The following is a 116,965-nucleotide window of genomic DNA, read 5'->3' as shown; positions in this document are numbered from 1 at the left end:
TAAATAGCCAGTATAACCCAGTGAGGAAAGCCGGGGACATTCTTTTTCTTTAAATTCCTAACCCTATGCAAATGCGAAACTGTATAGCGCCCACCTTAAAGAAAATAAAAAATGTTTGCAATTATTTTTTTTTATTTTCATATAATTATGTATGATGTTCTGAATAAAATGGTACATTCATATTGCATTTAAGCATGAAAATAAGCTAATTATGATCATTTTTCTCTTGCTTACATAATTTGCCATGAGGTATGTTTTGTGTGAGTAGTGACCTTAATTATGGGGAAATTAGAAGACTTAGAATATAGTTATAGAGTCAACTTAAATTTAAAACTGTTGCAATAAGTGACAGAAAATATATGGTGAAAATGTTTCTTTTCATTTATTTGCAATGAAATAAAAAAATAAATGAAGAGAAAGTGAATTCGCCTCTTCCATATTAAAACAATAGGCAAATATTTTACACTTTGGACCTTTGACCTTTATGAAGCTGATGAGTTACCTCCTTTTCTAATTGTAAAATTCATTGTTGATATCTCAGAAATAATTCTGGCTAGTTTCATGTTCCTGTCATTCAGCATAACATTGGTTGCTATGTTTACAAAATGTAATGTGCATTCTTAAAATAGCTCACTTTATCATGGGGGGGGGGGTAGGCTGGACTTGTTAGAGACTCTGACACTCATAAATACTGTTCTGTGGGGGAAAAAGGCAGGAGAATTATTCATAAGGATTGTTTTGATGCTTGCGACTTAAATGTTTCAGCCATATAAACATAATTAAATCATAAAAAAATAATACCTACATCTTCTTTATGGTGGCGCTCACCAGATAATATGTACTTTTGAGAGAGTGACGTATGTAAGGTGAAGTAGTTGGCATTTAAAACATGCACAGTGGAGAGAATGTTTGCATACCTCTATGCTACATTAATGTAATGTGGATGATATTTCTTTTTGATATTGTACTTTTGGAAATTTATACATGATTTAAGCACACTGCTAACTAAAATGACTGCTCCCTTGTGTTAAAAAATCAGTCTGAATTAGTCTAAAGTACACTATACATAGCAGCTATTAAATAGGGAAAATGAATTTTGCCAGACTAGACAATACCAGCTTCTGAAAGTGCAATGAATGAATTACCAAATATATAAAATGTAAAAAAAGTTATCGGCTCTTTTTTATACAATTGACCTCTGAAGTTCAGGAAGTGAAAATGACCAAGTAGAGCTAGCACTTTTTTGAAAGGTGCACATTTGAAGTAAGGCCAAGCTGTATACTCTATAACCATAGTACACCCATCAATCATACACCAAAATAAAGGGAATTAAAGGTTCTTTGCAATATACCTAAGATATACAAGGTCTTTTTTAAATAGCCAGTATAACCAGTGAGGAAAGCCGGGGACATTCTTTTTCTTTAAATTCCAAACCCTATGCAAAATGCGAAACTGTATAGCGCCACCTTAAAGAAAATAAAAAAATGTTTGCAATTATTTTTTTTTATTTTCATATAATTATGTATGATGTTCTGAATAAAATGGTACATTCATATTGCATTTAAGCATGAAAATAAGCTAATTATGATCATTTTTCTCTTGCTTACATAATTTGCCATGAGGTATGTTTGTGTGAGTAGTGACCTTAATTATGGGGAAATTAGAAGACTTAGATATAGTTATAGAGTCAACTTAAATTTAAACTGTTGCAATAAGTGACAGAAATATATGGTGAAAATGTTTCTTTTCATTTATTTGCAATGAAATAAAAAATAAATGAAGAGAAAGTGAATTCGCCTCTTCCATATTAAACAATAGGCAAATATTTTACACTTTGACCTTTGACCTTTATGAAGCTGATGAGTTACCTCCCTTTTCTAATTGTAAAATTCATTGTTGATATCTCAGAAATAATTCTGGCTAGTTTCATGTTCCTGGTCATTCAGCATAACATTGGTTGCTATGTTTACAAAATGTAATGTGCATTCTTAAAATAGCTCACTTTTATCATGGGGGGGGGGTAGGCTGGACTTGTTAGAGACTCTGACACTCATAAATACTGTTCTGTGGGGAAAAAGGCAGGAGAATTATTCATAAGGATTGTTTTGATGCTTGCGACTTAAATGTTTCAGCCATATAAACATAATTAAATCATAAAAAAATAATACCTACATCTTCTTTATGGTGGCGCTCACCAGATAATATGTACTTTTGAGAGAGTGACGTATGTAAGGTGAAGTAGTTGGCATTTAAAACATGCACAGTGGAGAGAATGTTTGCATACCTCTATGCTACATTAATGTAATGTGGATGATATTTCTTTTTGATATTGTACTTTTGGAAATTTTACATGATTTAAGCACACTGCTAACTAAAATGACTGCTCCCTTGTGTTAAAAAATCAGTCTGAATTAGTCTAAAGTACACTATACATAGCAGCTATTAAAATAGGGAAAATGAATTTTGCCAGACTAGACAATACCAGCTTCTGAAAGTGCAATGAATGAATTACCAAATATATAAAATGTAAAAAAAGTTATCGGCTCTTTTTTATACAATTGACCTCTGAAGTTCAGGAAGTGAAAATGACCAAGTAGAGCTAGCACTTTTTTGAAAGGTGCACATTTGAAGTAAGGCCAAGCTGTATACTCTATAACCCATAGTACACCCCATCAATCATACACCAAAATAAAGGGAATTAAAGGTTCTTTGCAATATACCTAAGATATACAAGGTCTTTTTTAAATAGCCAGTATAACCAGTGAGGAAAGCCGGGGACATTCTTTTTCTTTAAATTCCTAACCCTATGCAAAATGCGAAACTGTATAGCGCCACCTTAAAGAAAATAAAAAAATGTTTGCAATTATTTTTTTTTATTTTCATATAATTATGTATGATGTTCTGATAAAATGGTACATTCATATTGCATTTAAGCATGAAAATAAGCTAATTATGATCATTTTTCTCTTGCTTACATAATTTTGCCATGAGGTATGTTTGTGTGAGTAGTGACCTTAATTATGGGGAAATTAGAAGACTTAGAATATAGTTATAGAGTCAACTTAAATTTAAAACTGTTGCAATAAGTGACAGAAATATATGGTGAAAATGTTTCTTTTCATTTATTTGCAATGAAATAAAAAATAAATGAAGAGAAAGTGAATTCGCCTCTTCCATATTAAAACAATAGGCAAATATTTTACACTTTGACCTTTGACCTTTATGAAGCTGATGAGTTACCTCCCTTTTCTAATTGTAAAATTCATTGTTGATATCTCAGAAATAATTCTGGCTAGTTTCATGTTCCTGTCATTCAGCATAACATTGGTTGCTATGTTTACAAAATGTAATGTGCATTCTTAAAATAGCTCACTTTTATCATGGGGGGGGGTAGGCTGGACTTGTTAGAGACTCTGACACTCATAAATACTGTTCTGTGGGGAAAAAGGCAGGAGAATTATTCATAAGGATTGTTTTGATGCTTGCGACTTAAATGTTTCAGCCATATAAACATAATTAAATCATAAAAAAATAATACCTACATCTTCTTTATGGTGGCGCTCACCAGATAATATGTACTTTTGAGAGAGTGACGTATGTAAGGTGAAGTAGTTGGCATTTAAAACATGCACAGTGGAGAGAATGTTTGCATACCTCTATGCTACATTAATGTAATGTGGATGATATTTCTTTTTGATATTGTACTTTTGGAAATTTTACATGATTTAAGCACACTGCTAACTAAAATGACTGCTCCCTTGTGTTAAAAAATCAGTCTGAATTAGTCTAAAGTACACTATACATAGCAGCTATTAAAATAGGGAAAATGAATTTTGCCAGACTAGACAATACCAGCTTCTGAAAGTGCAATGAATGAATTACCAAATATATAAAATGTAAAAAAAGTTATCGGCTCTTTTTTATACAATTGACCTCTGAAGTTCAGGAAGTGAAAATGACCAAGTAGAGCTAGCACTTTTTTGAAAGGTGCACATTTGAAGTAAGGCCAAGCTGTATACTCTATAACCCATAGTACACCCATCAATCATACACCAAAATAAAGGGAATTAAAGGTTCTTTGCAATATACCTAAGATATACAAGGTCTTTTTTAAATAGCCAGTATAACCAGTGAGGAAAGCCGGGGACATTCTTTTTCTTTAAATTCCTAACCCTATGCAAAATGCGAAACTGTATAGCGCCACCTTAAAGAAAATAAAAAAATGTTTGCAATTATTTTTTTTTATTTTCATATAATTATGTATGATGTTCTGAATAAAATGGTACATTCATATTGCATTTAAGCATGAAAATAAGCTAATTATGATCATTTTTCTCTTGCTTACATAATTTGCCATGAGGTATGTTTGTGTGAGTAGTGACCTTAATTATGGGGAAATTAGAAGACTTAGAATATAGTTATAGAGTCAACTTAAATTTAAAACTGTTGCAATAAGTGACAGAAATATATGGTGAAAATGTTTCTTTTCATTTATTTGCAATGAAATAAAAAAATAAATGAAGAGAAAGTGAATTCGCCTCTTCCATATTAAACAATAGGCAAATATTTTACACTTTGACCTTTGACCTTTATGAAGCTGATGAGTTACCTCCCTTTTCTAATTGTAAAATTCATTGTTGATATCTCAGAAATAATTCTGGCTAGTTTCATGTTCCTGTCATTCAGCATAACATTGGTTGCTATGTTTACAAAATGTAATGTGCATTCTTAAAATAGCTCACTTTTATCATGGGGGGGGGGTAGGCTGGACTTGTTAGAGACTCTGACACTCATAAATACTGTTCTGTGGGGAAAAAGGCAGGAGAATTATTCATAAGGATTGTTTTGATGCTTGCGACTTAAATGTTTCAGCCATATAAACATAATTAAATCATAAAAAAATAATACCTACATCTTCTTTATGGTGGCGCTCACCAGATAATATGTACTTTTGAGAGAGTGACGTATGTAAGGTGAAGTAGTTGGCATTTAAAACATGCACAGTGGAGAGAATGTTTGCATACCTCTATGCTACATTAATGTAATGTGGATGATATTTCTTTTTGATATTGTACTTTTGGAAATTTTACATGATTTAAGCACACTGCTAACTAAAATGACTGCTCCCTTGTGTTAAAAAATCAGTCTGAATTAGTCTAAAGTACACTATACATAGCAGCTATTAAAATAGGGAAAATGAATTTTGCCAGACTAGACAATACCAGCTTCTGAAAGTGCAATGAATGAATTACCAAATATATAAAATGTAAAAAAAGTTATCGGCTCTTTTTTATACAATTGACCTCTGAAGTTCAGGAAGTGAAAATGACCAAGTAGAGCTAGCACTTTTTTGAAAGGTGCACATTTGAAGTAAGGCCAAGCTGTATACTCTATAACCCATAGTACACCCATCAATCATACACCAAAATAAAGGGAATTAAAGGTTCTTTGCAATATACCTAAGATATACAAGGTCTTTTTTAAATAGCCAGTATAACCAGTGAGGAAAGCCGGGGACATTCTTTTTCTTTAAATTCCTAACCCTATGCAAAATGCGAAACTGTATAGCGCCACCTTAAAGAAAATAAAAAAATGTTTGCAATTATTTTTTTTTATTTTCATATAATTATGTATGATGTTCTGAATAAAATGGTACATTCATATTGCATTTAAGCATGAAAATAAGCTAATTATGATCATTTTTCTCTTGCTTACATAATTTGCCATGAGGTATGTTTGTGTGAGTAGTGACCTTAATTATGGGGAAATTAGAAGACTTAGAATATAGTTATAGAGTCAACTTAAATTTAAAACTGTTGCAATAAGTGACAGAAATATATGGTGAAAATGTTTCTTTTCATTTATTTGCAATGAAATAAAAAAATAAATGAAGAGAAAGTGAATTCGCCTCTTCCATATTAAACAATAGGCAAATATTTTACACTTTGACCTTTGACCTTTATGAAGCTGATGAGTTACCTCCCTTTTCTAATTGTAAAATTCATTGTTGATATCTCAGAAATAATTCTGGCTAGTTTCATGTTCCTGTCATTCAGCATAACATTGGTTGCTATGTTTACAAAATGTAATGTGCATTCTTAAAATAGCTCACTTTTATCATGGGGGGGGGGTAGGCTGGACTTGTTAGAGACTCTGACACTCATAAATACTGTTCTGTGGGGAAAAAGGCAGGAGAATTATTCATAAGGATTGTTTTGATGCTTGCGACTTAAATGTTTCAGCCATATAAACATAATTAAATCATAAAAAAATAATACCTACATCTTCTTTATGGTGGCGCTCACCAGATAATATGTACTTTTGAGAGAGTGACGTATGTAAGGTGAAGTAGTTGGCATTTAAAACATGCACAGTGGAGAGAATGTTTGCATACCTCTATGCTACATTAATGTAATGTGGATGATATTTCTTTTTGATATTGTACTTTTGGAAATTTTACATGATTTAAGCACACTGCTAACTAAAATGACTGCTCCCTTGTGTTAAAAAATCAGTCTGAATTAGTCTAAAGTACACTATACATAGCAGCTATTAAAATAGGGAAAATGAATTTTGCCAGACTAGACAATACCAGCTTCTGAAAGTGCAATGAATGAATTACCAAATATATAAAATGTAAAAAAAGTTATCGGCTCTTTTTTATACAATTGACCTCTGAAGTTCAGGAAGTGAAAATGACCAAGTAGAGCTAGCACTTTTTTGAAAGGTGCACATTTGAAGTAAGGCCAAGCTGTATACTCTATAACCCATAGTACACCCATCAATCATACACCAAAATAAAGGGAATTAAAGGTTCTTTGCAATATACCTAAGATATACAAGGTCTTTTTTAAATAGCCAGTATAACCAGTGAGGAAAGCCGGGGACATTCTTTTTCTTTAAATTCCTAACCCTATGCAAAATGCGAAACTGTATAGCGCCACCTTAAAGAAAATAAAAAAATGTTTGCAATTATTTTTTTTTATTTTCATATAATTATGTATGATGTTCTGAATAAAATGGTACATTCATATTGCATTTAAGCATGAAAATAAGCTAATTATGATCATTTTTCTCTTGCTTACATAATTTGCCATGAGGTATGTTTGTGTGAGTAGTGACCTTAATTATGGGGAAATTAGAAGACTTAGAATATAGTTATAGAGTCAACTTAAATTTAAAACTGTTGCAATAAGTGACAGAAATATATGGTGAAAATGTTTCTTTTCATTTATTTGCAATGAAATAAAAAAATAAATGAAGAGAAAGTGAATTCGCCTCTTCCATATTAAACAATAGGCAAATATTTTACACTTTGACCTTTGACCTTTATGAAGCTGATGAGTTACCTCCCTTTTCTAATTGTAAAATTCATTGTTGATATCTCAGAAATAATTCTGGCTAGTTTCATGTTCCTGTCATTCAGCATAACATTGGTTGCTATGTTTACAAAATGTAATGTGCATTCTTAAAATAGCTCACTTTTATCATGGGGGGGGGGTAGGCTGGACTTGTTAGAGACTCTGACACTCATAAATACTGTTCTGTGGGGAAAAAGGCAGGAGAATTATTCATAAGGATTGTTTTGATGCTTGCGACTTAAATGTTTCAGCCATATAAACATAATTAAATCATAAAAAAATAATACCTACATCTTCTTTATGGTGGCGCTCACCAGATAATATGTACTTTTGAGAGAGTGACGTATGTAAGGTGAAGTAGTTGGCATTTAAAACATGCACAGTGGAGAGAATGTTTGCATACCTCTATGCTACATTAATGTAATGTGGATGATATTTCTTTTTGATATTGTACTTTTGGAAATTTTACATGATTTAAGCACACTGCTAACTAAAATGACTGCTCCCTTGTGTTAAAAAATCAGTCTGAATTAGTCTAAAGTACACTATACATAGCAGCTATTAAAATAGGGAAAATGAATTTTGCCAGACTAGACAATACCAGCTTCTGAAAGTGCAATGAATGAATTACCAAATATATAAAATGTAAAAAAAGTTATCGGCTCTTTTTTATACAATTGACCTCTGAAGTTCAGGAAGTGAAAATGACCAAGTAGAGCTAGCACTTTTTTGAAAGGTGCACATTTGAAGTAAGGCCAAGCTGTATACTCTATAACCCATAGTACACCCATCAATCATACACCAAAATAAAGGGAATTAAAGGTTCTTTGCAATATACCTAAGATATACAAGGTCTTTTTTAAATAGCCAGTATAACCAGTGAGGAAAGCCGGGGACATTCTTTTTCTTTAAATTCCTAACCCTATGCAAAATGCGAAACTGTATAGCGCCACCTTAAAGAAAATAAAAAAATGTTTGCAATTATTTTTTTTTATTTTCATATAATTATGTATGATGTTCTGAATAAAATGGTACATTCATATTGCATTTAAGCATGAAAATAAGCTAATTATGATCATTTTTCTCTTGCTTACATAATTTGCCATGAGGTATGTTTGTGTGAGTAGTGACCTTAATTATGGGGAAATTAGAAGACTTAGAATATAGTTATAGAGTCAACTTAAATTTAAAACTGTTGCAATAAGTGACAGAAATATATGGTGAAAATGTTTCTTTTCATTTATTTGCAATGAAATAAAAAAATAAATGAAGAGAAAGTGAATTCGCCTCTTCCATATTAAACAATAGGCAAATATTTTACACTTTGACCTTTGACCTTTATGAAGCTGATGAGTTACCTCCCTTTTCTAATTGTAAAATTCATTGTTGATATCTCAGAAATAATTCTGGCTAGTTTCATGTTCCTGTCATTCAGCATAACATTGGTTGCTATGTTTACAAAATGTAATGTGCATTCTTAAAATAGCTCACTTTTATCATGGGGGGGGGGTAGGCTGGACTTGTTAGAGACTCTGACACTCATAAATACTGTTCTGTGGGGAAAAAGGCAGGAGAATTATTCATAAGGATTGTTTTGATGCTTGCGACTTAAATGTTTCAGCCATATAAACATAATTAAATCATAAAAAAATAATACCTACATCTTCTTTATGGTGGCGCTCACCAGATAATATGTACTTTTGAGAGAGTGACGTATGTAAGGTGAAGTAGTTGGCATTTAAAACATGCACAGTGGAGAGAATGTTTGCATACCTCTATGCTACATTAATGTAATGTGGATGATATTTCTTTTTGATATTGTACTTTTGGAAATTTTACATGATTTAAGCACACTGCTAACTAAAATGACTGCTCCCTTGTGTTAAAAAATCAGTCTGAATTAGTCTAAAGTACACTATACATAGCAGCTATTAAAATAGGGAAAATGAATTTTGCCAGACTAGACAATACCAGCTTCTGAAAGTGCAATGAATGAATTACCAAATATATAAAATGTAAAAAAAGTTATCGGCTCTTTTTTATACAATTGACCTCTGAAGTTCAGGAAGTGAAAATGACCAAGTAGAGCTAGCACTTTTTTGAAAGGTGCACATTTGAAGTAAGGCCAAGCTGTATACTCTATAACCCATAGTACACCCATCAATCATACACCAAAATAAAGGGAATTAAAGGTTCTTTGCAATATACCTAAGATATACAAGGTCTTTTTTAAATAGCCAGTATAACCAGTGAGGAAAGCCGGGGACATTCTTTTTCTTTAAATTCCTAACCCTATGCAAAATGCGAAACTGTATAGCGCCACCTTAAAGAAAATAAAAAAATGTTTGCAATTATTTTTTTTTATTTTCATATAATTATGTATGATGTTCTGAATAAAATGGTACATTCATATTGCATTTAAGCATGAAAATAAGCTAATTATGATCATTTTTCTCTTGCTTACATAATTTGCCATGAGGTATGTTTGTGTGAGTAGTGACCTTAATTATGGGGAAATTAGAAGACTTAGAATATAGTTATAGAGTCAACTTAAATTTAAAACTGTTGCAATAAGTGACAGAAATATATGGTGAAAATGTTTCTTTTCATTTATTTGCAATGAAATAAAAAAATAAATGAAGAGAAAGTGAATTCGCCTCTTCCATATTAAACAATAGGCAAATATTTTACACTTTGACCTTTGACCTTTATGAAGCTGATGAGTTACCTCCCTTTTCTAATTGTAAAATTCATTGTTGATATCTCAGAAATAATTCTGGCTAGTTTCATGTTCCTGTCATTCAGCATAACATTGGTTGCTATGTTTACAAAATGTAATGTGCATTCTTAAAATAGCTCACTTTTATCATGGGGGGGGGGTAGGCTGGACTTGTTAGAGACTCTGACACTCATAAATACTGTTCTGTGGGGAAAAAGGCAGGAGAATTATTCATAAGGATTGTTTTGATGCTTGCGACTTAAATGTTTCAGCCATATAAACATAATTAAATCATAAAAAAATAATACCTACATCTTCTTTATGGTGGCGCTCACCAGATAATATGTACTTTTGAGAGAGTGACGTATGTAAGGTGAAGTAGTTGGCATTTAAAACATGCACAGTGGAGAGAATGTTTGCATACCTCTATGCTACATTAATGTAATGTGGATGATATTTCTTTTTGATATTGTACTTTTGGAAATTTTACATGATTTAAGCACACTGCTAACTAAAATGACTGCTCCCTTGTGTTAAAAAATCAGTCTGAATTAGTCTAAAGTACACTATACATAGCAGCTATTAAAATAGGGAAAATGAATTTTGCCAGACTAGACAATACCAGCTTCTGAAAGTGCAATGAATGAATTACCAAATATATAAAATGTAAAAAAAGTTATCGGCTCTTTTTTATACAATTGACCTCTGAAGTTCAGGAAGTGAAAATGACCAAGTAGAGCTAGCACTTTTTTGAAAGGTGCACATTTGAAGTAAGGCCAAGCTGTATACTCTATAACCCATAGTACACCCATCAATCATACACCAAAATAAAGGGAATTAAAGGTTCTTTGCAATATACCTAAGATATACAAGGTCTTTTTTAAATAGCCAGTATAACCAGTGAGGAAAGCCGGGGACATTCTTTTTCTTTAAATTCCTAACCCTATGCAAAATGCGAAACTGTATAGCGCCACCTTAAAGAAAATAAAAAAATGTTTGCAATTATTTTTTTTTATTTTCATATAATTATGTATGATGTTCTGAATAAAATGGTACATTCATATTGCATTTAAGCATGAAAATAAGCTAATTATGATCATTTTTCTCTTGCTTACATAATTTGCCATGAGGTATGTTTGTGTGAGTAGTGACCTTAATTATGGGGAAATTAGAAGACTTAGAATATAGTTATAGAGTCAACTTAAATTTAAAACTGTTGCAATAAGTGACAGAAATATATGGTGAAAATGTTTCTTTTCATTTATTTGCAATGAAATAAAAAAATAAATGAAGAGAAAGTGAATTCGCCTCTTCCATATTAAACAATAGGCAAATATTTTACACTTTGACCTTTGACCTTTATGAAGCTGATGAGTTACCTCCCTTTTCTAATTGTAAAATTCATTGTTGATATCTCAGAAATAATTCTGGCTAGTTTCATGTTCCTGTCATTCAGCATAACATTGGTTGCTATGTTTACAAAATGTAATGTGCATTCTTAAAATAGCTCACTTTTATCATGGGGGGGGGGTAGGCTGGACTTGTTAGAGACTCTGACACTCATAAATACTGTTCTGTGGGGAAAAAGGCAGGAGAATTATTCATAAGGATTGTTTTGATGCTTGCGACTTAAATGTTTCAGCCATATAAACATAATTAAATCATAAAAAAATAATACCTACATCTTCTTTATGGTGGCGCTCACCAGATAATATGTACTTTTGAGAGAGTGACGTATGTAAGGTGAAGTAGTTGGCATTTAAAACATGCACAGTGGAGAGAATGTTTGCATACCTCTATGCTACATTAATGTAATGTGGATGATATTTCTTTTTGATATTGTACTTTTGGAAATTTTACATGATTTAAGCACACTGCTAACTAAAATGACTGCTCCCTTGTGTTAAAAAATCAGTCTGAATTAGTCTAAAGTACACTATACATAGCAGCTATTAAAATAGGGAAAATGAATTTTGCCAGACTAGACAATACCAGCTTCTGAAAGTGCAATGAATGAATTACCAAATATATAAAATGTAAAAAAAGTTATCGGCTCTTTTTTATACAATTGACCTCTGAAGTTCAGGAAGTGAAAATGACCAAGTAGAGCTAGCACTTTTTTGAAAGGTGCACATTTGAAGTAAGGCCAAGCTGTATACTCTATAACCCATAGTACACCCATCAATCATACACCAAAATAAAGGGAATTAAAGGTTCTTTGCAATATACCTAAGATATACAAGGTCTTTTTTAAATAGCCAGTATAACCAGTGAGGAAAGCCGGGGACATTCTTTTTCTTTAAATTCCTAACCCTATGCAAAATGCGAAACTGTATAGCGCCACCTTAAAGAAAATAAAAAAATGTTTGCAATTATTTTTTTTTATTTTCATATAATTATGTATGATGTTCTGAATAAAATGGTACATTCATATTGCATTTAAGCATGAAAATAAGCTAATTATGATCATTTTTCTCTTGCTTACATAATTTGCCATGAGGTATGTTTGTGTGAGTAGTGACCTTAATTATGGGGAAATTAGAAGACTTAGAATATAGTTATAGAGTCAACTTAAATTTAAAACTGTTGCAATAAGTGACAGAAATATATGGTGAAAATGTTTCTTTTCATTTATTTGCAATGAAATAAAAAAATAAATGAAGAGAAAGTGAATTCGCCTCTTCCATATTAAACAATAGGCAAATATTTTACACTTTGACCTTTGACCTTTATGAAGCTGATGAGTTACCTCCCTTTTCTAATTGTAAAATTCATTGTTGATATCTCAGAAATAATTCTGGCTAGTTTCATGTTCCTGTCATTCAGCATAACATTGGTTGCTATGTTTACAAAATGTAATGTGCATTCTTAAAATAGCTCACTTTTATCATGGGGGGGGGGTAGGCTGGACTTGTTAGAGACTCTGACACTCATAAATACTGTTCTGTGGGGAAAAAGGCAGGAGAATTATTCATAAGGATTGTTTTGATGCTTGCGACTTAAATGTTTCAGCCATATAAACATAATTAAATCATAAAAAAATAATACCTACATCTTCTTTATGGTGGCGCTCACCAGATAATATGTACTTTTGAGAGAGTGACGTATGTAAGGTGAAGTAGTTGGCATTTAAAACATGCACAGTGGAGAGAATGTTTGCATACCTCTATGCTACATTAATGTAATGTGGATGATATTTCTTTTTGATATTGTACTTTTGGAAATTTTACATGATTTAAGCACACTGCTAACTAAAATGACTGCTCCCTTGTGTTAAAAAATCAGTCTGAATTAGTCTAAAGTACACTATACATAGCAGCTATTAAAATAGGGAAAATGAATTTTGCCAGACTAGACAATACCAGCTTCTGAAAGTGCAATGAATGAATTACCAAATATATAAAATGTAAAAAAAGTTATCGGCTCTTTTTTATACAATTGACCTCTGAAGTTCAGGAAGTGAAAATGACCAAGTAGAGCTAGCACTTTTTTGAAAGGTGCACATTTGAAGTAAGGCCAAGCTGTATACTCTATAACCCATAGTACACCCATCAATCATACACCAAAATAAAGGGAATTAAAGGTTCTTTGCAATATACCTAAGATATACAAGGTCTTTTTTAAATAGCCAGTATAACCAGTGAGGAAAGCCGGGGACATTCTTTTTCTTTAAATTCCTAACCCTATGCAAAATGCGAAACTGTATAGCGCCACCTAAACGCTGACCTGCTTTTATAATATTATTATTGACCAATCAGAATTTAGCACTTGCGATCATCGGGCAAGAAAGATTTACTGACCAATCAAAATCAAGCATCAAATATTCTCTGCTGAAAGTGACGTAATCGTATAAACATGAAGACCCAACAACACGGGACACGCTAAAGAATTAATTCTACAGATTTTCACACGAATTATAGAAATAAAGTGTAGCTACACAAGGCATCAGACATTTAAGATGTAAGTAGACAAGCCGTGTGATCAAAATGTCAAATCAGTTCAAAATACGTTTATTCCAACATCCGTCGACAACACATCGTAGCGGTAATACACAACATGTGCTTCGCATGAATGAACGTTCAAATCACGTCTGCCGAAATAAGTCTACACATCTATGAATTAAAACTGGGATATTTTAAGCATAAAAAGTACATATAACTAATATTGTCATTCCTTGTTGCACGAAATAGCTCACTTCATGAACAAGATATATATTACGATGGTGCGGTGAACGAGAAATGTCATGCTGTAAACATGCTAAAGTTGACGCTGTTGACTGAAACCAGATACACCGGCATAACACTGTGTACTATTTTGAAAAGTGTGACCAAAAGTTTATCAAATTAATGATTGAAACGCTAATATGATTTAGCTGAAAAAATGGGCAATGAATCGTTGGTATTTCGATTATTTATGGATCTGTATTGCTAATTAGAGAAATTAAAATATCTAGTTCCTTCAATAATCTATGTCTCTTCACATCATGACTCGGGAAACGGTATTTAATTAAGTGGAAGGTTTCGAATACGTTCATTGGTAAAGAAATAGTCTTACTCGTTTTTGATGTTAGAAGGCTATGATCAATTATTCCTTTTAAAGTCATGAAATATCAACATGATGATGAACTGTGAAATTAATTTTTGTCTCCTCGAGTTATGTAATAATGTGGACCAGGATACCAGCTTACCTACACTTGAATGAATCTGTAAATATCATCTTGGTAGTTGTCATTTCTATTTACTATTTACTACCACCCCCAAAGTAGCATTTCGATAATCACTGTATAGTATAGGCATACGGAATTTATTTTCTTTTCTCGATGATACCAAGTATGAAATAAAAACAAGGAACAAATGATTAAAGTGAGCTACAAGAGGAAATGAAAAGTCAACATGTAATGAAATTTCAACTGCATCATGAAAAGTGTTGATGGACAGATGGACATGCGTCCTATATGCTCTTGTGCACTATGGGCAATGGAGATAAGAAAAAAATTAAAATAATTGTAAAGGACTACCATCCCATAAGCGCATCTAGGCTATGAGCAATATAACTGTTGAGATACAAAACTGTACAATAATTGTAATAGAAAACCATCCCAAAAGCAAGTCTGGTCTATGAGCAGGAGAGGTAAATCATTGTACAATACATGTAAAGGACATACATCAAATGAGTTCATCATGGTTATAAACAATAACGATTATAGTTTGGACAATAATTGTAATGTTGTAATGGACATCCATCTAATAAGCTCTTCTAAACTAGAAGCAATGGAGACAAAAGTTTGTACAATAACTGTAATGGACAACCATCACATAAGCTTTCTGGGCTATAAGCAATGGAGATAATATATTGTCCAATAATTGTAATGGACAACCATCACATAACCTTTCTGGGCTATCGGTCGTAGGTATAAAACATTGTACATCTTAGATCTTTATAGCATCATCCTTTCACTTGCAGCTATTTTCGGCAGTTTTTAACAGCATCCAACGTTCATGCAATGGAATGATTCTTGCTTTATAAAACACACAATCAATCTGTAAACAAGTTCCCTTATTCCTCAAACATCATCAAGAAAGCATTAATGCTGCACATTATAAAATTCTAAAGATATCTAATAATCATTTAAACCTGTTTTACCTGACAAAAGCATGCTATATCTTTACACTAACATTTTGATGAAAAATACTTGTTATAACAGTAATGCTTTCCTGTGACAGTATTTTTCTATAGGATGTTTTTATCTAAATATTTTCTTTTACTTTATGAAGTTCCATTACTTGGATGACTCTGCAAATAAAACTGACACTAAGAGACTGATCATTTCATTTTTGGAGAGAGAGAGGAGCTGATATTTATTGTGAAAATCGTAGGCTCTTTCCCCCTCCCACATCTTAAATGGCTGATTACTAGTTTCAGTAGACATGGTTAATAGGGAAATTTGGAAAATTATCCATCTTATTGTCACACAAAAGTAAATTTTTTAGTCCAAAGAGCACGAACTAATGTAAACAGAAAATTGTATTTTAGTAAATTGTGTTTCTCCTAAAATACATTCCCAATCACATTAACTTTAAGAAATTACTACTGCTACCTCCAGAATCAAGCCCTTCCACAGACCAGAAAACGTCTGTCTGTAGTATGCATAGACAAAGAGAAGTAACTCTGTAGATTATTTCTCCTTATCCTGTTACATGTATTTGGCACTCTGCAACAATGGATATCATCTGTTTTAACTCGGGTACTGTCTAGGACATAAAGCACACTTTGTGAGGAGGGTTGGGAGGGATTTATGAAAATGTGATTGAGTAAGTATTTTCAGAGACATATGATTGCACTGTAAAATTATTCTTTCCGCATAAAATACATTGCGGAATCACATTAGCGTTACAAAATATAAGAGGAGGAACTGCTGAGCATCCAATCTCTACCATGATGCACTGTGTAGGGTCAAAGGTTATCTATGTTTAATGGTAACACTCTCCTAGCAACAGCTAACACTGCCGAATATAAACGTGTGTATATATAAATGTCTGCAAGAAGCTATCATGTGCACTATAGCAGAGGAACTACCATGTGCATTCTAGCAAAGGATTGTTTCTTCTAGGGCGATTCCAGCAAAAGTTGACAAGCCCTAGCCGAGGATGTGGTTCTGCCAGGAGTGACATGTTCTGGTGACTAAGAAGCAACCTTGGGACCAACTAGACTCAGCTCCATGTTTTATGATGTCATGTAGAAAGAAGACTCGGCATGTCACCCATATGATTACACTATATTGAGATACTGCACTCAGATGCAAGGCTTGTAGAAGTAGCTCATATTTCATTAGCCAAAATCCTCATCAGACATTCCTGTTCTTGTGAGAGATCAGCGTTGAGTGTTGACACAGGTTCAAACTTATACAAAGTTGCGTCATGTCAAAACCCGTAATAGATTCCACATTGGGAACGGGGTTAGTAACGTGAGCTCAGGAGTGGTCAATGTTGTTCTGGAAGCCTGAAATCTTTGTCGCAGCTAATGATCAGATGTCCATGATGTCTGAATTTGTCAGAAATCATAGAGCAACATCCCTTAATAGTTGCTGGTGATACCTTCATACTTTAGAAGAGAAAGTGCAAAGTTCAAGTCAGCTGGGTAATGGAGGCTGACAGTGGTGTGACATCATTTGCACAAGACCTGTCACTAAAATACTGCATATTTCCTATACTTCTGAAGTGGAGGCCCATCTAGCTGAAGAGATCCTCTCCACAATGAAGACTGGAGGAGTCTGCTAATAAGAATGATGCTGGCTATATTGGGAGGCAAAATAAAATGGCACTCGGATAGGCCTGGCATCTCCACCTATATCATGTCTAGGCTGGGTGCTGTAATTGTAACAGTGGGTTCCCCAGCTTTGTATGTTGCAACTGCATCATATTCAATTGTCAATATTCTACTTTACAAAGGTTTAAAATTCAGATCCAAAATATGTTAGAATCCTTCTGTCCTCCATATGATGCAGTGTAAATGGTAGAGGGGAGGCATTCCAGCATCCCCATTTAAATGGTGTAGGGAAAGCATTCCAACATCCCCATCTAAATGGTGGAGGGGAAGCATTCCAGCATCCACATGTAAACTAGATGATGAGTGAGAGGAAGGGTATAAACTTAAAATGTCTCAATCACTAGATATGGATGGGTCACTTTTCTCCTTGTACTTGATATGTTTTTGAAGAATCATGAAACATACATCTGTGCATTAAGAACAGACCTTACTGTTTATGGTTTATGAGCATTTAGTGCAGGCAAGGCAGAATTTTGTATTGTCTTCCATGACCTTAAAACATTTAATAGCCATGTTGTTACAGACTGGCTGAAAATATAAATTCAGTATGAGATAATGCATATTTATCACCTTAACTCCTGGTGACGTGTTTACGTGGCAGGAGGTAGTAGCCTACTGCTGAGCTATGTAGCGTCAAGGTCAAGTATGACACTAAAATGGGTGGCAGTATGGACAGGTAGACAGATGTAGCTCTACAATGATACCAAATAATCTCGAAGTTTTAGTTGCACTACAAAATACAGAGGAAAAAACTTCATTTTTAGACTTGATTTTTTTCCACCCAAAATTTGCTCGTGGTCGGAATCCAATTTTGTGTCCAGAGTTTAGATATTTCGGTCTCAGATCAAAGGCAGACCATTATGAACTGCAAACAGACAGATGAACCTTTGCAAATGTAGGACAAGATGGGCATTTGCAATGAAAGAGTGGTCTTCATACGGAAATAAAGGGTCTAGTAAGCAAAAATAAACAAAGAAAAAAAGAACTCGAACTTTTACCCTTCTTCTCATGCGCAAGCCAAATAGCAAATAAAAAACGATATTTCTAACACAACTAGCCATTAGGTTCTTGGAAAATCACCTGAAAGTTGATGTATTAGGATGTATTAATATATAGCTTTCAAAATGTGTTTCCTACTCGAATTTCAGGCAAAAACGACAAAAACCTCCAGGGGTTAATGTGTTAAAAAATAGAATTGAACACACAAGTAGTAAGACATCATACATCAACGCTAATCGGTGAAAAGAATCAGAAAAACTGTTACTAATGGAATTATCAAGGACTTAAGGAAACAGTAATTAATAAATAGATTGATAATTAAAAAAGATGTTTCTAAAAGATCCAAAAAACTGTGTTGGTTCTGTGTTTTATGGCACAACACAAGTAGGTTATTTTTTGCCTTGGTAGTTGGAGTAAACTCCCTTGCCCAAGGACATCATACAGTAGCTGACCCAGGCTGGTCCAACAGTAGGATTCAAACTTGCACAATTTCAGTAGTGATTGCACCAATGTAAACAGATAATGTCATATGAAATGGTAACATCTATAACATGTCATCAAAATATACAAAAATGTATACACTATATAGTATGATTGTCAGATTTATTGTACCACCAAAAAGGACATTTGATGGCTAGTATAAATAGAATCACAGTGGTTCAGAGGCCTGTTGGCAGTTTGCAGTGAAAATTAAAATGATAGTATACAGAGTGCCACCAAGTCGGGTTATGGGAGTTAATCTGTACAAGTTACTTCCCTTGGTCCACATAAAGAGAGAGAGGTACCTTTTCAAGCTTATTGAGGGCTGGATTCTGGAGGTAGCAGAAGTAAGGTGGTCGGGTAATGTATTTGATGGAGAAATGACCTGGAAAAGAGTCAACTGAAATTGTACTGCTTGGGCTGAATCAACCTGATATTGTTCACCAGATTAATATCTTAACATCTGAACACCTCACTAAACTGGCATGTGTAGTTTTGTTGGAACATAATATAACCTATGAAAACCAACTTGCAAATAAGACATCCTTTTGATTTTACCTATATAGCATCATATAACACTAGATATCATGTTCTTTTTACCTATAGCATAACATAACCCTTAGCAAAACAACGCCAAAATTAGAAATCATGTTCATCTTACCAATAACATAACATAACCCTATGCAAACCAACTCACAAACTGGAGATCATGTTCATTTAACCTAGATGCAAGATCACCTCATTACTATGCATAGAACTTGCTCATTATCAAATTTATCTTAGATCATGACTAGATAAATCCATATTATAAGTTTCATGAAAACAGACAGAAAATTATGTCTTCTTAATTGGTCAAAATGCAAGCCAATCATATGCATGATCAGCACATTAATATGCATAGATCTTACTCACTTTAAAACTTTTCTGAGGCCATGCTGATAGAAGCCCGAATTTTAAGTTTTGATCCAAATCAGGTTTAAAAAATCAAGCATGCCAAACTCAACAGATATCATCTCGTCTTTATATGCGGAAGTCACTCAATATTGAACTGTTTGAAGTTGGATCAAAATTTAGCCAGAAAAATGTCCTACTATGTGATAATAAGTGTAGCCAATCAGATGCAAGATAACCTCAATAATATGATTGAATTTTGGTCTGTTTTGAAATCCGCAAAGACCTAGGTTATATAACTTTATATTTCAAGTTTGATCAAAGCTGAATCATAAATATGGCCTTTAGAATGGAAAGAAAAAATTGATTATGGATGAATTACTGATGCAAGGACATATTATAATTTGTACATTACGGTTTGGTGAGTTAAAAAATTGATAAAAGATTTGTCCCGATTGAATAAAACTATGAACAATTCCTGAACTGACAGTCTTGCAGACTCATTTGGCCTTATGATCTTATCGGCTACAAATTGATAAGCGAGTTCTTCTGTGCTGAATATAGCTCTGAACCATCAGAAGATTTAATGTTTTACGTGATGTAGGTTCAAGCGCAGTCAACCATGTTGTGATTGTGAATTTTGATAAGACATGATCTGTTAATATAACGATTTTTGAATGTAATCAAATTCCTTGCATTTAAATCCTGGCAGGGTGAAATGACATGTGAAAAGGATATTCAAGAGGAAACAACATACCATTGAACACCCTGAATGTTAGCAAACACATCGTCACAGTAATGGGCCATGTGTGAACACTTTTAATGTAAACAAACATATCATCACAGTAATGAGCCATATGTGAACACTTTGAATGTAAACATTGTCACAGTAATGAGCAATATGTGGACACTTTGAATGTAAACAAACACATCGTCATTGCAATTAGATACATTAAACTATGATTATCATCAATACTCTCCAAATTCTTGCGAGATGAAGCTTCACTCAGAAATTGATTTATATTTAATAACAAATATGGAAGCAAGGGGGTTCACTAAGTTCTGCATTAATAGCAGCTATGTTACAGGGATCAAGGGCCATAACTCTATATCTTTCTACCGTATTACATATTACAATATTCAAGGGCAGACAATGATGTTTGAAGGCATACTCATGCTATATCTAAATTCAAGATCCAGATAATCATGACATATCTGAACTCACGATTCAGTGGCTGACAATTAAATGTTTAAGTTATAATCATGACATATCTCAAGTCGTTATTCATCGACTGAGAATTAAGAATGTAGCCATACTCTTAATATATCGGGAATTGTATTCCATGGGGAGATAATTAATGTCTCCAGTCATAATCGCTACAAATAGGAATTCTTGATCCAGGGGTCGACAGTTAAAATGTAAATGAATGATCATGACATGTATGAATTCTGGATCCTGGGACTGAGTATTATTATGTTTAAAGTTATAATCATGACATGTATGAATTCTGGATCCTGGGACTGAGTATTATTATGTTTAAAGTTATAATCATGACATGTATGAATTCTGGATCCTGGGACTGAGTATTATTATGTTTAAAGTCAAAATCATGACATGTATGAATTCTGGATCCTGGGACTGAGTATTATTATGTTTAAAGTTATAATCATGACATGTATGAATTCTGGATCCTGGGACTGAGTATTATTATGTTTAAAGTTATAATCATGACATGTATGAATTCTGGATCCTGGGACTGAGTATTATTATGTTTAAAGTCAAAATCATGACATGTATGGATTCTGGATCCTGGGGCTGAATATTATGGTTAAAGTCAAAATCATGAACTTTTATGACAACTTATTGTATGTAATAGTGTTGCCATTACAGGTACTAATGTAGACTGTACAAAGTTATATTTACATTATTTACAACTAATAAAAGGACTGCAATCAGGTTTTGCACAATCCTCCAACTAAATGGGGTGGGGAGGCTCTTGGTTTACTGTAAGAATGTCATATTATTGAAGATTTGTGTAAAATCAGAGGAATGTACTGTATATCCCATCTCGATGACAACATCAACAGCTCTTACAGCTCTTACATAATGCATACTGACTATTCCTGCTACAGCTGTTACGTTATCAAAATGTTTACAAGTCACACAAAGTATGTCCAAGTCTGTTGTGTTTTTCAATCCTTCTGAATGTTTTTGTAGTGTATCAAGGAAAAATACATTTTGAATTGATCTTTGGGTTGATAATTAGGTCTGAAGCCATAATCATGATATCTGTGAACTTAAATCCAGTGGTGACAATTACGTCTTAAGTCATACTCATGATATATATGGACTCAAGATCCTGGGGTCACATTTAAATCTTAGGTCATAATAGCAACACTGAATGATAACCTATCAACATTATTTACAACTTGTAATAATGCCAGCAATCAGATTTTACAAAATCCTCAAAAATTAATGTGATGGGTGGATTTAATATAAGAAAGTCACGCAGTTGCAGCTACGTATGTGCAATCACATACATGTGCACTATCTCTTGTTTCCATGACAATGTCTGTAGTTTTTCGGTATTGTTTGATTTTGCCTTGATACTGTATGAAGATGGTTATGTGTCACTGTCATCAGATGCTTTATTTGATTCATGGGCACGACTTGAAATCAAATCCTGTACAAGCCTTTCAAGAGTTTCCACCCTTCTGGTGTGTGTTTGTAGTGTGTCAAGGAAAGATGTACCTTGAACTGTTGACAACTGGATGCCTTGAATCTCTCTTGATATTTCATTCTCAAAGTCTGGGTCGCCACACTCCTTACTTAGTGCTTCCAGTGTTGTGCGTATGTCATTCCAAAATGTCTGGTAATCATTTGAATCCACCGTGACTGATTTTGCATGAGCAAATATTTCATTTCTTTTGTCTCTCAAAAACTGTATCATGTTCAGTTGCTGATGACTTACAGTAAGTACAATGTTAGTAAATAAGGCAGATAAAAGTGTGATATCATAATCACCCAGGTTGGTACTTCTGCCTTGTGGAAACAAGATGTCCATTTGAGATTTATTTAGTATTTTCATCTTCCTTAGATCGTCAATATCTGTTCTGTTGTTAGCAAGATATTGGTCCAAAGTGCACACTGGTGTGCCTATATGATATAGCAGGAGGCGTCTAAGGACCCTAGATCCAACATTTACCAACAGACATGCAATGTGCATGAATCTGTCAGTATCATCAACTGATGGGTGTTGCACGACATTAGTTGCTGTGTATCCTGATGCTGGGGTTTGCATGACATTTGTTGTGGAACCAAATGCAGAGCCTTGCATGACATCCGTTGTTGTTGATGCTGATGTGGGGGCTTGCATGTCATTAGCTGTTGTGGTAGTGGCTGTTGGGCATGGTGTGGAACCAGTTGTTGTGGATGGTTTGGAACCAGTTGCTGCGGCTTGCAAGATATCAGCTACTGTGGATACTGATGTTGGGGCTTGTTTGGAGATAGTTGCTGTGGATCCTGATATTGAGGCTTGCATGCCATTAGTTGTTGTGGATCCTGATGTTGGGGTTTGTATGACATTAGCTGTGGAACCAGACGCTGGGGCTTGAATGACATTAGTTGTTGTGGATCCTGAAGTTGGGGCTTGCATGACATTAGTTGTTGTGGATCCTGATGTTGGGGTTTGCATGACATTAGTTGTTGTGGATCCTGTTGTTGGGGCTTGCATGACATTAGTTGTTGTGGATCCTGATGTTGGGGCTTGCATGACATTAGTTGTTGTGGATCCTGATGTTGGGCCTTGCATGACATTAGTAGTGGATATTGACGTTGGGGCTTGGATGATATTAATTATTGTGGATCCTGATGTTGGGGATTGCATGCCATTAGTTGTTGTGGATCTTGATGTTGGGCCTTGCATGACATTAGTTGTTGTGGATATTGATGTTGTGGCTTGCATGACATTACTTATTGTGGATCCTGATGTTGGGGATTGCATGCCATTAGTTGTTGTGGATCTTGATGTTGGGGCTTGCATGACATTAGTTATTGTGGATCCTGATGTTGGGGATTGCATGACATTAGTTGTTGTGGATTCTGATGTTGGGGTTTGCATGACATTAGCTGTGGAAGCAGATGCTTGGGCTTGCATGACATCAGTTGTTGTGGATCCTGATGTTGGGGCTTGCATGACATTAGCTGTTGTGGAAGTGGATTTTGGGCATGGTGAGGAACTTGTTGTTGTGGATGGTATGGAAGCAGATGTTGTGGCTGGCATTACATTAGTTGATGTGGAAACAGATGTTGGTGCTTGCATGACATCAGTTGTGGTGGAACTGGATGTTGCTGTTTGCATGACCTCAGACGTTGTAGATGTTAGGGATGGTGCAGAGCCAGTTGTTGAGGCTTGCTCGACACCATTCATTGTGGATAGTGCAGAAGATGCTGGGACTGATATAACATCAGCTGTTGTGGAAGCTGATGCTGGAATGTGCATGGTATCAGCTGTTGTGGATTCTGATATTGGAGCTTGCATGACATCAGTCTTTGCAAAACTAGATATTGAAATTTGCATCACATCAGATGTTTTGGAACTGGATGATGTGGATGATGTTGATCCAGTTGTTGTGGATGTTGTGGCTCTTGTTGTTGGGGCTTGAATGAGACCAACAGCTGTGAATGATGTGGAGCTAGATGCTGGGGCTTGCATGACATCTGCTTCTGGGGCTGGAGTGGAAACATCTGTTTGGGCTTGTGTAGAATGGCCTGCTAGGTCCTGCAAAAAAACTGCAGGGGCTGAAATAGATAAAAATGATTCTGATACTATATTTAAACTGTTTTCCAGGTATGACACTATTTTAACACAAGAAGAGAGATGTAAATACTAAATCAAAGATTCAGTTTCTAATATAATTAAAGAAATATCTATGAAAAATCTATCTCAATCTATCTAGCTATGTGTCTGCTACTGTAAAAGGCTTTAAAGTCTATTAGTCTATGGAGACAAGAGACTCAGGTTGATCTGATATCACTTGCATGGCCTATGTATGATTTTAATATCCAAATAAGATATATGTTTAACTAGCTTTAAAGCCTACCATTGGTCAAACTTCATCAGTATGAAATTAATAGCTCATTAGCATACTCATCCTTAATTTTGATGATGTAACTAGACGAGAAATAGAGTCTCCTATCAAAGTTGTAACAAGTTCGGTCAATCTACTGCAGGAATATCTTATTATTAGTGGTTTAAGCTCAGCAAATTAGATACAGCATGACCATGCAAATATGCACAGGGTTTGCACAGCCAGTTGGATGCTGGATTATCATATAAATATGCCTAGAGTTTGCTCATAAAAAAATGATCCAACACCTTCACGATATAAGCTTATTTACCAAATTTAATTACATTGGTGATGGATATTTTCATGATATAAGCCTATTTATCAACTCTGATTACCTTGGGGGTGGCCATCTTCATGATATAAGCTTATTTACCAAATTTAATTACATTGGTGATGACCATCTTCATGATATAACCTCATTTACCAAATTTAAGTACGTTGGTGATGGATATCTTCCTGATATAAGCCTATTTACCAAATTTAATTAAATTGGGGATGACCATCTTCATGATATAAGCTTATTTACCAAATTTAATTACATTGGTGATGGATATTTGCATGATATAAGCATATTACCAACTCTGATTACATTGGTGATGTCTATCTTCATGACATAAGCTATTTACCAAATCTGCATAACTGATGCAGAGATGCTGCAAGGATTTAAGTATGGAGTGGGGGATTAGAGCAAAACAGGGGGAGATAAAATGGCCATAGTTCAATATTTACCAAACACTTCAATCCTCATCTTTCTTCATCCTCCAGTTTTAGAGCCCTACTAAAATCAAAATCTTTAAAAAAGATTGTACTTCTAGATGTGTAAGCGTTTATCTGTTGCTTCTGAATTTATTCTATTCTTTACCTGAGTATGAATATTGTTTTGTGCTTAGCACTCCCTTTCATAGTCGGATGTCTGAAGGGACATATACATAGCATGCTTACTCAGCTGGAACAAGCTTAGAAAATGTTCTTTATGGTTGTTATGTACAATTTTCCACAACTCAAAGGTAATGTATTTTAGATAATTCCACTCCAAAATAAGATGTTTGAATACAATATGATTTGTGAAAGTTTCACTTTCTTGAATCAGTGGTTTATTATGTAAGATTTACTGTCTGTTTCATAATGTTGTGTTACGATTTTTACGTGCATTAACAGCATATGCTGCTTTTTCGGACAGATGTAGTTTGATCAAATAAATATATTTACTTATTACTTTATTTTTTAGAGGCTTGTTTATTAAATTTATATTGACCCTTATTCTAGGGATATATTGTTTTGTAACACAAGATGCTGCAGGGCTATGCTGTTTTAGGAAAGAAATGAAAATTGTACTTAACCTTTAAGTTGTCTGTAAATTGATTGGTCTTGTCCTACATGTAATGTTTACATACCATTGAAATAGTGGGTGACCAGCATTATATGTTTTTGTCCATCCAGCATGGACAGTTGACTCACACATAACTCCATTTTCATATTCAAAATAACTTGTTTATCCATTGCTACTTTCCCAGCTTCAATAATCTGATATACTTTCCAACATTAAAAATAAACTGCTTTCATCAATTTTTTTCAGCCAGAATTTGCCAAACAAATTGTGATCTAAGGTTGAAGGTTGAACCTCGCAGGTCAACACACTACAGATATCTCAATCATGACTTTATACACACGGAACAACCATGCTCCAAATACAATATATATCTACCATGATTTTGTACACACAGACCGACCATGGTCTACATAATATATATATACATATCTTGATTTTATAAATTAACCACCATGGTCCACATACCGGAACCATGGTCCACCTGCAAGATATATCTCTATTGGCCTTTGTCAAAATCGCAATGAATAGCATCATGCTTTTTTTTCACTGTATGATAATTCTTCACACTTTTTTAAGGATTATTATTATATTGTTTTGAATTTGTATGCACAATAAAATGTCTTTATTTTCAAAAAACACACAACATACTTACTGCATCCTCAAGCACACACCAGCATTTCTGTCTTCACAGACACAAACACACAAATACAATGATTTTCTTTCACAACCACACAAATAGAAAGTACAATTTTCTTTCTTTATATATTCCCTGTACATTTATAGCCATGAGTCATACCACAGACTATCTTACAATTGCTTTTTTTCTACATATATCTTGTCTTCTAGATAAAGGTTTGAAACTGCTAAACTTTTGAAAATAGGAAAAGATCATAGCCAGGAAAAAAGACATCACACACACACACACACACACACATATATATATATATATATATATATATATATATATATATATATACTGACCAACAATGGTCCCCATACTCTATATTGGCCTTTGTTGAAATCACCATGAATAACATCACGTTTACAATGATTCATATGATCTTATTATGAATCTGAATGTACAATATGATGTCTGTATTCTTAAAAAACACCCATAACATAATTACTATCTTCTCTCGCACACATACACACACACAAACATACACACACACACACACACACACACACACACACAAGATAACTTTCCTTTTTTAATATTCCCCACACATAGGAAGCGATGGGTCAGGGACTTCTCCCAACGACTACCAAACAATTCCTTTCTTTTCTACATACATCTTAGCTCTGTACATAAATGTCTGAATCAGCTAAAATGTTTACAATAGGAAAAGAGGATAGCCTGAAGAAAGAACACATTATATTCACATACATACATACATACATACATACATACATACATACATACATACATACATACACACACACACACACACATACATACATACATACATACATACATACATACATACATACATACATACATACATATATATACATATATATATATATATATGCATACAACGTTATTAGGAATCTTTTATTCCATTTCTTATAAAATGTCCGAAAGTAGAGAGAAGGATGTGCTGACCAGAAGAGATTAAGACACAGGAATATTGTAAGAGTATATAATAGGTATACACATAAATCTTATTAAACTAGTTTTAGATGATATGAACCAAAGCATAATCAAGACTGTGGATGCATCAACTGATTTCCTAAATATAGACAGAAACTTTAACTATCCTTTACTACTACATAAATACATGTGTGCCATTTAGATTCAAAACCTTCCACCTTGTTTCTGTTAGTTAATTCCAACTCATAAATGTAGTATTGTTTCAAGACGTTTTTAAACAAAGGTAGAGATGGCAGTTTTTGTTCATGGCGCATAGTATAAACGTGTCTTTTAGATATCAGCGATATAAAATTAATTACATTGCCTGCTTCTAACATACCAACAATTATTCCTGTAAGAGAAAAGGTATACAGGAAATTAGTGTCATTTCAAATTCATCGGCTTATATCAAGGGTTCATAGCAGCAGTAAGGCACAAAATGTAAGTCTAATTTGATGTTTTCATACTGGCATTACGATAATATTTAAGGTCACCCTACCCACCCACAAATTGCTAAAATCATCGTTTGATACAAGAGTAAAAGTAAAACTTAATGAAGTATAAACACATAACATGACTCAAAATAAAGCTGCCCATGGCACAAATAATGGTTTTGGAAATGTGTCAGACTCATCACTTTTAGCAGTAGTGTGAAAACGTTTGCATCCTCTATACATGAAGCTATCATTTAACAATGCCAACCTATCTATTCCGAATACTGCTTCTTGTTTTAAATTGTTGTATGTATACTTATATTTGCATAACACAAATCTATCATAACACCCATCAGTGCTTAAAAAGCAACCCATGGCTGATTTTTATAGCTTTTTAAGGTTCACATCAAGCATGGTGAAATTTTTAGCTACCATCAGCTTTTTTAGGCAAACGGCTAAATTTCATGTTTTTTACTTTTTGTGGTTGGCTATATACCCTGTTAAAACATTCTAAAACTGATTCAAAGCTGCAGTCCCTAAAAAAGATAGAAACATGTTTCAGGTGAATCGATACAAAAAGAACATTCATTATTATTTGCCGTTCCATTGTTTCCACAATAGTGTTTGGGCAAGAACTCTATGTAGTAATTTATACTGAAACCAAACTAGATTAGAATATTTTGTAATTCTCTATGTTAAGGCAAAATGCCTTGTCAAATCAAATTGGTTTGGTTAAGTTACATTTTCTATTTCGCTTTTAAGTTTTTAATATTTTTGTGTCTTTCACAAAATATTATAAATATTTCTTCAATCCTTTCTACATTTCAAGGAAAAGTAAAAGCTTTTGTTCTTTACGTGTTTCTTATCTGACAACATTTCACAATATTCAGGTTATATGCTCTTGTTTTGCTGCTACATATTTGATATACAAATATTAAAGCTGGTAGCAGTTGATATCAGAATATTTACTAATGTACATTTTCCCTTTAATAATGCTCTATTTTACTCAGTTTTGTCCTTTGATACACGATTAAAGTATGTTATCTACAATACGATGTATGATCTCTATGATATACTGCATGTCTTGCATACAGTATGAGATATGATCTCTATGACAGACTGCATGTCTTGAGTACAGTATGATCTCTATGATAGACTGCATTTTTGAGTACAGTATGATGTGTGATTTATATGATAGACTGCATATTTTTAGTACAGTATGTCATACGATCTCTATGACAGACTGCATGTCTTGAGAGACCACTTACTCTCCACTTGGTAGAGTTAGGTGGACAGGTCTTCCTTCAAGATGAGTTTAATTGTATTTCAAACCAAATAATATTAAATATGCCATTTCTTCATTATTCTACTCCTCAACATAAGGATTTAAACAGAACTAAGTATAAATTCAATTTATTTTTAATCTTACCTATGGGTTGTAATGACTGATAATGGAATTCCCAGATGTGCCCTAGGATAATGGGCATCCCCATAAAACCTGTCTGTCCAACAACCCATACAATGATGTCATCAGGACCTGAGGATGGTGAGCTCGTTACAATGAAAATATCCATTTGTAGTTTCCTAGCCATAGCAACCACCACCACATGGTCTGCCCATTCTCCATCCCTGGCCATTCGTGTACAATAGTCATCAAATGTCTCATCATGGATGAAACTCTCCAAATTTATGGTGCCTTCAGATGCCTGAGTGGGTGAGAAACATTCGGTTAAGTACTACATTATTTGACAAAAATTGATGCTAATAATTTATTACCCCATCACTTATTAGCTTATTGTGTTCTCAATGGTCAATGTAGGCCAGAAGAAAACATCTTTCTGACATAAATGATAAAACCTCTAAATGTTTCTCATGCAAGTTATATGAAACTATTGCAAGTTATATATATTTATATACAGAGAGAGAGAGAGAGAGATACAGAGAATGGATACATATCTGCAAGATGCTCAAGCTAAAAAAGAAGTTACTTGTTGATGATTCCCTATAATGCTTACAGTTTCTGTTCATCAAGCCATGACTGAACATCAGAGAAAACATTTTTTAAACATTTCCTTCAAATTCCCCTTTATAGACAGACAGCATAAAATCTTTGCTTACATGCAGTACTCTATTAGTCCTCATGAAGGCAACTACTTCCTGGCGCAGCTGTTTTGGTGTTTTTTGTACAACACAATTTAATCGTTGAAGTTGACTGGAGACAGCCTCAAAAAAGCAGTTACCATTAGCAGGAGTTTCACCATGAAATTGCAGCCCCATTGACAGACAGTTTTCTTCCAGTGTAGATTGACGTGAAGAAGCATCTTGATGTGACTTGCTTAGAATTTGGCACAAAAGGTTAGGGTCAGAACAAGGAACTCCTGTAAAAAAAAATTCATATAAGCTTACACACTAAAATCTGGCACTAAAATTTAAGGTCTAAAGAAGGCACTCCTGCAAACAGAATTTTACATATGCATGCTCATTTGATCTTTATCAGACAGAAGCTTGAACTTCTATAGTTTAAATTCAATAATGCATTTTGCTGTATCAGCACTCCAAATATATATCATATTGTCGTATCCACAAGGTATGGTACTTGAAAAATTTAGTGACCATTACCATTTTATTGTTCCAAGTATCAAAGTTTAGTAGCCAAAGGTCAACCAGCATGAAAGGTTTAGTGGCTTTAACCAATTTCCTGTTCCAAGTAAAAATCAAACTTTAGTAGCCACAGGGTAACCAAGCTGAAATGTGTTTGGCCAATACAAATATAGGTCATTGAAGCCTAATAATCTGGTCCCTGCCAAGAACAAATGAAAGACAAATGAGTGCAGACTTAAAGACAGCAGGTGACAAAAGCAGAATTTCTATTTAAGGCAAATTCAAATTTATTAGACAAGCAGCAGCACGTTATTTCAAGAACATTCAGATCTGTATAACATAGCAGTCAACAGTAATTTTCTGCTTAAACCCAAGGCCAAACACTGAAATTCATGATATGAAGCTGGCTAAACCATGTCTTTACATATTGCCTGGAATGAAACTGACTTTTAGGTTGATGGTTTGTAGCTTGCTAAACTATGTCTTTACATATTGCCTGGAATGAAATTGACTTTTAGGTTGATGGTTTATAGCATGCTAAACCATGTCTCTACATACTGCCTGGACACAAACTGCCCTATATATTCTATATCTTTACATAATGACTTTACTCAGATTGATTTACTTATAAATTCTTTATACAATGGCATGACTCAAACTTACTTATAAATTTACTATTTGAAGAATCCTGAACCATGTCTTTATATAATGATATGACTCTAATTGACCTATAATTTACTGTCTGAAGCATGCTGAACCATTTCTTTACGTACTAGCTGGTCTCAAACTGACCTATATATTCTATATCTTTACACAATGACTTTAATCAAATTGACAAATTTAGTGTCTGAAGCATGTCTTTATATAATGACAGCACTCAAACTTACTTATAAATTTAATGTCTGTAGCTTGACTGATAACAGATCTATAACGTCATTCTACTGACAGCTTCTATGCACTTATACTAGTTCTAATGACAGTACTTTCACTGCTGACTAAATTTCTTGTATCTCTTTCCATGTATAAATTTATGGCAATTCCACTGACAGTAATTTTACGACCAAATTAATTCCCTGTATTTTTTCCATGCACATATTTTTCCAGACAATTACCATAAGCTGAGGTTAGCTGCACAGATAATTTGTTACACTTGTCTACAACAGCCACACTAATCACACGGACAGGTGGTGATTTAATGTACGAACCAGCTGTCATGTGATCATAAAGTGACTATAAGTTAAATTGCACGTTCCAACTAGTTGGTGTCTGACTAGCGGTGTACGCATGTATCGTTATAAAGTGCTGATGTCATTTTCAAGTATCGCATTATGATTTTTAAGGTGAACTGTTGGGAACTTTCAATTGCAATTCTGAATATTTAGTGTGTGTGATTTGGATTTTTAACGTAGCTTTAACAATTTTTCAGTCATTTTGCTCTGATGTCTGCAATGTGGCAGTTTATAGTGATGTCTAGCACTGGGGCATCATGCCGCAGACATGTAGTATGATGTCCAACCCAGCCACATTATTCTGACACCAGGCCGACCAGTCCTAACACTAAGCTCTTAATGCTGAGTGAATATTTAGCTGCAAATGTGAATGTTTTACTTAAAAATGTGAAGTGCTGTTTATTAGTTGTACAATAAATCAGTCAAAAACTTGGCAGAGATTTTAGTTTAATCACATTATCAGAGTATCTATCTCAGTAAAGAATTAAACTTGAACTGAATAAACAGTCAATTTGATTTTATGGAAATCAGGATACAGGATATTATGTGATATACTGCAATATACTTGCAGAGCTATGTTGGCAAAGAACAACTAAACCTAATGTGGTGGCGTGAAAACAGCAAAAGGCTAAACAGGAATGGAAAATGTGATTATTCCAATTCATATTCCATGAGCTGCAAAACAGCCACAAGTGGGCCTGATATCACTCACTGTGCTTATGAAATATTAATAGTTTACCATTTCACTAAGCAGGCTCATGTATCATTGTGAAAACACAATTTATCTCACTATCTCTCAGCTCTGAATCATACTAATCTGCATATTTTGCTGTGCACTGTTTTGATAAATGTATTCTTAACGGCATACTATGAACATTATCATGAACTTAGTCAAAACATAATCAGAAATGTAGTTGCTATATTGTTAACAAGCCCAATCAACTAGATGTTTTATATATTCTTAACAAGCCCAGTCAAGCAGATGCTTGATATATTGTTGAACAATTTAAACCGATTACAGAAACAACAGTTGGTGCCTGGTTTTGTTCAAGTGCATTTGTAAATGTTCCGTTCTAGGTAGAGATTATATACTTTACAATGTTTGCTACAGGGCAAACTGTAACAACTGGATATAGTTCTACTAACATCGCAACTAGCAAATACTGGACTGTTACTGGGATCAGTGACCACTCCTGCTATTCTGACTAGCACTAAATGGAATTAAGCCAACTGAGAATTTGGGAATCTGTGATTCTTTTGCATGTGGTATGAATCAGTGAATTGCTGTAGAGTTGTGAAATTCATGCCAAAATCATAGGGTTGGCAGGTCTGTTGTTAACAAGATCAGTCAATCATACGAGTAGTGTGTGTGAGTTTCAGTCATATTCATCCTCAACTAATACTGTCATGATGAAGAATTATTTAACAAGTTTGATCAATATCATGTTCACAAGAGTCTCAAGAGTGGTTACAATCTTCATATCAGGTGCAAGAATAAATATATCCTTATTTCTAGTTATAATGAAAACAGGAGTATACATCTCAGAATGATAATGCACAATTGTTGTCTGGCAAAATGAATGTATGACGGAGAGTACTTGGCCCACCAGTGACCAAGTATCATAACATAATGTCAGAAGCATGATGGAAAGCAAATGACCTAAGACAACATATTAAGCCAGATACATGATGGACAGCACATGACCCACTATGACTATACGAGAAGGCCAGATGCATGATGGAATGCACAAGTGTCACTATGGACCCAGGAATATGCCAGAAAGCCAGATTGACAGCAAAAGACCCACTATGTACACAGGACTATACCATAAAGTCAAATACATGAAAGATACTATAAGACCCGCAATCACTGCAGAACCATACCAAAAAGCCACATAAGCTAATTAGATAGGTAAAACAATTCATACCTTTGGACTGATCAAGTTTACTTGGAATCTTCATTGCTCTAGCTCTGACATCACGGTCTTGAGGCAAGATTTGGACTTTGATATCGGTGTTTTCTGAAAAAAGAAAGTGGTGTTTTGCATACAGAGACCTATCTATGCATACAACAAGCTAACTGCTATTATTTTAAGGTAGTGATGTCTTAAAAACAGAGAGATATATTTAAAGCATGATAATCAAAAATCACTTGAAGAAAGTACTGTCTTATGCATGAAGAGATCTTGAGCAACCAATTCAGCCTGAAAATGCAATTAACAACGAAGACTTAGCAAACCTTTCAGGAAATATTTGTCCCATACCTACTATAATGAGGTCACTAAAAGTGTACAATGGTGAAATTGGCTTGTGCCCTTGTGAAAGAAATGTAGACTTACTATTCGGACATTAAAGAGAGGAAAAGGACAGTTTGATGGAAAACTCAACCCTAACCCCAATGAAGTATACAGCACAGAAAACCCATATAATGTACACAACACAGAAAACCCCAATAAAGTGCACAACACATGTTAGAATACTAATACAAAAATATAGTAAGTTTCTTCACAAAAGCTGAAGGAGAGTGCCTTATGCTATATAACAGAAATAAAAGGGTGATGGAATACAAATTACTAAAATAGCCATAAAGATAGGACAAATGACAACACAGAAGTATTCTAAGCATAACGTCATAATCTCTAGCAACTTGAAAGTATAAACTGGAATGGAAAGTGTGATGGGAAATTTATGTTTAGTCTTGAACATTCAAATACATTCAAAATACAGTACATAATGTACCATCCAATGATGCTGTATGCCAAATTTCATCAAACTTCCGTTTTTAAGCCATGATTCTGACCTTGAAGACAGGACCTTCATTTATATTCATCCTTCCGTTCTAATGATGTATAAGCAAAGCAAATTTCACTCCCGGGAGGTGTAACGGAAAACTTAATATAATGAGTCATGAAAGATGTACCTTAAAGATTGGACTCTCAGCAAGAGACGTGACATTGTTCTTAATGATGATATCCAAGAATACTAAGTTTTATCTGTACGTCTTAAATGGCCATAAAGTTATAAGGCTGAAAACTAACTCCACTCCATTCACTTGCTGGTCTGTCTAATTTGCAAGGATTGAATAATGTTGATCTTTGCAAACAATGAGAATTAGATATACATAAGATGAGGAATGCAGTTTATGTGACTACAGCAAAATTTAAGACCTGCCAAAGGAATAATTTATCCATTCCTGGGACAATAAGACCTGCCAAAGGAATACTAATTTATCCATTCCTGGGACAATAAGACCTGCCAAAGGAATACTAATTTATCCATTCCTGGGACAATAAGACCTGCCAAAGGAATACTAATTTATCCATTCCTGGGACAATAAGACCTACCAAAGGAATAATTTATCCATTCCTGGGACAATAAGACCTGCCAAAGGAATAATTTATCCATTCTTGTGACAACAAGACCTGCCAAAGGAATACTAATTTATCCATTCCTGGGACAATAAGACCTACCAAAGGAATAATTTATCCATTCCTGGGACAATTTGACCTGCTAAAGGAATACTAATTTATCCATTCCTGAGATAATAAGACCTGCCAAAGGAATAATTTATCCATTCCTGGGACAATACAACCTGCCAAAGGAATAATTTATCCATTCTTGTGACAATAAGACCTGCCAAAGGAATAATTTATCCATTCCTGGGACAATAAGACCTACCAAAGGAATAATTTATCCATTCTTGTGACAATAAGACCTGCCAAAGGAATACTAATTTATCCATTCCTGGGACAATAAGACCTACCAAAGGAATAATTTATCCATTCCTGGGACAATAAGACCTACCAAAGGAATAATTTATCCATTCCTGGGACAATAAGACCTACCAAAGGAATAATTTATCCATTCCTGGGACAATAAGACCTGCCAAAGGAATAATTTATCCATTCTTGTGACAATAAGACCTGCCAAAGGAATACTAATTTATCCATTCCTGGGACAATAAGACCTACCAAAGGAATAATTTATCCATTCCTGGGACAATAAGACCTACCAAAGGAATAACTTATCCATTCCTGGGACAATTTGACCTGGTAAAGGAATACTAATTTATCCATTCCTGATATAATAAGACCTGCCAAAGGAATAATTTATCCATTCCTGGGACAATAAGACCTACCAAAGGAATAATTTATCCATTCCTGGGACAATACAACCTGCCAAAGGAATACTAATTTATCCATTCCTGTGACAATAAGACCTACCAAAGGAATAATTTATCCATTCCTGGGACAATTTGACCTGTTAAAGGAATACTAATTTATCCATTCCTGAGATAATAAGACCTGCCAAAGGAATCTTGATTTAACCATTCCTGGGACAATTTGACCTGCCAAAGGAATACTGATTTATCCATTCCTGAAACACTAAAGGAAATTGAAACACTTCTGGCAGGGAGACTGAAACATCTTACTCTTTTTCTTGCTTACCTGTTTCTCCTCCTTTTTCTCCCTGACTCTCCTGAAAAATAGAAAGTGTATCATAATAAGCATTTCGATTAGTATACAGATGTATCTTTAATATCTGTCCTCAATGGACTGTATGTTAAGTATGTGAGGTTTATTTGTGTGGACTGTGTGCTAATGTAGTATGTCATGCTAACATAGTATGTGATATATATTTATGTGGACTATATGTTAACTGATTATGTTATGATATTTGTTGTGTGGATTAAGCATTTTGGAAGGCACTGATAGATATAGGGATCAAACCACTAAATTATTTCCATAGACAACTTTGTCTTGGAAACTAAAACTACTTTCTGAACTACATGTTTCAATATACATTTTTTAACTATGATCTGAAACAATGTAAAAATGAGCAATAATTTTTATTAAACTTAAAACATAATTTATTTCCCTAAAATACAAAATTACCGGATGATGAATGAAATCTTGAATAGTATTAAATGTTCTATCAATTCCCAAAGATTCACGTATTCTGAGTGATTTCCAGTGGTGTTCTTAATGATGTGCACAAATGTAACCTTTTACCATTAGATTAATTATGAATCACAAAAACATAATCCTAAAGTACCTCTAGATGAATTCAGAGTAATTCCAAAACAACCTCAATTCTAAGTGGGCTGAGCAAGCACTTATACATGTTTTCTAGGATTGATGCTAATGCTAGGAATACTTAATTCTTAAATATGCAACAGATGAACAATACATATACATTCTATAATGGTACGAAGTTGTAAACAAGGTCACATTCCTTACACTAATCAATCAGGAACCAGGTCTGCTTGGCCTTTCAAATATAAAATTAACCACACTCAATGAAACATAAAAATATAGGTCACACTGACATACCTTTGGATCTCACAATGTTTTATGAATTAAGACAAAAAAATACACAGGTGCAAAAAACTACATCGGTCATGAGCTACATGGAAGTGCAAACACTTTATCAAGAATGCATTACGTATTTGTAAAGTTATACCCATACTCAAAGGTAGTTAGACCAGGAAATATACTATAATCTATTGCCCAAGGCTACTTGGGTTGTACACAAAAATAACAACTCTTGATATCTAGTTGATCCCAATATGATAATGGTACCAGTCTGACATCCAATACGGCCACCATATAAAATAATTTGGTATTGTTACTTGCTTCTGAAAGGAAGGTTTAATTGGCAACGAGTTTTTGCTGAACACTTAATAGGTTAATTTGCTAGTAGATGAAAAAGGTGTGGCTTCAGCATTGATGACACTGTTAGTGTAGGTGTCCACATGTAAAAACATGTATACATACACAACATACGTGCATCTGAACCATTCATTTCATTCTAGATGTCATAATGTATTTAAGGAAAAAGGACATGTCAATATGACCAACTGTACTGATGCTGTAGCAATAAGATTTTCAATGTTGCAGCTGTGGTGGTCATATTGGATATTTGAAGGGCTCCATTTTCATTTTGTACCAACCGAAGTTGTCAGAAGTCTTTTAGTGAAAACAACATGTCAGTATGACCTTGCCTTCCAGAAGATAAGTGACAACAAGCCATTTCAAGCTAATTTCATGGAGGCAACAATAGATGTCAAATCATAACCAGTTTCATTTATGACCAGCTAGAATGTCTCAAGAAGTCTTTCGTTGCTGTTGGGTTTAACGCCATTTTTCAGCACAAGATAGGCTATGCATGGCGGCCAGTACTAATGGTTGAGTAAGAACCCGGGAAAACCCCGGAAAGAACCACCGACCCACGAGAAGTAACCGGCAACCTTTCTCACACACCCACGCTGGCTGAATATGAAACTCGAACCGGCGCAGACAAAGGTGAGATGGCAGAGATTCGTAACGGACAGCGCTTTAGACCACTCAGCCACTCGGGGCCCCCAAGTCTTTCGTGAAAACCTCATACTAATATTTTGTTAAAAATGGCAATTTTAATAGTTTATTGTTGATTTTTTCTGCATGTTAAAGAATGTAAAATGATATCTAGTTATGTAGGTGACTCATATCTGTCAAAGGTTGGATTTTATAGCGGGAATCTTTTTTTAAATGAAGTTAGTTGTCTTCATTTAATTTTATACTATTATCAACTACAATGCAGTAGGGCAGAACGTACATATGTGTTTCACCTTTTTTGTCACTAATAGTACTCTGTCTGGTTTGCATTTCAACATACAATAAACATCAAAAATAGTCAGCTTGCTTTTGTAAAATTGTGCATAATATACTTTATAGCACACAGTGCATTGCTTATTTACAAATTAAAGGCAATATATTTACCACAATCTGGAATGCTTTTACTTAGGAGAAATCTCCAAGTGAGGTAAAACTTGTACTCACCATATCCTCAAACCAAAACTGCAACTGTTTGTTTGACTCTATTATATTGTCATGACATACACAGCATACTTCTGGCTTCTCTTGAAGCAGTGACACAGGAATCAGGCTGTTGATACTGTCACCACCGTATTCAGGACACTGTATAAAGTACTCAAACCTCAGACTCTGGCCCAGATATCCAATGATGTTAATGAGAGTGGCAGAGACAAGCTCTCTCACCTGAATGCACAACTTTGAAGATGGAGTCTTGTCTGTGATCCCCTTTCTTGTGACTCTCATATATATGATGTAGTCCCTAAAGTGAATGGTCAGTTTGTGATAATGGTCCAACTGAAAAACACCGCACCCACAGAAGATCAGATTATCCAGGGTCCCATTATTCATCTTTGTGGCTATTGGCCAGTGTGCAACACAGGCAGCAAGAAGTCGATGAAAAATTGGCGACGGCAAATATTTTCCCATGAAGACATAGCATAGGACTGTGGAACTCTCCATCTGAGGGTGTGCTTCTGGGCAGATGACCTCTCTGGGAGTTTTTTGACGGAGCATACATGGGGCAAGAAAATAATCCTCCTCCTAAAAAATAAAGGATTACATTTAATGGGAATATTTGGCAGAGATATAGATTTTTCATTTTTCATAATGAGAAAAAATAAACATGGGTAATCAGCTAAATTATACTATTCTTACTAAGCCTTGGGCCTCACATGCATACATCAGCATTTACACCCTAATGATTCCTTGAGAGGCATGTTTTAAAGATCCATAAATAGATACATCCTACAGCAATAAGACCAAAACACGTTTCTAAAGACAAGTCAGTTAGTTGTTGACAAAAGACAATGACATTAGTAAAGTTATATAACTCTTTCAAGCTTAATGTTGTGTTTAACCTGTCAATTAGAAAGGTTGGCGTATTCACTTCAAACAACCTGACTTTATTGAATTTAATAAGTTGAACATGCATCCATGATTGTGTGCTTGAAAAAATCTAGATAGTGCATGTGAGATGCATGCTGTTGTAGAGAGTAATACTTCTGACATGGAAACTACATGACGGGACCAATGTCAAAGTTCCAATTTGAGAATGAAAACATTAACTTCTGTGCATGAAAATGGTTTCCCAAATCCAGCAGTCACATTGGAGTAGCCTAAACAATATGGATCAGAATTGAATTATGAATGAAACCTGTCTGATACAGACAGTATTAGAAAAGTTATGTCAACATAAGAATATTAATTCTAATTGATGATGCAATGGAGTTTATGAAGCTTTAAAAGCACCTGACTCCTATTGTCGTGGCATGATGCTGTCAATATAACATTCTAACGTAGCTGTAAAAAGTACCAACTTTTAGAATCCTTGGCTCATCTGATCAATGCTGCCATTACCTTACAGAGTAGATAGTAAAAACTGTACAAATATAACATGACTCGTGTTACAGTGAAATGGAGTCCCAGCATCAAAGAAAAAGCATATGCTGCTGACATAACTATGTTAACACTAAACAGTTTGTTATGGCATAAATTATGCCCGTAGTGAAAGTTGATTTTGTCTTGTATAGTCACTTAAGAAAATAAATTTTAGTCTGTACATTCTACACATCACGTCTTTTATTTCTTCGGACATGATACTGGAATTCATTGCCAGTGAGATGATCATGCTTATCATTTCAGTGACATTCACAACAACAGGCACTACTGGCGGAGATTAACAGATTTTACTCATAAAATAATCCCAAATATTATGACCACACAAATACAACTCTTTGGGGGGGGGGGGGGGGTAAAAACAAGTCTCAGAATGCAGGGGAAAATAACTGGCAGGTATGTTTAGGGCTAAATATGTACATGTCATGAGACATGGGTAGATATGTACATGTCATGTGACAATTGGCTAAATATAGACACGTGATGAGATATGGCAAAATAAGTAATGTCTTGCAAAATGGCAGAATACTGAAATACATAATGATTTAAAATGAACAATGTATTCCAGTGTATATTAAATTAAAATTAGTTTAAATGTTGTGGGAATGAACTATATTACCTTATAATGAGAATGAGTTTATTTCACATCCATTCATGGTACCAAAACCTAACTGTAAATTCACATTGGGCATAAATGAACAGACTTGGAATAACTTTGTCATTAGTTAACATTTTTAAACAAAATGGGTTTTCAATCGATCCAGAAATATTAACAGTAAAAGGAAGAGATGCATATCTTCTAAATGTATTATGTCACTCAGTCCAAGGAAATAAATTATCTTCCTAAATTTACTGTGTACATGTAGTGGTAACTGTCTTGAAACTTGCACACACTTCAGTTATCTATTTAACACTAGCATATAATAAATACTTCTACTGATTTTTACTCTAGGAATTTGTTTTCAGGACTGAGTAGATACTAAGTGAGAGAAATTGAGCTTCTAGTCTCGAATTGATGAATTTGCTTCATAGCACCATAGCATGAAGAAACAGGAGCATCATTTTTGAGATGTATTTTTCCATTACTTGCCATGTGCTTGAATCATCAAATTGCCTCCTTTCCACTTAGTATGAAAACTTTTCCGCTATCTAAATTTAGAAGGACTTTGCATTCATTTAGGACCTTCATAGACCCTTATAAGGACAAGTTTGGATTCAATTCATAATACTATAAGTTCCTCCCTAGCTTTTGTTTATAATTTTGATAATTAAATTGTTTGAAATGTTTTATAAAAAAAATTGATGGGTTTGCTTCTTTTCTGTTACTTAAGTTTGTGCCCATAAAGTCGCAACATCAACCACTGTTAAAATACTCTTGTATGTATAGTTTTGGATATCTTAGAGTCCAGTTGCGTTTTGATAAGTGCTGTTAGTTTTGGCAGATATATTTAATGACGATTATTATCTTATTTTTCAAGTATGACAACTTTGTAACGTGGTTCTTAGCAAACTTGTAGAATTGGTGGTTGAATAAATAATATAATTCTCATAAATTCTTATAATTTATAAATACAGTCTTTAGCTTTCTAACAGCCACTTGTCAGCCAAAACAATATGTTGTGTTCTTTCTACTTTCAACTGTCAGACATATATTTCTTCAAAATGCATCTCTGAAATCATATCTACAAACTTGTTACACCATGAATAAGAAATATTTGTCGCTTTGAAGAAGTACATGATTCACCTCACATATATGAATCTCCTCTATATACCCTGAAGATTATGGTTTGTGACATCTACTTCAGTAGGATTGGTTTTGTGTGTGTCTCGTCATTGTCCATCCGCTCAAGAAACTATGTTTTGATGGTTGTGCATGAATGTGCACCTCTACACAGGATGATTTTCCTTCTAAGATGAGATGAGTAACTACATTCCCACTTGTCACTGAAATCTCCAGTAAATGCAAAATTATCACTGGAAACATTGGGGTTTGTGTTCCCATTTTTTCGCATTTTGCTTCCAGTGTAAAATATTTATATTCTAAATTTCAATTTTAAGATCAATACGACAATTCTTTTTGAAACTTTGAAACTGATGTCGAGCACTCTACTAAGTACAAATGTCGCTCGGCAGTAATACGTGCGCATTGATATTGATGTTGTATCTATTATTGTGCTGATGTGCCTTTTAACTCCTAATACACACATTCATTACATTCATTATTGTTATCAATATAAGGATTTGATAGGTGATTAAACTTAGTAGTTCTGTCATTAACTGTGAGAAGATTTGTATTTTAATATGAACAGACCTTGATTTCTGATGCCTCCTCGCTGTAGACCCTAAGCTTAGCAATTATGTTTAACTGCTCCATCAGTAACAGTATGTGCTCTTTGTTGTCATGGAGATCCTGGTGTTTCTCTTTTGTCCAGACAGCATCTTTAAATGAAAAGAAAACAGCTGTCAGACTGGTTAAGTCAAGTGTGCAGATAGATCTAAAGTCTGAGATAAATACATTCTTTAGGTAATAAGGAAAATAAATACTTTGGAACAGATCACAATGAAAATGCATCAAGCACTTGGAAAAGATAATAATGAAAATGATTCCTTTGGAACATGGTCTTCTTAGCTAGAAAACAAAAGCCCCTCAAAGGAACTTATGCATTACAGTTCAAATATTTTTTCCAAGAATCTAAGATCAGAAACATTCTTCTTTTTAAGGGCGGTTTAGTGAAATCATTTTTAGCATTAACGGGTTTGGTCACATCTTTATCATTAATGAGCTTGGTCACATCTTTATCATTAATGAGCTTGGTCACATCTTTAGCATTAATGAGCATGGTCACATCTTTAGCATCAATGTGCTTCGTCACATCTTTAGCATCAATGAGATTTGTCACATCTTTAGCATTAAGGAACATTGTCACATCTTTAGCATCAATGAGCTTTGTCACATCTTTAGCATCAATGAGCTTGGTCACATCTTTAGCATCAATGAGCTTGGTCACATCTTTAGCATTAATGAGCTTGGTTACATCTTTAGCATCAATGAACTTGGTCACATATTTAGCATTAATGATTTTGGTCACATCTTTAGCAACAAGGAGCTTCTTTATCATCAGTGAGCTTGGTCACATCTTTAGCATTAATGAGCTTGGTCACAACTTTAGCATCAATAAGCTTGGTCACATATTTGGCATCAATGAGCTTGGTCACATCTTTAGCATTAATGAGCTTGGTTAGATCTTTAGCATCAATGAGCTTGGTCACATCTTTAGCATTAATGATTTTGGTCACATCTTTAGCAATAAGGAGCTTCTTTATCATCAGTGAGCTTGGTCACATCTTTAGCATTAATGAGCTTGGTCACAACTTTAGCATTAATAAGCTTGGTCACATCTTTATCATTAATGAGCTTGGTCACATCTTTAGCATTAATGAGCTTGGTCACATCTTTAGCATCAATGAGCTTGGTCACATCTTTAGCATCAATGAGCTTGGTCACATCTTTAGCATCAATGAGCTTGGTCACATCTTTAGCATCAATGAGCTTGGTCACATCTTTAGCATCAATGAGCTTGGTCACATCTTTAGCATTAATGAGCTTGGTTACATCTTTAGCATCAATGAACTTGGTCACATATTTAGCATTAATGATTTTGGTCACATCTTTAGCAATAAGGAGCTTCTTTATCATCAATGAACTTGGTCACATATTTAGCATTAATGATTTTGGTCACATCTTTAGCATTAATGAGCTTGGTCACAACTTTAGCATTGATGAGCTTGGTCACATGTTTTGCATCAATGAGCTTGGTCACTTCTTTAGGATCAATGAGCTTGGTCACATTACTTAGCATTAATGAGCTTGGTCACATCTTTAGCATTAATGAGTTTGGATACATCTTTAGCATCAATGAGCCTGGTCACATCTTTAGCATCAATGAGCTTGGTCACATCTTTAGCATTAATGAGCTTGGTCACATATTTAGCACTAATGAGCTTGGTCACATCTTAGCATTAATGAGATTGGTCACATCTTTAGCATCATTGAGCTTGGTCACATGGTTAGCATCAATGAGCTTGGTCACATCTTTAGCATCAATGAGCTTGGTCACATCATTAGCATCAATGAGCTTGGTCACATCTTTAGCATCAATGAGCTTGGTCACATGGTTAGCATCAATGAGCTTGGTGGTCACATCTTTAGCATCAATGAGCTTGGTCACATCATTAGCATCAATGAACTTGGTCACATCTTTAGCATCAATGAGCTTGGTCACATCTTTTACATTAATGAGCTTGGTCACATCTTTAGCATCAATGAGCTTGGTCACATCTTTAGCATCAATGAGGTTGGTCACATCTTTAGCATCAATGAGCATGGTCACATATTTAGCATTATTGAGCTTGGTCACATATTTAGCATTAATGAGCTTGGTCACATCTTCAGCATTAATGAGCTTGGTCACATCTTCAGCATTAATGAGCTTGGTCACATCATTAGCATCAATGAGCTTGGTCACATCTTTAGCATCAATGAGCTTTGTCACATCTTTAGCATCAATGAGCTTGGTCACATATTTAGCAATATTGAGCTTGGTCACATCATTAGCATCAATGAGCTTGGTCACATCTTTAGCATCAATGAGCTTGGTCACATCTTTATCATCAATGAGCTTTTACATCTTTAGCATCAATGAGCTTTTACATCTTTTAAGTAGTTTTATCATTAACCTAAATATTACAAGATAAAATACTTTTCTCTTTGTACAAATAATTTGTGTACCAATGGTGTTGTTGTTATGGGTTTAATACCATTTTCCATTACAGGATAGGCTATACATTGTGGCCTGCATATCTGGTGGCTGAAGTACATAGGAAAACCCCTGGAAGAACCAATGACCCAAAGAACACTATTAGCATGATTTCTCACATGACCACAATTGCCAATAATGAGACTCAAAACCATGTGGTCAGATATGGGATGTCAGTGGTCTGTACTGTTGAGTACCTTAGACCATTTGGCCACCCAAGTTCATTAAATGTGGATGATATACTATTTAATGTTTCCTTAAATTATTAACCACATTATTGTCAAATTATTAAAAAACTCAACTGAATTAATCCTAACGAATCTCGCTAATATTAATTACAAACTTGTCTACACCAGACTATACTAACATGTATACAAACTGCAGATTGAAGCTTATTATATTATTGATTTTATTTCATATCACAGAGACTGTCTTTGACAACAAACTGTATTACTGAATGATGTGTGATCCATGTATTCATGATGTTTGCTCTGAAAGTCGAGGAGATGATAAATTTCTTCATTTGCTAAGAACCCTGAAGCAATCTCAGCAAAACAACTCCAAACATGGCATCGATTGCCAAAAATATGCAGTGATACTCTTGGTTAAATCAAGACTGAACTAACATCATCTAAAATTTGGTATCAAGAGGAAATCTGTCCATACTAATTATCAAATTGGTACCATTTTCATTTAGGATAAGTCAATACCATAATAAGTCCTATGATAGAAACCCGATACTGATGTGATCATTAATCTAGCAGAAGTATGAGTAGCAATTACAAGATTTCAAAAATTATGTCAGATTGTCACCATTTTAGTTTAGACCCAAGTAGATGTCATAGAGAATATTTTGGTAGAAACTCCATGACAATGTGACTACCTGGTGAAGAGTAGTACTGATATCTATATTATTGGGGATACTGCTGTCATATCAACACCATTTTTATTTAGGACCAAGTTAACACAGCCATTATTATAAACATAGTCAGGTTTTGAATATCCTTGGATTGCAAGACAGTATCATAAACATAGTCAAGCTCTGAATAACCTTGGAGTGATAGCCCATACTATAAACATAATCAGGCTTTGAATAAACTTTGGAGTGACATCCAGCATCGTAAAAACAGTCTGGCTTTGAATATCCTTGAAGTGACAGCTATTATAACAAACATCATCAAGCTCTGAATAAACTTTGGAGTGACATTCATTATTATAAACATAGTCAGTCTCTGAATAACCTTGGCATGACAGCCATTATTATAAACCTAGTCAAGCTCTGAATAACCTTGGAGTGACAGCCATTATTATAAACATAGTTAAGCACTGAATAACCTTGGAGTGACAGCCATTATAATAAACATAGTTAAGCACTGAATAACCTTGGAGTGACAGCCATTATTATAAACATAGTTAAGCACTGAATAACCTTGGAGTGACAGCCATTATTATAAACATAGTTAAGCACTGAATATCCTTGGAGTGACAACCAGTATTATAAATACATTCAAGCTCTGAATATTCTTGGAGTGACAGCTATTATTATAAACAGTCAGTCTCTGAATAAATGTGGAGAGACAGTTATTATTATAAACAAAGTCAAGCTTTGAATAACCTTGGAGTGACAGCCATTATTATAAACATATATAAACACTGAATAAACTTGAGTGACAGGCAGTACTCTGTTATTACATGATTATCTTAGACAACCACTACAGCTGATGCCTGATATGAAAATCATGCAGTCAGCGAATTTAATTCCTAAAATCATTTTAAGTGATTGAACATGAGTTAACCTCATTTAAGTCCTTTACTCATTTGCATGATTGAACATCACCTGATGAGGATAATCTTTCCTTTCATATAAGGTTCATGTAAAGTCTACCACTGAAATGCTGAACGTATTCCTTCTTTAAACTGAAATCATCAGATGCATCTTCTTTGAGTTTAAGGGTCCTGATTAACAGAATGAATTCCATCACCACGTTTTGTGATCCTATGAAGGACAGTATTCTAAAGGACTTGTGATCATAAGCTAAATATAAAATATGTAACTAAATGGAGCAAATATGAGAAATAGCTTACAAATGTTCTTCTTTAAGTCTAAGGGCGGATATTAATAGAGATGTACTTCATAACTATAATGAGCCTAGCATGAACATTACCTGAAAAACATCAAACACAAAATGTATCCCATATCAAGATCAATCACTGTCATTTCCATTAGCACAATTCCAGCTCCAATATTTGAATATACTTCAAAACTTTAAAAATATTTGTGATCATCACAACCATCAGCCAATATTTGCTGAATGAAATAATCATTTGTATAGATGAACCACAATGGGAATAAGCTACTTGGGGTTTTCTAGGTAGTACATATTTTAAATAAGTATTAAACTTCTTATGTAAAGGCAAAGGTTAAATCTACAATGGAATGATTGTTCAATGTCCAAATGTGTAAAATCAAACTTAATTTAACAACTATTTATATCAAGCTAACATGTTATGACAAGCAATAAAAGAAATCTACTGGGGGCACAACTTATGACATGACAAGCACGTAATGGTTAACAGATAAATACAAATTGTATGCTGTGTAGTGTACATTTTTATATGGGCAATTTTAAACTAATTCATGGAGTTCTCGTCCATCGTTCCTCTTCAAGTGCATGAATTCATACAAATGTTATGCATCTTTGAGAATCTACCTGATTTGTCATTTAGTTTAAATAACATGAAATTCAAAGAGAGTCACACTTTTAAAACATGTTACAAAACAGGAAGTTTACAAACCAACAAGTTCGAGAGACAGCTTTCCTTTCTTCTGAAACTCAAACCATTTTTCGGTGACAGCTGGACTATATCTCAGGACAAACATCTCAGCAGTGATGAGTGACTTGAGGGCATCAATCATCCATTGTGGGTCTAACACAATCTTTTCTTTCAATATGTCGATGCTGTGGATGGTAACAAATGACTAAATGATACACAAGTTCTAATCTATTTTTTGTTACAGACTCATGGAAAACAGTGAATCACAATTATTCGATCATTAAACACTCTTACCTTATATGCTGGCAGTGACTTGACTATGAAAATGTCTCAAATTAAATTGCATGATAAGCAATCTATACTATGATACACACAGTATCAAAGAAAGGGTACAGTGTCAACTGCTATATGGTGTGCAACAATTAAACATTTTACTGGTGACACTACACAAACTACTTGTATACCCATAAGACTCCTTTCATTTCTAGTTTACCTGTACCTCCCATAGTAGAAAACATTCCTAACCATTTGGACCATAACATGATTACCTATAAATGTCAAATTCAATACCAGCCACATGTTTGATGTTGGTAAATGTACCTAACCAAAAGAAATATTTCTATTGAAACACATGCATTCCTTCAGTCACATTAACCTTCTTTATGAACTTTGGCCCACAAATATAAAGTCGTCTTCCTTATCCATCCTAAATATTTGATCCATGTACATTTTGTCTTTTGGCACCAAACTTGATATTGTTGGGGAGTCAGTGCTAATAAGCTTATGCTATCTACTAAATGCCCCAAATCCTATGTTTTTAATTGCATTTGAAAAAGTTTCTCAAATAAATATGATTTAAACTAAACCTGTTATTTTTGGTCATTTCACTTTGCAAGCTATTCACAAGGGGTGACAATAGTAGAAGGTGCAGAATACAAGTAGTGTGAAAATGTTACATTGATCTTTGACCACCAAAACTGATAGGCTTCTTCCCTTAACCCATGTGTGAGCCATCCACAAAGTTGAGTAACTGTTAATGGTGGAGAAGGGAGTCTTTCTGCACAAAAATTTTTCTTCTTTCATTCACAGTGGATTTGAGCTTTAAACTTTCGACCCCAACATCGAACTCGAAGTTATTGTGAGGAAATATTTTTTCTTCATTCAGTAACATTTACCAAAAAGCTTCTCCCTAGACCCAAGAGCAAGCCATCCACAATGTTGAGTAAATGCTTATAGTTGAGAACGTAAGTCTTTTTAGAGAATCCATTTTCTTTCTTTCAGTCACAGTCACAGTGAGTTTGACCTTTGCACTTTTGACCCAAAATTTAAAGATTTCTTCCTTGCTCCAAATACCAGCCATACATGCAGTTTGGTAACTGTAGATGGAGGACAACTCGAGTTACTGTGCTTGCAAAATGGTAGGAGATAAATAGATGGACAGACATAACAACTTGCATCAATGTATAAAACATTCTCCCTTGAACTGAGAAAATCGAAGTAATTGAAAGGTCTGATATGACAGATGTTTTTGTAGTTTTTGTTGCAGCTTATAGGTTGGTTCTATTACGTTTTCAGCAAGATAATCAAAAGTGATAAATGACTAATGAAATTCCTTTTAAGCAATCATTACGGATGTTTTTGTCATAGACACTCATTTCTGTCAGTCAAAAACCATTATAACGACATGTACTTTGCTTTATCTAGCTAAGTCAAGATGACTGACAAACACTGTGGGGGCAGATATCATTTTATTTACCTTGTGTTAATTGACTGAATGGGTGTTTACTAGTTTTCTTTTGTTTCTTTTTGCAGACAGAAACAAATGTTTTTGTGTAATGGATCCTCCATCGGATATTTTAATACCAGTATGCAATTATTCCAAGTCCAGTTCCAACAGATACTTCTGATGTTTTGGAATGCAGCTTCATAAAATGTGACTATTTAATGTCAAGTCAGTGAGGAAAATAATCAGAGACATGGACATACTATCATCTTGTGGATATCCTGGATCCATATCAATAACGTGTTGGGTTATGGAATTATCACAATGAATTTAATTCAGCATGTTAACTGATGAAGAAAATGAAATGAAAATTCTAGCTTTTATGAAAATTCTGGAATTATATTCATGAAGTGTTGCATTAAACTATAGCTAAATTTACAATATATATATATATATATATATATATATATATATATATATATATATATATATATATATATATATAATTTCAGATATACATGTAGCTTGAAATTGTAACTACTTAAAATAATCAAAGTGTTAAATAAAATTATTCCACTCTGACAATAAAACCAGCTCTGATGATAAAACAAACTGTTATTTTGTTGTCTTTGTTCAACTGCATCATTTTCACATAATATTACTTATAACAAAATTAGTTGACAAAGTTATCCTTAATGTGGTCCACCATTTTCATAAAACTCCTTAAACCTGATGCAATGCATCATTTGCATTAAACAATCCTTAACCTTGATGTGGTGCATCATTAGCATTATACAATGCTTAAACTTGATGTGATGCATCATTTTTATCAAACAATGATTAACCTTGATGTGGTGCATCATTTTTATCAAACAATGATTAACCTTGACATGGTACAATATTTTCATAAAACAATGATTAACCATGATGTGGTGCATCATTAGTATTATACAATGATTAACCTTGATGTGGTGCATCATTTTTATCAAACAATGATTAACCTTGATGTGGTGCATCATTTTTATCAAACAATGATTAACCTTGATGTGGTGCATTATTTACACTTAAATAGTAGATTATGATCATAGTTGCTATTCGTGTCTATACAGCCCTGATTCCATCAAACACTTCAAGCAATGTTTGTAATTTGGTAACACATAAAACCACAGCCCAGTATTACAAGGTATATTGCATGATCTTGACATAAAAAGGTGATACTGATTACCTTTTAAGCAATGGATCTAAAACCATTCACCCCAAATTATTTAATGTCAATGTTAAACTTCAATGAAATGCCAAAATTGCAAAACAAAAACATATCTGACTCATTGTTGAAACCAAGAAATACATTTGTTATGTCAACATCTAAAAGAAGAATTATGTTTCAGTATGTTCTACAGAAAACTAAATATATTTATTCTGACTTAAGTATTTCCCTTTACATCCACTATGGAAAAACAAACCCAGTCTCACCTGAAGTAAAGGATTGCGCCGATGTCATTTTGAAACCTAAGAAATAGATCCATTTCTTCTGCAGGTATCTGAACAGCTCCTCTTTTGTTCAAGTCATCCAATATGCTCCTAGGAATCACCTGTAGAAACAAAGTTATATACCTTTAAGTTTCTTTGGAGTGTATTAATTTCATACTTATCTTCTTCTTCATAGAGAGAGAGAGAGAGAGAGAGAATGATGTCCTAATATTACCTGCCATAGTGAACTTACCACTGATGTCAGTAGGGTGCTCTACTGCAGACAGGAGTAAACATGGACAACTTGCTGGGTTGGTATAATTGGCCTAAATGTGTAAATGCCTTTTCTCTGGAGAAAAACTGAAGGTGAATTGATGAGAAGGTGAAGTGAGACTGCCAGAATGTGGATTTTATTACATTATTCAAAAAAGAAGAATTAAGAAAGGCCATAGATGCAGCAATATCCATAACATTGTGGGCTTTGATTTTCATGAACAAAAGATTCCTGAGAGAGATTGATTTTTTTATAGTCTGAACAATTCACGACAAGATGACAGCTACCACAACATCAGAAGTACCTGGAAGAGAGTGAAATAATATGGGTCCAACCGTTACCTTTATCTTTTGTGTCAATACATGAAAAAGGTGTCGATCTTAATCATCCTATGCATGATTCTATCCCTAAAATGACAACTGGCAAAAAACAGAAGTCAAATTATAGTTACCACTGAACCTTAAACAACCTTTAAAATTTTCATGTAGTTTTCACAACTATTTGTCTGCGAATGTAGACATATTTATTTACTCTAAACAAAATGTTTAATTTGAGCGCTTACGGTATATAAGTATATACTCGCATATAAGCCCATTCGCGTTTAAGCCGACCCCAAAACTGAACAGGTATAAACACTTAAAAGTGCATGACCCACGTATAAGCTGACCTACAACTCCGAGACATCTCAAGATGCTAAAGGTAAGTTATAAATGCATTTATTTAGGCAAAGTTAAATTCAAAGAGTTTACATGTAAACTTAGGTTGGCGTGCATGATTATTAAAAGGAAAAGGTATAAACTTGTTTGAAAAGTAATTTATTTCATTTTCTGTTTTGTTATTGTTCTGCCTAAAGTAGATTTGTGTATAATTTGATCGAACGATGACAATAATTTAGCAATCACAAAATGCTGTAACACTATCTCTCCCTTTTGACTCAATTATTGTTTGCTTATGCATTATTGCATTGAACATTTTATATCAGTGCACCGGTAATTACGCTTTTACTTTGCTTTGAAATTGTCAATGCTCATTAAAATGTAATCCTATTATGACAACACAATGAACAAATAATACAGTTCGATGCTAATATTGCAATAGCTGAGTTGTAGTTTGCTTTGATGTAAGCGACCTTACACCATACCTGTCGACCTTCACGCCAAGAGGAAAAAAACTCCAGAGTTTTTGGGTCGCTCCACGCCTACCTCCCAATTTCATAATACTTTCCGATTTATGCAGAGAACTCCTGATTATTACATTATGTCTTTGAGTTTCATTTCTTCTAAACAAGAAAAGTCCTACACGTTCTCTTGCGTCACCTTTTAATTATTACTGGGACGAAATAATTACTTTACTAAAAAGAATTTGTCTCTTCACTAAATAGAATCTTAAGTTTAAACAGCATTCACGTAAATTATTGATTTATTTAACTGCTACAATCATACAAAGATAAAAAAATAAACCAGACCAAAAAAGTAAACCATAATAAAATAGTCTACAATTAATTTCAGTCACAGGAATGTTCACTATGAATGCTGTAACTCCATCTGCTACAGCGCCATTCCCAACAAATAAATTTACACGAGTAAACACCTGGCATTTTTATACCATATATACCAATGATAATTACCATCATTAAATTAAAAAGAAGGAATGAAAATACATACCATGCAGCTGATGTGTCTTCAAAAAACTAATTCAGAATACATGTCTTATAATAAACAATACTAAATGCTTTATGAGTTGAAAATAAGAGAATAAGATCAGATACACAAAGACCGGAAAATAGTTGCCACATGTAAGGTACCATGAGACTGGCTATTTTGGTACCTTTAGTTCAACAAAATTGAGAATCCTTTATTGCTTTGCTGGTGCTTGCATAACACACAATAGTGTAGAACGTGGTTTCTGAAAATTACAGCGGAAGACCGATCATTTTCACAAAATAGTTGCATGGATAAGGATTAACTTTTATGTAGTCGATCTGGCTTTCTTCCTTGTTTTTTTAAGACTAAACTTTAGCTATTCTGCAGTTTGATCACAGCTGATCAGAATATGAAAATAGGGCACAGCACAGGGAGAAACGGCGAGTCTTTTTAGAATGTTCATGCATATTGGACCAGGAAGATCGATCAATATTTAATGAAAACAAGACTTTAAAAATGCCACGAAAAACCTCCTGGTTTTAGGTTCCAATCTCTATTTTTTTTATTTAGTCTCCCTACTTGGCTTTCGAAAAGTTCATGGTATGTCTTTGACCCTGTTTTATATAACTATGGTAATCGTGCTAATATTAAAGGAATAAAAAGCAATTACACATCAATGCACTTGTATAGTTACCGGTCAAAATTTCTTGTTATTACAAGCCTGTTGCAGGGTTTTAATGACTATCTGGCCTGTACCTGTCGCAAAATGAAAAAATTCTTCGACTATCAACATAGGAGATGCTGAAACATCAGGCTTTCCAATGTGTGGAAAGTTGTGCTGTTTTTTCAGCTAAAACACAAAACTAAAATTCATTGATGTTGATCTTAGTTGAACTATATGAGAATTGTAGCCTTTGTTATTACCACTCTTTGTGAACATGAACATTATGATGGTTATGTGCTTTGTACAATTAAACATGCGTACCTTTTTAAAAATATTGCCTCAATCTGAAGGATCGCTTATATCACTGAAAAGGAGTAACTCGTGAGCGCATGATCCAACGTAAATGAAACAGCTATTAAGGACAAGCTGAAATGTTATTTGGAAGAATGCAATTTGGTTGAAACAATGAATAAAGCAAAATCTGCATATAATTTGTTTGGGAATAAGCAAGGATTTAAGTGACGCTATGCACGCTTTGCACTGTGTATGTAATGTGCATTATAGTTCAGCATGGTCTCCCTGGTAAACTCAACTCAACCAGCCCGTGATTTATGAAGTCTATATTTACCTTTATTTAAAACTTCGTGTTGGAGAAATCAGAAAATATGCATATGCAAATATAACAACAAAATCAATCATATTACTTTATAGCAGTTAAATAAATGTCGGGTCACTGAAAGTTATTCTTTCTTACAGGCCTATATCTTAGGACACGCAAAAAAAATTTGTTTTGTGTCCCAAAATTTACAGCCATTATGGTCTATAAAAGACATACAAACTGTAAAGTTTAGACATTGGCTCGCAGATAAGCCCAACCCCTGCTTCCAAGTTTTTATTTTTACCCAAATTATTAGTCTTATACACGAGTATATATGGTGTGTTCAATCACAACTGAATATTTTATCTTGGATGTAAAATACATCGATGATATGAAGAAAGTGAAATTGGTGAGAGGGCACACAGTTACAAAAAGGTCAGAGTTAGAAGCATTGTGTTACATGGTGGACACGTGCAAAATAGAATTAGGAAAAATAACTGACTTTTCCCCAGATAACTAAGCTGGAATGATCTAACAATATCAGAATTATTGGCTATGAAACCCTGGGCATGCTAAACTGATGAATTTGGCTGCGTTATTGTTTTTAATTAACTGAGATGAACCGTTAATAAAGAACGTTTGTTTGACACACACCCTCTATATTGTGTCAAGTTCGTAAGCTTTATACTGAATTTATTGAAATTCTGTAACAGATTTTTCAATAAGAAAACAATAACAACAACAACAACAACAACAACAAATACCTCTACATCTGTTTTAAATAGCAATTGGTAGTTGGCAAGTTTCTTACAAAGTACATCGGTACAGACTAATAGGGAATACTGAAAGAGAATGAATCCAAGACTCGAACCGGCGCAGACAGAGGTGAGATGGCAGTGATCCGTCTTAACAGATATCCAAGTCCAGCCCGGTCAAGTCAAATTTGAGAGGTTGAAAGCTTCCTTGGAAGCTCATTTTGCGCCTCATAACCAAGATGAGTACTACAAGGCAAAACTATGAAGCTGTTTCAGGAGAAGGGCGAAACACTCCCAGAATTAGATCAAACGATACAAAGACTGGTTTCATTGGCATATCCCAGTTGCCCACCTGATATTCGTGATAAACATTGCAAAAGATCATTTCCTAAGGGCGGTACAAGATGAAAACCTGAAGCTCGAAATTTGACGTTATCGCCCTAGCAGGTTGCATGAAGCCATCAGAGTAGGGGTCCAATGGGAGGCTTTCCTGCATGCTGGTGTAAGGCAGAAGCCAGTATGTTCTGGTAGTAGAGAGTATGAAGAGTCTGCAGACAAGTGCAAGGAGAGTACATATAAAACTGTAATCGAACAGCTTGAAGCAAAGGTAGAAAAATTAGTGGAACAAAATAAGAATTTGAATGAAGAACAGCAGGAAACATTAGATCGTTGGCACCAGTCAGAATGTAAGCAACACGAGTCAAGGCCATCAGGGGTCCAGTGTTGGAATTGTAATGGTTGGGGCCATTTCCAAAAGCGAATGCACCAAGCCTTTAAAGAAATACAACGAACAGTGGAGAAAAAGAGATTGACAAAAAGGGGGACAAAATTGTGTGCAGTGTTAAAACAAAACAGTTTTAGATGTTGTTTGCTGCTTGAGACCAGAGTTTTGTAAGTTAGATATAATTGTTTGGGTTGTGCTGTGAGTGAATTAGAGCTGAATTGATAAGGAAAGGTGACGGTGTTATGTATGATTGTTTGGAGGTTGGTGGACTGTTTTTTCTGTCCCTGTAGAGTTAGTACATGTGGTGAACAGTGATTGAAGCAGTGTCATGTATAGCATTGGTTTGTGGATGATAATGTGTGTCTCATCAATTGGGCATTGAAGCCATGGTTGACTTGTTTTTGAGGTTCGTAAGAGACGTGTTACTCTTTGAAGAACGCATCCTCTAACCTCGTTGTACACATGAAGGGTCTGTACTATCTTGTCATTGACCTGCTAGCGACGTGCCAGTTGGAAATTGATTCATACAGTGTATTTAAAAAATTGTTCGCTACCATCTTGACAATCAAAAAGGGTGCAGTGTTCTTTCCATCATGCATAGTTTTAATTGTTTGTTTGGATGGAATAGTGTCCATATGGAAATTTGTGAAGGACAATTCGAAGCACATGTTAATTAATTAGCAACATGAAGTAATGGCATTGCACACCACAGTATAATTGAATCGTTTATGTGATGGTGCTCGAAACTTTTGCATTTGGGAGTAGGTTTTCGTATGGCTATGTTTGGTTGCTGTTGCATTGGTCCATTATTAGTGAGTTTGTTGTAAGAGGATAGGATTGTCTGACACAGACTGAGTCAAAAAATATATTGTGTACAGGTGTACTAAGGTCTATAAGGAGACGTCTATCCTGGTGGAAACAAACTCCAGATGTGAGTTTTTCAGGTAAACAGGAATAGTCCTGAGTTATGTTTGTTGTCTTGTTGTTAGTGACCTATGTGTAGAGAAGTCTTTCCTGCAGCAAATTCCGATGATTGTTACGAGAGAGTTTGAACCTGAATAACTTGTTGGAACATATTCATGTTGGATTCAGCTTGGTTAATTTGTGTCATTGTTGCCATTTAGGATACTTATAAGCAAGCGGTGATTCAAAAAGAAAAATACAGTTTAGTTGTGGATGTTGAGTGGTGGGCTATTAGTAACAAGTCCATTGATTCAGAGTTTTGTTTTAATAATATTTGGGAATCCTTAACCGAGTTGGCGGTTGATTTTGGAGAAAGTCATCAATTTTGATTAAACCACAGAAGTGTGACGTATGCATCACTCGAGGTCGATTTCATAGCGCCCCATATTAAGGAATTCTTAGATTTGTCTGATTACTTGTGTGATTATTGGAATTCGGCACAATGTAAACATCCTTAACCAGAAATAATTAGCCAATTACTAGGAGCAAATATCACAGAGTGAAGTGTTAGTGAGTTTCCATGATGCCATGGTTCTCTAGTAGTGCATTCAGGCCCTGAATGTCCCTGCAGAAGGATAGTCCATATTAAAATCTAGTGGTGAACATTGGAGGTGTGACTGCAGTGGCAGTATTTACAGTAGGAAACCAGTAAATTACACAAAGAAATAAATAAGAAGGGACTCAGCAGATACAGTTTATGTTGCCATGGTGGCAAATGTGGTGCAGTTATATTGGCGAAATGTGCCTGGAAAGCATACATTGACTGGCTTAAGGTGTCAGAGTTAAAATAGTTCCCAGTGTTAGAGGATGCTAGTAGTATAGTTTCTATGGCATGAACAGCTGGCAGTACGGAAACCTGATGAAGAAGAACCATGCAGTTGTGCTGTTGATAGATATTTGGCAGATTATTTTATCTGTGGTCTTGCATTAATTAGAGTAAAATTTAGGTATAGGATGGACACATTGGGCTTTCTAATTTACAACTGAAGTTGTATAGAAGTCTTTGGAAATTTGGGGTAAACTTTATGACTTCTAGCAGGAATAGTGGCAGGGTTTGACAACCGCTCGGTCAAGTAAAGACCCCTGGCTTGTAACACTATTTCTATTCTTTAAAACCTAATTCTGTGTTTATAAATAGGTTATTCTAATTAACTCCCTAATGGACAAAGGTCATATATGTTGATGTGATAAGTTGTAGAACCTATATCATTGATTTTGTTTGTACAGACACACTGACACACACATACACATACACACAAATGAACATATATTTCATCAATATTGTAATTCAATGTTAATTCCATACTTAATCATATATAGATTTCTATATAGGTCAAAAATAATTTTCACATAGGTTAGCACAGTACGTCTACTCTCTTACTTCATAAAGCAGGACACATGCCTGGCTTTACTTGTATATACTGTCACAGTACTTTATTTTTGTCTTAATGATTTAGACTACGGGCAGGATAAACATAAATTATATCTACAGTGGAAACACAGGAATTACACATGTCTAGCTTGGTAAAGTTGACACTTGGGAATTTATGTCAGATTTGCACCATTTGGACAGAGTGTCTAGGAACACAAGACAGGGCACACAAGTGCAACTGGAGAGACAAGGGCACCATTAGTACAAATGCTGACAACATTGCAGTGAATGATTTACTTATTGGAGCATATATCACTTCAGAAGGCAAAAATGCATTCCCAGTTGTCCCAGACAAATGATGAGGGCCTTGGATCCACCATCGTTGCCGCAATATGACAAACCATTGTTGATGGAACCAATAGGCTTGATCCCACAGGGGCATGATGGCCAATCATCTTTTCAGGCTATATCTGAGTGAGACCGACATCAAAGCAAGCCTAATTAATATATCACACATCAGAAGTCTGTATTGGTTTTGTGCATTAAATATCAACTAACAAACAAGTCCCAACACAAAGAACTTTACATCATCATTCATTGGAAAATGACAGGTCATCATTACAATCAATCTTACCATTAATGCCAAAAACAGAAGGTGTTTGTCCAGTCTGCCTACCCCACATCATACAAGCGCTCTTGTGGAATGTAGTGTATTCTCACTGGTCACTCAATGCACCTGGTACCTAGATTCTCAATGCACCTGGCATCCAGTTTCTCAATGCACATGGTAACCAGTTTCTCAATGCACCTGGTACCGTTTCTCAATGCACCTGGTACCTAGTTTCTCAATGCGCCTGGTACCCAGTTTCTCAATGGATGTGGTACCTAGTTTCTCAATGCACCTGGTACCCAGTTTCTCAATGCACGTGGAACCTAGTTTCTCAATGCAAGTAGTACCCAGTTTCTCAATGCACCTATTACCCAGTTTATTGCCACAGTAAACAGGATATTGATTCAGTACATTCTATTAACTTGGTCCTGAAAAGAAGCACCTGCTTATTGGCCCATTGTCATTGTATCTCAATGAGGAAATTGTGTGACCCCATTCACCTAGATACAAGCTATATAATCTTTGCTAGATCTCACTAATAATGAAAGTTGATGATCAACCAATGTTCACAACCACCCACAGTTTGGGAAAGTTGTTGACCTTTTGTGTGCTTGTGTGTGACTTAGATTTTTAATGTAGCTTTAACAGTCATGTCGCTAAGATCTCTGCAACTTCTTAATGTTGAGCACCTAGCGAGGTAGCTGTTAGTACCATTTTTTAAGTCTTTGGAATGACTTGGCCAGAGGTTTGAACTTGCGCCCTCTCACATCCGAGGCGGTTGTCCTTTTGGGTTGCTTATGAAGATAATTACAGGACTCTAATATCATCTATACATCTGATTCACATAAAGAAAACCGGAATAGACTGATAGACAATGCACCCTTGGTAATAGCAAAAACCTACCTCATATGAATGTTATGGAAGCCGTTTAATGACACACAAATACGAGACTTAAATGTTGTGGCAGTGGGTTTATGCTGGACTAGAAGTTGAAGGCAATCTTGAAGGCAGAAAAGACTTTATCTTCTCCGACACACCACAAGTGAGAGTCTGTTTCTCAACTGGCACATGTCCTAAACAGATTTGCTTGACACCCAGATCAAAGGCATAACAGCAGTGAAAATGTACAACTTGTGGAAGTAATGTAGAGCTTGCAACTTCCACCTTTCAGAAAGAACATCACAAGTTGGGCAAGGATCGTAGCCATACTCTTTTATAACCATCTCTACCATAGGTCGAAGAAATATGTACAAAAAGCACCCAAAGAAACAAATTTACCTCACACACAGTATCAGACATGCAGGAGGGATTTTTAGATAAATAAACTGAAGGCTAGAAAGGTTGACCCAAGGACACAGCAATTGTGGAAGCAGTCCTATCAAGTATAGGTCACAATTCTCAAAATTAAAGTGAACAAGAAGTAATCCTTTTTTAACTACTTTTTTCTAAACACCAGCTGCCATATAACAAGAAATTATGTCATGTTCATACTCCATTGTCAAACAGTTGTTGACCTTTTGTGTGTTCGTGTGTGATTTAGATTTTTAACATAGCTTAAACAATGTTCAGTCATATCGCTAAAATGTTTGCCATGTGACAGTTTATAGTGATGTCTACACTGGGGCATCATGCCGCAGACATGTATCATCATGCCCCACCCAGTCGCATTATCCTGACACCAGGCCAACCAGTCCTAACAATAACTTCTTAATTCTGAGCACCTAGCGAGGCAGCTGTTAGTGCCATTCTTTAAGTCTCTGGTATGACTCAGCCAGGTTTGAACCCACAATCTCCCACATCAGAGGTGGTTGACCTTTTTGGTTGCAGACACAGAAAATTACAGGACTCTAATTTCATCTATAGGATCCACAATACATTTGAATCACATAAAGAAAACCAGATTAGACAGATAGACAATGCACCCCTGGGAATGGCAAAAACTTACTCGATATGCATGGAATGGAAGCCGTTTAATGACACACAAATATTAGACATAAATGTTGTGGCAGTTGGTTCTATGTTGGACTTTAAGGCAATCTTTCAACTGGCAGAAAATGCTTTATCTTTTCCCACTTGGCGTCCCACACAACAGACGAGATTTTCTTGACACACCCACATCAAAGGCATAACAGCAGTGAAAATCTACAACTTGTGGAAGGTCAGAATTCTTAAAACTAAAGTGAACAAGAGGTCAAGAGAAGGCAATCCTTTTTTAACTACTTTTTTCTAAACACCATTTGCCCTATAACAAGAAATGATGTTATGTTCATACTCCATTGTCAATATCACAGTTTGGGAAGACTCTTATTCTTTGTTATTGAATGGGAAGTATCTACCATTAATATCCATTAACTAGCAAGTGTTGCTCCGTTAGGCTTCAGTATCACATTCAATAATCTTCCTCCATTATCCAAGGGTACCTTCAGCTACAAATGTTCCAATTACTTATTTAAGGCAGATATTATGCAGTAAAATATTAACAACCGTTTCTAGAAATGGGTGGTATATATATTTCTAAAGTAATCGACTTAAACACCCTCAGAAATATCATTTGTAACCCATGGTTTCAGATGGAAACAATAAAATGAGTTCTGACTGATGCTCATGAGGAAGACTTTCATAATTAGTCAATACTTAACGAAACATCTTCACCTCCCTATTCAAAAATATTCCACAAGATTTGTGGAAGATTTCATAAATTAAATTCCTGCAGTTTGCTTACAAAGATACCATTTACTAGTTAAGAGCACTCCTGATAGAACTCAGAACAAACCATGGGTGTCCACATATCTGGTGGACAGAGTAATAACCCATGTCGGGACCATCTCTACAGTAGAAGAATCAGCTAACTAGATGGTATTCTGAAAAACCAATATACAGTTCTATATTGATGCAAGACATTGTAGCCATTGATACCCTCCTTCTCAACTGTAAATTTCCTGTAAGCAATAAAAAATATGACCTTATAGCAGCTCAACATTTTGTCCACCTAGGAATCGAGTTTGCAACAAAAGTAAACAAACTACGTCTCCTTCATGAAAGGCAATTGAAAATCAGTAAAATGGTGGCTGCATAGCTTGCACAAGATGGTCATTCAGCCAGAGAATTCATTTGCCTAAGAGTATTGCTCAATGTGGCAGCAGACATTATCTTTCTAGGTCAATTCTTTTGTAGATTAAAATGTTACCCATTGTAATAATCTACATCAACCAATACAAATTGGGGGTTACATCTCAAAAGATGGCAGACCCTAGCTTGGACCATCCTCTGTATTCCCTTGCAGGTACATACACAGGAAACCATGGTATGTACATAGGTAAGCACAGAGAACTGGAGTGCACAATTTCTATGACTATTTTAAGAGGCCAGTGGGGCACGAAACACTCAGGATCTTATTTGCATTTTGAGATGAAAGCAATACTAAAAGTATTTGAATGATGGCAGGAGGAAGGAGGAACTACATGGAAACATCATTCTTGTTCTGTCCGATATCATCATTGCAGTGACTTGTACTGAAAGCCAAAGGGAAACCAAGGTTCCAGATAAGTGTACTCATATTTGGCCTTTTCTAAGGTATTGAAATCAATGACAAACCACATATAGGTTCATCAGTTTACAGGCCAACTAAATATTAGTAGATCTAGTGTAGCAAAAAAAGCTAATACAAATGAAATGGTCACCTCATCCCTTTGATTTCATTCATATATTCGCCTTCTGGGTTGAACCAATGGTGGATCAATGCAAAATACCTAACCTTTGTCTCACCAGACCCAGAACCAATGACCTGGATAGTCAATGCTCTTTCTATACATTGTTTAGATGCAATCATTCACCCAACAGCACCAACGATTTCTAATGAGATACAGGAAGCAAAGGCACAGGAGTGTTGCCTCATTCCAACTGCTTCAACCAGGTGAGAAAATCAGGAATCAATGACCTGATCCATCTTGCATCAGAAATCCTCAGGTAAATATAAACATCTGACCTACTCAGGCAACCATGATGGTATGCATATACTCCCAGTCCAGAGCTGAATCTGCATATATGGATCATTAAACAAGCCCTTAAAAACAAACAATTCTCTCAGACCAATTTTCACTTTCTGAAGCCAACCCTTAGCACATGAAGTGCTGTGAATTAATTGTTTACTACTTGTAGTTACTGAAATTTGCCAACATCAATATTCATTACTGATATGATTTGCATTTATTTTGAAAGGTCTTTAAACCAAAAAATACCTAATGTTTGAAAACAGTTTCAACATTTTGTATTTTGTTTCATTTTCTTAAAGTTTAATCATTAGTTTATATTTGATTTAAAATGAATATCATATGCATGCATTTGTAAGTTTCATAAATCCTATCGTAAGTGACATCATACACACATCAACAGCAAAAACGTACAATCAGTTTTTTATTAAATCTGCGAGTAACAAGAGGTAATGCAAATTCTGGAGGAGGTTGACTTATTTGCATAGCAGATGATGTACTGGATAAAAATGTCATTTTACCATTAAAATGTAAAGATGTTTTATTTTGATGACATTCAGTCACAAAATAACAAAATACTCATCGGTGATAAACAGTTGTATTGTTTCTCATTCTTTATGAATATGACATCAATGTGAATCAAATTCTGGCAGCTATGTTTGTTTTTCCTTAGTCATGTGACATTCAAGCTTTCGTGGTCATGTGATTGTGTTAACCAATTTAATACAATGATTTGGTGAAAACCCCGTATCATAAGGAACGCAATAGTGACAACACAATATTTAAGTCATCATGACAGCCATACCGGAAATACAACTGGCACTATTTTGATTTAAGATCAACTAGATATCATAGTAAGTCTATTGGCAACAACCCTGTCTTGATATAGCTATCCATTTGGAAGAAGCTGAGATAACAATAGTTTCAAGATAGCCATCATGCCTGACATATGGTCAGTTAGACCTTTACAGTAAGGACGGTTAATCCTTTAAAAATAAGGATGGTTAATCCTTTACAATAAGGACGAGTATGACACCTCTTCTGATGAAAACCCAATGTCAAAATAACATCAATTTAAGTGGAATATCGAAAACGACTTTGCAAGATGGTCACGTATTGTAAATCAGATCCGTACCATTTTAATTTAGCATTAACAAAATATTATTATCAGTCTTAAATCGCCACGCTGATATGATCATTCATTTAAAAGTAGTGATAAAAATGACTAATTATACATCACAAGAAGTCTGGTAGTGAAAATTCTATATCAACATGAAATAACATTCAGAAGGAATAGTGACAACATGATTTTCAACATGGCCACTATGGTAGCCATACTGGACTCTGCATCATCACCATTTTCATTTAGGAACAAGTTGACATTGTAAGAACGTTTGCGAAAATCTCATGCCAACATGACGTTCCAACCAAATAGTTGAGGAAGAGTACCAATAATTAACATGTGTTAACGGACAACATAAAAAGGTCAACGGACAAAAGACCATCTCATAAACTCTTTTTTAAAGTTAAAAAATTGGAACTGCTGTAGTGGCTAGAATGTCTAATCAGGCCATGCAACATTGTCATTTAATTGGTTTTATAATTAAATATTGGTTCCATTCAATCATCCTAACAATTGTTTGGTCCAAAAATGGTTTAAAAATGTGTCCTAAATACCATTAAGCTTCCTAAGCTGTCAACCTCATCTATATTTGGTCCATTGTACTAAAATGTTTTTGTCAAACTGTTGAAGAGCAATGGATATAAATATATTACACATTGCTGTAATGGCCCAAAAGAAATAAACAGATCATTCACATTCCATGTTGTTTGTGATATCATACTAAAATGGATTGGAGACCACTGACTGTACATATGGATGGAAAGCAACAAAACAACATGTCCTCCTTTGCTATCAAAATAGGGTTTGAAATAGCCTAGTCATTAATATATTCAAAATGTAAATGTATACCTTGATTCCAGCAGCCTTCATCCTCCTCAGGTCTTGTTCAAGAGGAAGCCACCGTGCAGGTATCTTTTCCCCCCAATATCGCTGCTGTGATGCCACCTCTACAATTTTCTTCTTCAAATCCTCCAATTTACTGTCAACAACTGTGTTGTCAATAGCAAAGTCCTCATCAACCAAGTGAAACCTGGTAGGTTTGTCACTTACACAAGTGCGGATGGCTCTGAAGTATCTCTCACATATCTCATGACGATATTTCTAGAAATAGGCACATAGGCAAAAACGTTAGTAAGGGCCAACACACCTACTTTATTGCTTGTAGCAGGATCCATAGAGCATGCACCTTCACCAGAATTTCTGTGTATGAAACAACCAGCAAACTGAATTAAGTTTGGCTGGAGCACAAAGATAGAAACAAAATGTCTTTAACATTTGCCCCATCTTCCTTATTCTTTTATGTGGGCATTAGCAGAATGGTTCTCAAGCTTAATCAATGATAAATTTCCAGATAATTTCCAGGATGAAATTTACTTCTTCAAGTTACTCAAATTAAAGCACATCTGGCCAAAAAAGTATGCATTTTTCAAATCAAAAGCTGTTTATCTTACAAGACTCTAAAAAACATACAAATCAGATATACGATCATGCACTAAACCACAAAATGTATCAGAGGAAAGAAACAAGTCTGACCTTGGTAAGTTCATATAAATTAGACCAGTAGCCAAACCTGTACTAATGCTCATGGGGGTGTTAAGAAATACCTGATATGGCTTGCTTATACCACCATAAATTCCAGTATTTGACGTGTTTTGAAATGTTGTTATAGTGGTTGACTATATGACTTTCATTATAGTGTTTGACTATAAGAAGGTCATAGTGTTTGACTAGGAGAATTTCATTATAGTCTTTGACTATAAGAATGCCATTAGTGTTTGACTATATAGGGAAAGGTCAGCATATTGGCTGGCCATAGAGACAAAAAGCATGGTAGTGTTTAATTATCTGAGACAACTTTATAATTATTGAACATTTCAAATAATTATATCTGTTCTTCATCATGATTTTCCACTGGATCCATATTATGTACCTTTGTATTTACTTTGATGTCATGTTACTTCATCATTAGTGTGACAGAATAATACATCCTTTTATTGTCACTCGCATATGTATTTGTTATTTCTTAAATACCAATTCAGTCTCAAAGGGTGTTAGCTCGATTACGTTACAGGGGGATCAAATCATTTCCGAAAATTTACTTAATATATAATACAAGGGATGACAATCTCCCATTTCTCCTGTGACCCATTTAAAACTTGAAACCAATACTTCAAGCTGTATGTCACAGTGTAACAGCTTAGCAGCAAAGTTCAGCTCAGAGATTAGAAATTTTGGACTACAAATTTTTGCTATTACTCTGTAACGAATCTCAATCCATTTTGTAATCTTGTTTTTCTCTGAATATTCACACCCCATTTTTCATGTTTGGACATCTATGCTTGTACCTGCAGTGTGTGGACCAAGCGAATTCTTTATTGAAAAGTTATAATTTGCCGCCTCCGTGTGGTCTTGACATATCGTAGTCACTTAACCAGCAGGCCTAGCAATCATACACAATCAAGCATCCAGCCATACCTGTATGAAATCTAAAAGAAAATGATTTATTTTCTCAAAAATTGCAACTCTTTTAATCATTTATGTCTTTAATCTCATGACAGAGACAAAACTAAAGCACTGATGAAACTTCAGTTAGTTCAGACCATTTACATTATTTGTCATATGACTATACAAACCTACAACAATGGAGATCCAATAGTCAATTGATATCAAAACAAACCCATTTCCAATGTTGTTCAAGAATTTGAAACTATTAAATGAAAGTCAAATAACTTTTGAAGAAACCAAAAAGGACATATAATGCTCAACATATTTATTCTGAGAATGACCCGAAACCTGTCAATGTCGCAGCAACCTGGACAGACCCCAATTCATAAAGCTGAAAACACTTTAACATGGTAGTCACATGATACAACAAAATAATTGCTCACACGTGCTGTTTCATAAACCTTACCCATGTATGTTATCAGAATAAATATACAGAACATTTTGTGTTAATTCATTTTTCTTTTCTTACAAACACTGAGACTTTCATTAAATATTTTTAAATTTTCTTCTACATCATTTATAATTGCTTACTGTTGATATCACATGACTGCTAGATGTATGATGTCATTAACATATAGGTTGCAAGATTTGTTTACTCATCAGACTAGCCTTGGAAATGGTGAGTACCAGGTCAAATCTCATTAATGCTTTACTTTCATTTTGTCTGTCCGTGGATTAAAGACATGTTTGTTTTACTCATGCTTTCTGAGAAAATAAATAATTTTCCTATTTTTTCACGTATGTATGACTCGATGTAAAGCGTTTAAGTTTGCTAGGCTAGCTAGTAAACTGTTAACCTATGTTGCCACCGTGTTGACTTATTGTGACGCTAGACTGGCTTTGATACTTTCCATGTAAAAGAAGATACCGATATCTAGCTATGTGTTCACTCACCAGTTTACTAGATGACTCTAATCCACAGAGCATTTGGATAAACAATACAGATATGTTTATGTCAACCACTCAAATGATCCACATTTCTAACTCCTAATATTCGTGTCAGAACTCAGTAAATTTAACTTGTGATCAGATCAGTTTCAACAAATTACACAATTTTTTGTCAAGAGGTGGCAGAAATTTCCTGGCATTTTCCCAACTTTCATCAATATCTGCTAACTTTAAGCACTTTTCATGATCGGAAAAATATCATTTCTTCTGACATTTTAGGAATTTCCTAGTAGTGTGGGAACTCTATTGTAGGGTAAGTCTGATAAATAAGCACTCACATAAGTATTGGCATTGCTGAGATATTGAAAGTATGATCTCAAGAGGTTTCAACTAATCAATTTTTTTTGTAACTTGATGCATTCTTTTAGTCACAATAACATCTACAAATCTGAATATAGAAACCTGGTTAACAAAGAAGCCGTTCTACAAAACAGATGTTCTTGAGTAAATTTAATCATGTAATACTTAGCATTGGTTATTGCACTGCTGTATCTCCTCCTGGTGCTAGCTCAGACCTGCCAACCCTGACATGACCATCTCAGAAAGGCAGTTGATTTTTTTTGTGGTAAATATGACCAGTTTTCAGTAAGGTGTAACAAAATATCGTAAGTCTGATAAATTAGTGGCCAAATGCCAAACTAATTATGTGTACACTTAGTCTGACATGAAAGACCTTGATGCAATTATTTATGTTTTGAGTGTCAGGGTCTTACAGTCTAACTAAAGGTGCTGTATAGTGTTTTGATGTCGACCAACATAGTAACGAAAGTCAAATTTCAGGATTATCTCACACAACTGGCAACTAAAATAACGGCACTTTTCTACAAAGCAAAGCCATTATGTTATTTTCAGACTTTACTTACTCTGATGTCTTTTCTCTAATAAATTCAAATTCTCACAAAATAGACCTGTTTTCAAGTTTCGTTGGCCTACATTTCAGTTGAATGTAGAGCAATAAAAGCCAGGAATGCCAAAATTGGGTTAAGTTGAAATATTATTCTTTAACAAAATGAATAAAAATATATTATGCCTATTGGAACTGTAAATCATCGTTTCATTTTGTTCAAGAAGCATCTCTGCCACATGAACCTACATAAACATACTTCGACATACCTCGACTACCGTCGCAATGCAACAAATTCAAATGTTTGTCAACAGAACATGAAAATGTGTCCATTTGCTAGTGTCATATTTTCATTCCGCCAGGATAAAGACAGCACAGAAAGTATATTAATTACACATAAATTAGTGGAATAGTGTTGATATTTGCTGCCAAATGTAAGATATAACTGAAACTTTGACTACTCGTTCCAATCTCAACGGCAGCGGAACACACTATACAAGGCCGTTATTTGGATAGTAAGACATATCACTAAAACAAAACCAACAATTGATGTCTTACATTGTAGGACTAGTGTACACTCACCAATTAAATCAAGGTAACTGACTCTCGCCAGTCACAATCTGACCCCTATACGACTCCGATCTAATTTTCCGATACTATCTGCGCATTCAGCCATGCATAAAGCACACCACTGTAAAGAAGACACTCCACACCTTTCATCCATTACCATTTAAGCAACCTTACTGATTCTGAAGGGCCAATTTTGTGAAAAATTTATCAGTTGCTTCGTGTGTTCCACACACATGAAACCATTCCAAAGATCAACTTCTGGTCTGCTTCGGAGTGAATGCACTTCATGGGCAGAATGTATATAAACAACGAATACATATAAATAAGAAAGATCAAAATTAAAATTAAGTTCAATTTCAAACTTGATCATTTAGTCAATATTATTATGTATAATATTTCTAACTAATCTGGTCATTTACTATATTTTATGTGTAAAATAGCGGTCATGCCACTTTAACTTCTGCATAAAAGGAGAGACCTCCCAAACCTGATATCTTGAAAAGAGGGAAATTCAAAATATTTTTTCTAAATTTGGAAAGCGCTAAAACCCAAACGTTTAGCACTACATAAAGCTTAAGAAAATCTTTTAATACTGGGAAATGGCAGAAATTACAATCTTAATGTGGTATTTGATGGCTAATAGACTGAAGTTAAACCCATCTACACATCCATTCCTTGCCAATCACAGGTGCTCGATGCTGTGTTGCCAATGTATGAATTGTGTTCTTGTTTATTGGGGAGATTAAAGTACTGGAAGTTATTGGAACCAAATTTAAACTTGTCAAATAGATTTATATATAGTTCTTGCTCTGATTTATAGATGAAACGAGACTACATGAACTATCTTTTTGAAGAAAAAAATATTTATGGAAAAGAGAACAAATCACCCTGGCTCCAAAACAAATCCCAGTAACCCACACCCAATCGCCGAAAATGTATGGTCGGCCCCATATATGATATGGAGTAACGTAGTTATTTAAACTTCCATGCATCCATATGCTCACATGGACGTTCCAAATCTGTTTAATGCAAACTATACCAACAATATTAAACTTACAGCCATCCAATTTTACTAGGGGTACTTGATTGTGGAGTTCACTAATGATAACAAACTTACCAATTAATTGGGTTATCTTTATACATACTCCCACACCCCAAATCTAATGCTAGTATATGAATGGTATTAATTTTGTGTTTAAAAAACAATGGTGGGTAGAAGGTCTTTGAATTTTTGGATCAAAATATACAGTTGTCAAACAGATTCAAAAAATGTTTCTTGCCTTGATATATGAGCAATTAAAATAACAGACTACATTTTATTATTTTTGAGAAAAACAATCAGACAAAAGAGATTTATAAAAAAAGATTTCCAGATGCAAAACCTCTAAAATTTGGAATGAAGTCATTATTTAATCTTCCATGCATCTGTATTATGCTCATATGGACATTTCAAATGTGTTTAGTGCAATCCCTCCACCACAAAATAGCATTAAATTTGCAGCCAGAAATGTTACACTTTATCCAGGTAAAAGGTAGATGACTAGAATACAAATTATTACAAAAGTGTGGAAAAAATACCATTCTCTTCATTTACTTACTTATGGTCTGGGTCTTTTTTTACAAAGTATAATTATCATAATTGAGATAAAATTACATATTTGATAATGGCTATTTATATGCACATGAAGATGAGTCACACCGGTAATCCTAATGGATGTGCTGTATTCCAGTCAAAGGAATTATTTTCTGTTTTTCATTAAGTTAGATCCACAGTTACTCTTTTGTGTCCTGCTTCTTTCACTTTCTTCGCTAGTGATTCTTAGTCCAAGCCATTTTAATCTGGTGATCACTTTCTAGTCAATGTCAAAGCTTCCTCAGCATAACAGTCAATGATACCATTTGCTTAGCAAACCAGTCAATACCAACATTTCCTTAGCACACCGGTCAATGCCAACATTTCCTTAGCACACCAGTCAATGCCAACATTTCCTTAGCACACTAGTAAATGCCAACATTTCCTTAGCATATGAGTCAATACCGACACTTCCGTAGCTCAACAGTATATGCCAACACTTTATTAGCACACCAATCAATGCCAATACATTTCTCACACATGCCTTACATAAGTGATCACAAAATATCTGATAATGGGTGACTTTATTTTTTTTATTTAAGGAAGTCCAATTAGTGCCTGTGAAGTCTAACAATCAGCATTTAAAACCTTTTCTACATTTCTGGAGTAATGGTAGCTCTATTGGCAAAGTGCCTGGATTGTAATTGGGGTGTGTGTGTGTGTGTGATTTAGATTTTTAACATAGCTTTAACAAATTTTCAGTCATATCGCTACAATGTCAGCAGTGTGACAGTTTAAGGTGATGTCTAGCACTGGAGCATCATGCCGTAGATATGTTGAATCATGTCCCACCCAGTCACATTATCCTGACACCAGTCCTAACACTAACCTCTTAATGCTAAGCACCAAGTGAGGCAGCTGTTAGTACAATTTTGGTAAGTCTTCGGTATGACTCGGCCGGGGTTCAAACAAAAGACCTCCCGCAATCGAGGCAGATGCTCTAACCACTAGGTGTAATCCAGGGGTCAAATGTTCAATAGAAGGCTAGGTCAGCTTCTTCTGTGTCCTTGTATAAAACACTTAAATCACATGTCCCAGACAAGAATGTTTAAACAACCATTAGAATCAACCAAAATGCTCTGCAATCTTCAGTAATTTGAAATAATTTAATTTATTAACAATTTTGTAAGGATACATGTACATAATATTTCTTTGTAAATATTACCTAATTTCACATTATATTGCTCAATAGCTCTCTGCTTTACTTTCTTTTAGCAAATACTAGCATAATTAGAAAAAATGAAGAAAAACGAAAACTGCAATACTGCTAAAATGAACGGTTTTGATTTGTACCTGTAAAATTTTATCCACATGTGTTCCCACCAAAATTACAGGGGGAATGCCAGCTTCATGGGGTGTTGCACAGGAATGTATCAAGTTTAGCCAAACCTCAAGCAGATCTGAAAATAAATACAAAATAAATATTACAGTGAATCTTTTATTATATGCCGTAACTGTGTTCAATTGTCCTTTGTGTAGATCAACTTAATATGCACTTCCTGTGTTCAATTGTCCTTTGTGCTGATCCATTTATATGCACTTCCTTTGTTTAAATGTCCTTTGTGCAGATCAATATGCACTTCCTGTGTTAATGGTACTTTGTGTAGATCCACTTAATATGTACTTCCTGTGTTTAATTTGTCCTTAGTGTAGATCAATTTAATGTGCACTTCCTAGGTTTAATTGTCCTTTGTGCAGATCAATATGCCCTTACTGTGTTTTGTGTGAGATGCAGGAATCTTGTCAAAATCAATTTTGCTCAAGGACAATTAAAAATTTAACATGTCTATACACAAAAAAAACACTTGTCCATATTTTTCATAGTGTAAAAGAAGAGAGGAAGTCAGTTCTGTTAAAATGTTAACTTGTATTAAACTACGTCATTTAAATGCATGCAGTATGGAACTGTGATATGTAAAATATACTGGATATTACAACATGTGGTTTCTTGTACTTTATGGTCAGGATTAAACTATCAAAACAAGAATGCATACCCAGTCTCTGACTGCTAAATCAATACTAGCATCAGAAAGGATGGATATGAATTTAGTTTCTGATAGTTTATCTTTGACATTTTTCAGTAGGATATCAGATATACTGTTGATGAAATCTATGCATGCATTTCTGTGATCAGTTCCACGTTGAACTCCCATTTTTGATTTAAACCTCAAAGAACTCCATAGTCTCTGTTTTGCTATGGCATATGCTGCATGCTAAATAGCTTCTTGTAACGATTGGCTTGGCTCACACTGTGTTTATTTATCACTTTGTCTAAATCACCCATAACTTCTCTTTTTCTCAGATTTTACTTTCTCATTATCCAATTCTAACTGACATTTATTGTGCTTTGTACCTTAGTAGCAGTGTCTTTCCATTTGATTATTTGTCTTGCACACAATCCACCAGTTTTGTCTGCAGTATAGTGGTATCTCTCACATATATTACACATGATGTGACTGATTGACCTTCGCTGGCATGGAACCAAGGAAATTCCTGAAGCTATTATCTTTTGAACTCCCATTTTTTTCTTTGTATTATGTTCCCTGTCATAGTCAAATTTACTTCTAGCCTGTTTAGTTGACCTTTCATTTACTTTTTCACTATTCAGACACAGCTTTGTAACAAAATGCCATTGATTCTTGGGACAATTTCTATGTAGTTGTGCATAATAGTCGCAAGTATTTCAGCGATCGCTCAAAACAAGTTTTGTGGGGGAAGCAACATCCTCCAGAGAATGAAATTATATTATCACCTAATCAAGTATCACCTACTAGTAGTATCCATAGAATGTTTCAATGCAAAAGAATTTTAAAAATGTCAACATATAATATGTAAATATAAAATAAACCTGTATAGTACTCGCTGGAAAGTATGAATGGTACTTTTGTAAACATACCCCACACAAAACAGGAACAATTGCTCTTTCAAGTTACAGGCCAAAATTTATTTCTCCATGGACAAGTAACCTTGCAAATGTTTCTTGTCCATAAGAACAAATTTCCAACTTTGACAATATGGACAAGTGATTTTTGCAACCTTTAACTTAATATACCCTTCCTTTGTTTAATGGTCCTCTGTGTAGACTAACTTAATATACCCTTCCTGTGCTTAATGGTCCTCTGTGTAGACTAAATATACCCTTCCTGTGTTTAATGGTCCTCTGTGTAGACTAACTTAATATACCCTTCCTGTATTTAATGGTCCTTTATGTAGACTAACTTAATGTGCTCTCTGTTTTCTGGTAATCGGTGAAGACTAACTTAACATACCCTTCCTGTGTTTAATGGTCTTCTATGTAGTGTTACGTATATTTAAATCAATTGTTTATCTGTTAGTTTTTAAAAAAAATGTTATTTCATTACATGCTATTGTAATATAACATTGTTTGCTGGACGTGACCTTGTCCAAACTTGAGTTCATTTCTGTTTGACATTATTGACTTTTTTAATTTTTTTAATTTCATTTATGTAAACAACTAGTAATAGCTTCAGTATCCTCTATGTGTTTGAGCTTATTATCGGGATTATTATTCAGGTAAACAAACAAGGAGTAAATATATTGATCAGGGTCAGGGTTTTGGAGATTCCTAAATGAATTTTCTAATCTAATGAGTTGTAAATAAACAAGTCTCATCAGATCATTCCATTAGGTAATGGTTGTTCTTAGAAAATGCAAATTGTGACACGAGTCAAGTAGAGAACTATATCATCTTGTGACTTTTAAGGTTTTACCAGTTGTGCTTTAACATCTAGCACTTTAAATTGTATTATGTTGTGTCCAGTTTGGGCTGAAATTTTGCTTTCTTCAAATTATTGAACTCAATTGATTATTTTCTCTGGAAATACAAAAGTGCTCTGACAAAATTCTTTGATAAAAACATTCATAGGAATTTATGCTGAATTCAAATCTGGAATATTTCTGTGATTCAACAAGAGACTGTCGACACTTCACTATGATGCTGGCCATAACAGTCATGTCATCACCTTCAATTTTAAATTTCATTTTAGGACTTGAGATGAGTTTTATTCAGGACTTTTTATTACTAGGATTTGTGTCTTTAATTCTTGATTATTTTTGGATTTAATTTGCAATACCATTAGTTCTTTTTTCTCATCTTTTCACTTTGTATTCAAGGGAAATAAATTATTTGTCAAAATTTTACAAAGCTTGTTGTCTTCATTCTTTTCTGTTACTTATTTTAAGAGCACAGACTCCTAACAGAAGACCAACTTAATATGCCCTTCCTATGTTTAATGGTCCTCTATGTAGATTAATATGCCCTTCCTTTGTTTAATGGTTTTCTGTGTAGATTAATATGCCCTTCCTTTGTTTAATGGTCCTCTGTAGATTAATATGCCCTTCAGGTGTTTAATGGTATTCTGTGTAGACTAATTTAATATGCCCATCCTATGTTTAACGGTCCTCTATGTAGATTAATATGCCCTTCCTGTATTTAATGGTATTCTGTGTAGACTATTTTAATATGCCCATCCTGTGTTCAATGGTTGTCTATGTGGATTAACTTAATAAGCATTAACATTGTTTAATGGTAACCTGTGTATATTAACCAAATATACCCTTCTCATGTTTAATGTTCCTCTAGGTTGATTAAATAACTATGCATTTCCTGTCTTTCATGGTCATCTCTGTATATTTAACTTAATAAGCCTTTGATGTAATGGTCCTATATGTAGATTAACTTAAAATTTAGCAGCAACCATTTCTGTTTCCAGTCACAGTGACCTTTTTTTCTAGATAGGCTTTGTACTTGCCCCAAGTGCAGGTCATCCATAAAGTCAGGTCAAAATCAATGACACAAAAATGTTATTCCATGGAAACCATTTGCTTTGTTTGCTTTTCTTTCACCCAGTGCATCACTGACCTTTGACATGTTGAATAGAAAATTAGTAGGTATATCATATGCAAGCCAGCCACACAGTTTGGGTAATGTTTTTAATTTAGCATTTATATTATTGTGCATAAGCTCCTTTTATGTTATCATGCATATACCCCTTTTGTTCTTGAAGTCAGCGACCCCTGACATTTGATCCTTTGCCTTCATTTTAAGCAAGTTCCTTCCCCACCCCACTTGCAAGCTATCCACATGTCTTGGTAACCATAGATGCTGAAGAATTCAAGTTAATGTGCAGAACCCATTTTTCCTGTTTCACTCGGAATGACCCCAACTTTAACCTTTTATACTTAATATCACTGGGATTCTTATTTACTCAAAACACAAGCCAGACCAAATGTCTGTTAACAATAAATGGTGCAGAAATTAAGTCATAGTGAAGAAACCATTTTTTTGTTTTAGTCACAGTTGCTTCACTTTTAACCTTTCAACGGTGAAATCAAAAGGTTACTTGCTTACCCGTAACGTAACTCATACAAAAAAGTTTTGTAATTATAAATAAATAAATGTTTGCTTTCTATTAAAGTGATAATGACCTTTAAGCATTTGACCCTGAAATTAAGGTTTGTTCTAATATAAAATGACAAAGGATTGTTCACTGTTGAAGGTAATGTGCAAACACAAAATAGCTAACAGATGGATGTATAAATTAATATGAATAATGCGTTTATTATTTAATTTTGGCAGACTAGTAGTAGATCAGAACTCACGATGAAATTTGCACTTGATTATATAATCACTATCAAAACAATACTCATTCGAACTCACCATGAACTTTGCACTTTATTATCCCATCACTATTAATATCACTCTCATTCGAACTCACCATGAACTTTGCACTTTATTATCCCCTCACTGTTAAAATACACACATCAAAACTCACCATGAACTTTGCACTTTATTATCCCATCACTATCAATATCACTCTCATCAGAACTCACTATGAACTTTGCACTTTATGATCCCCTCACTATAAAAATACACTCATCAAAACTCACCGTGAACTTTGCACTTCATGATCCCCTCACTATCAAAATAACACTCATCAGCTACAAGATCAGTCAGCTGTTCACTCACATCTGAAACCAGAAGGTATATGGCCCGTCTTGTCAGGAAAGTCTGGTGTGTTGTATAAAAGGCAAACTGACCTGCAAAGTCCCACATTGTCAGCAGTGAAGTATTGCCTGTATCTTGTTTCATATTATAAGCATTTTCTTGCAACAATTTTAACATGGCTATTGTGTTTGTTTCTGACTGGCTAAGCTTCGTCTGAACTAATGGTGGAAGGGATTCTCCTTTCTGACTAGCAGTAGATGAAAGATTTTGGCCAAAGCCTTGCTGAGGAGAAAGACGGTCCAACACTTCTACATCCTTGTCTTCAACAGCAACACGAACCTCTTCATGGCTCTTAACAGTATTCTCTCCTTGAGGACGAATTATCAACTGTTCCTCATCAGTAACCTTGTCTTTCACTGACTGTTGCTCATTCAGGACTCTGGCAAGGCGCTGAAGTTGATAATCCTGTTCTGAATCTGAAAACACAAAAGAACAGCAAATGCAACTGAATTCTGTTTCTATATTTGGTAATCAAGCTGGAAATAAAACTGAAAAAGTAAATTAGGCATACATTGTATCATCTCATCCACATACAACTCTCTGCCACTATACTTCATGGCATCTTACACAGATGTTGGCAAAACCCACTTGTCAGGTACGATCTCTTTTGAATTTAACCAAGGTTAAATCTGGTAAGAAAATGAAATTCATGCATGCTTCTAAAAGAATGCAAAATACTAAAAAAAATAAAAATAAAAAGAAGCAACAAAAAGGTGGAAAACAACAAGCAGGTAATTTTTCATATGAGTTTTCATACAAAAGTAAGACACTAATATTGCTATTTCACTGTTGTCTCAGTAGTCCAGGACCAGCATGACCCTAAATTGCAAAGGTCTGCAATATTCCTCTTTGAATTTCAGTGCTAGAGTTTAATATAAATGTTCTTACAATAAAAGGTATCAAGCACACAAATAAAACAGAACACAATTACCAATTAAGACTCAAACAGTCAAACAGATAGGAAAACCCCCATCGAGTTAATATATATGCAGTCCATAGCGCCAAACGTACCAATTCACTTGGCACAGAGTCAAGGTCCCTCTGACCTTTCCAACCTTTAGACATTTTTATATTTTGGCTGTCTAAATGTCTAAAATTGGATGGGAAAGGTCAAATAAAACTCAGGCTACTTGATGGGGCCAGTAATAAAAGATTTGGTAATCTGATACAACTGATGTTTAGTTTTAGCTGTGGCTGAAAAGAAACAAATGTTTGATTGATGATGATCATGCTTAGACTGGTGATCAGCATACTGTATGCTATATCTTCAGATTTCCTGTCAAATTTTACACCACCAGCCTCTCACTATCACTCAACATTTACTTGCATTTGTGTAAATTGTAAGTATTAATAAGCATATTTTCTTCAATTTACCAAACAAATAAGAACCATTAAAGGTTTGACAGGCTAGTGTTGCTTATAAAGAGACTGGTCTGCAGTTTAAATAAATTGGTCCCAGACTTCGGACTACCATAATGTTCAGTCCCTGTGTTATTATTTCATATGTAATTCTTATATATTCACATCCAGACTGTGGCACAAATTCAAACCCTCACCAACTCTAGACGGGTGTTCCACTGTCACATCTTCATCTCTGTGACATATTTCCCCTGCTTTTCAAAGACATGTACTGATGTCTTCATTATCCATGATTGTGCTGACCTACCCAATACAAAGCAAAGTCATCTCCTTTATTGAGCATGATATGCTTATACTGCATTATCCCAACAGTCACCAAATATCACAGGAAAAATCTTTGCTGCCAAACAGAGACTTGAACTTGGACTAACTCTATCTCCAGCTGAGTGCTCTACCTTATGAGCTGATGCAACTTACCCATTCCTGTGACATGCTTATCAACACATCATCTGCATTAAACAAAACAGGAAGCCAAAAAAGACTGAAATATCCCAGTATATGCAACAATGACATCTTGAAAATAGGATATTCTTACTGAGGTGGTATGACAATCACTGAGCTTCATAACTCTACCATGAATATTTTGGATGCAGAAAGGTAAGGTCTGCAAAGTGCTAAATATGTAAAGATGTAGAGTGGAGTACTTACTGTATTTATTTGATGGTTGATTGCTTTGTACTTATGCAGTAGGATCATGTAATTTAAATAGTCATGTTTTTACTACGTATATTTATATATTGTTTAATTATTTTACATATTATTCGTTGCTAGTTGAAATAAAGTCAACATTTATTATTATAATATTATAACTTGCTTTGTGCATATTTTTTAAATTAGTCAACTTTAAACCAGGGTTCCCTGTTTTGTTTCACTTTCTGCAATAATACTACCCTGATTACTGTTGATACTGCTTTGTTCTAAGAATAGGACAAGTAATAGGTAACTCTCATATTGGTCACTTGAAAAATAGTGTTAGTATAAACAAGCACATTCCAAACAATATATTAGTGATAAACATAAATCAGTCCAATGAAACAAATGTATTATTGTCTGCTGATATTGCGCAAAATTTCCACGGTTATCGAAAATAGAGGGTAACGATTCCCTGGCCTTTGACATGCTTGATTTGACCATATACCTAGTTTTACTTAACCATTTCAGTCTGCACAATACCTAATGAAGGTTTTTAAATTATTACTACTTCAGAGTTGCTCCATCATTGAGTCTAACTTGTGATTTTGTCCTAGTTTGTCAAATTACTTCAAGTACATGTTCACTTCCGTGTCATGCGGTCTACTTCGGTAACCTTGAAAAGAGGACAGGACTAAATACATGTTCCGAACTCCCGTTGTTACCCATCTCCGTGACACGGACTTTATGGAAATTTAATAGATTATACTGTTTTTGTAACTCATGATTCCAGGAAAACAAAAATCACCTTTTGGGTTTCAAGAAAAGTAGATAATGACGTTATTGGCTTCTTGTCGGGATTCAGCTAAAAAGATTGTGATGTTTAAAATTACTGTTTAATTATTATTTTTGTTTTGTTTGTTACTTTCCGGTTAAAGTTTGGAAGTTCAGGCAATATTTTGGACAAAAAAGTTTTGCTGAGTTCACATTTTTTAAGCACGAGAGTATAATTTTTGACCAAGGCCATTTGCCTTTCTCCTGTCAACCCTAACTGGGAAAAATCTATTTGCATAGCTGCCATATACCTCATCTGGCAAAACAATTTGCATGGCCACATAATTTAAGTAAAGTTATATGTACCTGATATGTGTAGACTGTTTGCACCATGTGTTGCAATCATGGCAATAACCAATCCTAATCTGTCGTGTATTTTGTGTGTGTGTGTGTGATCTGGATTCTTAATGTAGCTTTAAAAACATTCAGTCATATCACTACACTGACTGCCCTGTGGCAACAAAGTCATGTTTTTTGTGTGTCTGTGATCAGTGGAAAATAAAATATGAAACAAAATATGAAGAAAAAATATTAAACATTTATAATTGATTGAGTAATATTTTATTGATTATTAATATATTTAATGTTCTATTTTCAGAATATGTAAGATGATGGTGCAAAAGTAACAACTTGAAGGCCCCTGACTGATACAGAAATAAATGAGGCATTAACAGAAAGAGTCAGTTATGCAAGAAAGATAGTTAAAAAAAAGTCTGCAGAAACAATAATGTGAATGGACTTTCTAATTTTTGTGCTCAGTCAATGTTTATTACAAATCCAGTAACTAAGACTGTTACAGTTCAATTTTTGTTTATATATTAAAAAAATAAAAAATATTGTATATACTTCTATGATAATTTTTCTCCTTGACAATTTCCTTAGAGATTGAGTAAAGCCGAATATATCCTTTAAAGATCAAACATACTTAGTTATATGATATTGTTAACTTTTATTGTTACGTTGGCATCATGTTCAAAACAAATGCCAACTTTTCAACCCCATTATGCCAGCTACAGAAACCCTGTACAGGAAGAACCCATGTCTGCACCAGAACCCGTATTTGCACCATGAGAACCCGTGTCTGCAGGAAAATCTGTGTTCACACAGAATCCATGTCCAAAGAGAATCTGTGTTGTTATTCTTTGTACATATAAAGACACGGGTTTTGAAAACCCGTACGGGCTAATTTAAATATTTCGGTCAATAACCCACCTCTTAGATTTCTTATTTTGTGTGGATTTTTCAAAGGTTGTAATATAAGAGTGGGGTTTCAAATACATGGCTTTTAATAACCAGAATCCATGACAAATCCCTGCCTTGGCCAGTTGGTTTATTTCATACGGTGTCTGCAGTGTGGCAGTTTATAGTGATGTAGCATCATTTCCCACCCAGCCACATTATCATGACACCAGGCAGACAAGTCCTAACACAAACATCTTAATGCTGAGTGACTATGAAGGCAGATGCTAAAATTATTCTTAAATGTATCTGGCATGACTTAGATGGGGTTCGAACTCGCAACCTCCCACATTCAAGATGGATGCTCTAACCATATAGGTCACCTAAACAGTCCATATATTTTGTAGATTTGACAAAAGGTTTTGCACTTAAGAATTGAAATTGTCTGAAAAGCATTTCAATTTATTTTCAATCATAAAATAAATATATTAATTTTCACTCCAATTATATTTAGGGCAATTTTTTAAAAAAGTCAATAGCAATAAAACTGGTATTGTGTTATACTTCATCACTTCACAGGTGCTCTTTACAAAAGCATTTACCAATATTAGTTAATGGATAAAAGAGTTGGATGGGTCCAATCCTATAACAATGTCATTAGAGATTCAGACACCCCCATTAATCTATCAATTAATCAATACTCTTAATTTGCTATAACATGAGCCAGGGGGGCCCCGAGTGGCCGAGTGGTCTAAAGTGCTCGCCATTACGGATCACTGCCATCTCACCTCTGTCTGCGTGAGTTCGAGTCCAGCCTCGGCTAACGTTGGTACGTGAGAAAGCCTGCCAGTAGCTTCTCTTGGGTCGGTGGTTCATCCCTGGGTTTTCCAGGGTTCTTCCTCCACCAAATTATACTGGCCGCCATGTATAGCCTATCTTGTGCTGAAAATGGCGTTAAACCCTACAACAACAACAACAACAACATGAGCCAGTGTTCATTTGATGATTTCATGAAAGTTCAGAATAGTTCAGATGTATCTGTAATATATTAGCTGGTTGCCATGAGGATAGACATTTCTATAGTGAGTACATGGCAGTCATGAAAACAGTCTTTAAAAAATTCAGTACATAGCCACCATGTAAAAAGACACTGTCCATTTAGGGACTTTTACGTTTTTCTTTCTTCCAAAGTATACAACTTCTCTTTAAACTCATAAACAAACTATCAACGTTTATATCAGTTGCTATAGGAACTGAGCTGTATAGTCAAAGTAGGGTAACCAATGGTGGTTAGGGCATAACTGACTTTTGATCCAGAAATCGGATTCCACCGGATAGTATGAACTTCCGATTAATCGGAGTCGGACAAGGCAGGAACGACCGATTCGGATAATAAAAATAATAAAGTTGAATTTCTATAGCACCGTGTCTAACACTGCGTGTCATTCGATAGTGCGTTAATAAAGTTAAATAAGAAGTCAGAAAAGTCCAATATGGTCAACACAACGGGGTGAAACGATAATACTTGAGTTAGACCGAAAGATTTAACTTTATTAAAATATATAATACAGTCCTACCCGTTTATGTCAACATCCTCAATAATGAAGGCATAATATTGAATACACTGACACATGCTAATGAGGTATTAAAAGAAAATGATTCTTACAATCGTAAATATAAATAAAGTTAATAAGGAAACTTTCACAGCACAATAAACTTGTTTCAATCACCGATCACTTTGGAAAATGCAAGAATCAATCAGATTTCATTGCTTTTATTTAAGTCGCCGCAAGAGGCCAACTTTATAGGACCAAACAAAAGCCTGTTTTATTTTTATTTGACCGCGACATTAAAGCATGGCGGCAAGATCAACTAATTGTTGAATAAAGTACAGGATGGAACTGGCCGCTTGCCGACATAAATGATTAAGGCGGGAAAATTAAAGCCTGGCGGCAAGATCAACTAATTGTTGAACAAAGAATGGGTCGGAACTGGCAGCTGGTCGACATAAATGATTCAATATTCAAGACTCTTTAACTCGCATTTCTAAATTTATTATATTATAATATCTTTGCCAAAAAACAAGAACAATATCACAGGAAAATAAATACTTAGGGCGCCATAACACGTGGATTTCAGTTTGCGAGTTTTATTTGTAAAATCATAAGTTTTTATAATCATTATGTATAACAATGTGATCGTAGAAAAAACGTTTATAATGTTTCAGTGCATTTTACAAAAATAAAAAATTTCATGGATTCTTTGTGGCTTTGAACTTCATTGCATTTTGCTAGAGTCCTGCCATATCCTTCCCCTTGTGACATCGGTGTGATATGCAAAACGTGTGTAACACGGTTTAAAAAGTTAATTTGAAAAACCTTTTAATTTAGCATTTCCGATTAATTGAATCGTATCCGGAATCGGAAAAATTTCATGCCCAAAATCCGGAATCGGAAATCAGTAGAAAAATGCTAATCGGTTATGCCCTAATGGTGGTACATGAGAATACCAGACATTCCCTTGCCAACCACTAGACACATGTGTAAAAAGTGTTACATTAAGGCCAGGAAGAATTAGGTCCCTAAACTTGACATAATCCTGACCCACCATATGTAAATGTGTTATGAGGAAACACACAAGGATAGGTCCAATACGGTCTTTGTATTTGCAGCACCAATATATCTACAATCTTAACCATGATGTTGAATAAATTGCATATATTACCAACACAAACAAATGTAATATTCGTTTGTGATTCGTACCTGTGTATTAGTACCTGATATGGCACACACCAGTTGAAAACAGGACTGTCCACTATAGAACCAATCAAAAAATGGCCACCCTAGGTGAATGTGAGGGATGAACTCAGTATTTTTAAAACTCGAATTATTTCTGATAAGCTACATGTATCTTTATGATGTTATTCTATGCTGAATTAAATCTATTTTTTTTAAATCTCATACCTCAGAATTTTCTATATGCTGCAAATAGATGTACATGTATTTGCTTAAATAATAAATGCAATGCTTCCCGTGATTGACATTTTAACTTTTAATCCCATTTAAATCAATACTTCAAAAATACAATCCCATAATTGTCATAAGAAGCTAAATCATTAAAGTAATTATAAGCATAACCATCAATGACCTGACATTCTCATTTCATCTAAGTTACTGCTTATCCAACAAGTTATGTGCATTAATTCAAAAGACTTTTGTAGGAAACTAGAATATCTAAGTCATTGTCAACAATGTTTTCACCCACTTTATATCCCCAATAATTTTAAATCTGTACATGCTTCATCTAAGAATTCATCAACATTATTCAAGTTTTCTTAACTCGAGAGTTTGTCCACATCATCATTTTATCTTCACCGGCCTAACTTAGCTCAATTTTGCTTGATATCAATTCATTTCAAATTTCAAATAAATGCATTCAAATATTATTAATATGCATATCAATTCAATTCAAATAAAGCACTCAAATATTATTAATATGCATATCAATTCAATTCAAACAAATGCACTGTTACGAAATGCCCGATATGGCTCATTTGGTCTTCCATACTTTTCATATAAACAGGTGGTCTTGTTTCACGCGCCGTAATATTTCTGTAAATGTAATTTTTCGTCGTATCGCGTGACGCTTTTATTGCTCGCGCGGCACGTGCGAAATAATATATTATTGCGCACTACTATATATATCGGGTAGAGATATTGAAGGGCACAGCCAATATAGAGGGAAGCTCTAAACATATTCAGCTGTCGGGCAGGTGCCATTGTAATTTAGTTAGAGCCAAACAGTTATTCAGTTTCGTAAAAGCACGTTCATTGTTGTATTAGGTGGTCACATCGTTTATCGCATTTGCAATTCAGTCTATTAAGATATAACCTAGGCAATGTGGTAGCGAGTTAATTTCATCTAGTCGCTATCACGACTAATTTCGAAAACATATTATGTATGTATTAATGTCATAGCATTACGTATATTTATCTTTATTGCATAGCATTCCTATGTCATACTTCGTACCTATCGTATATTCTTAAAGTAGTTGCAACAAAGCCCATTCCAATTAAATTAGACTATTGGAAAGGTGTGTTTATTTTCCATATTCAGCTCGCCGGTTATGAGCAGCCGGATGAGCTTGTGGATACCATGACGTCTGGTGTACCATTACTAGTATAACCCACCAATTCAGTGCCAACGTGCGGGTACAAGTGCGGAGGTGAAAGTGACCGTGCCAGAGAGAAGGCCGTGTCAACATGTATTTTCCAATCAAGTAGTGTTTTGACTACAAGTAAAGCACAATAACAAGTAGTGTGTTGACTTCAAGTAAAAGCATAATAACAATTAGTGGTTTGACTACATGTGAATTATGACAGTAGTGTCTGACTACATAAATGTTTGCAACCAGTAGTTGATTATATAGGTTTGCAACAAGCATTTGTTTATATAAAAGTTTGCTAGAGATATTTGTATACATGAAGTTTATATGGAGTTGCTAGAACTTTTTGACTGCATGAATGTGACATAGTAGTCAAAGTATATTTCATATGTGTTTTATATTCATTTTATATGTTTCTGTATTATTTTCATATCATTAGTACCAGTGTTTAATATATTATCATTTGTCATCCACGAACGTGTTTATTGTTTCTTTAAAACTCTGCCCGGTCTCAAAGGGTTAGCTTGACTACGTTACATGCACTCAAATATTATTAATATTCATATCAATTCAATTCAAACAAAGCACTCAAATATTATTAATATGCATATCAATTCAATTCAAACAAATGCACTCAAATGTTATTAACATGCATATCAATTCTAATCAAACAAATGCACTCAAATATTAAAATTTATGCATATCAATTCAATTCAAACAAATGCACTCAAATATTATTAATATGCATATCAATTCAATTCAAACAAATGCACCCAAATATTATTGATATGTATATCAATTCAATTCAAATAAAGCACTCAAATATCATTAATATGCATATGAATTCAATTCAAACAAAGCACTCAAATATTATTAATATGCATATGAATTCAAACAAATGCACCCAAATATTATTAATATGCATATCAATTCAATTCAAACAAATGCACTCAAATATTAACATGCATATCAATTCTAATCAAACAAATGCACTCAAATATTAAAATGTATCCATATCAATTCAATTCAAACAAATGCACTCAGATATTATTAATATGCATATGAATTCAATTCAAACAAATGCACCCAAAAATTAATATACCTATCAGTTCAATTCAAACAAATGCACTCAAATATTATTAATATGCATATGAATTCAATTCAAACAAATGCACTCAAATATTAATTATATGCATATGAATTCAATTCAAACAAATGCACTCAAATATTATTAATATGCATATGAATTCAATTCAAACAAAGCACTCAAATATTATTAACATGCACTCAAATATTATTAATATGCATATCAATTCAACTCAAACAAATGCATTCAAATATTATTAATATGCACATCAATTCAATTCAAACAATGCACAAAATAATATTAATATGCATATCAATTCAATTCAAACAAATGCACCCAAAGATTATTAATATGCATATCAATTCAACTCAAACAAATGCACCCAAATATTATTAATATGCATGTCAATTCAATTCAAACAAATGCACTCAAATATTATTAATATGCATATCAATTCAATTCAATCAAATGCATATACTAAGCCATAGTTGAAGTGTAATGTATACAGGCTGAATATGACCTTGAAGCACCACCCATCACCCCAAAAAATGAAGGTCACTTCCATCTAATTTGGCACCCCTAAAAGCCTGGAGTTTTAGGGAACTGGCTACTTCACCTAAATAGTCAGGCCAACACTGTAAGACCTTGTGGGAGATTATCACAGAAATACCACTACATGTACATACAAATGATAATAGTCAGGCCATTGTATAAAGACACGACCTGTATTACCGTGTTTAACAAATTCTATTGCAGAGGAAATATGTTCCTTGCTCTTTGAGCTGGCTAAGAATGATACAATAAAAACACAAATGTTTACACAAATTATTATGTGTGATCCTTCTAACCGGAACCCCCAGGTCTTTCTGTAACTGACGTTGCCTGGTTAATGGCTTATATGGTGTTAGTACTGATACCACTCACCATGCAGCTATGTTACAAAGCAGGTTAGCATGCAACAGAGGGTGACCAAAAGCCAAAAGGTGCATATAGGATGAAAGCCACATGTACATTTACACAAAGCAAAGGAAAAAGCACACTAAATGATACAATGCACACAACAACAAATAACTGTGTTACTAACATACAATGTAGTCAAACATGAATATTCGAGCCTAAAAATGTCCACTTCTCTGTTCATATGTACATGTGGTGAAAAAACACAAGTCACTTCAAGATGCTCATAAACTGAACAAGTGGAATTTAAGCAGATACAATATTATGTGGGATGCTTGAAATTGATCCAGGAAATGAAATAAGTTCTAAGTCCCTTGTTCTACTAGGAAGTTAACCATATGAAAATGTTATTTTATAATTTAATAAGGTCTGTTTAATATGATTTTGTAAAATAATATTCCAGGATGTTAAAGGGTATGGGTATAGGGTGTTCAAAGTATATGTACATAAATATGTCCAACATCTGTCCATTGTTCATCTGAAATCTAAAATTTCTAATCCATTATTGTTCCAAACAATGTATACTTATTATTTTTGTACGCCATATTTGCTTGAAAATTAACAAGTATGAAAACAATATTTCTACTTTTGCCTCTAAATGGACTTTACATGAACCTCAACATTGCTGAACAAGACTTGTGTACCCACCATTAGGCGAAGTGTATTATGTTTTGATGTTATCCGTCTTACTATTCATTACCAATGTAATATCCACACAGTGTCCATTTCTGTCAATCATATACAGTTCTAAACTTTACGATACCTTGCACTTGGGGGAAGGAAGAACACTACTGATTTGGGGCTCAAAGGCCAAGGTTCCTATGACTGAAAGAAGGACAAAAGTTTCTGTGCAATAATTCAAGTTCTCCATGGTTACAATTATGAAACTGTGCATAGTCTGCACTTGGGGAAAGGAAGAATTATATTGATTTCAGAGTTTGAAAGTCAAGAGCACTTAAACAGAAGAAAGCTGATTTGTGCTAGTAACTAAAGTTCTTCACAACATACAGTTACCAAACTTCTGGCTACTATTTGTGGTTGGAAAGAATCCTATCTATTTTGGAGTCAAAAGCCAAGGTCAAAGTTACTTCAAAACAAATAGTTTCCACACAATAAGTGGACTTTACCATCATCTACAGTTACCACACTCTGTGCATGGCTAGCAATTGGTGTTGATATTTTTGGGTACCATTTTAGGAAAATATCTGGTAAGGACTTGGAAAAGACTTTATAAGGATTATTATCTTGAATGTAAGGACCGAACATACAGTAGTTACAACTCAGTCAATTCCATACCTCCAAGCTGAAAAAATTAGGATTTAAAAGAAAATTTTTAAAGAACTTTTCTCGGCCTTACTAAGGTTTAATAAAATGTAAGCATACTTCCAATTTGTAGGGACTGATACTAACCATGTGATTTGTACCCAGTATGATGTATGACATTGGAACTGTTACATCTGCCAGCCACATATTTGCTCTTTTAAACCTGAACTAAATTATCTAAGCCATTTTTAATCGCATAATATACAGACTGCTTTTACCTTGCACACATTTTGAGCAAAAGAAAGTGCATATCAATATTTCATGACTGGCAGTATCTTACATAAAAAATTTCTGACATTTGAAATAGACTGTCTGTGAAGACATCCAATATTACCAAAACTGTAGCAGTGGACAGTTTGTCCTTGATTTAGTTAGTCGTCACATTTGGCCAGGCCTTCTGAAATGCAAACTTCAACGTAAATTACTCTTCAAACATTGATTCAAAATTCAAAATACAGTAACAACCTCCAGTGCGATTGGATCCACAAAAGTACTTTTCAAAATAATCTCATGGATCTCCAATTTTTTTTTAGCAAAAATTACCGTCCCTATTTTACACCCCATAAAAAAGTTCCATAATCAAAGTGGGGGCTAGGGGTGTAAATATAGCATGATTTGCATGTCTTACCTATTTAACTGGGTGGTTCTAATCAGTTAGGATAGTTTTACCTCATAGCTCACGACAATTGTTTTCATTTAATATAATGACAGAGTAATGACAATCAAAATGAAGTATATAAAATGTTCGGGGTGTACATTTTTCACTTAATTTGTGAAATGTAGTTATTTAACAATCTCTCCATTTTCAAGGTTTTGTTACCAATGTATGCTCTTTTTCTGCAGCTTATGTGCTTTTAGATTGAATTCTAAGGCATAAAATAAAACTTGGAAATATAACATGGCTAATCCATTTTAATACTTATAGAGCATATTTCAGAGTTCTCAAGCAAGTTTTTGTTGACAGGTCTAGATAATGATCATGAATGAGCATCCAGCTTGGACATCAATAAACTGAGTCAGGAAGGCATCACACACAGCAAACATAATCAAACATGGCTTGTAGCATTGTGATGGACTTTTTCTCTGATGCTGCTAATTTAAACACACTGCTGCTATACACTCTCAGGAAGATTTCCTAACAAATACTATCCTTAATATGAAACAATGGAATGCTTTACTGTAAGCCAATTGTAATTAAAAGCAAATAGGTAACTTGTGTACAAACAGCATCCAATACAAGAGTTAGCATTATTTAAAAGCACACACACAAAAAACATACTAAAATGGACACATAACAGCATATTTTTCACTTCACAGCATGTATATAAATACAGAAATGTGGATCTTTTCTGATTTTGCATGCCCATATACCTTTTGTTCGCCTTGTCCACTCATGGGTCAATAAAGAAACATCACAGCAGTTGACATAGACATCTATGCCCTCTGTGCTACATCTCTCAGAAATGCTGACCTCCTCCCCAAGAAGGCGCTTGACCAGGGTTGTTTTGCCTACACCAATGTGTCCAACAACCATAATTCGTATGCTGTATACTGTCTCCTTTCCATCTTTTAGAGCCTCTTCAAAAAGTTGAATGGATCTATCACCCATGTTTAAAATTTCTAATGGAATACCTGTGCAAATGATGGATAAATTAAATATATAGTATCTATATTGTGGCAGTAGATTTAATTAGTCCAAAATGCACTAACGTATGTTGTTTTAAAATAGGAAAATTATTTTTGTCAGAGAAGGCAGTACCAGCTTCTAAAAGTGTAATAAACAATAAGAATACATATAATAACTAGTTTTAAAACAAGTTATTTTTGAAGTCCAGGAATTGAAAATGACAATGCAAATCTAGCAGGCTTTTTCAAGGGTGCACATCTGAAGCAAGGCAAATCTGTGTCTCCTCAAATCCAAAGTATACCCATCACTTGTACATAAAAATAAAGATAATTAAAAATTCTTTTAATGATTCCTATAATATCCAGTGTCTTGTTTTAAACAGAAATGATTATGCTTTATTTTCTATAAAATCAATTCCCGCACTAATTACAAAACTGCAGAGCCCAAGCTAAATGTTCCTGTTTCTTCCAACTTTGGAATTCCAGGTCCATTTTTAGGTTCTAGTAACCTATGGACATGACAGACATTAATAAAGTCCCCAGGTCTGCCAGACATTTGGATTTATCTTCATTAGTTTACAGTAATCAATCACTGCATATTTGTTAGGGGTCATTCATTAATTATGTCAACAAAATGGGGGGAGGGGGTTTGAAGAAGTTTGACAATTGTTGACATGGGGGAGGGTGGAGTTCAAGATAAATTGACATCAACAATGTTATTTTTTACAATAAATTTAATAAATAAAAAAACAGGAAATTAGTCGGTGCGTTGGTATGGCACACGCTCGCTCGCCCGTCAACAGCCCACCAGTTTCATCCTAAACCAGTTGAGCTCTTGCCAAGGAAGTCATAGTCTTGCATCATCATATTTTGTTTTTATTCAATGTAGATTGTAGACAGATTTTTAAGGGAAGCTGTTATTAAATTCAAAGACTGCACTGAGCCATAGACATCTAAATAGTATACCTATCCATGGACTTCTATTAAATAACATCTATGTTATATGTATAGATACTATATATATTGAAGTCCATGAGCTATCCCTTGAAGGATGGATAACTGAGCCTAGGAAACTTGAGAGCTTGACTATTATACAAGTAAAAAAAATGTATTAAAATTTATTTGTAGACCTTTTAATTTCCATAATTCTATTTTTAGCATAAAATCCAGCCGTATAAAATATTGTTAGTTTGGGGGGGGGGTAAAATTATATTAGGGGGTTACTGAAAGTTTGACAGTTGTTGACATGGGGGGGAGGGGGTAAAAAATTGCCTAAAAATTGTTGACATAATTAATGGATGTCCCCTTATGGAAAATTATGTTACCATTCCAAATGAAGTTTTTCACTTCCATATATGTAAAGCACTAATCTGAATGGCTAATCAAAAAGTCATTTGAACATATCCTCATATCAATGTTACTTGAACACATCCTCATATCAGTCATTTGAACACATCCTCATATCAATGTCATTCAGATCTGTACAAAAAAGCTTGAGCTGTAACTTAACTCATAACATATTACTGTCCATTGACTTTAATTAGAAACTTGACATTTTTTCTTAAGTATGTCACACGAGTCAAAAATACAATATAAATTCTAATATATACAATGCTAGTTGTAAATTGTCACAGACCTGCATTTCTACACACTTGAAAAGATGCTGGCGATAAAAAATTTTTACTGACAAATAAACATACATCATCCCTCCTACCCCCCTTGCAAGCAATGAAATATAAGAATATTCCTCTGAAATCAGAAAAAGTACATCAGATCGGTTGTATAAATATATTTTTTCAAAAAGTTGGTATCTCAAGTTCTTCAACAATTTTTCCATAAACTTCCTCTAAAAAGGGAAAAGGAAATAAAGAATTGACCATATATTTGTAAGGTGTGGGGTGGCAGAGATTATTTAATCCCTCTTCAGAAAAATTAAATGAGTATTCCCCAATTTAAACTAGACTTCATATTGACAAATACCACATACCTACCCTACACCTATACAAATATTTAGGCAAACCCTTCAAATCCTATGAGACGATAAGTAATGACAAGCTTTGTCATAAAGAAATGGACAGGCATGCAGACTTATTCACGGATGCAATTGCAATATCCCTGTTCTTTGCTATGGTACAGAGATAAGAAGACCATTACTCAAATAGGCGTAGTTGTAATCATGGGCTAGAAAAAAATGACATTTTGGATAATTCAACGATTTTATGAAATTTAAAAAAATGGATACTCCCCAACTATTTCTGGATTCCGTATTCCCAACTGATAAATCTTATATTTATATTAAAACTTTATGTCTAGATACCACAGGGTCTAATATCATTGCCTACAATTTACCTATAAATCATACATTTACTATACTACTATTATATTAGTATTATATCTTACATGTATAATTTATGAGTAAATTTTAAGCAACTATACAAGCCCATGTGGTGACTAGTACTGATTGTATTTGAAGGAAACGTTACTTTATAGACAGTACATCATAGGGCACATGGTAATGTAGGCTGATAAATCAGTCCCACACCTGTAATGATAATTGAATGAAGTCAGCAAATCATCCATCAGTACCAATACAGATTAAGTGGTTTGATTTATGGGACTAAGTATCATCGTGCTGATATACACAACATGCAATATACCAACTGTTATAACAAGCATAATCAAAATAGTGTATGAAACTCAAATTACAGTAACATAATTCTCTGGATCACAAAATTTGAATATTAAATAAAATTGATATTTATAATTTGTTTAATTACATGCCAAATAACCCAAAATAATGTTTTCTAAATAAAAATGGCTCTATAATAATAAAAAAATTAAATCCATAATCAAACATCTCATATGTTAGTGCTTTAAGTACATCTAAAGTAATTGTACTTTTTTGCATGCCATTAATGAGTTTTTCCCCCTCCCCCAAATTGAAACGAAAATGCAGAGGGTAACGAGGTTTGGTTTACAGTTTGTAAAGTTTCAAAAGATTAAATAATCATCATCTTGTTTGTACTAAGGTAACTATGCCATGTAAATACTTTAGAAGACCGGTGAGATGGGATATGATTCATAACAGTATGGAGCCAGACCAGTCTTCTTAATAACACTATTGCCAAATTTTACTGCAGAGACACGAACATGTAGCGTATATATTCTTAATAAGAAATTTTCTTTTTGAATTATCAACCATATTCATTAAACTAAAAACTACACACATTTACAGCCTTATTTTTTCAGTGTGCCATTTAAGGTCATTGCATCCTTTGAAAATGTAAACAGATCCTATAACTATGACGCCCATCGTAGAACATCCAAATCTGGTGTAGCAAACATTAGACTGGTCCCCTGTTGTGCTCATACAAATCAACACAAAAAATTTAGAATTTGATTAAACGTATTTTTTAATTGCAATTAATCACTTTTAAACAAAAAATCCCACTGCAAAATCAGTATAAAATCTGTCCATAACCACGAATGCTATAACAACTGTCAGAATACGTGAGACGTTTGGAAGCTGTATACATGAGAGTCACCCAGTCTAAACTATAGTCAATGTCGCGTGCCAGGCGAAATCAATGAAAGCGCCCCCTTCTGGGATAAACGTTTATTACTCTAGAATGAAAATGTTGCGACTACTAGCCAGCCGCCATTGTCACATAAAGTTGATATTTAAAATGTTTATATGAAAATTTTCTTATGACAAACAAGATGAATATCACTTAATAATCAGGACTGAATGGACTTGAGTACATGTATGTATATTAATATTACATTTTAAATGAACCAATAATATTTTTTTCAAACTTAAAATCAATAAAAATTTCTAAGCATCATAACTGAGGTACGTTTAATTAAAATCATGATATAAAAACTAATTTATTTATTTCATTTTCAATTTATTTGACATCTTTTAAATATGTTTGTCTGATAATAAAGTTATAATTGTAACATTTATAATTCATTTATATTGTTTTTAGAAGTAAATTGAATTCATTCATGAATGTAAATAAAAAAAAAAGTATGCAGTTTTCTTTATCGTGTGATATAAAATAAAATAAAATGGAATTACCTGATTGATATGAATATTCCAGTCTGTAGACAGTAATCGCATTACTGTCCATGCTTGTGGTGTAAAGAACTCCATGCTGGTCATCATAGAATATTTCATTGGGCCTTGATGACACTGTGTGTATGGTCACTAGTTGACCGCTGTCTGTCAGCTGATGAATTCTGTTAGAGTTGTAGTCACACACGTACACATAATCCCTGTCAGCCATTATCGACCACGGTGTTAATTCCTGGTGTTGATACAGAAACTTGTGTGTGTGTGGATTAAAAATATCATATGCATACACACCTGTAATAGTGGAGTTTAAAGTCCAACACGAGATGTAGACTGTGTTGTCTTTAATGGCCAAGTGAGTAATACCATACCCTTTACAGACCTTGTGAGTTGAGTCGACACTTCCATCTGTAAGGTTTACAACACACCAGTAAAACATGCCGTCGTCCCATTTCCTACCGCTGACAACGAGTTTGTCTGAATTCAATTTTGCCACTGAATGACATCTATGAAATCCTGTGCTTACATCTAATGTTTTGACCCGTTTTACGTCATCTACAGATTTCAATGACAGGATTACAATCTCACTGCCTGCCAGACACACAGCTACTTCCGTCTTGCTAATAAGACAGACATCCGTGGGACCGGACTCCAGTTCGTGTGATGTAGACAGTTTACCGTCATGTCGATTGTAAATCTGGAGATTCCTCGCATTCTCGTCTATGACCAGCAACGTGTCTTCTGTCACCACAACGCCATTGTAGTCGGGTTGACGGTCGGCTGTGGATAAAAAGAATGACTTATATAAGGAAACGAATAAAGAAAATACAGACATATATACTTTTAGTAAATAATTCAAAATAAATTCGTACACATCTATATATCTATTTCTGACCTAAAACAATTGTTTAAAGTCGTGATTTTAGACACCACCATCATTATCGTAATAGTCGTTTTATTTTTATTATATTTACTATTAGCATAATTGCTGTTTCATATTATTTGCAACTACTACTACTAATAATAATAATAATGCCATAATTTTCGTATAGACAATGAATACACTTATTGGATTTTTTTCAGATAAATAACTTAATAAGTAACTACTGATTGGAGTGAAATACATGTTGTTGTCTTTTTTTGTTACTTTCAGTCAATAGATAGAGAATATTTGTTTCAATCGAGTGAATAACATATACCTTTCATAGAGTGGGTGAAAAGCTATTTTTACCATTGGTGAATCTTGAAAAATAACAATTTTTCTGTCAACGAGATGAAATGTATCCGTTATTCACTCGCAGTATGCAAACATTTTTACTTGATGCTCAAACCTACTGGCTTAATTGAAAAAGAAAAACAGTAATAAATAAACGGTAATCGAGTAACATATATGCCACTTTAATCTGGTATAAATATTACATGCCAATATGCTTGACCATATAATAAAATGAAAAATTACCTCGCTCCAAGTAAGGGAGGGCTAAACAGGTAGCAGTGATTTTACATAAATTTCAAGTAACGCATGAGAAGCTGATACGTGATTTATAGCCCAAGTATTAATAAGAAATCACATAGTGTGATATCCCGGGGTCTATCCGCACCCTAAAATGAATCGTCTCATGGGTCATATCATGCAAACTATTGAGAAACGTTCTATACGCATAATACACACTTATGCGGCACGAAAAGACAAAATTGACAGGTACAACGGGCATTTACAACAATGGCTAATCCCTACCCCTAAAGACTTAATCCTTGGGTAATTAAATGGGAAATATTAAGAACGTAGCGTTCATGAAAAAAAGAGATTCATGCTTGTAACTTATTTCGTCCACAGGGACCGCCCCTACTCTAATATTTTTTTTTGTTTGGTTTTTTTTGTTGCTTTTTTTGCTCCTATATCATGACTTGGAAAATATTGAGATCCACACCATAAAACTACAGGATGCAAACTGTGCATGAAAATTCAAATTAATATAGGAAACCGAAATAACCCTTACCCCAGGAGACTTAGCCCCTAGGTATTTCCCACCTTATAACCACATACAAATGATATAAAGTTACTTACTGTCTACAAAAGATAAATTTCAAAACAAAACAAACACAACTGATGTTTGCCTCTAGATCAGTTCTTATTCACGGGATCGGGACCTACACAATATTAGGTTCAAACCTCGGGCTTTCAGTAAAAGCAGTAAGAAAATAAGATTCTAACATAAAATGATAGCTGCTTAACATATACAAAATTCAAGCTGTTGATTGTTGGGAAAAATTATCAAATAAAATCAAATAAAATCATGCACAAGGTATGAGAGTAAATTGAAATTATATTTTCTATTTTAAAAACCAGGGAAAAATTACATGAAGGATAGAATGCCAGGCAAATAATTAAATAATTATATGTAAAGTATTTCTTTTTTTAAACATAAACTTTTTCTTTCGAAAATATAAAGAATCTGCATTCATTTAAGTCACTAGTTAGAAAAGAACAGTTGCTAAAAACACCCGCTCCCCTTCTAAAAGTTAGCAGAATGGAAATGCAAGTATCTTTTTTACTGACGGAAACAAGCAGCCCTAATATTACCCGTGGAAATGAAAATAAGTTTTTAAAAAAAAAGTTAAACGATAAGTATGTAGAATATATCATTCGCCAATATTTACCAGTGATGTTCAACATTACATGTATATGCTACCCTGATTACTTCAAACAAAATTCCTGTTTGCATGTAAACTTCTGCACTCCATGATTCTTGTCGTCTGCTACCAAATCCGGCTACGCGTTCCTAACAGCTCGAGCTTCTTTAACATTGGGCGTTTGTTGGCGCAATAATACACAGCCAACGTTCATTGGACCTCCGGTCCATATTTCATGAAAGGTAAATAATGTAAAACCCGACTATTTGGCGGTTTAGCCTCGCTCCCAGACGCTCGGTAGCTACCGACGCTCTTTCAAACATGGTGGTCGTCTTGGTAGCACACAACACATTTCGAGCACAGGCTTGTTCATACAGTCTCAATAAAAATTAACTTTAGGCTGCCCATTTTTTTATTATGAATTATAAAACTACGCATTCATTTAATATATAGAATGTTCATGTTGCACAAAGAGCATAAAGTGTGCAGCAGCGTTTGTGAGTATTGTCAACGATTTCAATTTTGCTTACTGCAAAGACGGGTTAGATTCTTATACACTTTAGACGTTTTTGCATGTATTAAATGCCTTTAGCATTTTAGTGACTAGGATGGGCACAATTACGAGAATAACTTTAAACCACGTGCTGTATTCTAATAAAAATCGGAGTCCCTGTGGCTAAATGATACATTTTCACAACCCTTACCACTGGTATTACCAATATTTTATTTAGACCTCGTTAAGTTTTGTTTTCAGTCTTTCCCAAACGAAAGCACTTAAAGTATTTTCATATTTATTCAAGTTCACGTGCAAATTGTATCAGTTTTAATTTTATCAATTTTAATCACGGGAAACCATTGGGATGGCCCAGTTGGTTGAGTTACCTACATCGCTCTCCATTACCGATCATTGCCATCTCATCTCTGTCCATTTGGGTACGAACCTCAGACTCGACCAATGTGGGTATGTGAGAAATTATGCCGGTAGTTTTGGGTTGGTTGGTGGATTTTACCAGAGTTTACCCGGGTTCTTCCTGTACCACTTATAATGGCCAACACGTATAGTCTATCCTGTACTGAAAAATGGCTTTCAAGCCACAACATCTCATGGAAAGGAAGCTAATAGTCTGTGTTTTTTATTTACTGTCTGAGACTAAATTTCCACACATTGTAGAAGAGCACCCTCTAACGAATATCCCCTCCCCAACCTCCACTCCAAACTTCTAAAAATACCTTGCAGTTTCAGATAATGTTTTAAATAAAATTCTATTGCCAACTCTAATCAGAAGATAGGAACATGATTCTTTTATACAAGTTTTTTTTATATATTATTCTTGGATTAGTTGATACAATGTTTTCCCCTCTTTCACCAATCCAATCAAAGAAGTCCTTTTAGCATAATATTATTTACCATCATCACCCTTCCATTCTAGTAAATCTGTAACATGGGGGTCCTGAGTGGTCTAAAGCACTCACCATTCCGGATCACTGCCATCTCACCTCTGTCTGCGTAGGTTTGAGTCTCAGGCTTGGCTAATGTGGGTACGTGAGAAAGCATGCCAGTAGCTTCTCGTGGGTCGATGGTTTTCCCCGTGGTTTTCCCGGGTTCTTCCAACACCAGTTATACTGACCGCCATTTATAGCATATCTTGTGCTGAAAAATGGCGCTAAACCCTACAACAACAACAACAAAAATCTAACATGCTTGTTAGAAGCAGTGTTGAAGGGATATAACTTTTTCCTATTTTGATACATCGACATGGAGGAATTGAGAAAGTGTATATGTGCTTTTTGATGATAAATTTGTCTTCACCATAAAATAAACAGTTCACTTCAAATCAACTCAGTAGTGAAGAAGTCATATAAGTACAAATCAGGTTACCAATTAACACTTGTGGAGACCATTTGGTTTGTTAAAGAACTTTGATGTTACTAAATCTTGTACCGGTATTACCTAATCAAACCGTAAAAACTAATTCACACATAAATATTTTTTATCATCAATTTGCAGGTAGGGTATACGTATTTGACTTTGACTAATAACAGGAACTTCACAGTTCTTTGGCCCTACTAAACCCTTTCTATGAAGAAACAAAGAACATTCAATAATATCGCTATTTCCAAGGAATTTGTTTTGCTCCATCATGTTTCCCAAACCACTATTCTCAATTGGGGGAGGATGTTTGGAACAAATTTCATTCTGTTGACATATAATTCACAATGACTCAATCTGATATTTATCTCTAGCAATACACAATAGTTACTAATACAGCAACATGTTCAACAATAGTTAACTGTAGGATTGAAATATTTGTTTCGATACAATATGTACTAAGCATTACATAAATTGCATTCATAATTTAGGTCTCTACCCAAGGAAGAGTCAAATTACTTTGTGGCTGTCCATTCATCATCCTCCAGGCTGGAACTGTAAGCATGCTATTGAAAACAACCATTAAGTAAGACAAAACCAGACTGGATATTTATATATTTTGAGTGGGTTCAAAGATCTGATTTGCTGACCTTATTTTAAAATTATTTGTGTACATTTTTTTAACATGTTTGTAAGCAGCATTAATAAAAATCATTTCTGGTTGACAAATGGAATTTGTTGGGCATATTAACATTAAATGAAATAACCCAGTTAGAATTGCATGCCCTGCTGGTAGATTTTCATCTTTTACCCATTTGTAATCATTTGACTCGCTGCACACAATGTTGAAATGAAGATTAAGTCAAAGTTACTTGAAACAGACAATGAAATTTAGTACCGGTAGGCATAACATACAGATTCTGATTGGAATTTGAAGCCATTATAGCAATTCATTCAATTTTTAAAAAAATATTCTTGGAGGTAATGTTTCTACCAAAACATTGTTTTTCATTTATGCAAGCTCTCAACAAAAACAGAAAAATGAAATTGAGTCAAACCAGGCAAGATCATATATTTAGTTATATTCAGTAGGCATTTAGATATGTTTAAGTTCTGGTGACTCTTTCCTTGTCTATAATCTTGCACGCCTATTTAAAAATTTTAATGAGACTTATTTCAAGAAAACTTGCTGACACGGTTAATCACCGATCACTTATGTGGGACAAGTTACATGTAGTAGGCATATTTTGCTATAATAAATAGATGGCCTGAATAAGTTGTCGTGCCATTCAAATTGTATACATTTACTAAAATATTTGACGTTTTTAACCAAAAACTGTTAGCTCCATTTAGAAACAACTACTTGATGCTGGCAGGATATATTTGTTGATATACATATGTAGATTAACTCATTAGGTTTTATGTTATTGTACCAGATTTCACATATTTGACTTTCTAGGAAGAAAAATGTTTCTCTTTGACCTGCAAAATTAGAACTTGTATGCCACACTATTAATAACATTCCCTTAACTTCACCTTGGTAAATGTTTCATTTCCATGTATGAAGTATCAGTATAGCAGAATGGCATTAATATAGTGGGTAGGATGAAAATACATTTGTTTCTTCTAAAACAGCTCCCTTCAATCTCCAAAGTATAAGAACTATGCTATCAATGCTCTGGACTAGATGAATGCATTCTAAAACATCTCAAGGTTTGGTTCATTTAAAAATGTTGAATATCTATCTATCTATCTATCTGTCTGTCTATCAATGGCTTGTGCACGTCGTCTCTTTGGAAAGTTGTATGTGTATCCACTCAGTGAAATATTTGTATCCTATTCCCTAAGTAGGTAGTAACCTGCATGTCATAAGCCTTCAGCTATGTTTCAATTTTGTGTGACAAACTCTTTTCTAAGACTATGTTTTCAAAACTTAACATTGCATTGACATTTCATTCCCATGTGACTCTGCAAAATTTGAACAGAGGGATGATTCATTTTAATGTGCGCCACTGTCCTGTGGGAAATCAATCGAACATCATTAGGGTCTATGACTCAACCTTCCCAGGAAATACAACTGCACCATTACTAGGTTATATGACTCCACAGGGAATAAAACTGTACCATCACTAGTGTCTATGATTATGACTCCATATTCCCAGGAAATACAACTGTACCATCACTAGGGTCTATGACTCGACCTTCCCATGCAATACAACTGCACCCTTACTACGTTCTATGACTATGACTCCATATTCCAAGGAAATACAATGGCACTATCACTAGGGTATATGACTATGACTCCATATTCCCAGGAAATACAACTGTACCATCACTAATGTCTATGACTATGACTCCATATTCCAAGGAAATAGATCTGTGCCATCACTAGAGTACATGACTCCTAAACTGAAGTTTGCAGTGGCTTATTGTGCCCCTATGGATGTGTAAGGTATGAATAGATTGCTGTTACAATGTAATATACCCGCTTGCTCTTCATAAGAAATGCAACTGCAGCATCACTTGGGTCTACATTTCTTGGGCCATGCTTGTCTATACCTCGGTGATAACTCCATCTCATTCAGGTAAACCAATGTCCAAAGTCGGAGACATCAATAAAACAAGTTAATCATATGAACTTCTTTTTCTTAATTTTTGATTATTTAAAGTTTCCATTTTTTTGCCTTATTTTGCAGATGATTTTTCTGTTTGGTACGAAATGAATTGTTTAAGCCTTCAACTTGAAATCAACATCATAATATGTCATGCAAATTACTTTTAAGAACTTCCACAGGTAGGCATACTGATTTTGGATCAAGTTTGGATATTGAGGAAACTAGATGAATGGATACATCTAGTGGAACAAATATCATCACGTTTAGAACAGGTCACACAACAACATTGTTTGCGCAATTGTTGGTATTATTATTATTAATGTCAGTTTTCTCATATGTGTCACTCAAATTAATTATACTGAAACTTAAGGTATGAAACTGCAAAGAAGACAATTTTATCACTGCCAATGACCTCAAGGGGCCCAAAATAATAATTTTTTTTGGTATGTGTGTGTGTATTGCACTTTATTTTCACTGTAGAATTGTATTTTAATAAATTAGATCAATATTTTAGGTATAGGCCTACAAGGCACATTTTTAAACCTAGCAAAAGCAAAAATGACTTTTTCACTGCCATATCATTTTGCATATGAACTGTATCCAACCAACATAATCAACCGTACACAACAAAAAATTGTGCAAAGCATCCCTTGTTTCCTTAATTTATTTCTGTCCAAATGATTGTGAACATTATACATGTCCCTTCGTAAAAAAATCAACACCTTTGTTCATTGTTTACAGGTTGGGTAGGGGTGTAGTCAAACATATAAGACATAGCACATTTTGATTTTGTTTAGGTACATAAATATTAGCGTCAGGTAGGACTAGGTAGGGGTGGTGATACATGGATAAAACAAACCAAAATTACTGTTACATAAAACATTTTGCTAGTTGCAATACAAAATAGGTTAAATTTAGCACTCTGAACGTGTGAACAATCTATTGTCAGATAAACATAGCAAAACAGATTTTTTTTTTCAAAATCCCAAATACCGTTGCTGTGTTATAGAGCTCCCCCAATTTGTAACACATTCATCAGTAAAACAGTTAAAACGCAAAACGATGTAGTATTAGATCTAAAGTTTCACATATTATTTTCTCCAATAATTTTATTTTTGATTTGTATCAGCACATAAATTTCGTCATCATCTGCACATAGTCCATTTTGTTTACATTAGATACAGTGTTCGTGACCATTTTGTTTTAGAAAAGGTCAAGGCTAACCAGTGCTCCTGCCAGTACGACAGGGATCCAGTCTACTTGTCGGCTCACAGAGCTTTTCATTGTGACGTCATCACGGTATAGTGACGTATGTCCTTAAACCGTTTAACATAGTCAGACCTGTGTTCCATCGCCGCAAGAAAATAATTACTCGCTCAATGAACCAAAGAATTTTGAAAAAATTACCATTCTGCAACATTACCACTGTTGGCACTATATGCAATCTAAATTAATGTGCTACAATTAGCAAAGGGTGTGATTTTCTCCTCCGACATTTTATTGCATAATTCATAGTACTGATGTACTTTGATAAGTATACTCAGTGGAATTGAAGGCAAGGGCAACGGGGTTATCAAGTGTAACGTACATTAACTGTTTATTCATAGGTTGGATTTTAAACTTTAACAATAACACATAACTGGAACTTTAGATTTAAGAGTTGGGTAACAACATAACTGAGGATGAACGTTTTAAAAAATGTTATCATCTTCGCCATTGTCATCATTATCAAATTATTAATCAAAATAATTGTCGCAAGTATAACAGTACCTACATCATTTCCACCAAATTTGTATATTATTATCGTTGTTAATATGGTCATGTACAATGCTCGTTAATTCTATTATTTATGTAATGCTGTTGTGATGATTACGGTTATCTTGAGGATTATTCCTGTTATTTTTTGTGTGCTGATGTTGTTGTTGTTGCTATTCTTATCCTTCGTGTGTTTTCTTTATGTTTGTTTTTTTTTTGGGGGGGGGGGGGCTTTCTTCGGCTAACTAAAGCTTTATGTATTATGCAGTTGTAAAGTGTTTCATCAATGTTTTATGAGAAAATATATGACTTGTGCACCAATGTTTGAAATATTTATAAAAATAATCGTGCAAAAAGCAATGTTCCACTTAGCTTTCTTCTTCATTATAATCATATTTGTTTGCCACCAGAAAATGATATTGTGTAGCAAATTAAGGGTCAGTGAACTTTCTGTTTTCAAAACCATCTGCACGTTTTGCCAGATATTTAGTTTAGTTTGATTTTTGGTGTTTTTACACACAGCAACACAAGTAGGTTATTAAATGCTGAAACAATTTGGATAAAGTGTCTTCGCAAAGATTGATTTTCGTTCGTCATTCGTTTGTTCTTGAATCTGAATTGTTACACTGATTAGGAGAGAATTATTATACTGGGAATCATGTTTCAAGAGAAAATGTAGAGAATGTTGAAAGCTTCGGATAGTGGATGCCCGAGGATGGAGCGGCTGTGTTGGGGACTGCGTGTAGGTAATCGGAATATTGGAATACCATCTACACTAACTGAAGTAGAAAATTGGGGTTAAGTGTCTTGCCCAAGAATAGGCTATAAGATATATTGTGCTTTAAGGTGGCGGGTTATTCCGTACTAAAAAAGTAAAATTAAAAAAAAAAATTCATGCGTACACTCATTCCCATAGCTTCATAGCTTTCACACGAAAGAAGAGCCTACGCAAATTCGTTTCTTAGACGTACGGAATTTTCTGAAGAAATATGTTTGTGAAACGCAAAAGATTTTCTTAATTTCCAAACTTTACACAATTGTATGCGTGCACATATGTTAGTTTGTGAAATGGAGGAAGGTAGCCTAATTTATTTGACCACAGAGGCTTCCATAATTAACGATTTTGCTTTTGAAAACGTTTTCTTTTTTTTCTCATAATTTTTTGTTTTTCATTTTTAAGGGAATGTATTTTTTCCTTATTTTTATTACAGAAATAAAATATTCAAATTTTCCGCGTAATCATCAAGAGTTGTGTTACACATGACTTTGCTAACTATTGGAAAACTTTTTAACATGTATGAAATTGACCTTTTAAATATCAGAACTGTGAAGAAAAAAATTGATTTAGATTTTTTAATGGCATATTTTACATGCCCCAGTACTTCTATCTTTTGCCGGAGGGAACGTGATTTATTCCACACACACACACATATATATATTGAGCTGGTCATATCTTGTACTAGTTGCAGTTTATCTACATTTCCTTTCAGTTTATCATTGATCTCATATACTTGAACTTGTTACTTAGTTACTTTCGCATTGCATGACAATACTTGAGGCCACAAAGGAAAAATTGATGTAGGTGAAGTCCAACTAAGTAACTAAATAAATATATTAAATATTTTCTTGCATTTCATTATGGGTTTGAGAGTTCAGAGAATATCACCCTGGTTAAAACTTTGAATAATCTGGATTGATCAGTTTAAATGCAATAGATTTCATTATTATATCAAACAATCGAAGTATGATATGATATTTTACGATATAAAAATGATTGTATGTCATATAGTTGAATGTATAATATCGCACAATGAAACCATTTTTGATAACCTAAATGTGAAGATATATTCTCGTAAATGAATTTATGATATCGTAAATTAATTTATGATATCATAAATTGAATACAGATCATATTTTGAATACATGGTGATTTAAATTCATCAACAATTTTTTAAATATAAAATATTTTCGCTAATTTTCCATCGAAGCTAGGTGGAGATTGCAGTTCCTAAAATATATTCATCTCTTATCTTTATCCTCAGGATATTAAGCATGGACTGGGAAGGAATACGCATGGACTGGGGAGTAATAGGTACAAAATTTACAGAGTGTGCCGGTTTAAGATGTTTAAATAATACTGCATCTTTGTCATAAGTTTTAAATCGTAGGTAAATTTGAAATGCATCGAAAATAGTCTATATATTCTCTACCCAAAATACGCCAATTCCTCAGACACAAATGTAAAAGAAAAGACTCGAGCTCCTAGTTTACTTTAAAAAAGTCTTTAAAAAGTTGCTTAACTTCTTCATTCCCTGCAAGGGCATTTCCGAATCGTAATTTTAATTAAAAAAGATAAATCCATAACGTGCCCCAACTTATAACATTATTTCAAATATTGACCCGTGATTGTTTTAGAAAAAGTTACATTGCAGTTCCTAGACCCAATTAATAATCTTCTCTTTGCATGTAGAAGAACGAAAAATAATGCATATTATAATATTGACTCATTACAATATTGTGAAAATTCAAATATTTTTTTCGTGGGAGCTGATGAAAATATTTCACGAGTTTAACATAAAACAACAATGTGAGATTTTCAGTGATAATGCGTATTTGTTTACAAGTTTGAATGGGATAAGAGTTTGGTCAAAGATAGATGTAGTGCAATATATCATTAAGGATAATAAAATGTTGATTTGTCAATTTTGAACCAAATATATAATAAAAAAAATGTTCTATATTTATATAGCACAGTAAATGATGATAGCAAGATTGTTAACATTGAAATAAGCAGCGTCAACCCTGATAATAAGATTCATAGAAGCTTTCGGTATAAAAAGGAATAAATTACGTTCATGAGCAGATTAATATACATAACTGACATTACACTGGTGAAATTTAAAGGATACATCTATATGCTACTTTTCTCTGTCTAACGATTAGGGTAGATCATGCTATCTGTGTCTAAGTTGTTATATTCAATTTATCTATCACATACCTTCCGTTTCTAGTATCAAAGTCCTATCTACGACCAACCTGCAAGCAGCATATTGTGATGTTGGTGTGGCCATCGTGTCGTTTAAATTTACTGTGGCTCTAGGTGAAGTGAATTGTCAACCTAACACAGTGCTAATGTAAGGACATGGCTGCAAAAGATAGAGAACAAATTACAGCCAAAATATATTATATAACTATTATTTAATTTAGAAATACTTACTGACATATCAGTTTGTGTGTAAAAGAATAATGTCTTAGGAATCAAATAAATATGTAGCATTAAGCACTCTAACACTATGTCTAGATCATAAGTATGTGTAAAATGACACGCCATGTATGATTGCTTTGCAAACAAAGTGGGGAAAAGTATTTCACCAGCAAACATAATGTAATAATATTGTTAATCTCCTTTATAATGAATTTTCGTTCAGAGTCAGCTACTGAGAAAAAAGTTAATGATGGAGAAATAACTAGCATATTAAACATGTGTGTATTACACACTTATTCTTGTTCACCTGGTCGAAGTAAATCATTTTAATAAATAATCCCCGAAAACAAATCAGTAAATAATTCTTACAAATAATCCCTTGAACATCAAAGTAAATCATTTTAGTAAATGATCCTTGTAAACAGAACAATAAATCAATTTAATAAAAATTCTTGTAAACATAATAGTATATCATTTTTATAAATATTCTCCGGAAACAGAAAAGCAAATCAATTTATTAAATAATTCCTTACACATAAAAGTAAATCATTTTAGTAAATAACCCCAGTAAACATAAAAGTAAACCATTCTAATAAATAATCCCCTAAACATAAATGTAAATCATTTTTATAAATAATCCTGGGTCGACTGGCCGATTGGTCTAAAATGCTCGCCTTTACCAATCATTGCCATTTCACCTCATTATCGTGCAGATCACGCTTCTGACCACACATATAACGGACTCATGCATACCTCTTAAAGAGCTAACCTTGACCAGACTTGGCGCCCTGCTGAAGGACACTAGCAATGAAACATTATTTTTGAGTCTACACAATTCCACCCTATAGGCAGAATCATTTTTTGTCAACGCGACGAAAAACTGTATTATGATACAGCATCCGATGCAATCTTGGACATTTTAAACAGGTTAACAGCAGCTGAGTTCAATTTATCATAGTTTGAGTACCTTTGACATCTTGGGTCCCCTGTTGGAGTTTCCTCTGACATCTCCTATCCCGTGTGTGAGTTCCTCTGGCATCTCCTATATCTTATTTCGTGTTGGATACAGCTAGTTTTTACTGTTATTATGGGGTGAGTCTACCATAGTAATTTTGCAACTGTTAGATCTAACATGGGATGAGAGCTACTTCGTAAGTCAAGGTTCAGATATGTTAGCCTATCTACACCTGGGCGGATCAATCAGATATTTCAGTGCTTCGAGTCTGTGAATTTCATTGGATACGATAACAACACGCCGCATCGAATTAAAATCAAGTTCTTCAAATTTGAATACTGTCCTCCATGATCAAGACCAGGGGTGCACAAAACTGGAATGGATTCATAAATAAACGATTTTCCACTGCAGTCCGTGTTTGTACAAATACATCCTTTTCCTCAAATACGACTTAATGGCTTCTTTCTGGTATGTAATCAGACGTTCGATATTAAAACCTACAACGTATCCATTTTAAGTCATTTGCCTACACCATCTGCGGCCGCCACTTTTACACGCTATTGGTTAATTTACATTGCATACTAAGGGAAGACACTCGTGAAGTAAATATGTCATCATCATGTCTACTGCAATGCACTCAAATATTTGATCTATCCGTCTAGGTGTAGATCGGCTAACATATCTTAACTTTGGCTTCTGAATATAGGGGTGAGAGCGGTCAGAGGAAACTAAATTTATAAAATAACGACAAGCATATCAAGAAATTACGCTGTACATGCATTTTCATACACAACCTTCTCATATATCCGGGGCATTTTTATGAATAATGAAAGCAAGCCATCGTATATCTTCAGCTGCTTCTAGTCGCCAATAGTCGTACATATCACTCTAATTTGTACCTTTTTACAGCCGATGAAATATGTCGTACATGATAGACACTAGAAATTGTACACATTACCATTAACGAAATGTGTCGTACACGATAGTCGCTAAAAACTGTACCACATTGCGTCTAATTAAATCTGTCGTACAACGATATTCACTAGAAACTCTGCTATAAGGCAGCCAATGAAATTTGTCGTAGGTCAGTATTTAAATTCAATTCGTATATTTGAAAACAATAACCATCTTAATTTAAGAAATAAACTTCTATTTACCCGCATCATGAATGTGATGGATCATAGGTTTTTTATTGTTTATTTATTTGTGTATTTATATTATCTATTACAATACCAATTTATAGAATATAGCGATTTGAAACAAGAAGAAACGTACAAAACTACCTATCCGTACTCAGCAGAGGTAGGATGGCAGCGATCTGGAACAATAAGTGCTTGAGAGCACTTGGCCACTCAATGCCCCCGACTGAAATTTGCAAAATGCATTGACTAGACAGAAGTTACCGTAACTGTGAATACGGGTAATTGCTGTTGTTGTTTTAGGGTTTAACGCCATTTTTCAGCACACGATAGGCTATACATGGCGGCCAGTATTAATGGTGGAGGTAGAACCCGGGAAAACCCCAGAAAGAACCACCGACCCACGAGAAGCTACTGGCAAGTTTTCTCACATACCTACATTAGCCGAATCCGAGACTCGAACCCACGCAGACAGAGGTGAGATGGCAGTGATCCGTAACGGAGAACGCTTTAGACCACTCGGCCACTCGGGGCCCCCGTGAATACGGGTAATAAGACTGAGTTTTTATGTAGTTAGACTGATACTGGCAGGTAAATGCCCCACAACCATTGTGAAAACAGGTAATAAGAATGTGCATTTGTGTAGTTTAGTAATCAGACAGAGAAGACTGATACTTAAAAAATGTATACAGATCCCTTAAAATGTAAGGTTCCTGAAATAGCTGGCATATCACATTCGGCAACATGTCTTTATCTACCTTTCCAGACAAGGCTTTAAACGAACCCGCCAATCACTGCAATGCATTTCTGAAGCATGTATGAACAAACTAGGTAACCAACAGATTACACAATACCTAGCTGATTGTGTTGCAAACTATTAATTCAAGGATATTTCAGTCTCCAAAATATTTGTCTCCAAAATATTAAACCTTACAAAATTATGCCATTAAACTAATGTATACAACAGAGAGCTTCTTAGAATCACTACCGACCTCCATTCAAGTCATTACCGAAACGATTGGAAGTTGATAGATCTGTTAAAAGTCTGAACTCAACCATGATATGTATATATGTCAATAGTGGATAATAAATATTCTCGTTAGTAATATCATTCCAATAGCAGTTTATACATTGACTAGATATGAGTTTCCGTAATGGTGAACACTGGTGGTAGGAATGCGTAGTTATGTAGTCAGAATATTTGTAAAATACACTGACTATCTAGAAGTTACCGTAATTGTGAATACAGGTAAGATGGCTACGTTTGTATGTACTTAGACTTACGCTGGCTGTTATAACTGCTCAATACTCATTATGATCACGTGTAATACGAATCTTCATTTGTGTAGTATAATAATCATATAAAGAAAAATGATACTTACAAAATTTGTATAAAATACTCAAAATGTAAGCTTCCTGAGTTATCTGGAATGCTACATTTCGACATGTATTTATTTTACCTTCCCAGGCAAAGTTGTGACGCTATAAACAAACCCACCAGTCAATGCAGAGAATTTCTGAAGCATGCAGCAAAAAGATAGCTAGGTACTGAATAGATAACACCTTACCTGGCTGAGTTATGCCGTTGGGAAATATTAGTTCAAGGACATGATTAAAATTCATTGTATAATGATATGGATCCCTCGGTCACGTGATTTGTTCAAACTAAGAAAGACAGTTAAAATGAATTAACATGAAATAATGAGCAAGGATCAAATTATGAGAACAAAACTTCGACCGTTGCAAAAAAAGTATTTCTGTTCATTTATTTGAATTTAGTGACTCGAATCTATCTCATTAAACTCTGTAATAGCACATAATAGTGTTTGTAAAATATGGACAGGAAATGTAACAGCCAATGGATTATATGGCCTATTGTCATATAAGGATCCTGTGACAAACACATGGATGAAAAAAACGTGTTCACAGACTGGCATTGATGGTGAAGTTGAGAAGTCTGACTATACATAAGGAGCTAGATGGATCCCTTGTATTCCATAATAGTTTGTGTGTGAATGTGGCTCACCTGATTCTAGAGCGTTATTCCGTTAACAACAATAGGCAGTATTGCAAAGGTTAAGGTAATTGCATTGGCCATGGTGACTATCCAGACTGCATGTTAAAGTAGAAATTGTAATATGGAATAAATTCAGGTATCATGATATATCCTTTACACCCACCCACATCCATATCAATTTATGTCTGGCATGGAAGGAAGGATATATGGATGGATGGATAGATGTATTGAGTAACAAGGAGAAAGGAAAGAGTGTGGTCTTTATTTTAGTAGACCATGCTGGTGTGACAGTTCTTTCTTAAATACATTCCTCCCTTCCTTCCTTCCTTCCTTCCTTCCTTCCTTCCTTCCTTCATTCATTCATTCATTCAGCTAGTCTAGTAAGTCATGTCTTGTCATGTCATGTTATTTTAATTTTGAATTTTTTAATCTTTATTTATTTTGCTTTTTAATTTCTTTATTTGTGTCTTCACATTCAGATAAATCTGTTTCGACCTCTCCATAACACTCATCAGGTAAGTAACACAACTGCAAATCATTTTAGTAAATAACCCCAGTAAACATAAAAGTAAACCATTCTAATAAATAATCCCCTAAACATAAATGTAAATCATTTTTATAAATAATCCTGGGTCGACTGGCCGATTGGTCTAAAGTGCTCGCCTTTACCAATCATTGCCATCTCACCTCATTATCGTGCAGATCACGCTTCTGACCACACATATAACGGACTCATGCATACCTCTTAAAGAGCTAACCTTGACCAGACTGGGCGCCCTGCTGAAGGACACTAGCAATGAAACATTATTTTTGAGTCTACACAATTCCACCCTATAGGCAGAATCATTTTTTGTCAACGCGACGAAAAACTGTATTATGATACAGCATCCGATGCAATCTTGGACATTTTAAACAGGTTAACAGCAGCTGAGTTCAATTTATCATAGTTTGAGTACCTTTGACATCTTGGGTCCCCTGTTGGAGTTTCCTCTGACATCTCCTATCCCGTGTGTGAGTTCCTCTGGCATCTCCTATATCTTATTTCGTGTTGGATACAGCTAGTTTTTACTGTTATTATGGGGTGAGTCTACCATAGTAATTTTGCAACTGTTAGATCTAACATGGGATGAGAGCTACTTCGTAAGTCAAGGTTCAGATATGTTAGCCTATCTACACCTGGGCGGATCAATCAGATATTTCAGTGCTTCGAGTCTGTGAATTTCATTGGATACGATAACAACACGCCGCATCGAATTAAAATCAAGTTCTTCAAATTTGAACACTGTCCTCCATGATCAAGACCAGGGGTGCACAAAACTGGAATGGATTCATAAATAAACGATTTTCCACTGCAGTCCGTGTTTGTACAAATACATCCTTTTCCTCAAATACGACTTAATGGCTTCTTTCTGGTATGTAATCAGACGTTCGATATTAAAACCTACAACGTATCCATTTTAAGTCATTTGCCTACACCATCTGCGGCCGCCACTTTTACACGCTATTGGTTAATTTACATTGCATACTAAGGGAAGACACTCGTGAAGTAAATATGTCATCATCATGTCTACTGCAATGCACTCAAATATTTTATCTATCCGTCTAGGTGTAGATCGGCTAACATATCTTAACTTTGGCTTCTGAATATAGGGGTGAGAGCGGTCAGAGGAAACTAAATTTATAAAATAACGACAAGCATATCAAGAAATTACGCTGTACATGCATTTTCATACACAACCTTCTCATATATCCGGGGCATTTTTATGAATAATGAAAGCAAGCCATCGTATATCTTCAGCTGCTTCTAGTCGCCAATAGTCGTACATATCACTCTAATCTGTACCTTTTTACAGCCGATGAAATATGTCGTACATGATAGACACTAGAAATTGTACTCATTACCATTAACGAAATGTGTCGTACACGATAGTCGCTAAAAACTGTACCACATTGCGTCTAAGGTGGCGCTATACAGTTTCGCATTTTGCATAGGGTTAGGAATTTAAAGAAAAAGAATGTCCCCGGCTTTCCTCACTGGTTATACTGGCTATTTAAAAAAGACCTTGTATATCTTAGGTATAATGCAAAGAACCTTTAATTCCCTTTATTTTGGTGTATGATTGATGGGTGTACTATGGGTTATAGAGTATACAGCTTGGCCTTACTTCAAATGTGCACCTTTCAAAAAAGTGCTAGCTCTACTTGGTCATTTTCACTTCCTGAACTTCAGAGGTCAATTGTATAAAAAAGAGCCGATAACTTTTTTTACATTTTATATATTTGGTAATTCATTCATTGCACTTTCAGAAGCTGGTATTGTCTAGTCTGGCAAAATTCGTTTTCCCTATTTTAATAGCTGCTATGTACAGTGTACTTTAGACTAATTCAGACTGATTTTTTAACACAAGGGAGCAGTCATTTTAGTTAGCAGTGTGCTTAAATCATGTAAAATTTCCAAAAGTACAATATCCAAAAGAAATATCATCCACATTACATTAATGTAGCATAGAGGTATGCAAACATTCTCTCCACTGTGCATGTTTTAAATGCGAACTACTTCACCTTACATACGTCACTCTCTCAAAAGTACATATTATCTGGTGAGCGCCACCATAAAGAAGATGTAGGTATTATTTTTTTATGATTTAATTATGTTTATATGGCTGAAACATTTAAGTCGCAAGCATCAAAACAATCCTTATGAATAATTCTCCTGCCTTTTTCCCCACAGAACAGTATTTATGAGTGTCAGAGTCTCTAACAAGTCCAGCCTACCCCCCCCCCCATGATAAAAGTGAGCTATTTTAAGAATGCACATTACATTTTGTAAACATAGCAACCAATGTTATGCTGAATGATAGGAACATGAAACTAGCCAGAATTATTTCTGAGATATCAACAATGAATTTTACAATTAGAAAAGGGAGGTAACTCATCAGCTTCATAAAGGTCAAAGGTCAAAGTGTAAAATATTTGCCTATTGTTTAATATGGAAGAAGCAAATTCACTTTCTCATCATTTATTTTTTATTTCATTGCAAATAAATGAAAAGAAACATTTTCACCATATATTTCTGTCACTTATTGCAACAGTTTTAAATTTAAGTTGACTCTGTTCCTATATTCTAAGTCTTCTAATTTCCCCATAATTAAGGTCACTACTCACACAAACATACCTCATGGCAAATTATGTAAGCAAAAGAAAAACGATCATAATTAGCTTATTTTCATGCTTAAATGCAATATGAATGTACCATTTTATTCAGAACATCATACATAATTATATGAAAATAAAAAAAAATAATTGCAAACATTTTTTTATTTTCTTTAAGGTGGCGCTATACAGTTTCGCATTTTGCATAGGGTTAGGAATTTAAAGAAAAAGAATGTCCCCGGCTTTCCTCACTGGTTATACTGGCTATTTAAAAAAGACCTTGTATATCTTAGGTATAATGCAAAGAACCTTTAATTCCCTTTATTTTGGTGTATGATTGATGGGTGTACTATGGGTTATAGAGTATACAGCTTGGCCTTACTTCAAATGTGCACCTTTCAAAAAAGTGCTAGCTCTACTTGGTCATTTTCACTTCCTGAACTTCAGAGGTCAATTGTATAAAAAAGAGCCGATAACTTTTTTTACATTTTATATATTTGGTAATTCATTCATTGCACTTTCAGAAGCTGGTATTGTCTAGTCTGGCAAAATTCGTTTTCCCTATTTTAATAGCTGCTATGTACAGTGTACTTTAGACTAATTCAGACTGATTTTTTAACACAAGGGAGCAGTCATTTTAGTTAGCAGTGTGCTTAAATCATGTAAAATTTCCAAAAGTACAATATCCAAAAGAAATATCATCCACATTACATTAATGTAGCATAGAGGTATGCAAACATTCTCTCCACTGTGCATGTTTTAAATGCGAACTACTTCACCTTACATACGTCACTCTCTCAAAAGTACATATTATCTGGTGAGCGCCACCTAATTAAATCTGTCGTACAACGATATTCACTAGAAACTCTGCTATAAGGCAGCCAATGAAATTTGTCGTAGGTCAGTATTTAAATTCAATTCGTATATTTGAAAACAATAACCATCTTAATTTAAGAAATAAACTTCTATTTACCCGCATCATGAATGTGATGGATCATAGGTTTTTTATTGTTTATTTATTTATGTATTTATATTATCTATTACAATACCAATTTATAGAATATAGCGATTTGAAACAAGAAGAAACGTACAAAACTACCTATCCGTACTCAGCAGAGGTAGGATGGCAGCGATCTGGAACAATAAGTGCTTGAGAGCACTTGGCCACTCAATGCCCCCGACTGAAATTTGCAAAATGCATTGACTAGACAGAAGTTACCGTAACTGTGAATACGGGTAATTGCTGTTGTTGTTTTAGGGTTTAACGCCATTTTTCAGCACACGATAGGCTATACATGGCGGCCAGTATTAATGGTGGAGGTAGAACCCGGGAAAACCCCAGAAAGAACCACCGACCCACGAGAAGCTACTGGCAAGTTTTCTCACATACCTACATTAGCCGAATCCGAGACTCGAACCCACGCAGACAGAGGTGAGATGGCAGTGATCCGTAACGGAGAACGCTTTAGACCACTCGGCCACTCGGGGCCCCCGTGAATACGGGTAATAAGACTGAGTTTTTATGTAGTTAGACTGATACTGGCAGGTAAATGCCCCACAACCATTGTGAAAACAGGTAATAAGAATGTGCATTTGTGTAGTTTAGTAATCAGACAGAGAAGACTGATACTTAAAAAATGTATACAGATCCCTTAAAATGTAAGGTTCCTGAAATAGCTGGCATATCACATTCGGCAACATGTCTTTATCTACCTTTCCAGACAAGGCTTTAAACGAACCCGCCAATCACTGCAATGCGTTTCTGAAGCATGTATGAACAAACTAGGTAACCAACAGATTACACAATACCTAGCTGATTGTGTTGCAAACTATTAATTCAAGGATATTTCAGTCTCCAAAATATTTGTCTCCAAAATATTAAACCTTACAAAATTATGCCATTAAACTAATGTATACAACAGAGAGCTTCTTAGAATCACTACCGACCTCCATTCAAGTCATTACCGAAACGATTGGAAGTTGATAGATCTGTTAAAAGTCTGAACTCAACCATGATATGTATATATGTCAATAGTGGATAATAAATATTCTCGTTAGTAATATCATTCCAATAGCAGTTTATACATTGACTGGATATGAGTTTCCGTAATGGTGAACACTGGTGGTAGGAATGCGTAGTTATGTAGTCAGAATATTTGTAAAATACACTGACTATCTAGAAGTTACCGTAATTGTGAATACGGGTAAGATGGCTACGTTTGTATGTACTTAGACTTACGCTGGCTGTTATAACTGCCCAATACTCATTATGATCACGTGTAATACGAATCTTCATTTGTGTAGTATAATAATCATATAAAGAAAAATGATACTTACAAAATTCGTATAAATTACTCAAAATGTAAGCTTCCTGAGTTATCTGGAATGCTACATTTCGACATGTATTTATTTTACCTTCCCAGGCAAAGTTGTGACGCTATAAACAAACCCACCAGTCAATGCAGAGAATTTCTGAAGCATGCAGCAAAAAGATAGCTAGGTACGGAATAGATAACACCTTACCTGGCTGAGTTATGCCGTTGGGAAATATTAGTTCAAGGACATGATTAAAATTCATTGTATAATGATATGGATCCCTCGGTCACGTGATTTGTTCAAACTAAGAAAGACAGTTAAAATAAATTAACATGAAATAATGAGCAAGGATCAAATTATGAGAACAAAACTTCGACCGTTGCAAAAAAAGTATTTCTGTTCATTTATTTGAATTTAGTGACTCGAATCTATCTATCTACCTGTCTGTCTATCTATCTATCTATCTATCCGTCTGCCAGAGACTACTTCAGTGAATTAAAATCGTCCTCAGTTTCCTTTTTCTACTAATAATACCACCACCACCACCAAAATGACTACAACAATGACTAATACCAATGCAGCTACCACTACTACTAGTGTCGCTGTTGCTTCCACAACAATCAATACTCAGCATCTCACCGAACAGAACTACTGTCTGGAGACACAATCTGGTCCAACCACTAGCATCGCTAATGCTGCGTTTATAACTTTACTCTCACACTACAATGAGATCATCACTTATCATCTCATCAAATAATATTATCAGAACACTACTACTGTGAATGCTGTATTTATCGCTTTTACTCCTACATTAACTGTATGCTGTTTTATACAACCTCTCTGTCTGCTGTCGCTATTAACACATCGTTGTTATTCATACAAACGTCACCGTTTCTATTTTTTTCTTTTACGTTTTTGCTCTTCTTTTGTGCTGCTGACACTAGCATATCTGCTACAGATTCTTACTGATGTATGACTAAAACCTACTATAAAGAGATAAAATCCACCAATACAATCACCAGAATTGCTGCCCCTGCTTTATTTATTTCACCATCTTTCAAACTACAACCAACATCATCAGTACTATAAATAGATACGACTCATATGACTCATTGGGTCTAAGATATTACTTAGTCCACTTGAAATTGCAGCAACACAGAATGAAACAAAATTATATGATATTGCCACGTGCCTAGTACATAAGCCTCAAGTCCTGATGTCCTGGCTAACACGAGCAATCACAGCGTTGGCGACATCCACCCCACTGTGCTTATTAACGTGGGCCATCACAATGTTGTCGACATTGACCCCTCTGTGCTTACTAATGTGGGCCATCACAGCGTTGTGAACATTGACCCATCTGTGCTTGCTAACGCGAGCCATCACAGCATTGGCGACATTCACCCGCTGTGCTTACTAAAGTGGGCCATCACAGCATTGTTGACATTGACCCCTCTGTGCTTACTAATGTGGGCCATCACAGCGTTGTGAACATTGACCCAACTGTGCTAGCTAATGCGAGCCATCACAGCGTTGTGGTTCATTACTGCGCTGTACAGATTGGCCTAGTGTTTGCGCTAACGTGCGACATTGTTGTA

The 116,965-nt window shown here is 34.5% G+C and overlaps 1 protein-coding gene and 1 long non-coding RNA gene across 2 annotated transcripts; one reads left to right on the top strand and one right to left on the bottom strand.

Annotated features, from left to right (window-relative positions):
• Nucleotides 1–14,864: 14,864 nt before the first annotated feature.
• Nucleotides 14,865–89,653, bottom strand: LOC149784705 (uncharacterized). Its single transcript, XM_089932738.1, has 13 exons — nt 89,379–89,653; nt 76,296–76,829; nt 71,679–71,785; nt 64,735–64,986; nt 51,174–51,292; nt 47,999–48,162; nt 42,697–42,824; nt 38,955–39,530; nt 36,582–36,612; nt 34,062–34,154; nt 30,422–30,681; nt 29,733–30,009; nt 14,865–24,577 (listed from the first exon to the last, which is right to left on the bottom strand). The coding sequence occupies exons 1-13, from the start codon at nt 89,614–89,616 to the stop codon at nt 22,401–22,403; spliced, it is 4,956 nt and encodes a 1,651-aa protein (XP_089788864.1). The 5' UTR covers nt 89,617–89,653; the 3' UTR covers nt 14,865–22,400.
• An 8,829-nt stretch (nt 89,654–98,482) lies between these two features.
• Nucleotides 98,483–109,487, top strand: LOC149784704 (uncharacterized). Its single transcript, XR_016414181.1, has 3 exons — nt 98,483–98,769; nt 104,625–104,674; nt 109,350–109,487. It is a non-coding gene; the product is annotated as an uncharacterized LOC149784704 (long non-coding RNA).
• Nucleotides 109,488–116,965: the final 7,478 nt, after the last annotated feature.

Source organism: Sinohyriopsis cumingii, chromosome 14 (genome assembly GCF_028554795.1).
Source record: "Sinohyriopsis cumingii isolate HCF-2022 chromosome 14, ASM2855479v2, whole genome shotgun sequence".
Lineage (NCBI taxonomy): Eukaryota > Metazoa > Mollusca > Bivalvia > Unionida > Unionidae > Sinohyriopsis > Sinohyriopsis cumingii.
The sequence above is the reverse complement of the archived record's forward strand: the minus strand, read 5'-3'. Positions and strand labels throughout refer to the sequence as shown.

Excerpts from the sequence above, each read along its gene's own strand:
- LOC149784705 (XM_089932738.1), bottom strand. The coding sequence starts at position 89,616 with ATGGGTGATAGATCCATTCAACTTTTTGAAGAGGCTCTAAAAGATGGA. Across the intron at positions 64,987-71,678 it reads ATGTGGATAAAATTTTACAG|AAATATCGTCATGAGATATG; the intron begins GTACAAATCAAA and ends GCCTATTTCTAG. Across the intron at positions 34,155-36,581 it reads AGAAAAAGGAGGAGAAACAG|AAAACACCGATATCAAAGTC; the intron begins GTAAGCAAGAAA and ends TTCTTTTTTCAG.